At 41.7% G+C, this 144,179-nt stretch overlaps 2 protein-coding genes and 1 non-coding gene across 5 annotated transcripts; 1 reads left to right on the top strand and 2 right to left on the bottom strand.

Moving 5' to 3' along the window:
• Positions 1-50,493: 50,493 nt before the first annotated feature.
• Positions 50,494-50,600, bottom strand: LOC114235839 (U6 spliceosomal RNA). The gene has a single exon (XR_003621930.1). It is a non-coding gene; the product is annotated as a U6 spliceosomal RNA (small nuclear RNA).
• Positions 50,601-55,430: 4,830 nt separating this feature from the next.
• On the top strand, positions 55,431-124,850 carry TPP2 (tripeptidyl peptidase 2). 3 transcript variants are annotated; one of them, XM_057532875.1, is made up of 30 exons: positions 55,431-55,675; positions 61,801-61,929; positions 70,908-71,003; positions 72,754-72,858; positions 75,843-75,967; positions 79,996-80,159; positions 82,284-82,438; positions 83,086-83,162; positions 88,003-88,130; positions 90,900-90,999; positions 92,528-92,676; positions 94,720-94,835; positions 95,370-95,538; positions 96,252-96,409; positions 96,715-96,791; positions 98,729-98,835; positions 100,826-100,980; positions 102,134-102,250; positions 102,490-102,590; positions 103,186-103,282; positions 104,178-104,315; positions 105,643-105,887; positions 106,146-106,224; positions 108,148-108,186; positions 113,700-113,851; positions 115,209-115,305; positions 116,302-116,432; positions 119,640-119,847; positions 122,020-122,139; positions 123,912-124,850. In XM_057532875.1, the coding sequence occupies exons 1-30, from the start codon at positions 55,511-55,513 to the stop codon at positions 123,999-124,001; spliced, it is 3,789 nt and encodes a 1,262-aa protein (XP_057388858.1). In that variant the 5' UTR covers positions 55,431-55,510; the 3' UTR covers positions 124,002-124,850. The 3 variants fall into 3 exon arrangements, with proteins under 3 accessions (XP_057388858.1, XP_057388860.1, XP_057388861.1); XM_057532877.1 differs by lacking the exon at positions 108,148-108,186; XM_057532878.1 differs by lacking the exons at positions 122,020-122,139; positions 123,912-124,850 and having other exon boundaries at positions 116,302-116,443; positions 119,640-119,802.
• A 2,926-nt stretch (positions 124,851-127,776) lies between these two features.
• METTL21C (methyltransferase 21C, AARS1 lysine) lies at positions 127,777-135,509 on the bottom strand. Its single transcript, XM_007196802.1, has 4 exons — positions 135,357-135,509; positions 132,139-132,290; positions 129,264-129,381; positions 127,777-128,171 (listed from the first exon to the last, which is right to left on the bottom strand). The coding sequence occupies exons 1-4, from the start codon at positions 135,463-135,465 to the stop codon at positions 127,777-127,779; spliced, it is 774 nt and encodes a 257-aa protein (XP_007196864.1). The 5' UTR covers positions 135,466-135,509.
• Between the last annotated feature and the right edge of the window lie 8,670 nt (positions 135,510-144,179).

Raw genomic sequence — 144,179 nt, 5'->3', positions numbered from 1 at the left:
CTAGAGGGGTGGGATAGGGAGGATGGGAGGGAGACACAAGAGGGAAGGGAAATGGGGATATATGTATACATATAGTTGATTCACTTTGTTATGCAGCAGAAACTAACACAACATTGTAAAGCAATTATACTCCAATAAAGATGTTATAAAATAAAATAAAAAATAAATAAAATAAAGTACATCAGAATGACACCAGAGAAGAACTGGCTCACTTTCCTTAGTCTCAACTCAAAAAAATCCCTAGGAAGAACTCTGGCTTGGGTCACATGCCCATCTTTGAGGACAGAAAGGCTGAATATTATATGATTGGCTGTTCCCCATAGAACAAAATTTTCAAGTAGGGAGAGGAATTGGTTCTTTCCATCCACCCCTAAAGCATGTTATTACCAGAAAAGATCAAAGGTAGATTATGGAACAGGAACCATAAAACCCACAAATCTATGACTGACTGTATATAAACCATAGTGGTTAGAGGCCAGTAGCAGTTTTTCTGTATAAGCTGTAGCCCCTACTCCCTGTTCTCAAATCAAACCTTGGGTCCTTTGCCTTCTTTTCCTTTACCGTGTTCTTCTTGCCCTGAGAATGACCTTACCATCTCTTTCATCACTACACTCACTACACTACCACCACTTAACCTATTTTGATTCTTGCTGGGCTTATCACTTTCTAATTTTTATAGTATTTCTCATATGCATCTTATGTTCTCTACTATATTGGAACCTCTCTGAAGACAAGCACCAATTCTTATTTACCAAGGAATAAATTGCACATAGCAGAGACCCTAAGTAAGTGTGATGAATAAATAGTGAATGAGTAACTGAAATAATTACTATAAATGATACATTTTAAACAGTGACTAAGATTTCAATAAAGAAACTCAGAAAGCCCCTAAATAATTAATAGTAAGTCTCCTGCCAACTCAAGAGTTACATTTAAACTAACTTTAAGTTTGCAAAATGCCTTCCCTTCTTATGCAATATTAATGCTCCAATTGAATGATACTATTAATTTTTGATCAACTTTAAAAAAAGGAAAAGAAAGAAAAGACTGTAAGTAAAAGTAGTGCAAAATTAATTCAAAATAGTGACTTGCTTGTATACTTTGAAACAAATACATCACACCTTTCAAGGAAAATTTGGCAGCCATTCACCACATTATTGGTACACTACTAATTTCTGTAGCAAATAACACAATTTCTTATTAAAGTTACCATTAAATCTATATTGAATTAATTTTCGATTGTCAATCATACCCTCAAAACTGGCGTCAGTGGGCACCCTTCTTGCAAATGGAACAAGTTTGATTTTATTTTTCAAGAGCAAAGGTGCCTGTACATCTAGTATACTTAGAGAAGATGGAAAATTAGAACAAGAAGAAGAGTAGCAGATACTTTTCCAAAATGACTTCCTTATGGGATTCCATATGACCTGAAACTCTCATTCTTCAACTCATTATTGTGACATATATCTATAGAGTCACTGTATATTTTTATTATTTTCTTGATTATAAAAGTACTGCATACCCATTGTAGAAAATTTTGAAAACATAACAAAGATAAGAGTCAGTTTACCTCTCGTGACCAACTTTCCCTTTTGTTCTATCCTGAAATTTGCCCTCAGCTGCAAAGAGCTCTTTTTGCCCAAACACTGTTCCATCCCTTAAACAATCAAATGCATCTAAGTTTTAACCATGAAGTTAAATAACTCTTTCCTGAAGGCTTGAGTGATGACAGGAGTAACTAATCCTCCTACTAGCAGTGGCCACATTAAAAACCAGGGCCCTATATATCTGAAGAAAAGTCTAATTCGAAAAGACACATGCACCCCAATGTTCATTGCAGCACTATCTACAATATAGCCAAGACATGGAAGCAACCTAAGTGTCCATCAACAGATGAATGGATAAAGAAGATGCGGTCTACGTATACAGTGGAATACTACTCAGCCATAAAAAAGAATGTCATTTGCAGCAGCATGGATGGACCTAGAGATTATAATACTAAGTGAAGCAAGTCAGACAGAGAAAGACAAATATCATATGATATCAGTTGTATGTGGAATCTTAAAAAAAAGGTACAAAGGAACTTATCTACAAAACAGAAATAGAGTTAGAGATGTAGAAAACAAACTTATGGTTACCCAAGGAGGAAGGGGAGGGAGGGATAAATTAGGAGTTTGGGATGGGCAGATACAAACTACTATGTATAAAATAGATAAACAACAAGGTCTTACATATATATCACTGAATCACTTTGCTGTACACCAGAAACTAACAACATTGTAAATCAACTGCACTTCAATTAAAAAACAAACAAACAAAAGCCAGGGCCGTAAACCCAACCCAGTGTTTCTCTACCTTCCTACAGGCTCTCCCACCAGGTAGGAAGCAGCCCAACCCCACACCAGAGACATTTCTAGATTTAAATCCAGTTTACATTCATTCAGCTTCTATTAAACTTAATTTATATTAAAAGGTAAATCTTGATTAAGAATAGAAACCCAGTATAAACTGATGGTTACCAGGGGGTAAGGGGCAAGGGGAGGAAGGAGAAATTGGGAGATTGGGATTGACATAAGCACACTACTATATATAAAATAGATAACTAATAAGGACCTACTTTATAACACAGGGAACTCTACTCAATACTCTGTAATGACCTATATTGGAAAAGAATCTAAAAAAGAGTAGATATATGTATATGTATAACTGATTCACTTTGCTGTACACCTGAAACTAACACAACATAGTAAATCAACTATACCCCAATGAGTTAATGCCCTCTCCCAGGGCAGAGGCCATTGAACAATTTGCACATGTGAAAAAACATACCTGACAAGAGGCACCCTTTTTTCAGCCCAAACTCATAACTTTGGCACATTTCCACACCAAGGAGAGGCTTGGGCGATGTATCTCTGTTTTGAAATACACATGCTAAATTGTTTTCCTTATAGTAATATGTTCTGACCTTGTGGGACTATGATTTTTCCAAATATATTCAAGTTACTTGGTGCAAAAATAATTAGCTTTCAGAGATGTCAGTGTTTACTTAAGAGGGAACATCATGCTTCTTTATCTGATGCTACAATTCAGAATCTTTCCAATTTATCCTTCCTGATAAATTAGGTTGTATCTCAATAGTTTTAACTTTTCTGAGATGACTGTATATTTTATTTCTGCAGCAAGTATGCAGTAACCCCAGATTTATCATGTTTTACTCCATTAAAATTTTTATATGTTTACACTAAAAAAAAAAAAAGAATAGAAACCTGGAGAGTTCCAAAAAAATAGAATATCAGTGGCCAGCATAGGGGTCTGGCTGCTTAGAAGGGTGGGGTCGTCTGAATTGGGCTGGTGGAAGGAAAAACGTGGCACAGACAGGGAAGCCTTACCAAGAGGGAAGGTGGTAGGGAAATGCTGAAAATTGTGTTCCTGGGGAATTGTGTTGTGTGAGACCCTCCCTTATTTTGCCTGCCTGGGAATGGCCCGAAATGCCCTTGTGTCTGTATCTGATAGCCCTGTATTCCAGAACACAGAAATGGAAACCTTTAAAAAGAAAAAAAAAGTGCACCTGGACAGATGGCCTTTTATAACTTGTCTCCTGGGGGAGACTCTTACTCACTGGGTCAGAAGCCTGAGTCAGCCCTGAAGAAAAGGTGGCCTTAGGAAGTGAACAACAGATTGAGAGTAATTGCTCCCCTGGGGCCTCGCAGATTTTTCAGAATGACTCGGAGTCTGCATACCTCTAACTTGGGGAAATGAGCAGACAAAAAACTAAACACTGAAATTTCCCATTAAGAACACTGATAAGGACCAGTTTCATTAAAAAAAATTTTTTTTTTAATTTCGAAACAATCTCAAACTTAAAGGAAAACGACAAGTACAATTATTTTCCTGAAGTACTGAAATTGGGGAGTGGGTTGCTGACCTGATGCCCTATGACCACTGTATACTTTAGGGTATACTTCCTATACAAAAGGACATTCTCTTACATAATCACAGTTCAGTCGGGAACTTAACATTGATATATATTACTACTTTAGTTTTTAGAGCAGTTTTAGGTTCACAGCAAAACTGATTGGAAGGTACAGAGTTCCCACACACGCCCTGGTTCCCACACATGTGCATAGCCTCTCCTACTGAGAGCACCCTGGCATCTGTTATAATCCATAAACCTACACGGACACATCATTATCACCCGAAGTCCATGGTTTACATTAGGGTTCACTCTTGCTGTTGTACAGTCTATGAGTTTTGACAAATGTGTAATGATATGTACCCACCATTATAGTATCAAACAGAATAGCTTCACTGCCCTAAAAAAACTCCATCCTCTGCCTATTCATCCCTCCTACCAACCCCTAGAGCCCACTGATCTTTTTACTGTTTCCATCGTTTTGCCTTTTCCGAAACTGCCACATGGTTGGAATCATAGAGTATGCAGCCATTTCAAACTGGCTTTTTTCACTTAGTAATATGCATTTAAGTTTGTTTTCTCCATGTCTTTTCATAACTTGATAGCTCGTTTCTTTTTAATGCTGAATACTATTCCATTGTCTAGATGTACCACAGTTTATTTATCCATTCACCTATTGAAGGACACCTTGGTTGCTTCCAATTTTGGGCAATTATGAATGAAACTATAAACACGTGTGCACACATTTTTGTGCGGATGTAAGTTTTCAACTCTTTGGGGTAAAATACCAAGGAAAGCAATTGCTGGATCATATGGTAAGAGTATGTATAGTTTTTTTTAAAGAAGTCGCCAAACTTTTTGCTTATCGTTGACCGTTTATGTTGACTTCCTTTTTTGATTTTACGTACAAGGTTGTAAAGAGAATTTTGACACCCAAGAGTTTCTCTAGAGTATATTCTAAGAATGGAATTGCTGTCACACAGGCTTTGTGAATATTTAACTGTACCAGATAGTACCTAATTGCATGCCAAAATGATTGTAGCAATTGACATTTTTTATACCAGGAGTGTGTAAAAATCGCCCGTTACTCCACATTCTCACTAATGCATATTAACAGACTTCTTTGCTTTTTCCAATCTAGTGATATTAAATGGTATTGCATTGTTGACTTAATTGGCATTTTCTGATTACTCATAAGATTAAACATCTTTCCATAAGTTTATTGGACATTTGTATTTCCTTTTCTATACAATGTCTATTAATGCATGTTACTAATTTTTCTACTGAGTTGACATTTTCTTACTGGTTTGTAGCTCTTATGTGTCCTGATTACTGATGCTTTATTGGTTTTATATATTGTAAACATTTGCTGCCGGTTTGAGTTTTTACTTTCATTTTCTTTGTAGTGTCTTGAACTGAAGTTCTTGGTTTTACTTTCATCAGATTTATCAATCTTTTCTTCTACGTTGGTATTTTTTGTATCATGTTTAAGAAATTCTTCCCTACCTCTCTGTCCTAAAAAGATTTCTTATATTTTCTTCTAAAACTTTTCATACTTGAGTATTTAATTTTGTGAAAAGTATAAAGTAATAATCCAATTTCAGTTTTTCTTTAGATAACCAAGTGCCCAACACAACTTATTAATAGTCAGTTCTTTCCCCAGCAATCCAGAATGCCTGCACAATTATAAAGAAATTTGCATATATACCTTTTCTCATTAGGCCATTTGCCTATGCCTGACCATAATTACATGGTGCTGATTACCATGGCTTTACAGAAAGTCTTCAAATTTGGTAGAGTAAGCTTCTCTATCTTATTCCTCTTTAGAGGTATTTTAAGTATTCTTGGACCTATGAACTTGAATCTAAATTTTAGAATCAGTTTGTCACCATCCTCAACAAATCCCATTGGGATTATTATTGAAATTTTATTGGATTCTACCTCCATTAATATCTTTATGACAGTAAGTCTTTCACTCCATGAATGTGAATTATCTTTCCATTTATTTAGCTCTTATCTAGTGTCTCCCAATACAGTTTAACAAATTTGTCCATACAGACCGTGCACTCATTGCGTTAGATTTATGCCAATGTACTTTACATTTTTATTGCTTTAAAAATGACCTCTATATTTTGTTTTTAATTAACCTTTCAATTTGGAGATAACTGTACATTCACATGAAGTGAGAAAAAATAATACAGAGAAATATTGTATATGCTACATCTAGTGTCTCCTAATGGTCACATCTTGAATAACTACCTTTTTTTTTTGGCCGCATGGCTTGTGTGATCCCCCATCAGGGATCGAACTCATGCCCCCTGCAGGGGAAGTGCAGAGTCCTAACCACTGGACTGCCAGGGAAGTCCCTTGCATAACTGTTGTACAATAATACAACCAGGAAACTGATGTTGATAAAATCCATGCATCTTATTCAAATTTCACAAATTTTACGTGTGTGTATTTAATTCTAAAAAATTTTATCACATGTGTACATTCATGTGACCACTATCATATTCAAGACACAGAACAATTCCATCACCACAAGAACCCCTCTCCGCTATCCTTTAGCAGTCACCACTGCCTCCTTCCTACCCACTCTCCAACCCCTCTCTAACCCCTGGCAACAACTAATCTGCTATCTACAATGTTGCCGTGTCAAAAACGTTACCTGAATGGAATCATATACTATGTAAGCTTCAGGGACTGGTTATTTGACACAACATAATTTCATTGGGAGCCATCCAAGTTGTTGCACATACCAATAGTTTCTTCCTTTTCATTGCTGAGAAGTGTTCCATGGTATGAATATACATATATTCAACCATTCACCCATTGAAGGACATTTTAGTTGCTCCCAGGGTGGAGCTATTATGAATAAAGGTTTCATTTCTCTGGAGTAATGCCCCAGAGCACAATTGTTAGGTTGTATTGTAAGCACACGTATGGCCTTATAAGAAATAGCCAAACTGTTGTCCATTGTATGTCTGCACCACTTTACATTGTGTTTGTGAGATTAACTGAACTTGATCATGTTGTATTCTCATATTTATATGTTACTGGTCATTTTGGATAACCTCTTATTGATTGTTAAAAAAGAATTTACCCTTCATTTTGTTAAACAAATTCCAACTTGATATTTATATTCTGTCTCTGATGACGTCAAAATCCGAAATGTTGGAGTCCTAACCTAATTTTTGTTGTTTCTGCTGAATTTCATTCAGGGTGATTTATTTCCTGGTGTGTTTGATGGTTTTTTTTTATTAGGAGCTCATATTTAGTTGATCTTAATCTGTGGGGAAACTGGAGGCCACACTTGAGGGTGATTTCCCTCCGGAAGGATTGTGTCTGTCTCTGCTGGGAGTCAGAGGTACAACCTGCCTGGGATGCTTTTAGCCCCAGGTTTAATTTAGGACTCAAATTCCATTCCCCCAAATTGCACTTATTTCACACCTTGGTCTCCCAATTAAAAGTAGGTATGGATAGGATAAAGTAAGCAGGGAGACAGCAGCGTGGAACCAAGTGCTGAGTGGCTTGGGACCATGGCATGGCACGAGCAAAGGAGGTAGACCCAGTTGCAGTCTCTCAAAATGCACATTGAGCCCTGCATAGGAAGAGGCAGAATAAAAAAATAAGTATGAGGATTCAGTGCAGAAAGGGTTCTGTAAGACCCAACCTGGGAATGAAAGGTTTTCAGAGGCAAACTAGTACCTTCTTTCAAATTTTACCTAAGACCAACCCTGGAAAAAGGCCTTTTTGGCAACTTTCAGATATTTGAAAGTCTCCTTTCCAATCTTACTAAGAGTATTAAAATAATGAGACCTCGTTTTGCTAGAATTCCAGCCCATCTAAACTGAGTCATGTCAGTTAAACAGCTACTTTAGGTAGTGAAGCTGTAAGTAATGTTCCCTGAGACCAGTGTGAACTAGAGCAGTCTCCATTTATGGGGTTTGTAGCCCACCTTTTCCATGAGGCCACAGTTACTTATCCTGAGCTAGGGGATATTTCCATGCACATAGAGTTAGCCAAACCTGGATACTATATTAAGTGGCCTATTTCCATGTCTAACAATCCTTTTTGTTGCATAAGGATACTGAAACATAAACAAAAATGTAAACTCTTGGTTATATATCCCTTATCAAGTGGCAGAAGCCTGGGTCTACCAGTGTTTAAATATTTCTATTTTGAATATTTCCAAACATACATAAAAATAGAACAACATCATAAACTCCCATAGACTCACCACTCAGAGTTAAAAATTTATCAAGATTTCTGTCATACTTAGTTTACCCCTTTTGAGGTTCTCTTGTTTGTTGTGTTTTGTTGTTTTTTTTTGAAATGGATTGTTGTTTTTGTTTTAGCTAAAAACTTTTAAAGTTACAGATGCGATATTTCAACACTAAATCGTGCAATATTCATTACTAATATTATGAGTCAATAAAATTATCTCCCATATGCACAATACCATTATTGTACCTAAAAACTTTAACACAATGCAGGCTGCACAGTAAGGATTTTTCATAATTTTTTCAACCCGTCCTCTATAGAGGATCATTTGGGCTATTTCTAGTCTTTTGCTTTTATACGTAATTATCAGACCTTTCATGACTAATTCCTAAAAGAACACAGAAGTTTAATTTTGCTTTGAGGCTCCTCCTTCGAATATATGCTTGTTTTACACATTCAAGTCCCCCTGTATGTAACCTGCTCTGGATTTTGGCAGGAAGAGTAAATATGTTTACTGAGAGCATTTCTTGAAATGTACTAATGTGTTTTGGTTTCCTTGGGTGAAGATGACTGAAGTCAATGTCAGACAGACAAATGTGGCCAAAAAAACCATGTAATTTACAAATAGAAAGCAAACCCAGCCTCTGGTCATCCTAAATGAAAAAGTAGTTTGGATTGCTTCCCACTGATTTTTAAAAGAACAAATCTTGGAATGTTCTCTATTTCCTTACAATCTAACATTTATTGGCTTCCATTTCCATGAGTTCTTTTTAATCAAATGAATCTTTTGAATATCTGAGTCAGTGTGAGGTCAAGTGGCAAATTTTTATATTCACCATTTGTTCAGTGAAATGGAACTTCTAAAAGACAGTCAGTAAATCACTCTGTCATTTGAAGAGTGAGCTAGAAGAAAGATAATGGGAGTGGTAAGAAAAATTATAAAATGCCAAATATATTCATTGCAATTCATTCATGAAACAGAAGAGAACCAATTTCAATCTTTGAAGCATAATTCCAATATAACCTTTCTTTTCTTTCACTCAAGGAGCTCAGAGAACCAACCTCAGCTCAAATGTCTCTAAATATAGAAAATCAGTTTAACTTGGGAATATCGGCCTGTAAAATGTTAGCAGCCTTTTTTTAAGCTTCTGAAGTCCCAGTTTTCACGTGTACACTCCAGGTCTAGTGTAAAAGGTGAATATCATCGACTCTCATTTACTCAGGACAGGGCCTCCTTGCTCTCCCTGCCCTGTTCTCTAACAGAATCCATCAGAGAGCAGAACAGCCTGTGGAAAAGCCCAGGCCCTGGAGTTGGGCAGAGCAGCATTCCAGCCCTTGCTTTGACACTTACTGGTTGCATGACTTTGGAAAATTTATTTACCTTCTCAATATTACTTGTGCCACTATATAAATTTGGATTATAATACCTGCCCTCTAAGGTGTGGGGAGAACTGAATTGAGTGGTTCTCAAACTTCATTGTAATTTAGCATCACCTGGGAAGCTTTTAAAAACCCAGATGCTCAAGCCTCATCCTAGACAATAAAATCAGAATCTCTGGGGGACACCCAGGTATCAGTATTCTTTGTTAAGCTCCCCCAGTGATTCCATTGTGCAGTCAAGTTCAAGAACCCTACTGCTCTGGTATATATAAATATCTAGTATACCTGCCCCTCAGCAGACTTTGTATGTGGTGACTATGACTATTATGTCCTATCAAATTTCAAAATGCCTTCTTTCTTTCCATTTTCTCATCTGGGATGTCTCCAGACTGTTAAACTGGGTAAAATTTGATATTAGAGCTTCCTAGCTCTCACCATCATCCTGTTTTTCCCTTTGAGATTTCCCTTTCCTTTCTTATCACCCACTGACTCCTTTAATAAAATAGCCATCTAGGGAACAATATTCAATATCCTGTGATAAGCCATAATGGAAAAGAATATGAAAAAGAATGTTTGTATATGTATAACTGAATCACTTTGCTGTACAGTAGAAATTAACACAACATTGTAAATCAACTATACTTCAATAAAATAATTTTTTTAAGGCAAAAAAAAATAGCCATCTAATACCCCCAAAATTAAACATGCCAAGAGAGGGTAGAAAGTTAATCTCTCCAAGTAGAATTTCATACTGCCTGGCCTCAAAAAGTGAGATGGAGATCAAGGGGTCATCTTGGTGATATCTCAATAATAATCCTTGTCACCACTTATGGTACTAGGGTAACCATGGGGTTAAAATTTATGATTCACCATTTCCAACTCTATTCAGTGACACAGTGTGGCTGTTTCGGTTCCTTTTTCATACGATTCCATATTTTTATTCCAGTTCTTCTTTGTGCAGTGCAGTAAAAATTGTCCTGGTTAATTTCACATCACCATTGCCATGGCACGTGGCCAAACCAACACTGCAAGCATCTGACTTGAGACACATCCATTCCCAGGGTTGCCAGACTGTGATTTGTGCGCTTTTAACTGAAATGAAAATATAAGTTAATTAAGATGAGATGATAAGTGATGAGTCTGTCCTGAGTCAGAGAATTGTTGCTTCAAGAAAACAAGTTGTAGTGTTGCTGCATGCATGAACCAACTCGTGTTTATACTGACGTGCTTTATGAGTGTGTGTCAACCATCCTCGGTAGACTTCTCACACAAAGATGAATAATTTTCTCCAAGGCTTATTTTTTTTTTTTTTAGAAAGTGTTCTTTTAAAAAAATTTTTATTTATTTATTTATTTAATTTTGGCTGTGTGGGGTCTTCGTTTCTGTGCGAGGGCTTTCTCTAGTTGCGGCAAGCGGGGGCCACTCTTCATTGCTGTGCGCGGGCCTCTCACTATCGCGGCCTCTCTTGTTGCGGAGCACAGGCTCCAGACGCGCAGGCTCAGTAGTTGTGGCTCACGGGCCTAGTTGCTCCGCGGCATGTGGGATCTTCCCAGACCAGGGCTCGAACCCATGTCCCCTGCATTGGCAGGCAAATTCTCAACCACTGCGCCACCAGGGAAGCCCTGCAAGGCTTATTAAATCAAGGTGACGATTGAAAATTGACAGATGAAAAGTTGAACCTCCCAAGTAAGCCAAACATTCGAACTGAACAATATGAAATTTCAATCTCTGCCTCTTTAACATCTACAAAGTCTTCTATCAGTTTGTAGCTCAGACTAATAACACGAATCGACGAAGAAGTTTCATTCTTGTTGAGCCATCTCCAGGTCCATGAAGATAAGGTTTTGAGGGAAGGTATACAGCAGCATTTAGTTTCCATTGTTCTGTGTTTGCTGTTCAGCTGCTTCAAAGAGTAGTCGACATGTCCACACGGCTATATTTAAAATGGATGACCAACAAGGACCTACTGTATAGCACAGGGAGCTCTGCTCAATACTCTGTAATAGCCTAAATGGGGAAAGAATTTGAAAAAGAATAGATACATGTATATGTAGAACTGAATCACTCTGCTATGCACCTGAAACTAACACAACATTGTTAATCAACTATACTCCAATATAAAATAAAAATAGAATTTTAAAAAAACACAAAAAACCATTAACGTTGCAACATATCTAAAAAAAAAAAAAAGAGTAGTCGACATTCATATCAACCATTTCACAGCTCAGCTCCCTGCAGTAAGTGGATATAAGAGGAAACCAAATTTTAACTCAATGTCTAAGTACCTTTGTTTTGATTGCCTCCTCTTTTTTTTTTTAATTTTGAAATAGTGTATTTTATTTTATTTATTTATTTTTTTAACATCTTTATTGGAGTATAATTGCTTTACAGTGGTGTGTTAGTTTCTGCTTTATAACAAAGTGAATCAGTTATACATATACATATGTTCCCATATCTCTTCCCTCTCGCATCTCCCCCCCTCCCACCCTCCCCATCCCACCCCTCCAGGTGGTCACAAAGCACCGAGCTGATCTCCCTGTGCTATGCGGCTGCTTCCCACTAGCTATCTATTTTACATTTGGTAGTGTATATATGTCCATGACACTCTCTCACTTTGTCCCAGCTTACCCTTCCCCCTCCCCATATCCTCAAGTCCATTCTCTAGTAGGTCTGCATCTTTATTCCCGTCTTACCCCTAGGTTCTTCATAACCTTTTTTTTTTTTTTCCTTAGATTCCATATATATGTGTTAGCATACGGTATTTGTTTTTCTCTTTCTGACTTACTCCTCTTTACTCCATAGGTGAGGGAGGGAATCTCACCCAACGATTTCAAGCCAACCTGCAACACGCACACTGGACAGATGGCAGTGGCAGTAGTTTATTAGTCACATATACTCCCAGCCCGAAAGAAAAGGACACCATGCCATGCAGGGCCGCCCTGGGGGTGCGCTCTGGAACAGGGTGACCAGCCAGAGGCTGGGAGAGGCAGGTTCTGTAGTAACAGGAGGGTGGGTGACCCCTGGTTCCAGGGCGAGGATGAGATTGGCTCGTTTGAATAATTCTGGGGGCTGTCAGAAACCTGCTCCTCAGGGATAAACAAGCCCTGGGCCTGGCTCCCGCCAGGAGTGAAGTTGTTTGGCTGGGGGACCCCATCTGGGGGAGCAGAGCAGGGAAACTTGCAGTTCTGCCACTCAAGGTCCTCCCAGTTTTCCCCACATGTCAAAGCGCACAATACTGAGCTTTAACTTAAGGTCATATTCCAGGACCTCATACATTGAGGGCTGTCCAGTCACCTGATGGGATAATGAGAGGGCGAGGTGACCAGTGGTTGGCATGCTCAACGGGCACTTCCTTGTTTAACTGTGTATCTTTCCCATTACGTTGGAAACTTCCTGAGGACAAGGGCTGCGTCTCTCTCGCTTCCCGCTGTCATCCCAGCTCCACACAGAGCACAGGACATCCATTCATTCGTTGATTAATGTCTTCATCAGCTCTCGAAGATCCTCTGCACGTCACCATTTTATAAATCTGATTCAGGGAGGCTAGTTCAGCTTCATGTTGACAGAGAGAAAACATATTAACTTCACCACCTTGTCATCTTCAATTCTGCAGCATCGCCTAATCCTATCCTACTTCATAGAGCTCTGGGAAAAACAAATACTAAATTTCAATCTCTTAATATTGTTTTTTGACATGCCTGTTGAGAGTCTAAGGGCTACGAACTCGGCAGAAACAGAGAACAAAAAGAGCCAGCCTCTAGCCAGTGAAAGTGAGAGTGATTGTGTTAGCTGATATATGCCAAGAATCCTTTCCTTCAGTGCTCACTGCGGATGTCAGGATGTACACTCCTTTGTGCTGCTCTCTTCAATGTGTATAATTCTGGAAAATGAGTCAGCCTGTTTGCTTCCCCCTTACTCCCTCTTTAAAATTCAAAGGCAAGGCCCAATCCCAAATACTGTTTCTTAAATGTTGACTCAAGAACAAAATATACTGAGAGACCTTTGTTTAAAGTGAATCTAGCAAGAGCTGCCCAGAAAAGAAGTAAAATAATGGACACCAATATCCAGATGGCTTTTCTGATGAATCAATTGGATTAAATCCTATCTAGTATCCACAAGCTTCCTTCTCATATATTGTAATTTTTCACTATTTTGGCTGATACACTTTCAATTAATAAAGTACACATGACACAGCAGCCACTTGAAAGTGATTTCAGTGAGAAGAAAATGATCTGTAATGAACTGTTTCAATCGAGATTAGAAAATATTTCACTCTCCACAATTTTCCCCCTACTAATTAATCCTTAGTGGAAAGAATTCTGAAGACTTCAATCTCCATTTTATAAGCTATCTGGGCTTGGAGATCACAATCTCTCCAAGCTTCAATTTCCTCATCTGTGTAAAGTGGGGACAATAACACTTGTCTTGCCAAGTCATCTTGCAAAATAAATGAGATAGTACCCCTGAAAACACTTTGCAAAGTACAGAATGTTATGTACAAATGTAAGATACTATCAGACCAAAAGTTCTTTGGTATTTTCATTTCATGCTTTTTCCCCCTGAATCCTCCAGTTATTTTTCTGTCAATAAGTGAAATAAAAACTAAAATGTTGCTATTACTACTGAAACTGATCTCTGTAATTTCACTACTCCTAAATGGGCAGCCCAAATGCAATCTCAAACTCCAAACCCAGACTCCAAACAGAACTCGTCTATGGAATAATGATTAGAAGCCTGGTCTCCAGACCCAAGTGCCTGGATTAGATTCTTGTTCTGCCGCCTCCTTGCTGTGTAGCCTAGAGCACGTCATTTAATCTCTCTGAGCCTCCGCTCCCTTTACCACAATATTGGAATCATAATGGCTTCTCCTTCATAGTTCTCATGAGCATTAAATGGATTCTCATATGTTGTGTATCTAGACAGTGCCAGACATGTGGTAAGCCCTCAGTAGATCTGGTTGTTATGAGCTGTATTACCTCCAGACTCTTTCCACCTGCTTCTCCCCCGACCTGGTGCCCGACTATCCAGCAGGTTTCCTGTTTCCTTGGGGACCCGAGGGCTAGAGCCTCCTATGCTGCCATCTTTCTGATGTCATTCCTCATTCCTCGATTTCTAAGCCATTTTCACTTCCGTCTCCTCTTTCTTCTTTTCTTTCTTTTTTCTTTTTTTTTAATCCCCTCTTCTCTAATCAGTGTCACCTGGCCCCAAGTACTTTTCAATTTAACAATGCTTTGTAAAGATACTCAGATACTTTGAGTGCACAAAAATATTGCTAGTCAAGGTTAAATAGTATTTAGAATTGATATGAAATGAAGGTAGTCAAACTTAAAAGAAAATTAAACTCTTCCAGGGTAGTCTCTTAATATTAGGAATCAATATTTAGACAAACAGCATCTATTACCGAATGCTTAGCTGGATTTGGAAAGAAACGCTTAGTTTCTCTATGGTTTAATCCAGAGATGTCTCTGTATAACCAGAATACTCAGTAAGTAGTACACTAATAATGACACTAAAGCCAGGGCCAGCTACGTAATCTGCCAGGTCCAATGCACATTGAAAACGCAGAGTCCCAGCTGAATGGGGGAATCAGTCTTCCCTTCCCACCAGGTCCTCTGCCCCCACCCACAGCCGACCACCGACCCTCAGGGACTGCAGCCTCCTCCCAGGACACACAGTACCCACGTGGGCAGTGGGCGGTACCTGGAAGGGGATGGACCAGAGCACCCAGGGCTGCTCCCCTGCCAGAGTCCTCAGGCGCCAGGTAGCCAAGAACCCATCCCAGGAAGGGGGAAGGAGGTGAGACAGGCAGAACCACGTGGGAGCCGGTCTCGAAGCCCCCAGCACGTGCTCCCTTCAGAACACAGGTTCAAAGATAAAAGTATTAAGAATTTCAAGACGGCAATTACCGAGCATTATACCCCAAGCACAGAGCTCTTCTGAGTGAGTTCAGTGCAACTGCACTTGTCACTGCCGAGGCAATGTAGTTAAACGTCAACTGAAAAGGAAAATAAGTATATTATCCATCAAAGCTAAGGTTCTCACTACTCAGCCATAAAAAAAAGAGTGAAAGAAGGCCATTTGAAGGAACATGGATGGACCTAGAGATTATCATAGTAAGTGAAGTAAATCAGACAGAGAAGGACAAATATCACATGATATCACTTATACGGGGAATCTAAAATATGATACAAACTGACTTATTTACAAAACAGAAACAGACTCACAGACATAGAAAACAAACTTACAGTTTCTACAGGGGAACGAGCGGGGTGGGGATAAATGAGGCGTTTGGGATTAGCAGATACAAACTGCTACATATAAAATAGATAAACAACAAGGACCTACTGTATAGCACAGGGAACTATATTCAAACCATAATGGAAAAGAATGTGAAAAAGAATATATAAAAGAAATGTATAAAAGAAACTGAATCACTTTGCTGTACATCTGAAACTAACACAACATTGTAAATCAACTATACTTCAATAAAAAATTTAAATTTAAATTTAAAAAAAGTTAAGATTCTATTTGTATTCTTATCAGTCATTAACTAGTGTTTACTCAATACCTACTGAGCCTTGTATTGGAATTAACTAGGATTGCTGCATTTTAGAAAGATGGAATCCAGGTACATACTTAATTGCATGAAACAACCTTTCTCAAATAATATTGGATTATTAGGATACTGATGAGAAAAAGGAGGAAGAAGAGGAGGTGGGAGAAGAAGGAGGGGGAGAGGGAGGAGGGAAAGAGGAAGAAAGAGGAGGGAAAATAAAAGGAAGAGGAGGGGAAAGCGGGAGGGAGGAGAGAAAAGTGGAACAAGATGGAAAGATGAAACAGAGCTCATATTTTTAGTAAATCACAACAGTTCCTACTAATTTCTTCTTGTTGATAAAAAAAATCACATAATATGTCAATTAGGCATGATTAGACAGAATTCAGACAGAATAATGTCAATTGTTTATGTCATTAGTCACATAACTCAGTTTAACTTGCTCTGAGTTCTCCTATTATAAAGCAAATATAACACAATTTACTGAAAGCATTTTACCAGACTTTAAGAACACCACTTTTGTTTCCTAGGCATATATTTATGCAATTTTACTTTCATAGTGTGTTTAGCTTGTTTTTTTAAAAAAATACAATGATGTTTCTGCAAATGTTCTTATTTACAGGTTGAGCTGTAGTTATAAAAACTCATTTTGTTTGCATCTGACTTTCAGAATTTGTAGAATGACATTTATATTAGCTACCCCCCAAAATGAGTTATGTTTTACTGCTGCTATTACTATTATTGGCTCTAAGCAAGACAGAAAATCAAACTTAATCTAAAGAAGCTACAAAGATTTTTTAAAAATTTTTATTGGAGTATAATGTTGTGTTAGTTTCAGGTGAACAGCAAAGTGAATCAGTTATACATATACATATATCCACTCTTTTTTAGACTCTTTTCCCATATAGGTCATTACAGAGTATTGAGTAGAGTTCCCTGTGCTATACAGTAGGTCCTTATTAGTTATCTATTTTATACATAGTAGTGTATATTTTTAAGGATGTCCATTTTATGTGTTACTTGTAATGATCTTCTTGAATACTATTAAAGTACCAGTCCAGTAGTCTGCTCTGCCTTTCCAGTTTTGATATTAATTTATGACACATAAACACATTTTTAAAAGACTTTTTTCCTTACCCTACGAAGAACCGTGACTGTTGGGTACATGGGATGAGCTCTGATGACTGTTTATTGAGTGCCTACCATGAGCTGTATATCTTCTAAATATCATGTAATAATATGACACTCACAAGAGCCATCTGATGTAAATGCTACTCATCCCCACCTTTTCTTGTTTAACAGATGAAAAAACTGAGGTTCAGGTAGATTAAGCAATTTGACCAAGGACGAAACACTCCCTAAGTGGATTCAGTCCATTCCTGAACGACTCCAAAACTGTTGCTATTTCTTATCTGCGAGGCTGCCTTCCTTCTCATGGTGGATAACTTTATATTTCATCTTGTGAGACAGTTGTCAAACTTTTAGGGTGAAAAGAGGTGCGGTACACATTTAATAAGCCTCAGTGTTTTCCAGAATAAGCTTCCTAACATCTCTGATTACATATGCATAAGTTTTGACGTTCTTTCATTCAGCTTGAATTTAGGAGCTCTAATAATCAGTACCCTCAACTCAAAAACAACAGTAGTTTAAGCCTTTGAAGTCTCTGACGTTGGTTCTGCTTGAGTCACAGTGGGGGCGAGGTGGAGGAGCTGTGGGTCTAGGTTCATCGCAGCCACCTGAGGGGCTATAGGACCCCGAAGAGGGGAAGCTGGCCTGGCAAATGAGAGTGTCCTGCTATATGACGAAGGATCAGACGGGATGGCCTGGGTGCTGCCGCTTCCGCTGTTATCCACCAGCAGGACAGTCGGATCTTTTTCCCTTGTTCCATAAGTGCCTGGGAGGGAGTCTTCAGATCTATCGGAGCATGGGAGCCAGTTAAAAGAGAACCAAAACAGGTGGTTTCTGATTCCCTTAGCTAACATAGGAGCCATCCAGAATAGTTGAAGTTTCTTCATGTATAAAATAAATAATTTGGACTATGATGCCTTTAATTTTCTCTAGTCTAGCGTACGGTGCCTAATACAGCACCCAACAATACACTAGGAATTAGAATTTTGAGCAAGTAAATGTCTGAGATTTTCAATGTTTTGAAACGGAGAAATTTTACTTCCCTATGACTGTTTTTAAATGTTAGAAATGATCAGTATGTTCTACAAATATCTACTCTACTAAAAAGCTCAGGGAAAAAAATTCTTTTCAGAAAAATCACTTCTATAGTTTATGTATTAAGAAAATCTATTTTGAGGAAAAAATTGCCAGTCTTCCATTCCTGGCAATGTGAATGACAGAACCAGATAAATTGCATATACACTCTGACAAATTTTTCAGAGATCTATCACTGTATTATTTAATACAGTTAAACAACAAGGAATCTACCAGGAAATTGTGCAGTCAAAGATATGAAATGTGTGGATGCAAACCCAGTCAGTTTTAGAGGAAATCCTGAGCTATGAAACTCCAAGTCCTGATAAAATATCAACCACACACCATGAATACACAGAGGTACCAAAACTGCCAGAAGACAAAGGATGAAAACGTCCAACAAGATTTTTTTCATTGTATAAGTGTTTATTACAACACAGATTTTAGGGAAAGACACGTTGTTTTTTTAGCAGGAAAGACACATTTTTCTTAATTATAGTAATTCCTGCTGGCATTGTCTCGGAGGTCTCAAGGCATTTAAATATGCTCTGTCAGTGTAAAGACCATATAAGCTGTATTAAATATTTATTTAATATAGTAATTAATAATCTTTTTTGAATCCCAGATCCTTTGAGGGAGGTGATGAAAGCTCTGGATCAAATTTTCAGGAAAATAAGCCAGTTGTGCCCCAAATTGCAGGTGCTCCATGGACCTCCGGTTAACAATCGTGTAGCTGCAAATATCCAGGAGCTACTCAGATCTTTAAATATATGGATATTTACTATATATTATTTCACATAGTATAATATAATATATATTTATCTTCTGCAACAGAATAGTTTGAGACTATTTTGCAAAAGGAATCACATTATATAACAATTTATTACAAAATTAAAATTACAGGAAATAAAAATGATTTAAACTTTATTATCTAACTAGCAGGGTTTCACTGATCTCTGATGGATAATGTAATAATATAATAAAAACCAGTAAACAAAGAGAAGAACATTTTCATAATGAGCAAATTTAGAATATATTAGGATTTGAGGAAACTTCTTTTCATGGAGCATAATATATCAAATTACCATGAAATGAGAATATAAAACCTTTTTTAAAATTCAGTTTGCTTACTTTAGCAAAAATGACTTCAAGATGGTCACTAGTTTTCCACCCTTTGCTTGACCGTGACATTTGTCTAATTTTAGGGGCAAGGAACCATTTTTTCATTCGTTCACTTTGTCAAAAACATCCCGTTATCTCCCACGAAAATATGGACCGTCCAGGCTCAAAACTCTCTTCAAAACCCGACCTTTACCTTAGTGCCATGTGCTGCTGCAGAAGAGCAAGAATTCCTTCCAAGAAGAAGAAGCTTCGAGAAAGGAAGATCACCATATCTGGCATGCTTGTGGGTGGAAATACAGGTTCTTCAAGGAGCTGCTTTATCTGCTTCATCTTTCTGTCTTTCCCCCATGACAACTCCATGGTGACTCATTCAGCAAGGAGGCTGATTGAAGACACACACACACACACACACACACACACACACACACACACACACTATAAGGTTCCAGAACTTCAGCCTTGCACACAATGCACACTGTGTATAATGGTCTACAGAAGCCAGTGCTTTTTCCTGCACAGAGCAGCTGCTCCATGTTTTTGCAGGGAAATGAAATTCTTTTCTTGTTGCTTTTTCCCCTGTAAGTTAGAAGCAAACACTTGCCACCTGGACTCTTTCTGGTCTTCAGCTTCTGTTTGATGCTAAAGCAAGCCTGGTAGGCCAATGGATAAAAAAATATGCTTCTAAGACCCAGACTAAAAATAAGAGTTAGGCTTTTTCATGTTTTACTCATATTACTGAAACAAAGCCTTAAGCACATTATAGCATTACAATTTCAGGACCAGCCTTTCAAAATCAGGGAGGACAGCCAATCGAATTGCCTAATCCTGGATGCATATTTCTTCCTTTGAATTCTTCCAATAATTGTACATATAACACTTTAAGGTGCCCTATAACATCAGCGTGTTTTTAGCTGTGTGACTTATTAACCAGATTATATAACACCTCTCTGATCATTATACACATCCTTTCCTTCCTCATACATCCAAAGTCCTTAGGAATGTGTCCATCCTTTTGTTGAAATGAGCATCAAATATGTGATTTGATTTTAAAACTATTTACAAACAGCACATAGATCATAGACTCTTTAATTTCTCAAGCTGGTTGAGCAGAATTAAGAATATACAATTCTTTATGATGAGTAAATGAAAGTCACATAAGACACTCAGCGTAGTACATGCAGGGCCTTGATCAGTTGCTATTTTGGTTGTTATAGTCTCCTCATCAAGCTCAGCAATTTGTAAGTTATAGGAGTTCAATCAGTATTTGGCTGGATAGATGAGTCAATGATTGAAGAGAGAGTTATCTCAGCCCTGCAAACAGATTTTTTGAAAATAATTGCTTGGCATCAATAAATTAATTAAGGTTTGCTTGAGAGTTTTCCATACACATTAATATTAGAACAGAGGAAGATTTTATGGACTATACACTCCACTCTAGCGAGGTTTAGAAGTTCACACTAGTCCTGGGACTTCCCTGGTGGCGCAGTGGTTGGGAGTCGCCTGCCAATGCAGGGGACACGGATTCGAGCCCTGGTCCGGGAAGATCCCACATGCTGCGGAGTAGCTAGGCCCGTGCGCCACAACTGCTGAGCCTGCGCTCTGAAGCCCACGAGCCACAACTACTGAGGCCCCCGTGCCTAGAGCCCATTGCTCTGCAACGGGAGAGGCCACCGCTGTAAGAAGCCCATGCACTGCAAGAAAGAGTAGCCCCCCCATCGACGCAACTACAGAGAGCCCGAGTGCAGCGGCAAAGACACAACGCAGCCAAAAATAAATACATTAATTAATTTTTTAAAAAAAGTTCACACTAGTCCTGATAGCTACGTGTCTTCTATTAATCCAGACCAAGACCTACTCTTTAAAAATCATTGATTAATATGATAGACTACTCAGTAGGAAATGTGATCAATGGAAACTTCACTCCGGATTCTCAAGGGACCATAAGAAGCTCATTCACTAAAGGTGAGGTGACCCTAGACCCTAGTACACTATTTTCTCCAACTGACAAGAACCTGATTTTTAACACAAAAATACATAATATGCCTATGTCTGCATTCATTTAAGTGCAAGAATAAGGAAATATAGAACATATTAAGTATATATTGCTTACATTATAAGGAAATTTAAGTATAAGAGTAAGGAAATATATGCAACCTGGGTTGACGTAGGTCGTGACTAGAGACCAAGCAGTTGATTGGGAAGACGTTGAAAACTTAATTGCTATTATAAATAAATATTGTTAGTTTTGTACTTCATTTGAGAAGGGCAAGCTTTTACCTCACCTCAGGTATTAAAATAATATTGAGTGGGCCATGATGCCTAGAGGAAAAGATGTTTTCATTTCACTACCATGTGAAATTATAGGTTATTTTCCTTTATTCCCTGATCTATTTATTCGATCGATATTTACTGAGTACCTACTAGTTGATGGGAGGGTAGCTTGTAACCAGCCCCTTATATGTGTGGTTCTTATGTGCTTTGATCATTGAATTGGCAAGATCTTGTTATACCATGGGGGCAGAAAGATGAACAGTACGTAAAAGGTAAAATTTCACAGGAAACAGGAAGTCATTCATTTTGAGAAAGGGGATCTTTCTGAGCCCAGAAATCAGAAACAAACAGGAGGCTTTAGTTGGGCAGAATTCAGTATAAAACACTATGCCTGCAAGACTAGAAAGGTCCCTTGGCCTGAATGTGCTACAAATCAATGCAAAGGGAGAATCTACTTTCTTTGGGCAAATTTGTTGGTCCTGGTTCTACATAAGAAGGATTCAGAATAAATGTTAGGGTCCCGTGTTGTTTGTGTATCTGTCTCCTTCGAGACCTCAGCTTATCACTAGCAATCATCAGTTAGTAGGCAATGAGAGGAGACAATGTCTTGCATACCATTTGACCAGTTATATTTGGAATGCTGCCGGAACTCAGAGGAAAAGTAAGCGATACATTGGGTTAGGTAGGGATGTCATTACTGAGATGGGATTTGAAGACAGAGCAGAAGAAAGTAAAGACATGCTTGGAAGCAGGAACAGCATCAGTAAAGGTACAGAGGTGTAAAACTATTTGTTTTATTTGGGGACCGATAGTGAGCAGTCTGATGTGGTTAGGAAACAAGGAGAAGACGTAATAGATTAGCAAAACAATTGTTAATGCCTTTAATAGTGGAAAAACACCTTCCTTAAAACAGAAGTTATAGATGTGGGACCTTGAACAAGCATCCTAACCATTTAGGACCTCAGCATCCTCAACTACAGCAGAAACAAAGGAAGGTAGATAATCTCCAAGACTCTTCTCAATGTGAAACACTCAATGATTTAGGAGACAATCAAGTGAAAAAATGTACCTTAATACAGTGCGGATATTTATTCAACAAGTTTTTGTTATGTCATAAACTACACAGCACAGTGGGGAGAAAAGAAATGAAACCCACACCGAGGATTTTTAGGGCGGTGAAAATGTTCTGTGTGATTCTATAATGATGGGTACAGGTCATTCGTTACACATTTGTCCGAATCCATAGAAGGTACAACACCAAGAGTGAACCCCAGTGTAAACTATGGACTTTCGGGGGATAATCACGTGTCGGTGTAGGTTCATCAGTGTTCTTTGAGGGGCCAATGGTAGGAAGCACCTATTGTGCCAGTTTGCTGATGTCACCCTGTCCAGAGCCCTGCATGGCCCCTTCTCACGGTCCTTCTGCAGCAACTAACATTTGAGTGCCCTTGCTTCTGGAATGGGGCCTATGAAACTGCCTTTTAAGCAAATATCTCAATTTACTCTGAGGCAAATAGCCTGTGAGCCACACTGTGAAAAACATTTCAAACACAAAGCCTTCAAGTCAGACATGTCCCTTCATTTTTGTGTGTTTGCTTTTTTGATAGTACAATAATTCCTGCATTAAAGACGAACACTGAATAACGAAACTACTTATCTAAGATACATTAGGACATCCTGTCTTCAGGCCAAGTCTGAGTCCTCTATCATTAACTGTGATTGCTAAAGCAGAGCGGCCTCAATTAACTGAGAATATGCCAAAGCTATTATCAATACTAGATTGCTAAAATTGCTAACATCATTGGGAAGAGGAAAGAGAAATAAATGGGCCTTTTCAGGCAAGGAATTAATAAGGGGGAATGGCATCACTTGCCAGGAAAATAAAAGCTATTCCTTACGTCAAAAGAGGCTTCACAAAGAAGCTTGAAGCCAAAGCTTGCCAGTGACAATTAGATATCAGCAATTCTACCACTATCCAGTTAGCAATAGGGTAAGTTCTCAAAAATGTGTTCCCCAGGCCAATAACATTAGCATCATCTAGGACCCTGTTTAAAAAAAAAAAAGGTAACTTCTTGGACCCCTCCCAGCCCCACTGAGTGAGAAACCCTGGGGATTAAGTCCAGCAATCTGCACGGTAACAAGAGCCTTCTGACAAACACAGTGAGTGCTGGTGAGGATGTGGAGAAATTGGAACCCTTGTGCACTAACAGTGGGAATATAAACTGGTGCAGCCACTATGGAAAGCAGTGTGGAGTTCACTCAAAAAGTTAAAAGTACAGCTACCATATGATCCAGCAATCCCACATCTGGGTATATACCCAGAAACAGTGGAATCAGGATCTCGAAAAGTTATCAGCACTCCCACATTCATTGCAGTATTATGCATAACAGCTGAGATGTGGAAACAACCTAAATGTCCATGGACAGATGCATGGATAAAGAAAACGTGGCATATATATACAATGGAATACTATTTAGTCTTTAAATAGAAGGAAATCTCACAGTATGCAACACCATGAATCAACCTTGAGGGCATAATGCTAAGTGAAATAAGCCAGTCACAGAAGGACAAATACTGAATGATTCCACTTACATGAGGTATCTAAAGTAACCAAAGTCAAAGAAGCAGAGAACAGAATGGTGGTTTCCAGGGGTTTGGTGGGAGAGGGGAAAATGGTGAATTACTAATAAATAGGCATAAATTTTCAGTTAAGCAAAACGTGTAAGCTCTAGAGATCTGTTGTACAACATTATACAACCTATAGTCAACAATGTATTGAATTGTGCACTTAAAATTTTGTTGAGATTAGATCTCATGTTAAGTGTTCTTATTAATATAAATAAAAATCCCCTGGTGGTTCACATACAGGCTAAACTTTGAGAACCCCTAGTGTAGAGAGAAGTCAGGAGCCAGCTATTTCGCTATCATGCTATGACTGAGAGTAAAACAAACAAACAAACAAACAAAAAACAAAGCTAAACTCAAGTAGTTACAGGAAAGGATGTAAAAAGCACTAAGAAAAAAAAAAACAAAAAATAAAAACTCCAACACAAATCAGATTTACATTAAGGAATCTGGTTATTTTCAGACAGCTGAATCAGATGTTTAACCTTTTATAACATCCTACACCTACCTCTGGTCTGTGTCTTCCTCCCGCTGGAAAAATCCTTCAGTTCAATTTAATTAGCATGACAGTTTACAAAGTGGGTTCATACACATTATCTCATTTGATCCTCATACTAATCTATGCACTAGGCAGGGATTAATCCCATTTTATAAGTGAGACAACTGAAACAGATTAAGAGATTTACATGAAATCACACAACTTTTAATCAGCAGAGGCAGAACCTGAATTCCAGACTTTGTCTCATTCCCTAATCCATGCTGCCTTTCTGTCGACTCAACTTACCTACATTCCGGAAATTCCTCCTAAAGGATTTAGTGCAGAATTTCTCAGCCTTGACACAATGGACATCTGGGGCTGGTGAGTTCTGGGGTGCTGTTTGCTGGGGATGGGGGCTGTCCCATGCGTTGTAAGATGTTGAGCCGCATCCCTGACCTCTAACCACTAGATGGCAGTAGCACTCTTCCCCCAAGTTGCGACAACCAAAAATGTCTCCAGACATCGCTAAATCCCTCCAGGACCAGGTGGAGGGTAATAATCACTCCTGTTGAGAACACTTGATTTAGTTTAACTAAGCCTCCATTCTGATGGAGCTGAGAGCTTCTTAAACTTCAGATGGCTGAGCCCCACCCCCTGAGCTTCTGATTCAGTAGGTCTGGCGCAAGACCCGAGTATTTGCATCTCTAACAAGCTCCCAGGTGATGCTGATGCTGCCGATTCACGGACCACACTTTGAAAACCACCTGTCTGAACCATTTGTGAGGTCAGAAAGTATATCCCTAAAAAAGATGTTTGCTTTTTTTAAATATTTCGTTACAAAACAATGAATAATCAAAACAAGCAAAGATTGCCCTGATCCACAGCCAGCAGTTCTATATACAACATCTTCCTGTACACCCGCATGAGGTTTCCATGATTAATACATGGCCCTTGAATATTATTTAAACAAAAAGTACTCTGATGTTACTGACTGGAAAATCCCTCATACTTCTTACTTCCTACGTCTCTATATGAAATTTTAAAATTTATTAGATCTTCAAATCCCTCTTGTGACACAGGAAAGACAACACTCTAGCTTTTTTTTTGCCTACCACAGTACTAGAGTTAGCAGGCAGGCCAGATCAAGAGATGAAATGAATAATTCTCTCTCAGAATTACGGGAAGGATCATATTTTATAATGAATTTAAAGTGCTCTCTGTGTGAGAGAGAGAGAGAAATTCTGAAGTCCCAGGTGTAGAACTTTTGATAGATGTTATTCAGAAGATAAAGCAAATCTGTTTCTGAGGATAAAAGATTCTTTTACATTGCTTCCTGGATTTTAAGGAACTATTAATATGTCTCATTCAAGATGTCAAAATCTACCCTCTTAGTTTCCTTTAAAAGTAGATTTTAAAATTATTTTAAGGAGTTTTTATTTAATAACTCAGATTTATCTTTAGAAATTTGAATCTTAAAGTAAGATTTTTAAGGAAGTTTTAAGAGAATAAATTGGCTTTTATTCAAAAATTTTAGAGTTTTCTAATGATAAGGAAATTGCCCATCGTAATTACTCTTGAAACAGTAGGAAGGCCAGGGAAGGGGAATTATCCCCTATTATGTGCATTTCATGGCCAGTCTACACAGGCAGACCTCAACTCTGTCCAGCAACTTGGTTTTCAAGGAGTGCTGAGACAGCTAAAGGTTTGAAAAGAAAACATTTCTCTAAGTCCTTGATGGTTAAAATATAGTCCATAGACCAGCAGCATCAGGCATCCCCTGGGAGCTTGTTAGCAATGCAGAGTATCAGGCCCCACCCCAGACCCACTGAATCAGAAGCTGCATTTTAACAAGATCCCCAGGGGGATTCACATGCATTAAAATCCGAGAAGCACTGTCTAGCAAAAGCTGGCAATTCTTCAAAATAGAGTTATTAAATAGGAAAAAAAAAAAGAAATCTTGGAGGTTAGAAAAGGCCAGAATCGAATCCTTTTATAAAGGAAAGAAAACCAGACCTATTCCAGAAGCTCACAAATGTTTAGCTTTAAGCTATATTAGAACTGTTTTATTGAAGATGCAAAACTTCTCTGAATTTTTAGAAACTAAATAATTAATATGGGGGGGTGTCTGTAAATAAAAGAATGTTACTTTCTCTTTTCATATGTACTTTTTTTAATTAAAAAATATAAAGGCTATAGCTAAGATTCATGGAGAATATCATAGTTAGCAGAATTTTTTAATTGAAGTATAGTTGACTTATTATATTAGTTTCAGGTATACAGCATATGATTCTATATTTTTATAGATATTCCATATAAAATTATTATTAAATATTTTCTATATTCCCTATGCTGTACATTACATCCTTATATCTTATTTATTTTATACCTAGTAGTTTATACCTCTTAACCCCCTTCCCCTATCTTGCCCCTCCTCCCACCCTCTCCTCACTGGTAACCACTAGTTTGTGCTCTTTATCTGTGAGTCTGTTTCTGTTTTGTCATATTCATTCATTTCTTTTACTTTTTTTATTCCACGTATAAGTGAAAACATACAGTATTTGTCTTTCTCTGTTTGACTTATTTCACTAAGCATAATACCTTCCAGGTCCATCCATCTTGTTGCAAATGGCAAAATTTCATTATTTTTATGGCTGAATAATATTCCATTGTGTATATATATATATATATATATATATATATATATATATATATATACCACATCTTCTTTGTCCATTTATCCATATATATACCACATCTTCTTTATCCACTCTTCTTTATCCATTCATAATATTCCATTGTATATATATATATACCACATCTTCCTTATCCATTCATGTAATATATATATATATACCACATCTTCTTTATCCATCCATCTTGTAAATGGCAAAATTTCATTATTTTTATGGCTGAATAATTTTCCATTGTATATATATATACCACATCTTCTTTATCCATTCATGTGTTGATGGACACCCAGGCTGCTTGGTGCTTGTAAACAGTGCTGCTATGCATGTATCTTCTTGAATTAGTGTTTTTGTTTTCTTCAGATGTATACCCAAGGAGTGGAATTGCTGGGTCATATGGTAGTTCTATTTTTAATTTTTTGAGGACCCTCCATACTGTTCTCCATAGTGGCTGTATCAATTTACATTCCCACCAACAGTCTATGAGAGTTCCCTTTTCTCCATATCCTTGTCAGCACTCGTTATTTGTTGTCTTTTTGACGATAGCCATTCTGACATGTGTGAGGTGATGCCTCGTGGTTTTGATTTGCATTTCCCTGATGATTAGTTATATTGAGCATCTTTTCATGTGCCTGTTGGACATCTGTATGTCTTCTTTGGAAAGATTCCTGTTCAGGTCCTCTGCCCATTTTTTAATTGTGTTGTTTGGTTTTTTGATATTGAGTTGTGTGAGTTCTTTATATATTTTGGATATTAACCCCTTATCAGACATATCATTCGCAAATATCTTCTCCCATTCTGTAGGTTGTCTTTTTGTTTTGTTGACGGTTTCCTTCACTGTGCAAAGCTTTTAAGTTTGATTAAGCCCCATTTGTTTATTTTTGCTTTTGTTTCCCTTGCCTGAGGAGATAGATCCAAAAAAATACTACTAAGACCAATGTCAAAGAGTGTACTACCTATGTTTCCTTCTAGGAATTTTATGGTTTCCAATCTTACCTTTAGGTGTTTGTTAACAGAGTTCTTAAGATCTGATGATTTTGAACAAAATTTGCTTTAGCATTTGAGTCTAGGTGATTTTTTCATTAAATTTGTCTGAACTGAACAGCTAACTGACTGGATTCATTCAAATAGGCACACTGGCCATGTAATTTTTATTTCCTTGTTAAAATATTGTATCACAGTTTTCTTTCCTTCCTCTTTATTTTAAAAGTGATATTCAGTAGATCAATCACCTATACATAGATTTTGAAACATTTTGAAGTTATTATGAGAATAATTGATGAAGAAACAGTCACTTATTTCTTCCACTTTAATAGAGAAAAAAAAAGTGATGTTTGTGTAATGTGACTAGAAATTCTTTCACTGTGATGGTGCTAATTGAAATACAAAAAATACGTTTCTGTTGCATATCTTCCTTTTGAAATCTAACTTGACATTTTAAAACTAAGCATTAACATTTTAACAAACAATAATTATGTAATTATAGCCTGTATATTTTTAAATGATTGAAAGGGTAATGGCCCAGGACAAATGTCTTATAATTAATTGAATGTTTTATGTGAAAAATAGCAAAATGACTCAAGGCTAAAGCAGTGAAAATTTGCAAAATTATTTCTTTGCAATAAACTCACTGTATATTCCATTTAACTAGGATATACAGGCACAATGGGTAATTCAATCAAATGCTAACTTTCCAAAATAAGAAGTGCGTTTTCATGGTGGTCTTCAAAGGTCTGCACTAAAGGAAGTGCTTCAAGCCCCAACCCCCCAGCTCTTCCCTTGAGTGGTCCCCCCTCCCACTAGGCTGGGGCCTGGTTCATACAGACCCGAGCCTCAAACCACTTTGAAGAGCCAAAGAGATTCCTGAACCCCTGATGTCAGGAGGCTCCCGATAACGGCACGGAGACCAGTGTCACAACCATTATTTCCACTCAGTAGTTCGACAACTCCTTTTTCTCCTGAAATGTCTGTTGTAGGGTTCTCCCCTTATCCCTCGCCGTTGACCAATTGGTTTCATTATGACTATCATTTAGTCATAGGAAGTGAATCTAATCCTCTGAAACTTATCAATCAGGAAAGGAAACCTAAGACAATTATCCAGGACTTCCCTGGTGGCGCAGTGGTTAAGAATCCGCCTGCCAATGCAGGGGACATGGGTTCGAGCCCTGGTCTGGGAAGATCCCACGTGCCGCGGAGCAACTAAGCCCGTGCGCCACAACTACAGAGCCTGTGCTATAGTGCCCATGAGCCATGACTACTGAGCCTGCATGCCACAACTACTGAAGCCCGCGTGCCTAGAGCCCATGCTCCGCAGCAAGAGAAGACACCGCAATGAGAAGCCCGTGCACCGCAACGAAGAGTAGCCCCCGCTCACCGCAGCTAGAGAAAGCCCGCACACAGCAACAAAGACCCAACACAGCCAAAAATAAATAAATAAATAAATTTATTTTTTTAAAAAAAGACAATTATCCAGGTGACTCAAACAAACAAATCCTTCAGCTGTATCTACCTAATAGGAAAAAAACAAAAAAACAAAAAAAAAACAGACTTGGCAATTATTTGATAACAAAATAAAGTAAAAAATCTGGGCATTGCAATACCCAAGGTGGATTTTATCTTAAATTAGCCATTTGTGCTGTGTTTAACCTAAACAAATCATACTTAATCTACATCTGCCCATAACAGCTTGAATATACTCAGACTCCACTGTCTGAATATTGGAGAGAAATGTGTTTCTGTCTTAAACCGTCCACACAATTCCCTTGCTTGCCTACTTCCCAATGGGGTTGTAGGTGGACTGAGTGAGACATTTCCTGCCATCAGCCTCCTTTCCAACACAGAAATTCAACAAGAAGGAGCCAGCCACATCCCTCGCACTAAAGTGACCTGGAAATCCTGGTACTGTTTAACATGTAAATATTTCAGAGATAACCATGGACATTTTTAAAAGGAAAACTGAGTTAGGAAAAATATGTAATGCCTTCCTTTACTTTGCTTCCCCAATACCATGTGTCACTGTAACCGAGCAGGACCCTTTGGGGCCTTCCCAGGACAGGCCTTCCCCCATATCCTCTGCTTTAGCTCCTCTCTGAAGTACCTAGATAACAGTATCTGATGCACATTTCCAGAGTTGCTTTCCAGATGTGAAAACCCCCCACCAAATGGAAGACGTTAACTACTTGATGACCATGAGCAGATAGCCCCAGGTCTCCTCCAGTCTAAGGACCGATAATGTTAAGCCCCGTGACACCACCCTGTTACCTCACCATCAGCCAACCAGAGAATTGTGCACGAGATGATCACTTACCCTGAGACCCTCCACTCCCTCACCTGGCTTTTAAAAATGCTTTGCTGAAACCCTTCGGGGGAGCTTGGAGCTTTTTAGGGCATGAGACACTTGTCTCCTTGCATGGCCCTGCAATAAACCTTTCTCTGCTCCAAATTCCCACATTTCAGTTTCTTTGGCACTGTGCGTCGGGCACATGAACTTGCGCTAACATCACAAACTGTGTTCATGATGGTGGGCATAAAAGTGAGTCAGGTACAGCCTTTGTCTTCAAATATTTCATGCTCCAGTAGGAAAGACAGACCAGAACATCACCAATCATTGCAGATGTTGACGAGAACTATACATAAAAATGCCCCAAGAGCTTTAAGAGTAGAGTTGAAGGCCCCTAAAATGCTCTGGGCAGGGGTGGTTGAGGGGAGTTAGATTTGTGTAGGGAACTTGGGAAAGAGCTGGGAGATCAGTGGTGTGAGACAGAAACTATGTAATCAACCTTGAGGCTTTCACAGTAGTGATTACAAAGGGATGTTGCTTATGTACTGACATGGCTAATGCATATTTTAAGAAGGGAAAGTACTCAGGACTCATAAAGTGATTAAAGACAGCCTTAAACCTGAGGGGTGTTTGAACACGTTAATTTTACCCTTTTAATATTTAAAGCCCGAGTCTTCCCTTGTTATGTGTTAAGCTTCTGTGTTTATGAATCTCCCAAAGAAGTTTCTATTAAACGCCTTATTTTTGAAATAGCAGATATGCTCCTGTGTTTACATCTCTCAGCCTCTCAAGATCTCGCTCCCTTTACATATCGTTTCTCTACATTTCTCTGCTCCATGAGGTTAATAATAATGAGTCAATGTGAAACCTTCACAAAACACTTTAAATTGCCCTAGAAATGAAATTCTCAATTATTGTGATTAAATAAGCTCCCTGTGGAAAAATGGAGAATAATTTGGGGCTGCTAACAAATTTAGGCAAAACAATATCTCAAAATATGGTTTTCTTTTACATCTCTTCAATTCCCGTTAGTATTGCCTGGCATTTTAACGCTACTCTTCTGAGTGAGACACAGCCCCCTCCTTTGTCTCTTTTTATAATAAACAGGGCAACAAAGACCATAACAGCCTTAGGATATAGTCCAAAGAGAGAAAGCCTTGGGGTAGAGGCAATATTAGACCAGAAGCAACAGGAGGAACAATTCTGGACACATTCACACAGTAGAAAACCAAAGCTTGCCGTGAGAGCTTTGTGAGAATAAATCCTATTGACATTCTAATGGACCTACAGTGATATATATATACAAATATGGATATATTCTCTCTCTATAGGAATACCTAGATAACTATATATACATTTGTATACTTACATACATAATATACATTTATACAGATACTATATATAATACATGTATATATAGATATCTCTTTGTCTATGTATACAAAGTATTTATGTATTATATATCTTATATATGTATATATTATGTATACATATACACACATACATGTATAATACACAATATATACACATTATATATATAGTATATATATGTGTATATCTATGTTTAGTATAGGTAGGCATATACATTATATATAGTATATATGTGTGTATAAGTATATGTTTATTTTACATAAATAAATAAATAAATATATATATATATATATATATATATAAACGTGTCACCAGTTGCACAGAGGAAATTTTACAGATTTGTAAATTAAACAGTGAGGTTCTTTCATGCAATAGCTATCAAAGCTTTGTGACTACAGTAGTAAGATGTTGTCTCAGTAAGCTCTAAGGTATTTTTAAATCACCTTCTCACATGAAACTTTCTACGGTATATCTTGACCCAAAGAATTTACTTAAAATTTTGGAAAATACAGCTGTCTTTTTCCATTAAAAAAAAAACTTGAATATTAAAATTTTGATTTCAGAAGTTGTATGCTTAGCCACTTGTAAATGTCTAAGTAGAATATTTCCTTTTTGACACGTGGAGGACAACCTGAGAAAAGCTTGAAGCAGTTTCCAGAGGCATTCAATATGAAAAAAAAATAATTAACTCTATGATGATCACTGTTGCCTGGCCAGCAGTCATTCCCCCATACTTCCTCCCTAACAGGTCCCCAGAGAAACTCCTGTGCCCTTCCTTCCCTGGGCAGCCAGGAGCTGGGTCATCTTTGTGAGGCTATTAGTCAGCAGAACACAAAAGGACAATCAAGATAAAGAAAAGAGAGATCACAAACCATAAAGAAACCTGGGTAAGACACTTACTACAAATAAACATGCCTATACTGGTGAACTGGTGGCAGTCAAGGCCTGAAGAAAATGTGATATATTATGTTAGTTGCAAGAACATGCCCAGAAGCTCAACAATTACAGAAGCAGAATTAACGTGCTTGTTTCTAGTTGCTGCATCCATCAGCACCACCTACATTAAAGGCTAGGATAGGAACTGTAGATGGACATCAAATTCCCACACCCCATCCTGCCCAACAAGCCACCAGCTCTCTGCCCACATGGGCCCAGAAACCAGCCACCCCTGGTGCTTCCCAGGCCTGCATGACTGAGGGATGGAAGGGGAGAGAAGCCAGAGGAGGGTGAGAAGTTCAGCCTCTGTGCACCCCTATTTCCTGGGATGCCTGTTTCCCCTGGGGATCACAGAGGGCCTTGCGGGTCATTCTAACCAGTGAGGTTTTTATGCATAATGCACTGGGAGCCCCTGGAGGGGGTAAGCAGAGGAGTGACGTGTCGTGGACTCTGCCCTGTGTCACTCCTCTGTGCTTCAGCCCCTTCCTCCCCCATCTCTCTCTGGACCACTGCGACAGTCCTCAAGGTCCAGGTGGCAGATCCCTTCCAGCTCTGGTGAGTATCCCGTGTTCCCCGAGGTTTGCCTCACCACAGACCAAACTCTCCTGTCCCCACTCTCCTGCTAACGAAGGCTATGAGCTCCACGTCCTATTTCATTAAATCCTAACCTTCCTCTTTGTCACAGAAGGCTGTTTCCAGTCTAAGCTGCAGCCTCATTGTCCCGCGCTCTCTCTCGGAGCGCCACACCTTTGCGCCACTGAATTCTAAGTGTACCAGGCCTTTTCGGGATTCTTTATGTTTCTTTATCTTTTCATCTGTTATATAGAAAGATAATCACAGTCTCATACCTTGTTGAAAGGAGTCCAAAATGGCAAGATCCCTATGGGGGAAATTTTTTTTTTTTTTTTGGCTGCGTTGGGTCTTCGCTGGTGCGCGCGGGCTTTCCCTAGTTGCGGTGAGCGGGGGCTACTCTTTGTTGCTGTGCGTGAGCTTCACATTGCAGTGGCTTCTCTTGTTGCGGAGCACGGGCTCTAGGAGCGCGGGCTTCAGTAGTTGTGGCACACGGGGTCAGTAGTTGTGGCACACGGGCTCAGTAGTTGTGACTCGTAGGCTCTAGAGCACAAGCTCAGTAGTTGTTGCGCACGGGCTTTGTTGCTCCGCGGCATGTGGGATCTTCCCGGACCAGGACTAGAACCCGTGTCCTCTGCATTGCCAGGTGGTTTCTTAACCACTGCGCCACCAGGGAAGTCCTGGAAATTTTTTTTTTTTAACCCAGCAATCCTATGACTAGTAATTCATACCCTGCACACATACAAAATAACATATGTACAAGATTACTCACCACTGCGTGTTTTGTGATAACAAAAGATCAGAAGCAACCCAAGTGTTCCTCGATAGAGGATTGTTTAAAACACAAGTTCTCTACAAGGGGTGATTTATTTTTGGCTGTCACAACTGGGGAGGACTCCTAGCATCTAGTGGGTCAAAGTCAGGGGTGCTGCTAAGCATTCTACACCGCAAAGGACAACGTCCACAACCAAAAATTGTCCTGCGCAAAATGTCCCTAATGCCAAGGGTGAGAAATCCTGAGTTAAACAAGCATACATATAATGAATATCATGCAGCCATTTAAATAAGAATAGGATAAAAACACTCTCCATGTACGTACAGATATAAAAAGATCTTCAGAGTACATAAAGTGGAAATAGCAAGGTGAGGATGGTTTATATGCTAACTTCTGTATAAGAAAAGAAAAATAAGAAAATACATAATATGTGTATTTGCCTGTGTCTGCATGAAGAAGCACTAAAAGGGCACATGGGATTAATTAATGAAGATGATTACCAGCTGGGGATTGATTGGACTTGGATGGGGGGATGTTTACAGACATAAGTAGGAGCAGCGATTCTCAATGTACATCTCAGTATCTCATTTTAATTGGGAACCATGTGTCTCTATTACCTACTCAAAAAAAGCACAAAGACTTAGGACACCAAGATAAAAAAAGACATGTGAGGTCCTTGAGAATGAAGGGCTTGTATCTTATTTACCTTTGTGTTCTAATTATCTAGCATTATGCCTTTTCTAAAATGGACACAGCCATTAAAAGAATTTAATTCAGTTCAAGCCAATGGCTTTCACACCATTAAGGGCCTACATAAATACATTCATAAGTACAGGGCTAATTACAAAATAAATGATATTATAACTTGTAGCCTTTGACCTCATGGAGGTTACAGTCAGCTATGAAAACAAACACATAAAACAATTAAAGAACAATAATCCAATTCTTTGGGTTACTTAATGGGGAAAAAAGAATTTTTCACTATAGATTTTCAGAAAAATGAAAATGAGTTAAATAAAGCTGAAAGTCAATTTATCAACTGCTTCTTCATTGAACATGCAAATTTGTCCTCTGTTCATTTACAAAGACATCTGACTTTGATTCATAGGTTTATTATTTTAGTTAATGGACTGAGGCAGAAATGAAAACAATGACATCATAACAAACTAAAATGGAAAAAAAAAACCCCAAATAAGCTGACAGTGATTCACTTGAAATTTAACATCATCTAGTCTGGGAAAATGTCATAAAGAACTGAGGGATTGCTGCCCCCAAGAGGTTAATCAAAAAACTCCAAAATAAAAAGGATGACATTTAATTTCAAGAGCCAAGCAGCTGAGAAAGGAAGAAATAAGACGGAGCCTTTAAAAAAAATATTTATTTATTTATTTATTTATTTATCTGGCTGCGCTGAGTCTTAGTTGCAGCACGCGGGATTCTTTGACGGCATGCGGGAGCTAGTTCCCTGACCAGGGATTGAACCCGGGCTCCCTGCATTGGGAGCTTGGAGTCTTACCACTGGACCACCAGGGAAGTCCCAGAGCCTTATTTTATAAGGGAGTGAGACCCAAGCCCACCGATTCTGGAAGATAAAAGAAAGAGAAAGTTGTCTGGAGCTTCTAAGTGTGGAGAAGGGCTTGGAGCAAAGGAAAGAGAGTGAGTTCCCGCTCATGGCATCCAATGAACATTAGGGGCAACTTCTTTGGGGAGTCTTCTCAACTTGTGAGTTTTTTCTTTTGTCACTCCTGCCCATATTTCTCCGTAGATGCTAGTGATTAATAACTGTGACACATTCCCAAGGGGCTCTGTTCTTATTTCAGTTATTTAAGAAAAGCTGTGAGGTTTTGTCTTACTCAGCAGTAGGCCAGAGGAGGGTAACCCCTATCAGAATTAACTCTTTCATGCAACGGAAGTGAAAGCTTGCAGACAAAATCTCTGTACCATGGAACTCTTCTTAAAGTAACAGGCAGAAGGAAGGGAGCCTGGGGCCCAAAGGTGCCCACTAGGTGTCTAATCTAGCAAAAGACCATGAGAAACTTTGCATCTCTTTCATGACCTTAAGCATCTACCTCAGCAGAAATCCTACCAAGCCAAGGAGAACTTGGCTAGTTTCCAGTAACCTAGATTTTTAAATTCCCAAATTCTGCTGCCTCAACTGGGAAGGATGTATTCAAAGTAAACCAAATTGGGATTCATATGCGAACATTTATCTATGGCTGTACATTTTAGGTTAAGTAAACATATGGGAGGTACTGCTTCTCTGAAAAAAAATATTTAACTTCAAATTACCAACTTAGAGAAATTTCTGAAAAAGCAGATTAACCCAGTAGAAAGGCTTTGGACTTTTAGGTCAAAGAGATAGCAAATTTCAATTATGATTCTGCCCCGTATTACCTGTCAGTTCACTTCTTTGAACCTCAGCTTCCTCGTCTATAAAATATAGATAATTCTTACCTTGCAGCATCGCTGGAGGGTTGAGAAATGACATATATTTTTCATAATATATGGCTAAAGAAGATGTGGTACATACATACAAAGGAATATTATTCAGCCATAAAAAAGAATCAAATAATGCCATCTGCAGCAACATGGATGGACCTAGAGATTATCACACGAAGTGAAGTAAGCTACACAGAGAAAGACAAATATCATAAGGTATAACTTATGTGTGGAATCTAAAAAAAAAAATTGATACAAATGAACTTATATACAAAACAGAAACAGACTCACAGACATAGAAAACAAACTTATGGTTACCAAAGGGGAAAGTGGGCGTGGGGAGGGATAAATTAGGAGTTTGGGATTAATATATACACACTACTATATATAACATAGATAACCAACAAGGACCTACAGTATAGCACAGGGAACTATACTCAATATTTTATAATAACCTATAAGGGAAAAGAATCTGAAAAAGAATATATATATGTATATCTGAGATTAACAGCAAACAGATGGGTGCTTATGATGAGGAGGCAAAGATGGGCTCCAACAAGCCTGGAAGCGAAGGTAAATTGATCTTAGGACAGATGTACGGGTGGTAACGATGGCGCCAAGACAGTCAGAAGCAACAGCTGAGGACTCTCTAGGGAAAAAGCCCAAAATGAGTTTAAGAAAAAAATCAGCATGTTTAAAGGGGTAGCTTAAGAACTCACTGGTTCTAACATGGTTATTTGATCCTAACTTCATCTTCATCTGACGGACAGTACCGACAAAAGAATACAGCATTGGGTGTGTTGTTATACTTACTTTAATTAGTAAATTATCTTTGCCTTGTTGCATGAAGGATTTCACAGCGGTGATAATGTAGGTATCCATGCCAAACAGACATGATGTCTTAAGCTCCATCTTTCTGAGCCTCATAAAGATTTGTAATATATCTTACATAGTTATTTATGGAAATGTCTAACATAGTATTAGACTTGTACCTGGCCTTCAATAAATGTTCTTTGTTTTTTGGTTTACAGTAGAAGTTCAGATTATGAACAAAAAGTTAAAATCAGAATGAAAGAAATTTTAATTTAGAAAAGTCTTTGAAGACCAAGGGGAGGTTGAATACAGATGTGGAAACCATTGGGTTGTAGTGGACACAATGATACACCATCAAGATCCCATTTCAGTGAAGAACTGGGGCCCAGCTGCTGGCAGTGATGTCACAGGCAGCCTACACGTGTCAGCTCTTCAGGAGCAGTCATCACCATAGGTGAATGGTCAAAGTCAGGAAGGATGCACAGGAAACCAGAAAGAATAGGTATAGAGGAAGGGTAGTGACCAAAAAGACCCATAGCCTCTGACCACAGCTAGTTCGGACAACAATGAGTTTGTGAGCTAATGGGATCCAATGGGGTTTCCTTGGGACTTTTGACTGTCTGCCCCCAAAATCCAAATTACCCACCCCTCTCTGACAGTAAAATCCAAAAGACTTTGGACTTGATACTGGAGAGAGCTAAAGGACAGCCTTTCTCTAGGGGTTGACACCGTGAGATGTAAAACTCAAGAAGTCAGCGTCCGTGTGTCCCACTAAGTGAAGGAAGTGTATGAAATGAGACTGAAGCCAACATTCTGAGTAAAGCAGAGTCAAGAACTGGAAGAAGACCCCTGGTGGCATGTGTGTCCCTGGTTCCAGTGGGTCCTCAGGCTCTGCTGCATCTTTTCTTTTCCAGAGTTGTGTATGGGCCTGAAGCTCTCAACTAACCAATAGAAAACCACTGCATGTTTACCCTAATAGATTTCCTAAGGAACTCAGAGTCCCGTTGTGCACACCTCCATGAACAGAGGCATATCCTGGGGTATCTCCCATGGTTGTAACACCCCCAGGGTGGCTGAGGAAATCAGGAATGGTCAAAGGCACTGCCCACTGCAAAGGCTGTTTGTGCTGTAGCGCAGCCGCAGCAGCCAAGGTGACCTTCCTCTGCCGGCTTCTTCCCACAGACCCCAGCCACTGCTTCCCCTCTTCCTGACACACTCTCCTTCCCCTACCGAAATCATCTGCTTCTGGGACTGGTTACTGCTGCAAATGGCCCCCACATCTCAACTCTAATAAGTGCGACACTCATCCCGATAATTGAGGGAACATAGCTTCCCAAAAGGGGGAAATCATAACTGCCCCAAATCTGGCAGAAATACCAGAAGTGCATGGAATTACCCACCACACTATGAAATGTAAGTCACAGTTCTATGTCAATGAGTATTTTCTCATGAGAGCAAACAAACAAAAATAGAGGACCCTCAGAGCTGTCTTGGAGACATTCCACGGCCAAGATACTCATTATTCCAACACAATTATTTTAGCCACCATTTACACCTATGATGTCACCAGTTACCAGCTCAGGGACACATAGAATAGCCCTCATCTAGCACTAAACTCCAGCATTGCTACTGCAGATACTAATTAGGAGTAAATTCTCATCACTAAAGCATCAAAACATGACCTGTCAATGTTCCCTTATCACAACAGGGTTACATATGCTAACTAAATGAGAGAATTAGTTACTTTATGAATACATGAAGAGCTTGGATTACTTTCCATTGTTTAAAAGTAAATTTTCAGCTTGTTGTCAAAGACAAGCTATGAAAATCCTCCTTTTGGGTTCAACTTTGTTAGCCTATTTTTGGCTTATGGTAGAAGGTGATTTTTCTGCCACACTAATGTATCCGTGTGTCCTCATGTTTTCTATCTCAGTGGTAAATTTTTTCAGATGTTTAGGTAAAACACTCTCCTCTCTGATCATTTCACATTTTAATTAAAACAATGACTATTTTTAGCTAGCAAAAACACATCCTCACCTTTGTATTTAAAGTCCCTGGATCCTCCAGAAATAGATTGTAAACGTGAAATACTTTACTAAAAAAGAGAAGTAAGAAGCGTCTAGTTTTGGAGTGTACATGTTCCAATAAACTGATTTAATGCCAAAGTGAAGACATTTTTAGCATGCTTTCCCAGCTGAATCCAAACAGACACCTTCCCATCTGAGGGGGTGGCACAGGGAATCGTCTGAGCAGTCGTCGCGTACGTATGCTCAACAGAATTCATCATAAGCAATGGGAAACTGCATTCTGGTAGGGAATTTACGATATTAGATTGTTTCCTTAGGGAGAGTCATACTTAGAAATACAGGGCTGGCTTGTTTTCTCAAAATTTCCATTTCTCCAGCCAGAATGGTGGGCTGCAAAGACGGCATCCATAATGCCAGTCCTAGAAACCATTAATCCTAAATATTTATGAAGCACCTATTGTGCGCAAGACACTTTGCTCAGAAAACCTAAGAAGCTATTATATCAAAGACTTCTTGCAAGTCACCCAGCTCTTAACGCAGTGCCTGCCTTTGCCTAGCAGCCAGGAAGAGTCTGGCACTACCACCCCAGGTTGGGCGCCTTCCTCAATCCTCAACTAAGGAGGTTGTACATCCTGGGGAATTCACTGAGATGTCAAATTTGGGGGAGCGGGAGGGCAGTCCCTCAGCGATGAAGGGCAGTAGAAGACGGAAAAGACACAGGAACTGTGGATGACAGTCTACAAAGGAGCCTGTGCCAAAGCTCCACATGCACGTTTCACTGCAGGGCCATCCTTCTGTGGTTCTAGGACGGTTCATCCAGCTGTTCCTGACACTGAGCGCCTCCCCTCTGCTCGGGCGTGTGGGTACCACACTGCAGCGTTCTCATGATGGATGGCCTCCCATCTAGGTCAGTCACCCCCATCACCAAACTTGTGAAATACTAAAATGAAAAGAGAGTTGCTCCATCTCCTGCTTTCATGACTTCTCCCCCATCTCTCAGCCCCTAACTCTCACCTATATACCTGCTTTACAAGCGTCGGCGTGTCTTATTTTCAAAAGGAATAAAGTCCATGCAAATAACACTTTTTCAGCCTATTTGCTGTATCAGAAGAAAGTATCTCCTCCAATCTTCACTCCCATTGAGCCTTGGAGCTAATTTCGCCAGAAATATTACCCATTCCTTTCTCTTTGACAGTCGTACAAGGGAATCGTTATACACATGGCATATATATTTTTCAGTCTAAAGATATGAGCAGTCTTCCTAGTAGGGACGGTTACTGTAGAGGCATGGTTACCTCTATTCCATGATACTCAGCCACTGAGTCTGTTGAGATGCTGTATTGAAAGCCCTTTCTAAAGTGAACATTTTATTTGAGTTGCATTTCCAGGGGGCTTTTCAATGCCAAATCTGTGAAGTATCTGTTGACTGGAATAAATACAATGTGAGTAGTGACTTAATTGAATAAATACAATGTGAGTAGTGACTTCTGAGGAAATTGTAAACAGGTTAATATAGAAATTAAATTAAGGCAAACCCCATGGCTGGCTGTGAAGTGGAATTAGAGTGCAGGCATAGATAGCAAAATTGACATTCTTCTGCTGCTGTCTTTGGCTGATAACAGAGAAAGGATGCTAAAAGAGACCTGCTGGAGACAGGATTGGAGGGAGTGGGCGGAAGACAAGCTGGCTTTGCTACAGCCAGAGCTGGAGACCAGGACATAAAGCCAGAGGTGGAGATAGAAACCTACCAACAGAATCCACGATGTCTTGGGGGGTGAGGGTGTCCCGGGAGGACTCAGCAAAGAGCCATAGATGGGATGGTTCACTCTACCAGTAAAGAAATTCTGGATCATATAAATATTCATGAGAAATCGTGAAGAAAATATTGGCAGAGGCAATATTTGAGGATAACAATGCAAGATAGGGAAACCAGATTTTCAGTTACAGAAAAGGATTCCACGTTAGTCACATGGAGCATTTCTAACAACAAGTCAGAGTCACATGGAAGCCAAGGGACTAGCTCAAATCCTAAATCCCTTTTTAGGATAAAATTTATAGAGTGATTTTACTTGAAGCAGAAATGCAATTATATTAAATATAGCTCTTTGTTTTACAGTAAACTAGGGCTTAGCACCAAATCTCTGCTCCTGTAGAAATGATTTATCTAACTGAATGAATTAAATTGTAGTTCTCAGTTTCAAAACGTAGAGTTTATGGGTTTTCAAAAGGTCAGAGAGGCCATATTGAGGTCAAAAGCCTAAACCTATTACCCCTCACTTTCCCCTCACTCTTAGTTGATGACACTATGCTGTATATCATCTACTCTGGTGATGCTTTCCAGAGACTTCCAAAGAAAGATCTCTTTAAGTCTCTCTATTAATTCATTTTTAATAGCCACGTGACGTCAGTTCATTGAAAACAGTTAAAGGAGGGTAAATAAGGAACTTGCTTTTCTTTCTTTTAATTGACATATAACATTGTGTAACTTTAAGGTGTACAACATGTTGATTTGAGACACTTAAATCTTGCAAAATGATTACTACCTTAGCTTTGGCTAACATCTCTGTCATGTCACATAATTACTGTTTCGTTTTGGTGGTGAGAACATTTAAAATGTTCTCTCTCAGCAACTTTCAAGTATGTAATATGGTATTATTAACTATAATCTATTATAATCAATATTATAAAATATATGATATATTTACTATTATCAAGTCATTTTTCTTAAATAAAAAAGTCTTGGCTAACTTGAGCATCTGGGAAGCTATAAATTGAGAGCAATAAAGATTGATCAACCTTAACTGGAGAAAACGCCTACAGACTTGGAAATACTTTAGTGTAGGAGTTGAAGAATACGGCTGACTAATGAGCTCACAAGCCCAAATATAACTGGTGAACCAGAGACATCTACAGGCTCTTCCTTGTTGGGAACGCTGCTCAGCTCCTAGTTCCTTGAGGGAAATCAATATTTATGAGCCACCATATCTGGTCTGTCAGGTCGATTTTTAGTTGTGGTGATTGACGGACATCCAGATAACATGAATAGGTTTTACAAGTGAATATATAAATATATCTGTGAGATTTAAGGGCTTTGCTTGCCATCAGATTTAGAGAGGGAATAAAAGGAAATCATCAGATCAATTTCTCAATATTCACATATCAATTCAAGACTAAGTTTTGGGTTGTTGGCTGCAAAAGTGATCAACAGGCACTTTGTCCGCTTTATTTTGTGTTGAGAAGTTTAGCAACTTTAGAAACCAAAAAAAAAAAAAAAAAAAGCCAGTTAACCTTTTTAGGTGCCCATTTTTATCTTAGAAAAGACCCCTGTATTATTTTCCATGACTGAGAATTATGAGTATACGTCTTTTGCTTAAAAGTATCACTGTATTGGGGACTTCCCTGGCTGTCCAGTGGTTAAGACCTTGCCTTCCAATGCAGGGGGTGTGGGTTCAATCCCTGGTAGGGGAGCTAAGGGCTCACATGCCTCATGGCCAAAAAACCAAAACATAAAACAGAAGCGATATTGTAACAAATTCAGTAAAGACTTTAAAAATGGTCCACATCAAAAAAAAAATCTTTAAAAAGTATCACTGTATGACAAGAATTTCATGCATCTGGATATTCATTTAGTAAGATGTTAGTGGCCTTGGCTGTAAGAAGGTTTTGCTTTAAGCACATTCTGAAAGGCTGAGTAAATGAGAATAAATAGTGCACCCACAGTCATTCAATTTGGGACATTTAGGTGGGAGATTCTCAGCCTGAGAGTCTTAACATAAGTTGTCCTGATCATGCACGTGGTTTGTCTCAAGTTAATTCTCACTACTTATAAAGTGCCCCTTTTGTGGTAACCAGGGGCCATTTGAAAGGTGCGGGTTTTCTTATCTTGAGACTGGATCCAGGTGGCTAGTCCTTGAGCTTTATACACGGGAGGGAATTCATGGGTTTTCCTATAACGGAGATGCTCACTCGCACCTACAAGCTTCCCTGAGTGAGAAAGTGAACAGTGGAACTGGGGAACTCTATGTATCCTGGACCCTAATTTAGCAGGAAATTTAGCATCTTTACTACTGACTCTGAATAGTTGTGTTGAACACAAATTGCTGTAATGCATTATTTTTACCAAAGTAAAAGAGGGAACAGCTTTTGTGAAAATCTGGGTATGCCTACGGCAGTTGTCTCAAATTTTAACTTCATACTTTAAAGGGAAAAAGGTGAGGGGGCGGGGCTTAGGGTCTATCACTTTAGATGAATTCAAATGGCTACATTCAAAGGCTTAGACGAAAGATAAGCAGAAGCCCTTGTAGCCCAAAGACCCACCTTGGACAGCTCCTGACCCACGTACATCCACATTTTTCATTTGACATTTTCTGCGACGTATACAGTTCCACTGTATCTTTCTAAAAGAGAATGGGTCAATTACAAGCAAAGAAGCATTGCAAGTTTACATGGTTTGTTTGTTTATATGCTTGGCATAACTTCTCAGTTCTCTCTCTGTTTCCTGCATTCCCTATGCCTTTTGTCCTCTGGCACCTAGCAGACCAGCATCTTTAGGGTTGTAGTCTGCTGAGATTGATTTACCACAGTTCACTCGCTGGAACAAAATCACAATTTACCGAGCCCCGTGGGATCTTCTGGACAACACACCAGCTTGTAAAGGCAAATTCCAACCAGAAGGTGGCACTATTACAAAGCCAATGCTGAGTGAAAATAACCTAAATGAATTGCTTTTGATAAAGAACATTTTCCAGGATTTACACATACACACAGATATTGAATGAAAGTTTATGTGAATAAAAGAATTGAGAAATTTTTACTCCTGTTAAGAATAATTATAATGGAATTATAATCATATTTTAAGCTTGTGACCACAGCAGGCTACTTTCCTACAATGTGTAGATTTGCAGTTTACTTTCTTCTATAGCCAGTTTTCACTTGTAAATATTACAACCATTTAATTACTTAGAAACTATTTAAATGTTCAGAAATTGGGAATGGTTCAAAAAATTTTGGTATATCCATTGAACTATATACAAATCATGTTTATAAAATAAGTTTTTAAACTCTGAAAATGAGAACAATATAATGCTAAGTGGAAAGTTTGTACATGACATTCTAATCCACAGAAAGAGTCTAATTTTGGCTGTTGGTCTCTGTTTCAGAGCAGTGGAATTACAGAGCTTTTAATTATAATCAAAGGTGCAATGAAGTATCACCTCACACCTGTGAGGATGGCTACTATAAGAAAAAACATGGTAAGTGTTGGCAAGGACGTGGGGAAATAGAAGCCCTTGTACACTCTTGATGGGAATGTTTAACGATGTAGCTGCTATGGAAAACAGTATGAAGTTCACTCAAAAATTAAAAACAGAACTACCAAATGCTCCAGCAATCCCACTTCTGGATATACACTGGAAGAATCAAAATCAGGATCTTGAAGAGATATCTGCACCCTCATGTTCATTGCAGCATTATTCATAATAGCCAGGATATGGAAACAATCCAAATGTCCATCAACAGATGAATGGATAAAGAAAAGGTAGTACATACATACAATAGAATATAATTCAGCCTTTAAAAAAAGAAGGGAATTACCATTTTCAACAACAGGGATGGAACTGGAAGGGACGCTAAGTGAAGTACATCCGTCAGAAGGACCAACAGTGCCTGAGTTCTCTTACAGGAGGCATTTAAATGTCAAAGGTATAGAAGTAGACAATAGAGCGGTGGTTCCCAGGATGGGGGAGGGGAGGATGTGAGGAGTTGTTGGTTCAAGGGGTATAAAGTTACAGTTACACAAGGTGAGTTCCAGACATCTGCTGTACACCAGCAGATATAGTTAATAATACGGTACTGGTACTTGTAAGTTTGTGAAGACGGTAGATCTCATGTTAAGTGTTCTTACCCTCCCCCCACCCCACCCTCACACACAAACTGGTATTTATAAGCTGTCCTCCAGTTGTCATTCTTTTGTTAAGGGAAAAAAAAATAGTTCTACGAAATTGGAGATGTATTTATTACAGTTAAAAAAACCCATCAAGTTCTAGAAACAGTAAAATCATATCTGCCCATGTTATGTTTCACCAGTGATGGAGTAAATGGTTTGATCTATTTACCTCAAGGAAACAGGCTTATGAGGTCTCTGTACTACAGGCCTAAGTTGATTTTTAAAAACCATTTCTTGCAAACTGAATAATCCTTTAAAAAAAATCAATTTGCCTGCTCTATGGAAATCTTAACTTTAGATAGTGGGATGCCAAATGATATGGCCAGCCTCAGTGCATTGAATCGCTGCTGCATCCCAGACATGATAGAACAATAGCAATGATTTATTGTCACTGCGGAAGGTACCTTTTTCTCATTTAACGCTGAGGAAACCCTCAGATCTGTAGTTGAGGTCACTGAGGCTTTGTTAAAGACCGTGGAGCGAATTAGTGGCAGAGCCAGTCCCCGGGGACAAGATCCCTTAACCTCTCAGTGCTTTCATTCGCATATTCTCTGCCTCTCTCTCCATCAGGTCAGGATACTCAGGATCATCATCAGGATTAGGCTTTCACTGGAATCCAAAGCCTGACATGTTTTTCAGGCACTCCAAGTTCGGGCAGGTGGATGGGACTTAGGAAATCCCACGCAGGTACTGCAAGTAAAAACAGCCACGGTGGCTGGGCAGATCCCGGCCTGTGCCCATCTCGTGGAGAGACCCACAGCGCTGAGATGCTTCCTACAGTGAAACCACAGAGGGCAGGAACTACCGGGGACAATTCCTGCATCGCACAATTTAATTCATGTCTGTCCACATAAGTGTGATTTACTGTCACGGAATTCAGTGGGAGTATGTGTTTGCTAACTAATACACATCAGGAATGGGTGCAACAAAATAAGCAACATAGGCTCTGTTCTAGGTAAAGCTCTTTTGATTAAGGAAGAGAAAATTCCAAAGCATATCAAATAAGAATGTTTAATATAAGGATACAGAGGGATCACGAATCAAACCAAAAGCAGCAGTTCGGTGCGCCGGGGCTTGTGTGAGAATAGAGCAGTTCTGGATTAAAGAGAGCTCTCAGCCCCCCAGCAGCGGGCCCCAAGGACCCAGCTTTCAAGAACCTCACTCAAACGCTCCACCGCACACTACATGCCCGTGGGCTTCTTTCATCTGCCTCAGGACAAGAACCACTCCTGGCCCCATCACCTACGGCCAGAAAGGAGGTGGGGTATAGCCTTCTTGCCCACTTCGCAGGGACTGGGGGCTGAAGTCCTCCAAGGATAGGAGTGAGACTTCTATAGCTATGCATGGAAATCTGACTTTGTCAGAACTAAAGGAACTGAAGATTTTTTTAAATTTTTTTATTGGAGTAGAGTTGCTTTACAATGTTGTGTTAGTTTCTACTGTACAGCAGAGTGAATCAGCTATACGTAGACATATATCCCCTCCTTTTTGGATTTCCTTCCCATTAAGGTCACCACAGAACATTGAGTAGAGTTCCCTGTGCTATACAGCAGGTTCTCATTAGTTATCTATTTTATACATAGTAGTATGTATGTCAATCCCAATCTCCCAATTCATCCCACCCCCCCCGAAGATTTTTATGGCCTGAAACGTTTACATTTCAGAAACAATTGTACTGGCAAGGAAGTACCCATTTCCAATTTCCAAAACAAGAGATTTAAAAACTAACTTACTTGGGACTTCCCTGGTGGCACAGTGGTTGAGAATCTGCCTGCCAATGCAGGGGACACCAGTTCGAGCCCTGGTCTGGGAAGATCCCACATGCTGCGGAGCAACTAGGCCCGTGAGCCACAACTACTGAGCCTGCGCAGCTGGAACACGTGCTCCGCAACAAGAGAGGCCGCGACAGTGAGAGGCCCGCGCACCGCAATGAAGAGTGGCCCCCGCTCGCCACAACTAGAGAAAGCCCTCGCACAGAGACGAAGACCCAACACAGCCAAAAATAAATAAATAAATTAAAAAAAAAAAAAAAAGAATCTGCCTGCCAATGCAAGGGACACGGGTTCGAGCCCTGGTCCGGGAAGATCCCACATGCCGTGCAGCAACTAAGCTCGTGTGCCACAACTACTGAGCCTGCACTCTAGAACCCGCGAGCCGCAACTACTGAGCCCGTGAGCCTAGAGCCCATGCTCCGCAACAAGAGAAGCCACTGCAATGAGAAGAAGCCCACGCACCGCAATGAAGAGTGGCCCCTGCTCGCCACAACTAGAGAAAGACCGCACGCAGCAACGAGGACCCAAGGCAGCCAAAAATAAAAAATAAAACTAACTCACATGTTAAATAAATGATGACACAAGCAAAGGAATAGTATGAAGCTATTAAGAAGAAAGAGAAATAATTCTCTATACTAATATTCATCAGGAAATAGTGTAAAATGAAAAAAAAAACAAGGTACAGGACAGTGCAGTATGTTACCATTTATATAAAAAAGGAGAGAGGAATCATATTTTTTCACACACATTTACACATTTATGTATGCATACATACATACGTATAGTCATAGAGTATATGTACACATACATACACACATATTCTTTTTATGCATGCAACATTTCTGCAAAGATATACAATACAAAGAAGTCTAGAGAATTTTACACTCTTCAAGTTGAGATGTTTCTTGGGCATTCCTATTTATCCATGGTAGTAGAAACCATAAGGTTACTCTATTTTTCTATTATTTTCTTTTCTCACTTATCAGAACCCCAAAAATAAATAGAGCCCGAGAGACAATGCAATCAGTAATAACCAAATAGTGTGCAAACTTGAAGATTAAATTAGGCTAATACACAAAGGTTGAGAACGTATTCTGTATTAGAAGCCATGTAAGAAGCAATTGGCTATTTCAGAACAATTCTTTACCCAAGGAGGACCTGGTGTAGTTAACTATTTATCGAGCACTCCTGTGCTAGGTGGTATGTAGTTGGAAGGATAGAACCATCTGAGCTTAGCAGTCATAATCTACCCCTTCTATTTCTTTTTTTTTTAAACTTTTTATTTTATATTGGAGTATCGTTGACTAACAATGTTGTGTTAGCTTCAGGTGTACAGCAAAGTGATTCAGTTATACATATACATATATCTATTCTTTTTCAAATTCTTTTCCCATTTGGATTATTACAGGGTATTGAGCAGAGTTCCCTGTGCTATACAGTAGGTCCTTGTTGGTTATCCATTTTAAATATAGCAGTGTGTACATGTCAATCCCAAACTCCCCAACTGAATGTTCTATTTCCAAACCCTAAGATGTATTTCTAGCTCCCCTGAGGCGACCTGGAGTATTTGCCATCCTGGGCCTCCCCCTAGGTGGCCATCCAGGAATAGATGTCCTCACTGTCTGTCTGGCAGTTCATACGGGATACTGACCATGGGGGAGAGGAGCACTTCTGTTTTGGGCATCACATAACCAGCTTTCACTACAGTGAAAACGTCTTGAACATCAATGAGGTTCTGGTAGTAATTAGGACAATTCAAATATCCCAGTTATTGTTCCCTTGGGCCCATGATAGAACTGTGTTTCTCTGCCCCGTTGAACGTGGCCATGACCCTGGGATCTGCCGTAGCCGGTGAAGTGTGAGCAGAGTGACGGAAGCTTTAAGATCAAGTGCGTGCTTCCCCATGTTCTCATTTTCCTGCTGTGGTGACCAGGAACATTCCAGAGACTGCCAGCTCTTCCAGCCTGACTCCAAGACTGGGTGGAACTTGGAGCAGAGCCCGCAGTGGAGCTGGAGTGGGGATGGAGCCCGGGTGAAAACTGCCTTTGTACCACTGAAATGTGGGCTTTCATGCTGCCACAGCATAGCCTGGACTGGCAATCAGGTGTTTGGCAATCGGTGTTTTACTGAAGATGGCAGTGAACACAGCTGGGGAAGGCTGCAGAGAGGGGCATGGACTTGCGCCTGTGGCCACCCATGGCTGAGCTCCTCATCTGCTTGTGCTTTGCATGGAGGGCAGCCTCTCTGCCTAAGCTCTCCCCATGCTTATCCCAGGACACACCATCCCGACCCACACAAATAATCAAGCCCCATCCACCACGTTTTCCATGTGTCTGTAAGTCTACCAGCTCCAATGTCCTCTGGAAGCCAATGGATTTGCTATTCTACCCACATTCTACGGATTCTGTAGAAGGAAGGGATGGCCTCTGCTCCTAAGGACAGCTGGTCAGAGCTGTCAGGAAGGGAGAAAGGGCAGCTCTGGTCCCACAGAAGAGAGGAAAACAGTGAGAGACTTTTACTATGGCTTGTGAGGCACCTATCTTTCCTGTGTGAAAAGTTCACACTTCTCCTATTTATATAACATTGACTCTATTTCTCGTGAACTGACAACCCTAGCCTTAGTATGCTAAGAGCACATGACCTTTCTCTGCCCTGGGGGATATTTTAATACTTTTTTTATATTAACTGACCATAAAACGTACTGTTTTGAAATTGATTCAAATCCCTCCTCCATCCCCTACCCCCGTAGCTACAAAAGAAGTTCCATTAACTCTTTCCCATGCAAACAAGGAAACTGAGGTCCAGGGAGGTTCACTGCCTTGTCTAAAAACGACAAACCAAGAGAGAGCTAGGACTAAAGTTCAGATCTCCAGATTCCTAAAGCCAGCTCTCAACCACCCCCCAATACCAACTTTTGCACTGGTTAGACATGAATGGCCATCTGACAAGGCCCACCTCACTGGCTCATGGCCTTCACTTTTTTTTTTTTATTTTTTTATTGGAGTATAGTTGCTTTACAACATTGTGTTAGTTTCTGCTGTACAGCAAAGTGAATCAGCTATACGTATACATATGTCCCCTCTTTTTTGGATTTCCTTCCCATTTAGGTCAAAAATATGGAACGCCTCACGAATTTGTGTGTCATCCTTGCACAGGGGCCGTGCTAATCTTCTCTGTATCGTTCCAAGTTTAGTTTATGTGCTGCTGAAGTGAGCACTGGCCTTCACTTTTCTAATTTTTCAGGATTTTCTCCCCACTTCCCTTTGCCCTGAAAGGCAAGGCTGTCCCAAATGTTAGGCTCAAGTTTCTGAGTTTACATCTGCTCCAGAAGTTCTTCACCACACTGTTAGCCCTCTTTTGCCGATGAGTATACTTTTTCATGTGTTGTCCAGTTTTTCTGATTACTCTCAGCAGGAGTCTTGGTCCAAATTGCCTAGTTTATCATTTTGCTATTGAAGGTTCAAGGACCTGGAACTGTGCTATAATGTTTAATTTAGTTTGGAGGTAGATAGAAAGTGAGAGGACAGTAAGCATGATCTAAAGTATTTAGAATCATGTAAGTCTTAAGGCTAAATGGATATATTATAGATATATATATATGTTAGCAAAGTAGCTATTTGGTATAATTAACAAATCTTTTGAATTAAGAGGCATCTTTTGAAAGGCCTTTCTATGTTGATAGAATTTCCTACATTATCAGTCCTGTCTACCCATGCAAGAAGTCACAACTTAATCTCCCAGCCTCCTTTACAGCTAAACGCAGGCATGTGATTTAAGCTTTGCCAAATACCTTTGTCCGTCTGGCTTTGCACTGGAGAATGCTAGGAAGCCGGCATATTTGATAGGAATGGTAATAACGGCCTTGGTCTCCAGGGGGCAGCAGTGGTGAAGTTTGAAGCACCTGAATCTCAGTTCGGTGTGAACTAGTTTAGTCCGGGTCCTCCGAGAAGCAAGTGCCAAGGCTGGCTTAAAGGAGCAAGGATTCTATCGGGGGAAATGCCTGTGTAAGGTAAAATAGTCAAGGGTCCACCAAAGGCTGGGAGGGCCATCAGGCCGCGAGGCAAGTTAGACCCTGAGAAAAGAAGAGGAAAGCAAAGGCTGGGTGCCACGCAGCCTAGGGGAGGCTTGGCAAAGCCGCGGGGGAGTCCTGCAGCCCAAATCTGCTGTCACGGAAGTTCCTCATCGCCCAGGAACGGCCCGGCCCTAGCGTTCCTGCTTCCCTCCATCACCGCCTGGGAGCAGCCACGGGAGGAGTGGCCTCGCTGCTGACGCTGCGCAGGACTTCTACGCCCGGCCTCTGGGACACGCTGACGCTTTCCCAATCTCTGCGCAGTTTCGGATGCTTGATTAAAGAATATTCTCTAAAGGATACGGTGCCGCAATAGCTACAAAGGAAGTGACTCATGGGAAGCGATGCCTTAGCCCGCACCTCTGCACTGGCGCGCGGCCTCCCACCCGGCAGGTGATGGGGAAGGGAGGTGGCCCTCGGGAACACCCTGCTCTGCCCTTCCCACTCCGAACAACGCTGTGTGGGAGGGTGCGTGCATCCAGCCTATTACTTTACCCCACATAGGATGCCCCGGTCTGCTGACCCTGTTGTGTCCTGACATCCCCTTCCTCCTCCTCCTCCCCATTCCTAAGCCCTAGTTGTATTTATCTATATCTTCATTGTTTTCTTCTGAAAGCCAATGAACTGTCAAACTGTTTGTCAAGTTGCGCAAACGGACTTGGCACTGCGAGCGTTCCCTTAGCTGGCAATGTCATTAAATCCAGAGAGGAGGAGGTGTAAACGCAGAATGTGGAGAATACTGTGGCTGGAAGACAAAGAGTAAATGACTTCGTATTGAGTTAAAGTGATTTCAGGGGTTTTATAAAACAGTGGTCTTCAAACTGTGGTTTAAAGTCATGGATAATTTCAATATGATCAATTTCCAGAGGCTTACATGTCCTATCTACTCTTTTCCAAACTTATCTGCTTGAAGACGTGCCTGTGATGGGAGGACATACCGCCTCCCCTTTGCACCTGTTTCACAGCTGGGTCTCCAGCTTCCTAGAAAAAAAAGGCATCTTACTATCGTGTATCACCTTCAGGTGGAATAGCTTCTTGGGCATCAAATAAAGGGACGATTTGAAAAACTGTCAGTAAAACCTTTCATCAAAGCCCCGAAACATGCATCTTTTTAAGAACTGCATTTTCAATAAAAATTTTCTTTTTGTTCTGTAATTTTTATCTTAATCAAATATTTATCAAAGCTTAAGATTTATTTATGTCCTTTTGATCAACTTTCCAATAATTGAAAGATAATCCAAAAGGAAAATTTTAACACTTTGATCCCAGGAAAAAATTTTAAATTAAATATTAACATACATATTTTTGTTGCAGATAATAATAAATGATCAGTAGGACTTTCCATCATAAATGTAAATTACATTAGGATAAAATTCTGTGTAGAAAGTTAATAAAATTTCAAGAAGAAATAGTGATGTCAAATATCTGATTTTAAATGGAGTATGTTCAGGTATATAAATAGAATGGCAGATATCAAAGAATAACATTCAACTGGCTATATTTAAATGAATGATGTAGAAGTTTCATTAAAGAATGTCAATATTTATAAAATGCCAGATATCACATCCTTTATAATTTCTTGAACGTATGATGACAAATTTCAAAAGTTATATTAAAACTATACAAGAGGGTATGTAATTTTTCTAAAACATTTTTATGGGAGCTGTAAAAAAAAAAATTTTTTTTTTTAAAGAACATTGTTATAGGAGTCTAATAAAAAGTCTGCCACTTTGGTTTCACAATGAACAGTTCATTCACCATCCATTCATTGGGTGACACTCTGGTCGGAGAGCACAACAGGTGTGGTAGAAAACACTGGGGGCAGAGGGCTTCCCTGGTGGCGCAGTGGTTGAGAATCTGCCTGCCAATGCAGGGCACATGGGTTCGAGCCCTGGTCTGGGAAGATCCCACATGCCGCGGAGCAACTAGGCCCGTGAGCCACAACTATTGAGCCTGCGCATCTGGAGCCTGTGCTCCGCAACAAGAGAGGCCAGGATAGTGAGAGGCCCGCGCACCGCGATGAAGAGTGGCCCCCGCTTGCTGCAACTAGAGAAAGCCCTCGCACAGAAATGAAGACCCAACACAGCCAAAAATAAATTAAAAAAAAAAAAAAAGAAAACACTGGGGGCAGACTATGAGAACAGAAATCCAGCTTTCTCACTAACTCCGTTTCAAAACCCATGGCAGTCAGTAAACCTGTCTACCTTTGCTCCTCATCTGTAAAATGAAGCGACTGGACTACCGGTTCCTTTGAAACTGGAAGCTATTCCATTCTGTCACTACATGTTCTATTTGAATATCTTCTGAGTGTGTCTTTTCTTTACCATTAATTTTAAGCCCTTTTCTAGAGGTAACATAAACACAGTTGGTAGTAGGAAAGAAAACATTAACTATTCTCCATTTCCTCTCCACTAAAGAGAACATGCTTCTCTAAGACTTATGGAATAGAAGAAATGGACCAGTAATGAATTCAAAGAAATTGCACAGCCATTACAGTAATTTTTGAGATTTAGTGGAGAATCTCCCAATCCTATGGATTGGAAACTCGTGTACATAGGATTTCCCTTTACACCAAGCATTCTTAACCTGGAGTCCATGATAGAATCTGAGGGGTTCAAAAACTTGAGTAGGAAAAAAAAAAAATACATCCTTACTTCCACTAACCGTTTAATTAAATGTTCCCTTCAATTACAGATGTAGGTAATAACCAGACTGGTATCAGCACTTACTGTTTGTTACTGTTTCACCAATAAAAATGTTTATCACAGTACGTTACAGGTGTCTCAAAATACTATTTATGCTCTTTACTATTTTGAAATTATGGGAGCTTTTTAGATTTGGCGCTAGCTCCGGTTATTTCATGCAAAGAAGCATACATATAACTATATGTATAATACTTGCTATATAATAAAGCTGGTTTTCATATTTTGATAACTATTTCAACATAATTTCCGGAGTAATTCTATATATTACATTTTATGAGTTTAAAATTGTTCTGAGGTGTCCATAAGCCCCGCCGGATTGCCAAAGGGGTCGCTGGCACACCCACACAAAACACTAAGATTACCCTGGCAAGAATACAGACAGAAAGATCATTAAGGGCCACTAGTGCAGCACGGAGCAATTGATAGACGCCACTGTTAATCTGAAAAACTGCAAATTATGGCTCGATAACTGAGTGGAGAACCTTCAGAACCTTCAGGACCAACCAGGAACATCAATTTAAAGAGAGAGTGGGAAAAAAAAAAAAAAAGAATGTTTTTCAGAAATCCCGGAAGCCCAGGGTGAGCAATGAGGATAGGAGGGGCCCACTTCAGGCTGGTATTTGTTACTGGCTACGAGGCCGACTGAAAGGCCAACAACCCACTTCCTGTTGATTGCAGCTCTGGCCCATCCCCACCCTATACGCGCCCCCCGTCCCCCATCAAAGGGACACACTCGAGAAAGGGGAACACAATCCCTACACCACTGAATCAAAGAACTCCCTCTCAAAAATTTTTGTACCGGCATTTCGCCAAAATCCGACACTCCTAGGGGTTTAGCGAGAGTGAGTTGGCTCGCTTTCCTCGGGTCAACCGGGGATCCTGCAGCAGCTGACCGAAAAGTTTAGTCCACAACCACAAGTTCGGAAACCATCGCTTGCCAGCGGGAGGTACCTGCTACAACAGACTGGCAGCCCATTTCCTTTCCCGTCCCCGGAGGAGTGTTTCGGCCCAGAACACGCGGACCCTTTGCCTGGGAGCCGGCCATCCCCTAAAAATCCCAAACGCGAGTCTCTTTAAGACCCCAGGTTCGAAAACTGAAGCCTCCAACAACGCCTCCGACTCCGCCTCCTTCTCTGCGGCCCGGGCAACACTCGGGCCCAGCTCCAGAGAGCGGCGCCGTTGGCTTACGTAGCAGCGCGTGATTGGCCGCCTCTCCCTGGCGGGCCGGGATTGGCCGGCGGCTGGCCCCGCCCCTCGCCCCCGCCCAGGCCCGCGGCCGCCCGGGTGTCCTCGCGCCGCTCGTCCGCGCGCAGGCTGGCAGTTTGCCTCTTCTTCGCTTTCCAGCTTGCGTCCATGGCCACCGCTGCGAACGAGGAGCCCTTCCCTTTCCACGGCCTCCTCCCGAAGAAGGAGACCGGGGCCGCGTCCTTCCTCTGCCGCTACCCGGAGTATGACGGTCGGGGGGTGCTCATCGCCGTCCTGGACACGGGGGTCGACCCCGGGGCTCCGGGCATGCAGGTGCGGCAGCCGCCGAGGGCCCGGGCGCGGGGGCGCGGGCGGCCGGCCACCGGGCCGGGGACGCAGAGGGGACGCGGCGTCGGAGCCTCGCAGGCCGAAGCCCGCTCTGCGGCCGAGCGGGAGCCGCCGGGAGGAGGCGGAGGGCCCGGCGGGGGGCGGGGTGCGAGGGGCCGGCGGCCGGGCGCCCCGGCTGGGCCCTGATCCCGGCCCAAACAAAAGCGGCTGCTCGGGGCGCCCGGGGCCGCCGGTCGACCAGGAAGCCCTTTCCTACCCAGGCGCCTCCAGGCCCGGGCCCTCGGGCTTCTGCCCAGCACACCGCCTTCTTCCGCGGGTGCCTCGTGTCTTGGGCACCGACCGGCCGGTGCCTGTTATTTGCAAACGAGGATTTTACTGTTTTGTTATTCATGGGAGCCGGGGGTGGGAAGGAAACAGGGAAGGGGCAAATGACCTATCAGAACTTCATTTTTTTGCTGTCGTTCGGGAGGTTTGGTTTGGGGAGGAGTAGTTTATCTTGAAACACGAAAGCCGGCTTTCAAGAAGATAACTCGGTCAACTTCCGGAATTGTTTCCTCTGGTAGTTTTATGTATTCTATTTTTAACCCTCTTCCGCAGTGTACTTGTTTAGGGTCAGTGAAACGCATGGCTTAGTCTTTGATATAAAGAAGAACCCAACTTTGTTTTTGGCGAACTCTTCAGACTGCATTGAATTATGCTTCCGTATTTTTTTTTTTCAGCCTCAAAATGTAAGACAACATACTTCATGATTTTTTAAAGTTATTTTGTTTTGCCTTAGCCACCTTTGAAATCGTTAGATCAAGGTACCATGCCGAAAGGTAATTTTTTAAAATGTGTCTCTCTGTTGAAAGCATTCTCATTAAAGTCTTCAAAGTTTGACGTTTGTAAATTTAGTAGCCTGAGCCTTACACCGAAACCCAGCAATAAACAGAATTGCAGTTGTTCAAGACTCGTCTCCCAAATGTCTAACCTGGCTAATCCTCCTGTATGCTGATCTCTTCCTTGTATCAGTCTTTCCCCTGTATTTCTTAAAACCCTGAAGTTTAATAATTCTCCTCCTCCCCCATGCCTCTCCCTCCTCTGCATCCCTTATTGTGCTCTCTTATAACTGAGGTAGTATTTTGGAAGTTAGGATGTAATGCTGAGGGAAAAGGGAACCAGTCTGGTTCCCGGTCTGGCCGACTCTGTAGAGAATCTCTCTAGGAATGTTGCTCCCTTCTGTTCATTCTTCAGCAGCACTCTGAAGCGCAGCACACCTCATGGTGGCCCTGCCAGGCAGCTCTGGTGCGTCAGAAGGGGAGCAGGTGATGCCTTCCCTCCTGGTAGCTCTGGTGGTCCAGTTTTCTTAAGAACTCCGAAGGCTTACAGCAGTGACGGCTATCACCTCATTGAGGCTTCATTACAGGGCAGTAATGGTTTCCATTCTGGTGTGGTGTGTGTTTACTTTTTATAGGGATAAGTGGGAGGAGAACAGCTGGGTAAGTGGTTCACTGGCTCTTTTGTCAGGATAATAAGGGGATCAGAAGAGTTTGGAGGAGAAGTGTCTCAGTAAAAATGCTTTTGTAGAATTCCCCAGACCTGCTTATCAAATGATTCCGTTACTCTCTCTGTAAAGTAGCAGAAATTCTCATCCCACAGTGTTGCTCTGAAAATTGAGGCGATCAATTACATGTGACTTCTTAAAGTGCTCATGAAAAGTGTTAAACAAACACTGATTTTTTTAAGCAAGGCTATTTAGTAGAGGGAGTTTATGCTGGATCTTGAATCACCATCTCTCTGAAGGATAAATACGCATTAGATATTATGTGCATGTAATCATAAATGTTTGAGCAACAACATGTTTGAAGTAAAATGAAAACATAACTCTTATCTTCTAACAACTTGAACTCTGAGAGATTGACCTAAACATGGCCATCTGAAAGAACTTCACTAAGGTGGCTTGCAAACATGAGTGAATTTTTAAGGTTTTTTTCCCCCCTTTACCTTTAACAAATGTATTTTGTACATGTGTGTGTACATCATTAAGATAAGAAGGTGGATAGAAATAAAGTGGAAGGAAAGAGTGAAATAGGAAGAGGAGGTTGAACTGGACATTTGGAAAGGCAGATGGTGTCTGAGTAGGGGACTAGGGGTGCAAGGGAGAGTTTTCAGGAACACAGTGGGGAGTCCCATTCTAGTCCCATTCTTCAGTGACGGCCTTGGGCCCAGTTCTCTTTTGTGATGGCCTGTAGGCTTCGTTAAATGTAGAGGGTGGCCAGCATGAGAGGAGGAGTAATTAAATAAATGATTAAGTCTTTTCCTCAGCAAATATTCAGGCACCTGCCAGGTCCCTAACATTCTACGTTAAGAGATGATGTAGTCCTGCAGATAACTGTTAACAGAGGTTGATCAGGGGACCAGTGAGAGCTGCAGCAATCAGGCTTCGCGGACAAGAGATGGGGCTTGGACTGGACCTGGAAATAAACCCACGGTGGCCAGCGGGTCTCTTGGCTGCCATTGGTCACCCTTCACATTGCCAAAGTTACTTTCCTTAAAACAACAAAAACAACAACCCATCACACCTTTGCTTAATATAAAACAACTATTTGGGCATCCCAGTTGTCTTTGCATTAAAACCCCCGGATCTGAACTTTGCACGGCTCTTTGCCATTCAGCTCCAGCTCTTTGCGTAGCCTCGGTCCCACCGCTTCTTCTGTCCACATCCACTCCACCCCACCATTGAAGCACCCCGCCTGTGCTTCCACCAACAGCATTCCACAGCTTTCCTCTCACCCAGATGTTCCAGGTCTTTCCCCAACACATGCCTTTGCATGTGGGGTTTAATCTGCCTGCAGGCCTTCTACAATCACCTGTAAATGCCTACTTAATCCCTTAAGACCAGCTGGGCCTTCACCTGTTACCTTTGGGGATATCTAGTGATATTAACTCAGCCCCCCGCTGTGTATTTATGTGTATGTGCCAACCGCTGTGTTGGGACCTGGGGGTCCAAAGAGGAGTAAGGCCCAGTCCCTGGTGACAGTTACTTAGTTTGCTCTCTTAGCAATTTTCTTCATATCCTGTAGCACTTAAAATTATTTTTTTTTTGGCCGCACTCAGGCCCTCAGCAGTGAAAGCGCGGAGTCCTAACCACTGTACCGCCAGGGAATTCTCTAAAATGTTTCATTTTAGTATATCGGCTTATATACCTTTTTCCTGGTTCAGTTAAAATTCCTTGAAAGCATATATCCAAATTCATTTTGTATGAAATGTGCTTGTAACAATTTGTGTTGAATGGAAAAAAAATGTATATATGTGATAATGTCCGCAATTTCCTCATGGGGAATAAATAGTTTGGGAAGGAGGAAGTAGTCCTGTAAAAGTCTTTCTAATTTTACATTCACTAAAATATAATGGAGTACAATAAGGAAGTTATCATAGGTATGTACTTGGTTACTAATAGTGGGTGCTCTCCATTAATTTAAGTTTTATTACCTCCCTTTCAGTTAGCCTTTCCTGATTCCCCCAAGCTGGCTTTTGTGTTCTTACATGCTTTCCTAGACACTGTCCTTATCATTATTATTTATTGTGCTATATTGCTGTCCTCTTTTCTTTTTTCTTTCTTTTTTTTTAAATTTATTTATTTATTTATTTGGCTGCGTTGGGTCTTTGTTGCTGCTGCGTGCAGGCTTTCTCTAGTTGCGGTGAGTGGGGGCTACTCTTCCTTGTGGTGCGAGGGCTTCTCATTGCGGTGGCTTCTCTTGTTGTGGAGCATGGGCTCTAGGTACATGGGCTTCAGTAGTTGCAGCACTTGGGCTCAGTAGTTGCAGTGCACGGGCTTAGTTGCTCCACGGCATGTGGGATCTTCCCGGACCAGGGCTCGAACCCGTGTCCCCTGCATTAGCAGGCGGATTCTTAACCACGGGCCTCCAGGGAAGCCCCTGATCTAAGTCTTATCATAATTTTATCAGGGTTTGGTATGATTTCTGCAGTGATTTTTGTTTAATTATGATTTTGAGCCTTCTCAGTATATTAGAATACTTGTTACTAGTATAGACAGCCCCCCAGAAATAAACATTCAGCTGATGAATTACCATACATAAAAATAACAGCTGTGCGGCCCCTGACAGAGCTGTCAGCCCCCAGTTGGTCGATGATTGGAGTGAGATCCGGGATCCACCAGCCACCACCTTGTTTTGCCTTGTCGGAAAAAAAACACGTGTGTTTGTTTCCTCCACATAGTGAATTCCCCCGCCTCCTTTCGGGTACACCTTAACTGCAGGGCTCTGAGGACACTGCAGTTGGTGTTGGGGAGGAGGGCGTGAGACCAGAAAGACGCCTAGTGATGGACACTACACTTCATCTTAAAGAGGGGGAATTCTCCGGGTGGAAAAGGAATCTGAAGGCTGTACTCTTGTCACACTGTAGGCATTTTTTTACATTCCTGTTTCTCTCTTGAGGGTGGGGGGGGGGGAATCTTCATTTTTCTGTATTTTTTGTGTCTCCGTACCTGATTCCTGCTGGTAACTCAGCACGTATATCTTGAATGCTGCAAGTTCCCTTTGCAAAGCTAGCCCAGAAAGAGCCCCAAAATGGTTTTTCCCACAAAGACAATGAGGATATTCAGTATTACTGTTAGCTGTAGCAGTCAGCATGGCCCAAATGAAAGTCTGGGGCTGGCCAAGAAACCACAGCTGAGGAAAATCAATCTTAATGCTAAGTAATTCGTGTCAGGCCATCCAACAATCCCATAGGCCTTGAGTACCTAACAGGTACTGCTAGGTGTGGGGTAGTTTGGTGAATGAAATAGGCATAGCCGTTGCCCTTATGGACCTTATCTTCTGATAGTGCAAACAGGTAAAGAGCCACAAACTGTAATTACGAATTGAGTTAAGTTCTGTGAAGGAAACAAGGTACAGTGAGAAAGAGAAATCAGGCTTAGGATGACAGGCACTTAAATGAGACCATCAGGGAGGCCTTTCTGAAGGGGGCGACATTTTACTAGAACATGGAAAGGTGAAGCTGGGATGCCTGTGGAACAACTGAAGAAACAGAGAATTCCCAGCAGAAGGACCTGGCGCGGAAAGTCGTGAGGCAGGAGGAAGGTGGCCTCATCTGAGGAGTTGAAAGGAGACCAGGTGGCCAGAGGCGGGAGTGACTGGCACCCTGGGCCGGGTCCGGTCCCGAGCTCTGTGAGCCCACGGAGGGTGTTCACTGGAGGACCGGCACGGCCCGGCTCGCTTTACTGTTGCTCGTGGAGGGCCTCCCGGGAGCCGGCATCACCTTATGAGCAGGAAGTGACGGTGGCGGAGGGGTTCAGGACACCAGCAGTGAAAAATCAAGGGAAGGTGGGTCTGAACTGTACCTCAGAGGTAGAAGAAGAGGACTTCTGAGAGATTTGCTGTGAGGCATAAACTAAAGAATCTGAGGACTCTATAAGTTTCTGGCTTGAGCAACTGGGTGTGTGTTGGCTTCCTGAGATGGCAAGGCCTGGGGAGAGACAAGTTTGAGTGCTAAGTTTGAACTTGATTTAAGAAGTTTGAGTGTTAGTGTGGCCTCCAGTAATGAAATGTTTTTAAACATTTTCCCCTTAAAGTTTTGTCCAGCCAAAAACTCACCTTCTTCAGACCTTTTCTCAAATGTTAACTTCTCCGTGATACCTTTCTTGACCAGCCTAATTAGTATTGAAAGCCCCATACCACCTGTCTCCTTTCCCTGCTTGATTTTCTTCGTAGTGGTGATTACCATCTGACATGTTATATATTTGACTTGTTTATTGAGTCCATGTAACACAGAGTGTGTGAGGTCAGGAATTCTGTGTACTGATCATTGCAGTACTCCTGACACCTAACAGAGTGTGGCCTGTGGTAAGTGCTCAAGAAGTATCTACCTGAACACATGAAACCACTTGAAGGATTCTGTGCTGTTTTCTGTGACTAAATCTTCTCGTTAGTATCTGTCAGGCTTTTGGCTTAAAACGATTCAGTTCTCTTTTTAAATTGAATGCAGATTTTATAGGCTATTTTAGGTATGGGTACATGTGCATGCACACACACACATACGGGAGCTGGCATTGCTTTAAGGATAAAAACTAAAATCTGTAATTCATATGTTAATTGTCTCTTAATTTTCAGGTTACAACTGATGGAAGACCGAAAATCATTGATATCATTGACACAACAGGAAGTGGTGATGTGAACACTGCTACAGTGGTAGAGCCAAAAGATGGTGAAATTATTGGTCTTTCAGGAAGAGTGCTTAAGGTTGGAGCTTTTATCTTTTTATTGACTTTTTTTCTTTTTTTTTTTGTACTATCACCTCAAAGCATTTTACGTTTTTACCTTACATTTCATGGTATGGTATTAGTTACCTGTTGCCGTATAACAGATCACCTCAAAACTTCGTGCTTTAAAACAACAAACATTTGTTATTTTACAGTTTCTGTGAGTCGGGAATCTGGGTGTGACTTAGCTGGGTGCCTCTGTTCAAGATCTCTCCTGAGCTTGCTAACTGTCGGCCAGGGCTGTGATTTCATCTGAAGGCTCGATGTGGCTGGGGAAGGGGAATTTGTGGTTACTGGCAGGCTTGGTTCCTCAGCACATGGGCCTCTCCATGCGGCTGCTTCACGGCGTTCAGCTGCCTTCCCCCTGGTGAGCAGTCAGAGAGAGCCCAGGTGGAGGCTCTGGTCCCTTTATAAAATGATGTTGGAAGTGATGCCCATTACCTCTGCCATGTTCTTTTCATTCGAAGTGAGTCAGTAGATCCAGCACATGCTTACAGAGAGGGGATTTTACAAGGGCATGGGTACCAGGTGGTGTAGACCCTTAGGGTCCATCTTGGTGGAAGTTACTGTTTTTGTTGTTTGATAGTGGGCTTGGAATTGGGATTTTTTTTTTTTTCCCCAGTATGGCTGCTGAATTCTAAAAATTTTAAGGTTTAAGTGGAAAGGTGGGAAAAGTGATGAGAATGTAGTTTTGCCTTCTGCTTTTCCCTTCTGGGAACTTGAACTTAAAATATTTAGGCTTTAATATTTGTGGACTTAAATACCTGACCTTGTCTTATTCCATGTACTTGGTAGAAAGGCTGGGGTAAGCTAACATGAAAGATGATTAGGAAACAAACATAAAGCAGTTCATGAGATATTAGCTAATGGGTTTGTTAGATGGCAAGAATTTGATTGTGTTTCAGTACTCTTATCTTTTCAAACAATAAGCAGAATTAGTTTGGAAGGTAAATTTGTGGTTATTTAGATATCTAAAGAGCTATATTTAACTTCCCATCTTTTACCATCTATCTGAATCATGTTTAGACCTTGTCTCTCGGGTAAGATCGTCACAGCAGTGTATTAGTTTTCTGTGCTGCACAACAAATAAACACAAACGGCAGCTTACCACATACGTTCCTAAATTTACTATCTCACAGTTTCTGTGGGTCAGGAGTCTGGGCGCGACTTTTTGTGGTTCTCTGTTCAGGGTCCCACAAGACCTCAGTCAGGTGTTGGTTGGGACTGTGGTCTCAACTGAGGCTCAGAATCGTCTTCGAGGTTCACCTTGTTGTTGGGAGAATTCATTCATGACAGCGTGTTTCTTCAAGGCCAGCAGGAGAATCTCTGTGACCTCGGGGGTGGCCCCAGTCTCTCTTTTAAAGAACTTGCCTGATTAGGTCAGGCCCACCAGGGCACTCTCCTTTTGAAGAACTCAGTCACCTGATTAGGGACCTTAATTGCATCTGAAAAAGCCCTTCACCTTTGCCATATTACTTCCCATAACATAATCACAGGAGTAATATCTCCTTATGTTCACAGTTCCGCCTTCTCTAAGGTGGAATCTGCCTGTCACAGGCAGATGGCAGGCATTCATATCCCAGTTTTGCTTCTTTTTCTGCATGTTGTGGACTGCATGTGTGACCCCCTGAATCCATATGTTGAAGCCCTAACACCCAATGTGATGGTAGTAGGAGCTGGGACCTTTGGGAGGTGATTAGTGCTAGTTAGATGAGGTCATGAGGGAGGGGCCCTCGTGATGGGATTAGCGCCTTGATAAGTGCCCTTTCAAGGGAGAGCTTGCTTGCTGTCTGCTCTGTGAGGACACCATGAGACAGCCATGCCTGCAGGCCAGGAAGGGCGTCTCACCAGAATCCGACCAGGCTAGCACCCTGATCTCGTGCTCCTTCAGAACTGTGAGCATACAAATGTCTGTTCCTAAACCACCCAGTCTGTGGTGTTTTCTTACGGCCGCCCAAGCTGACAGAGGCACCACGTGCTTTAAAAAGAAACACTGCAGGGAAATGACTTTCTGCACATCCGAATTGCTCTAGTTTTGCCTGTCTTTCCCAAGTCAACCTTGTTATTTAGAGTATGTTTCAAAGAGAAACATGGGATTCCTGTGAGTTACGGTACTCTGGGAAACTAGAGAGCATTCTTAGTCAGGCAGATTTAGAATCATATAAAGTATCAATAGTATCTCAAAAATCTATTTTTGAATAGTTGTAGCCCATGCTCTAGATAAACCATCCACACTTGTAATGTTACTAGTGTTTAAAGGTAGAATTAGTGTGTCGTATAACACGGCTGTGAAGTAAGATCAGAGAATTGATAGATTGGTATTTACATCCTTTCTCAACTTGGTGATATATTTCCTTAGCTGTGCTATTAACTGTTCTCAGCCCATCAGTATAGTGAGTTTTTTTAATTTAATTTTTAATTGTATCCAATATGTCTACATAGTTTAAAGAACCTTCTACAAGGCTTCTAAAGAAAAGTTCAGTCCCCTTTCCATGGTTCACCACCAATTCCTGCTCAACCAGGGTTAAGGCTTTGATACATTATCTTCAGAGTTTTAAATGACAAGCTAAAATACTTTTTATTCTTAATTTTTCCCCCCTAGTTTTAGACTTTTTCTGTAGAATTAAAAGTGGAAGAAGAGGGTTTAACTCTCTGGTCCTTCATTTCTGAGAAATTTTCTTGCATTGTCTCTTGGGTTACTTCCTCCCACTTTTTTGCTGTTCTTTTATCTGGGACTCCTGTTAAGTGGACACTGACCTCTTTAGTTGATCCTCCAATTTTCTTATGTTTTTTACCTTTTCTTCATTGCTTTTGTTTGATTTTTTTCCTTCCTGAGAGAGTTCCAAGATTTTCTCAACATTTTCTTCTAACTCATGTATTGAATATTGCCAGTTTTTAATTGCAGAAGTCTGTCATGTTCCCTCAGAGCACATTTTTGTATCATGTGTACAGCGTTTTATCTGTGAGAATATCATTGTCTTGAAAAGTTTTGTCTCGTTATTTCTTCTGTTCCTCTTCGTTTTACTCACCTTCTGCTTCCTCCCATTCTCACTCTCCCTCCTGATCTTGCTCTCCTTTTTTCTTCACCTCCTCCTGACCCTCCTCCTCCTTCCCCTGCCTGTTCTTCCTTGTGCTTTGCTTTTGACGTGAGCGCTTTTCCTTGGGTGTCCCCTCACCCCAGCTGTCTCTGATTTAGTGGCACATGAAAGGTGATTGGAAGTTCTCTGCTTGTGGAGAGTCTGTGGTGTGGGTCTCACTGTAGGGTCACGATACTATCATGGGAGGCCCCAGAATCTCCGTATATGGTATATTTTTTCCATTGAGATGCCCAGTTACCTCAAAGAGGACCTTCGCCTGTTTGGCCTGGAGTTTGGGGGCGGAGGAGTGAGAGAGAAGCCTGGCCATCAGCATCCGGGGACCTGAGCCTTGAAAGGCACCAGGGGAGATTTCTTGCAGACTCTTCACTGTGTCTCATCTCTCCCCTTTGCTCCACAGGCCTCTCTAGAGAGTTCCCATCCCAGCCGTCTCTCGTCAGCTTCGTGCAGGATGTGGGGTAGGCAGCGGGGGACTAAGTGGTCCTCATACCAGCTTTCCAGCCGTCGTCTTGGTTACACTTCCCTTCTCCAGCCATACACAGACCATGGCTACACACACGTTCAGTTAATTGTTTTTCAAGCATGTGCAGGTGTTCACATATTTTGCAGTAGTCATTAAAAAGAATAATGTTGTTAGTCACTGGGATTCTAGCTAGTGGGATCTCTCAGAACTCTTTAGTACAGTTTTCAGAAAGCAGCACAGTAAAGTCTTCAAGTTTCTTTGATTTAACCTTGCTTTAAAGTGAGTTAAATAGCTGTATTCTACTTCTGCTTCTTCCAAATAGCCCGTAAACTGCTGACGGTTAATGTCTAATTCTTCTGCCAGTTTAAGATCAACGACAGTTAGGTGCGTTGAAGATTCCTGCCATCTCATTCTCTAAGGATGCTGTTCCTCAGCTGTCTTGAGAAACTGGCAGTCCGTTACTTATGGCCAGCGGTACTCATAGGAGCAGGTAGAAGCAAAAGAGTGAATAGAAGGATAACACCTTTCATGGTAAACTGTACAGGCAAGAAGAAAAGTGCACAAAGCACACATGTACCGTTTAATGAGTAATTTAAATGGATGCCATTTTATCCACCCCGGGTAAGACCGAGAGCATTGCCAGGCCTCAGAAGCTTTCTGTGCTCTCCAGATCCCAGTGCATTTTGACTTTTGTGATAATCTGTTCTTTGCTTTCCTTTACAGTGTTACCACCTCTATGTGGATACATGGAATATATTTGTTAGTTTTGCCTACTGTGACCTTTATGTTGAATGGCCTCGTTTGTGTGTCATTTCATGTCTTCTTTTCCTGGGTGTTTGCAGGATTCATGAGATTCAGCCATGATTTGCCTGGAGCGATGATGTGTTGACTTTCGTTGCTGTGCCTGTGACATAGTTTGTGTGTACCACATTCTGTCCATTCTGCTGGGGAACAGTTGAGTTGTTTCCAGTTTGGAGCTGTCACTAACAATTCTTTAGAGAACATTCTTGCAGACAGATCCTGTGCACACATGTACAGATAGCTCTAGGATGTGTACTTGGGAGTGGAATTGCTGAGTCATAGAGATACACCTTTACTAGGTGATGCCGAACAGTTTTTCCAAGTGTTTATGTACTAAAATACATTTCGGCCAGCTGTATATAGGAGTTTTAATAGTTGCACTGCTAACACTTGGTGTTTTTAGGCACTTAAAGTTTTGCTTATAGGCTGGGAATCTAGCTGTATCACGTTGTGGTTTTAATTTGCATTCCTCTAATTACTAATAAGATTGAGCACCTTTTCATATGTTGCTTAGACATTTGGATTTCCTCTTTTGTGAAGTGCCTCTTCGAGTTCATTTGCCCTTTGTTTTTAATACTGAGTTGTCTGTTGTTTTCTTACTGTACGATTTGTGGGATTACCTGTCCTTGGGTTACATGTGTTTCGGGTGTCTTCTCCCACTCTGTACTCGTATTTTCACTTTCCAGATGATGTTTTTTGATGAGTAAGAGTTCTTAAATTTGATGTAGTTGGATATCAGTCTTTTGCCTTTTTGTCTGGGGCTTTTTGTGTCTCAAGAAGTCCTTCCTCCAGCTGACAACCAGTGAGAATCAGTGGCCCTCAGTCTCACAGACAGAGGGAAGCGAACTCCGCCAAACCCATCACCAGTCAAGTGCCAGATGAGAGTAGGGCCCTGGCCAGCACCTCGGTTGCAGCCAAGTCGAGGATCCCGCTAAGCTGTGCCAGCTTCTGATGGACGGAATGTGTAAGATTGTAAATAGTGTGTTCTCTTAAGTCACAAAGTTTGTCTATTTATAGCACAGCAATAACTAATACACTCAGCGAAGATATAGGAACTGTAAAAACACTCACATGGATATTTTAGAACTGAAATTTACAATGACTGAAATTTTAAGAAAGCATCGCTGGGTGGATGTAGTAGCAGAATGGAGATGACGGAGGAGCCTGGGTCAGTGGACTTTAAGACCAACCAATGGCGAATATCCGTTCTGAATAATGAAGAGAAAAACACTGAAAAATAACTAACTTAGCTTTGGGAACCTGTAGCTCAATAACAAATGGTCAGATATTTGCATCATCAGACCCCAAGAAAGAGGAAAAGGAGTGTGCTGCTGAAAAAAAAAATATTTGAAAAAATAGTGGCAGAGAATCTCCCAAGTGTGGCAAAGATATAAACCTACCAATTCTAGAAGCTGAGTGAACCCCAGGTAAGATAAACCAAAAGAAATTCATGCCCAGAAGCATTCTAATCAGATTGCCAAAAATGAAAGACAAGGAAAAAAATCTTGAAAATTGCCAGAGAGAAGGGACCCATTGTATAGATGGCAAAGATACGCAAATGACTTTAGCTTTCTCCTCAGAAACCCTGGGGGCCAGAAGGATGTGGTACAACATTTTTCCAGTGCAGAAAGAAAAGATCTGTCGATTGCAAATTCTATATCCAGTGAAAATATGTTCGGGGAAAAGGTGAAATAAAGACATTCCCAGATAAGGTAAATCTAAGAGTATTTATAGCCAGCAGATACACTTTTAAGAAATAGTAAAAAGAGGCTTTTCAGACAGGAAGAAAACATGGAGCAACAGAAATGAAGACTAGCAAAAGAAGCAAAATGTCTGAGTAAATACGATGGACTGCTTTGAGTTTTTTAAAATCGTATTTGATAGCAAAAAAAAAAATCCTTCCTGACCCCAAATCATGAAGATATTCTCCCATATTTATTTTCTGAAAACTTTCATCGTTCTTCTTTTCATATTTGTTCTTAGAAGTCACCTGGAATTGATTTAATGCTTAGTTTGAAATAGGAGTCCTGTATCCTTTTTGCTATCTGAAGACCCACTTGTCCCAACACCATGTATTAAAATTCCGTAGTTGCCCCACTAATTTTCAGGGCCTTCTTTTTACTTTGCAACTTTCAAAATGGGGTGACTTTTGGCTTCTAAAGCCTCATGGCCCATTCTTTGTCCTTTGGGTTTTTGGTTTTTTCCTTTTCCTTATTCTAATTTTAGTAGCATTTGGAAGGGAGCACAGTGCTTTCTAAAATTTTACCACATTTAACTTGAAGTCATTTTTTAAAATCATCGATATTTAGCCTCACATGGTAAAAAAACGGTTAGCCCAGAGACCGTGAATGCCTTGGCCAGGTTTAGCACTGTAGTTAGATGCAGTGATAGCTGAAGGAAGGAGGGTCCATGTGTCCTGGCAGGACCATGAGGCTGACGAGGCTGAAGTACAGCTCTGAGGCAGAAACTCAGATTTTCCTGCGTGGAACGTTAACCAACTCATGATGACACTTGTCTCGTGAAGAAAACCTTCAATTCGTTAAGCATCCTCTCTCTAAAAAAGAGTCAGGGAAATGAGGTGTAATTAGAAATTAAAGACATTCTGTTTCTCGTTTGAAAATCGGTCTTACCACATTGTAGTTACCACGTAATTAAAACTCTTTTAGAGAGAGCAGCTTAAAATGGTCAAAATAAGCACTTTGATTCTTAAAAGAGACCAAAAGTAACTTCATATTATGAAATACTCAAGTATGTGAAATGACATACTCCATAATTGCCTCAGAGTAAAGTTAGCTTCACTCTAACTTGGTTAAGGTCAGCTGGCAGAACCATCATTATACATAATTTCTATTTTCTGATTTTTTTTTTTTTTTTAGCTCAATTTTTGTAAGTAACTAGTCTGCCTTTGCTTTGAGGAAAATATATAGTAGTGATTTGAGAAGTATCTGGTTCATGGACCCTGCAGAATTTGGTCTCATTTTAATTAAGTATAAATTATGTCTGTTGGATTATTTTTATTGTATTATATACGTATTTTAAGTAATTGTGATTGTCTTAACACCTGATTATTTTGCAGTCATTTTAATTCGTTATTCCACTTAATCCTTTGGCATTTCACAGCTTTTTGTAATCTCTTTGCCCAAAGACATTGTCGCTAGCGTAGGGTTACAAAGCCACCTGTGTCGTGAGGCACCTGTGATGAAATAGTCTTTGGATTTGCCAGCTAGTGACGACTTACCTTTTTGTTGTCGCAGCGCTTTATTTATTGTTGTTGTTATGTCACGGGCTGTTGCAGGAATGTTAGAGTTAAGAATCTCTGTTCTCTAAAGAAGGCTGATAAGTTTTGAATGAAAAGCACTGGTTTGTGTGCCAACATATTTGAAATTTCACAAACTCCAGACATCCAGGTGATTCAGAAAAGATTACTGATGTGCATGCTTTTTAAAGTCAGTACATCTTTGAAGTTCTGTGAATGATTGTCTTCTTCTGTTTAGTTGGTGAGAAAATTTCCTCCAAAGGCTTCCTACCTGGGGAATAATTTGACGAAGAGGGGCTTGGGGATGAGTCGGTTAAAGATCCTGCACGAGTAAGAATCACTGGTCAGTCCACCAGCTCTGAGTGGTTGATGGCTCAGCTTCATAATCTGTACGCATTTAAAAGCTGTCTTTAGTGATCATGGGTCCTGTGATGACAAAGAGTATGAAGGGTCCCCATTGTCTTGATTGACATTTCCAGTTGGTTGATGTTCATGCGTCTTACTATTCATGCAAATCGGGAGGTGAAGATTATTTTCTTCCCTTTGCATATCAGGGAGCAGAAGCCTGTAGGTCCTACCTGGTTAGTGGCAGAGTTTGGGCGCACTGCCAGGTGTATCTGACTTTGAATTCCATATCCCTTCCACCACGTTTTTGTCTCTGTGATAGAACTAGATTCCAGTTTTCTTCTCAACCTTTCTGTTGTTTGGGCCAGCAATTTAATTTTTTTTTGCTTCTTTGCTTTCTCCGTTTGTAAACTGGGCATACTCTTTACATCATTCTGTTAATTAAAAGCTGGAACTGTTATTTTTAAATACTTTGAGATAGTGGAAAAGACTATTGTAAGATGTTATATGTAATTAACATGATTTTATAGAACTTTTTTCTTAAGAACTCAAGGAGCTCTTTTTTTTAGTATCTGGGCATATCCCTGTAGTATCGTAGAGGACAGAGTGAAGTTCTTTTTCTTAATGGGAAATCTCAGGGTGGAGAGGTTCTGTAAGTTGCTTCCCTCCCCCTGGTTGATGGGCAGTGGAGTGGCGAAGGGGGAGGTGAGGTGTCCTTGATGCTTGGGAATTGAAGGTCTTAGTGGTTTATTGTGATGTTGAAAGCACTTTATAAAGCATTGTGTAAATGAAAGATATTCTCCTTAAACCATCTCATTGATGGAAAAAAAAAGAGCCAGAGAGATACTAAGTGGCAACTTAGAATATTAAAAGCGTTGCTCTAACACATGAGCCTGCCGATCCAAGTGGAGCCGTTCGAATACCTGTTTCCCCGGTGCTACGTTATTGGAATTGGGAAGCATTTAGTGAGTGAGAAAGTTACTTTTTATCTTTTATAGATTCCTGCGAGCTGGACAAATCCCTCAGGCAGATACCACATTGGCATAAAAAACGGCTACGATTTCTATCCAAAGGCTCTCAAGGAAAGAATACAGGTAACGTGCGATCTAGTATCAGTGACTTCTTTTCTTCCTCAAATTTTATTCATACTGAAGAAAAACATTTCCTAAAATCTCGGTAACTTAATTGTTTGGGGGGTCTGGGAGGCTTTCAAATGGTGACTGCTTAAAGCAAGATTCTGTTCAATGGAATGTCACGCATTTGTGGTTCTTAATCTTGGATATATGGATAAGTTTAGGGAATCTGTGAGTACCTTGAAATTATATTCAAATTCTGTGTATTTGTGTTTTTCTGGGAGATGGGATATGCTTTCATTGGATTTTTGAAGGACTTTTTTTTAACTTCAGAAAAGTTAAAGACAGTCGATTTAAAGTGGATTGCCTTATTTATTCCCGTTGCTATTGTTTCTATGGTAATTTGTCCCATTTTCTTAGTCTTTACCTAGCTTTCTTGATCCCAGTCATCATTCAGTATTAGGGAAAGAATTACTCAGACCTAAAGCAGTTGAAGGATAGGAAACACAGTCTGTCATTAGAGAGATAAGAACTGTGAATTGAAAGAGAAGGAGCCTGCTTTAAGACAACGCAATAGACCTTTCAGTGATGATGGAAAGGTTTGAAATGTTCATTATCCGTCCATCATGGTGGCCATGAGCCTCAAGTAGCTATTGAGAACTTGAAATGTGGCTAGTATGATTAAGGAAATGAAATTTTAATTTTATGTAATATTTTAAAATTTAAGTTTTAATAGCAACATGTGGCTAGTGGTTGCCGTGTTTGACAGTGCTGCGTTAGAGGACCGCTGACACTAGTAGCCCATACACGTTTCAACTATAAAACAAGATGTGATCCTTGCAGAGGGGCCTCACGGGTAAGACCTGTGGGCCCTTTTATCTAATCTAGTGTTGTGATTTGCTTCTCCAGGGGTCAGTGAACCATAGGAAGTTACTCAGTACTTTACATATATAACCTTTACTTATTTGTCAGATTCCAATCATTCTGAAAAAAAAAAAAATACAAAAATTAAATGCACATAACTCAACTTTTATTGGATACTATTTTATTTTAAAATTTCAGGCTGAAATGCGTAGTATTTTTATGCACTATATTAAATTTAATCAACCGTGTTAAGGTACAAATTAACATACAAATAGAGTGGTTAAATTAAAGCGGATCCCCTTCCTTAGCTCAGTGGAGTTGATTATTTTACTGGAAAGGATTTCTTTAACTAGCAGACTTCCATTGGGAGGCACTAGAGATGAAAGTAAGACCAATTTCAGTAGCAAAGAACCCTATCAAGTCAACGAGGGTGGGGAAAAAAAACAAGCTAGAGAGGAAGGAGATTGAGGAAGCCGGCAGGTCCATCAAAATGCAATTGCAGGCACTCTTACTCCTGTCTTCTGCTTGCTCTTGGCTGAAGGCATTTCCCAGTTCTGTAAGGGTTCAGAATAAACTCTTTCTTCAATGACTGGGATTTCAGTCAGTTACCTGACATGGTATTAGTTATTCTTGGAGAAGGGAAGGATTTAAACTGGGACATATGATGTGTAAAAATACATTTGTTTGTGCCTTGGTAAACTTGTTCTCTTAAAACCTAGATGTGGTGAGTTAACTAATCAATTTTTTATAGCTGATCCATTGCTTTATCAGCTTGATTATAAATGATTTTTTTAACCTTTATAGGAGAATTGTATAGCATCACAGCTCATAACAACTATAAATGACTGTCTAGGTTTACCTGAATATTTGTCAACCTCATCGGAAGGTCATTTTTCTGTCTTTGCAGAAAGAACGGAAGGAAAAAATTTGGGACCCTGTTCACAGAGTCGCCCTTGCAGAAGCCTGTCGAAAGCAGGAAGAATTCGACGTTGCCAACAATTGCCCTTCCCAAGTTGGTGCTAGTCGCTTTTATTTAAACGTTACCATGTCGTCAGGGAATTAAGAGTTCTTAGAGAATTAATAGACTCTTTTTCACAAGTTTTAAGTTGTTTGCTTTTACTAATTTTTCTTTGCTTATTTTTCCTGAAGTCAGTTTATATATGTATCTATCAGTTGTTTGAAAGTTCTTAACAAACATAGAATACACACACGTAAAAGTGCGTAACTCCTAAGTGTATTGTCACGAATTGTCACAAAGTGAGCACCCCCTATATGCAGCACCCTGGCCCCTCTCTTGCCGCTTCCTACTCGCTGCTGCTTCCTCCCCAAAGCAGCCACCATCCTGATGTCCGACACTTATCGGATGACTTTAACCTGTTTTGAACTTTGTAAAATGGACTCATACAGTGTGTGTTCTCCTATGCGTAGCTGCTTTCGTTCGTTGTTTTTTGTGAGGTTCCTCCACGTGTGGGGTGTTGCAGTAGTTTACTTTCCTTGCTATATAATTGATGGGCCACGATTTATGTATCCGTTCTGCAGATTGATACTTGCTTTGTGTTCAGGTTTTGGCTATTATGAAAAATCCTATTTTGAAAATTCTCGTGCCTGTCTTTTGATGGGTTATAAAGTGATCGTACCAATTCCACAGGAAGCGTACGAGAGCTCCCATTGTTCAACATCCTTGCCGTTATATTTTTGTGAATCAGTTTATAAAATGAAAATAATTCTTGGTTTATTATGAAAATCATGAGTGGTGGCTGCAGAAACTTTGGGGCAACACAGATATGTAAAGTTTAGCAAGTGAAAGCCTCTGAAATGCCACCGCCCAGGGATGGTAACAACAACTTGACATTCGTCCTTCTGAATTTTTCTTTTAATGCATGCATTTCTTTTCTTTAATGAATTTTTTTATTGAAGTATAGTTGATTTACAATGTTTTAGGTGTACAGCAAAGTGATTCAGTTACACATACATATATATATATTCTTTTTCAGATTCTTTCCCATTATAGATTATTACAAGATATTGAATATAGTTCCCTGTGCTATACAGTAGGTCCTTGTTTATCTATTTAATGTGTAATAGTGTGTATCTGTTAATCCCAAATTCCTAATTTATCCCTCCCGCCTTCTGCCTTCGGTAACCATAAGTTTGTTTTCTGTGTCTGTGAGTCTTTTCTGTTATGTCAGTAAGTTCATTTGTATCATTTTTTTAGATTCCATATGTAAGTGATATCATATGGTATTTGTCTTTCTCTTTCTGATTTGCTTCACTTAGTATGTTAATCTCTAGGTTCATCCATGTTGCTGCAAATGACATTATTTCGTTCCTTTTTATGGCTGAGTAATATTCCATTGTATATATTTACCACATTTTCTTTATCCATTCATCTGTTGATGGACATTTAGGTTGCTTCCTTGTCTTGGCTATTGTAAATAGTGCTGCTATGACCTCTGGGGTGCATGTATCTTTTCGAATTGGAGTTTTCGTCTTTTCCAGGTATATGCCCTGGAGTGGGATTGCTGGATCATATGGTAGCTCTATTTTTAGTTTTTTAAGGAATCTCCATACTGTTTGCCATAGTGGCTGCACCAGTTTACATTCCCACCAACAGTGTAAGAGGATTCCCTTTTCTCCACATCCTCTCCAGCATTTATTATTTGTAGACTTTTTGATGATGGCCATTCTGACTGGTGTGAGGTGATACCTCACTGTAGTTTTGATTTGCATTTCTCTAATAATTAGTGATACTAAGCATCTTTTCCCATGCCTGTTGGCCATCCGTGTGTCTTCTTTGGCGAAATGTCTATTTAGGCTTCTAATGCATGCATTTCTTAATAAGAAATGGAATTGTATTAGTGGTTCTCAGCCCTAGGTGCATATTAGGGTCGCATCAGGAACTTTAAAAACTGTCAGTGCTTGTGCCCTAGAGAGGAATTAAATCAAAACCTTGCAGAGGAGGCAAGCATTTTTAAAACTCTTCAGGAGTTTTAATTAACATGCAGCTTGGGTCAAGGACCACTGGCCTGTATAGATCTATGTACACATTTAACTCTTATTAATCTGTGTACATCATCCTTTTTTAACAGCTGTATAATCTTCTATTAGACCAAGATTTGTTCTTCAGCCTCCTATTGGAGACATGAAATGTAGTATTTCAGGTGCTACATATAGGCAACTAACTTTATAGAAGAGGGATCTGAATTTAATTATCCTTTTTATATTGTATGCCAGAATTGTTTATATAATTGTCTTTTTCCTTAAGGAGGAGTAAATGTTGAATATATTGGATAAATAAAAATGAAGTACAACTTCAGATTTTGGGAACATGTGAAACTTAAATTTTTATTCATTAGGACTATTCAGGTGAATGTAAGGCAGTCTAATATAGTATGTAGTTTTAAAAAGTGCCTAGGTTGAAGCATATAAATTTCCCGTTTTTATAGATCAGAATGGTTGAATAGCAGCTTGTATGTACTTGGTCATGAACATAGTATGTACTTAACTTAGCGAATTCTAAAAGAGGTAAGACTGTTCATGGTTCCTGTTATTTATTTGGATTCTTAAGAAACGAATTTGAAATGGAAATGTTCCTGATATAAAAATCTAAAAGTCGATAGAGAAACTATTTTATAACAATTTTAGCATTACTTTTGGAAGTGAATTATACAGTTACACGTATGTGACCAACACCCTTGGCCAAATGATAGCACTACCATGTAACACCGTGTCTTTCCCAAAGCAGCTGTAGGGAGTGACTGAATATGATAGTGAGTAAAAGAAGTATTTTTTACTGTTTAATATTTTAATTGTTACTGCCACTAAACTGGACTACAAGTTGCACGGATATAAAAAGAAAATATTCCTACATTTTTCCAGGGTAAAATGACTTTACTGTTGGGTCACACTGTGTCTTTGGTGTCTTTGGTTGTATGTTAATATCACTTTTCAAGAGCACAAAATGTGCTAATATTAACATCTGTTCTAATTGTTTAGGCAAATAAACTAATCAAGGAGGAGCTTCAGAGTCAAGTGGAATTGCTTAACTCTTTTGAGAAAAAATACAGTGATCCTGGCCCTGTATATGACTGCTTGGTGTGGCATGATGGTGAGACCTGGGGGTAAGCCGTGTGTTTCCAGTTCTTCATTTAAAAATCATTTTATCTGCTCTGAGGAACATTAAACCCTCAGAACTGCCCAGAGATTTGGTTTATGTGACGTTAATATCTCCAAGCAAAGCTACTTGAGGGCCAAATTGGCTTTTGGGTAGTTTTAGATAAGCCTTTTGAACCTCTTAGTATTTTAGACACGAAAGCTGACCCTTATCTGTTTTAAAGAATCTTATTTCATTAACCAGATAGTAGTCATTAAACAGATAATATTAGCAGGTTGATGATTGGTGTATGTAGAAATGTTCCTGATTGAAGCTGGGCAGTTTGGAAAGTAAGTGCATGAGGATGTTGCAGAGCATCTACTATAAATGTTTTAAGAGCAGAGGAGGAAAGTTGGGTAAAGATTTACCAACAGAGACCTAGTAGCTAAGTTGAAGTGAGACAGCGTGATGCGGGCAGCAGCGTAGAGCTCAGATCTGAGACGGAATCCTAGCATGTGAGCTTGAATGCTTTATCTGCACCTCTCTAGGCCTATTTCCTCATCTGTTAATTGGGATAATAATCGTACCTCCTTAGAGGGTTTTGTAAATTTGATGTTTCTAGACATAGTAGGTACTGGATAAGTGTAAGCTGTATCTGCTGCTTCTGCTACTACTAATAATGATGATTTATACCTAGTTACCTATCATGTACATTTTCCACTTTCTTTCTTAGTGAATCACACACTGCAGTTGTGTTTCTTTATGTCAGCTAGTATGTCTTCTTGAATTACTATCTGTGTAGAAGCAGGAATATGTTCTTAATACAGATATTTAGGCATATATATGTTTCAGGGTCGCTGCAATAAACCAGGGACCCTTCCAGAAATTGTTTTGTAGTTTGAGTCCCTGCTCATATGCAAAGAATTGTTTCCCGAGATGTGGCAAACACAGAACAAGATACGGTGATTTGATTGCCGTCTCCAGTTATTTAGTTTATAATGCACCGACTTAAAAGGGGGCTTTCCTCTCACAGATGTGGGTACTAACTCATCTTTGATAACGGGTATATAAAATTGTCAGTTGAATAGGAAATCTGTACTCCATTTGGGCCTGGAAGTGGTAATAAAATATTTGCATATAACAATATTTCAATCTAGATGATAGTTAACATTCATGCAACTTTTCCGTGTATTGTAGTATGTTTTGGTGTGTGTATGTGTGCAGGTGTGCACACATTGTGAACAGTTTTTTTCCAAAAGCTTTGCAGAAGCTTTGATCAAGTGTTTGTAATATTAAAAAGTTGTTCAAACATATGGTTTAGTAAATTTTGGGACATCTACCCCGTGGTATAACACGATACAGTCAATCCCAGTCATAAACGTTCAGTGATTTTTGTCATGGGAGAGGAAGCAAGGTTAAGTGTGAGGAAGATAGTAGATACAAAATCCAGTGTATGCGGAAAATTTACTACAAAACACACAAGAGGACTTAAGGAAATACTTTAATGTTAGCGGAGATTGGGTAGTGGAGCAATAGGTGGTTTCAATTAAAGTGTTTCTACAGATGCTGAAAGCACTGCAGACTATGTTGTCCTAAGGGGAAGGGCTTGGGGTTAGGATGTCCAGGGGGCCAGTGTATGTTTCCAGAAGGTTTTCTTGGTCTTTAAGGCAATTGACAAAGTGTTAAGTGTAATAGTTTGTCAACAGTATGCTGAGACATCTTGAGGAATTTTTGTGTTGGAAATGAAATTTAATCAAATATTAAGTGAAGTGAAATCTGTGATAACTGGAAAACATTTTAGAAAATGTTAGTATAATCAATGAAAAATTCAGCAGAATCATGCTTTCAAGCGCTACTAGAAATAATCTAACTTTTTTTGCACAATACTATGTATTGTATGGGGCTTTGATTCCCCCACCCCATCTCCGAGTGAGATCCAGAATTTTTTGAAGCGAATCTTAAAGACCTCAAATCACCTAAGGCAAACCTCGGCACTGTCTGCAGGTGTTCTCACGTCTCATGTCAGAAATGCCAACCATTTCTGAGGGGAGGTAAAGTGACCTTAAGAGTCTGTTTTGTTTCAAGAATGTCAGGTCTGCCCTCCCCCTGGCACAATTCTGCTAATTGTTAAATCCCTGTCTCTGCACTTAACCAGGTAACCTAGTGTGACTGCACTCAAGTATTTGCCAGGATGCATAGTGTCAAGTACTGTCCCTCAATAGGGAGCAAAACCTGGTTGGAGGAACACTATTTATAGAGGACTACGTAAAGGAGAAACACTATTTATAGAGGACTACGTAAAGGAAAGACTATTAATTGGTTTCTTTTCAGTGGTTTTTGACCTCGTTTCAGTTTTTCTTTGAGAGTTTGATGAAAAGTGTGGATTCTTTTCACATACACGTACTCTAATCCTGTCCACAGGCCTTCTCTGTCTTCTAACGACTGTCCCTTGAGTTAAGCCAACCAGACCTTCAGAAACGTATACCCTTGCACCATGTTCACATTTGCCCTCTGTGGAGTTATTTAGTGAAGTCACTAAGTTTTGTATTTATATTTTGATTTGGTGCTTGAATTGTTGAGTCCCTCCATGTAGATGGTGGTTATAAGAAGTGCTCTGCGAAATGTGTCACAGTATTTGCTGTGAGAATGTTGTTAAAAGATGTTGATGCCTTCTTTCATCATTTGGCAAATAGCTTCTTTGTACCAAGCAGACTCTCTAGAAGCTGCTCCATGGACTTCAGACTCTGGAAGCAAGTACTCCCTGGGAACATCTGAACCTTACTAGGAAGCATCAAGAGAGATGTCATTGAAGGGTCAGCACAAGTTAGCTGAGCGGAGGGTAGGAAAAGGGGTTGAGGGTAGAGGGGAAAGATGTAGAGAATGATGGAGGAACTGTTAGCAGTTCAGTGTGTGATGGGCCGCGTGAGGGAAAGGGAGGCCTTGAGAGTGATCTCCAGCATGGAGGCTGGCCAGGTACTTACATTTTGGCATCAACGGTGCTGCTTTCTAGCAAACGTGGAAGATTTGTTGGCATACGTTTTATCCGCTAACCTCAGCTCTGATTCCATTTGATATGCTGCTTGTTTTCTCTTTGCCTTACTCTCCCCGTAAGTGTTCATTCTCCTGTGTCTTGCTATATTGTACGTATTTTTTTGAAATGCCGTAAATCATTTTAGGCACACATTGGAGTATACATAAAAACAAACCGATAATTTCAGAGATTCTTCTTTCCAAATTGTTGTAGCGTGTTAATGAAATGTATGCCTTAGTATTTATAATAACGCCCTCTCTACACTGTACTAGTGGGCTTCCATTAATTCATTATAGCGATTGTGACTGATGTACTTAGCTTGTTAAAACACAGTTTTTCTTATTTAGAAAATGAGCAGAAAGATCTAATAGCTAAACACATAATGTTGACCCTTAAATGACGTACGTTTCGTTTATGACTGTTTTAGATTTATTTAGTTTTAATCAGACTATCTTCTAAAGTGTTTGGAATATGTATTTTAAAAATTAAAAAGTTAATAAAATGAGGAAAGAGCAGACAGGAGGAGAACCATGAAACTATAGAAAATGCTTCTTGTGAAAAATAAATGTTTGCCTAAGGCTGTTATAAATATGAGTCCGAGGCTCCGTGTAGTTCGTCTGGTTTCGAGGGCCTACGTGCGCTGTTGGATTCATGAAATCAGCTCTAAAAGAAGCAGAAGGAAGCAGGGCCTAAACTGTGTTGTGAGAATCACCCTTAACTATTCTAAAGGTCGAGGCTAAGCTTTGGGCTGATTCCTTAAGCAGATAGATGGTCTTGTGCCTGGAGTTTCATGAAGGACAGTTCCTAAAGCTCTCTGTACAGGACTTCATTTAAGGGCTGGTTCCTGTAAGTTATTTTACCTAATCTTTACTGTCGACTCTGTGAAACAGGCAGTTGCCATGTTTGTTATGGTAAAAGCCAGATAGAGTGGTGAGAAGACATCCAAGAAACAGTATTGCGTGATTTTTTAAAAAGTAAGAAAATAAGATAAATTTCATTACCTACTCTTTATTCTCATCTTACAGAGCCTGCATTGCTTCGAATGAAGATGGGGATTTGAGTAAATCTACGGTTTTGAGAAATTACAGAGAGGCCCAGGAATATGGATCCTTTGGCACAGCTGAGATGTTGAATTACTCCGTTAATATATATGAAGATGGAAACCTGCTCTCCATAGTGACGAGTGGAGGTATTCTGCTTCAGATTTGCTAACTAGAGATAAACTTACAAAGTGGTAAGATGACAATTTCTTCTAGCCAGAAGCAGCCTTATAGAGAATTTAATCGAATGATCCCTACTAAAGAACTAGGTCTGGAATAATGGATGTGACTTGATTCCCTGGAAATTCCCTGGCTTTTTTTAAAGCCATAACCATGTAGGCTCCATTCGAGGAGTATAAGCATGGTCCAACCACAAAAAATACATCAGCATAAGTCATCTTATGAACAGTAATTTCACCTCCAAATATTAACCCTTGAAAATTCACCCATGAGTGCAAAGAGTCAGGTAAAAGGATCCTCACTACAGCATTCTATGTAATTTTGAAAAAGTTGTAAACTTTTTAAATACCCATCAACAAAAAATAGGTTTTTTAAAAAACTTGTGTTATTCATCCTGTGGAATACATTATACAGGAATGAAAATGAATAAATCTACATATACCTGTATGCATAAATCTCAGATACATAAACTTTACTGAAAAAAATGTACTCATGGTAAAACATTTGTGTAAAATTTTTAAACATGACAAACAATATTATGTTTATGTGTGTGTGTGTGTGTGGTAAAAATATAAAAACATAGGTGGGGGGGCCTCCCTGGTGGCGCAGTGGTTGAGAATCCGCCTGCCAATGCAGGGGACACGGGTTCGAGCCCTGGTCTGGGAGGATCCCACATGCCGCGGAGCAACTGGGCCCGTGAGCCACAATTACTGAGCCTGCGCATCTGGAGCCTGTGCTCCGCAACAAGAGAGGCCACGATAGTGAGAGGCTCGCGCACCGCGATGAAGAGTGGCCCCTGCTTGCCACAACTGGAGAAAGCCCTCGCACAGAAACGAAGACCCAACACAGCCATAAATAATAAATAAATAAATAAATAAATAAATATTTAAAAAAAAAAAATTGGAAAAAAAAAAAAAAACCATAGGTGGGAAGAATGTGTGTACCAGCTTCAGGGTAAGGGTAGTGGGTACTTCTGGGGCGGGAGAAGGAGAGTGAAGTAGGACAGCCAGCTCTTTCCCTCCCCCTCTGCAAGCTCTGTTGAGGTACAGCTGAAGTACAGGAAACGGCACGTATGCATACACGCGGTTTGGTGAGTTTTGATATGTGCATACACCCAGGACACCATCACCACAATCAAAATTACAAACGTATTCATCACCCCCAGAAGTTGGCACGTCTTCCTTTATAACCCAGCCCTGTCTCCACGCACATCCTCAGGAAGCCGCTGAACTGCTTTCTGTCCTCTCTAGCTTACTTTACCTTTTCTAGAGTTTTATATAAATGAAATGAAAGAAAAAATTTTTTTTTGCCTGCCTATTTCAGAATCCATATTGTGATTGTAACTAGCTTGTTCCTTATTGCTGAGTAGTATTTCGTCATGTGCATCCACCATGGTTTGTTTATCCATTCACCTGTTGATGCACATTTGGATTGTTTCAGCAGTTGTGTACAGGTCTTTGTGGAAATATGTTTTTGTTTAATTTGGACCAGCATCTGAGAGAACTGGTTGGGTGTGGTGGTTACCTATTTAAGACTCTCGGAGCTCCTCTTCACAGCGGCTGCTCCCTTTACGCCCCGCAGCAGGGGGTGCGTGCACGTCCCCACCCACAGTTGCCACTGCCAGGCTCAGAGCCGTAGAAGAGGCACCTCAGTGTGGCTTTCGTTTGTATTTTCCGGGTGACTAACGACGTTACACATCTTTTCATACGTATATTTGCCATTTGGTTATTCTCTTTTGGGAAATGCTTTTTCAAGTGTTTTACCCATTTTCCTTTTGAATTCGAAAGATTATGTTCTGGATATTAGCTCTTTGTCAGTTACATATGTTGCAGATATTTTCTCGCCTCTGTGACTTACATTTTCACTCTCAGTGAACGGGGTGTAGAATCCACAGTGACAGAATAGTGTGTGTAATTCATTTTTTGTGAATTATTGTTACGAGACTTAAGATAATACACTATTAGATGTTAAGATAAGACTATATTTTTATTCTATTACTTTTATTGTGATTAATGATGTGCAAATTGAATCTAATGGTTACAACTTGGAGTCTCTGAGGATGTTTTATCATCTCCTCCCCTTTTTGCCTCTAGGAGCTCACGGAACACACGTCGCTAGTATAGCTGCCGGGCATTTTCCAGAAGAACCTGAACGGAATGGCGTGGCTCCTGGTGCTCAGATTCTTTCCATCAAGATTGGTGATACAAGGCTAAGCACCATGGAAACAGGCACAGGCCTTATCAGAGCTGTGAGTATTTGTGAGCTGTTGACTTCAAAGACTAATGACTAATGATCATGGATATTTTCAGGTTTATAAAGTGCTCTGGCTTTACAAAAAATATGTGGAACTGTATTTAGTGTATAGGACTTTGTTTTTAAAAGCAAAAATGCTTAATTCATTTAAAAAATATTTTTATTGAAAATTATTAGGATAAAGTTTTTTGGAAACTATGAAAATATTATTTACATTATACTCTCACTTCTAGTAAATCCCTTAGCAAGCTATTTTGAGCTACTTTAAAAAGCAAAAGGACCTCTTAGCCAGCTTGCTCCGTCAGTGGGAAGAATTTATTATTCTGCATTTCATTTTAACATATGAATTACATTTTACTTTAGCGAATTTAGACTTTAATAAGAACCATTCCATCCCCCTTCCTCTCCCCGACTCCACTCTGCAAATGCTAGTTTGTTTTTTATTGACTACTTCCTGTACTCTGTGACTCCCTCCTACATTTTTTTAAGTTTATCAACCATATGCCTGAGGATAACTCATAAATGTAGATTTGAATTGGAATACGATTGGTTAAGAAACTATGGGATTCCATGCCTTTATTGTACTGGCTCATCTGTTTCTATAAATGGCTGCCTAAACTGGACTCTTAATCTTTTCAATAGATGATAGAGGTTATAAATCATAAGTGTGATCTTGTCAACTACAGCTATGGAGAAGCAACTCATTGGCCAAATTCTGGGTGAGTGTTCTTTGGCACTTGTCAGCCATAGAAGCTTAGCTGATGAAAAGTATTAAATGCTTTTTAGAACTGGATTGGATATTACAACTGAAAAAGAGCAGACTCCGTGGGAAGATGGTAACTGTCTGTCTCTGAGAACCCCGCCCCATTCCCACAGTCACATCTTTGATGTAGTTTTCCCCTCCTAGCCAGCCAGGTGGACCCGACGGCCCATCCGTCACTAGAATTCCTCATCCACACGCAGCCTGACCTCTTCCAGGTGTACTTTCCTGACAGAATCTAGACTTGTGGAAGCCCGGCAGATCCTTCAGTGATCACACAACTCATCTGCCCGGGTCTGTGGAGGTCACACTGATGTCATACTTCGTTTATGACTGCGAATCGGAGATGTTTGTCAGCATCGTCTTTGGTCACACTGCACGTGCCCTTCCACTCCTGGATGGCCATTGTACACCTTCTTTTCTCCTCAGAGACTTTCAGCGACCTCCCCTTTCATTCCTCAGCTGATGTCCTCACGTCTTTCTTTCCCAGAGAAAATAGAAGCGCTCAGAGGGAACTTCCATGCCCTTCCTGTGACCTGTCTGACCCAACCTTCTGCCTTCCCTTCCTCTGTAATGAAAGAAGTGCCGGGATCGAAAGCCACTCAAGCACTTACGATCTGGCTCTCATCTCCTCTTTCCTCAAAGACTGCTCCAGCATCATCCCTCTCCTTTCCTGGGCTGTCGTTATTACTACACAGACATGCTCTAGTACCTGCTAGCTTTAAAACTAACTAAAAAACCTCTTCATTTCACACGGCCTTCACTTACTTTCCAGCAAAACTTAGTTACGTATGTTCACTGTTTTCCATGGACGTGTCTCACTGCCCCACCCTCTTCCTGTGCCATCAGGATCTTCCTGCTGCCAAGTCCACTGGCTTAGCCTTGACCTCATGTTGCCTCGCCTCTTTTTCCTTCATAGTAATAACTTTGAAATTACCTTATTCAGAGTGTTTACTTATTGATCACCTCTCCCTCACTCCCCACCACACCATACATATACACCCACCATCCACATACACCCACCATCCACATACACCCACCATCCACATACACCCACCATCCACATACACCCACCATCCCTTTACACCCACCATCCCTTTACACCCACCGTCCACATACACCCACCATCCCTATACACCCACCATCCCTTTACACCCACCATCCACGTACACTCACCATCCACATACACTCACCATCCCTTTACACCCACCATCCCTATACACCCACCATCCCTATACACCCACCATCCCTATACACCCACCATCCCTATACACCCACCATCCCTATACACCCACCATCCCTATACACCCACCATCCACATACACCCACCATCCCTATACACCCACCATCCCTATACACCCACCATCCCTATACACCCACCATCCACATACACCCACCATCCCTCTATACCCACCATCCCTCTACACCCACCATCCCTATACACCCACCATCCACATACACCCACCATCCCTATACACCCACCATCCACATACACCCACCATCCCTCTATACCCACCATCCCTCTACACCCACCATCCCTTTACACCCACCATCCACATGCACCCACCATCCCTATACACCCACCATCCACATACACCCACCATCCCTCTACACCCACCATCCCTTTACACCCACCATCCACGTACACTCACCATCCACATACACTCACCATCCCTCTACACCCACCATCCACATACACCCACCATCCACATACACCCACCATCCCTATACACCCACCATCCCTATACACCCACCATCCACATACACCCACCATCCACATACACCCACCATCCACATACACCCACCATTCCTATACACCCACCATCCACATACACCCACCATTCCTATACACCCACCATCCACATACACCCACCATCCACATACACCCACCATCCACATACACCCACCATTCCTATACACCCACCATCCACATACACCCACCATTCCTATACACCCACCATCCACATACACCCACCATCCCTATACACCCACCATCCCTATACACCCACCATCCACATACACCCACCATCCCTATACACCCACCATCCACATACACCCACCATCCCTATACACCCACCATCCACATACACCCACCATCCCTATACACCCACCATCCACATACACCCACCATCCCTATACACCCACCATCCCTATACACCCACCATCCACATACACCCACCATCCCTATACACCCACCATCCACATACACCCACCATCCCTATACACCCACCATCCACATACACCCACCATCCCTATACACCCACCATCCACATACACCCACCATCCACATACACCCACCATCCCTATACACCCACCATCCACATACACCCACCATCCCTATACACCCACCATCCACATACACCCACCATCCCTATACACCCACCATCCACATACACCCACCATCCCTATACACCCACCATCCACATACACCCACCATCCACATACACCCACCATCCCTATACACCCACCATCCACATACACCCACCATCCCTATACACCCACCATCCACATACACCCACCATCCCTATACACCCACCATCCACATACACCCACCATCCCTATACACCCACCATCCACATACACCCACCATCCCTATACACCCACCATCCACATACACCCACCATCCCTATACACCCACCATCCACATACACCCACCATCCACATACACCCACCATCCCTATACACCCACCATCCACATACACCCACCATCCCTATACACCCACCATCCCTATACACCCATCATCCACATACACCCACCATCCCTATACACCCACCATCCACATACACCCACCATCCCTATACACCCACCATCCCTATACACCCACCATCCACATACACCCACCATCCCTATACACCCACCATCCACATACACCCACCATTCCTATACACCCACCATCCCTATACACCCACCATCCACATACACCCACCATCCCTATACACCCACCATCCACATACACCCACCATCCCTATACACCCACCATCCCTATACACCCACCATCCACATACACCCACCATTCCTATACACCCACCATCCCTATACACCCACCATCCACATACACCCACCATCCCTATACACCCACCATCCACATACACCCACCATCCCTGTACACCCACCATCCACATACACCCACCATCCACATACACCCACCATCCACATACACCCACCATCCCTATACACCCACCATCCACATACACCCACCATCCCTATACACCCACCATCCACATACACCCACCATCCACATACACCCACCATCCCTATACACCCACCATCCCTATACACCCACCATCCACATACACCCACCATCCCTATACACCCACCATCCACATACACCCACCATCCCTATACACCCACCATCCCTATACACCCACCATCCACATATACCCACCATCCCTATACACCCACCATCCACATACACCCACCATCCACATACACCCACCATCCCTATACACCCACCATCCACATACACCCACCATCCCTATACACCCACCATCCACATGCACCCACCATCCACATACACCCACCATCCACATACACCCAATCTTGTATATCTCAAGATTGTATTTATGTGACATGCTGAAAAACACACAATGACTGGAATCAAGAATGATCAGTAGTTGCCAGGGCTTAGAAGGGCACATGTAACTACAAATGGACAGATAACACCAGGGAGATTTTTTAATGAGGTGCTAAAATTATTACTGTGTTTATGGTGGTGGTTGCACGTCTATACATGTGTTAAATCTCATAGAACTGTACACCAAAGAGAAAGTCAATTTTACTGTATGTTAACTTAAAAAATAAAAAGTTTAAAAAGTTAAAGAAAAAAAAACACCTTAATTTTCTCAGATCACTGGTGCTAAGTCCCTTGTGGGGCAGGAAAGGAATGTTTCACAAGTACCCTCTGTCTCTCAGTTGTTTCATCCATGAACGTAATCTCGCCTCTTCTTCTCTTGCTTCAGTAGCTTGATTATCTCAGTGTATTTCGTTCTCTCCTTTAACATTCCTTCTTTTAAAGTCTTCTTTCCCTAGTGTTCTTTCCTTTACATTTATCACTTTGGAGTGTCCTTTGCCCTTTACATTTTTTATATTGACCCCATTTTCTTCCTTGTGGTCTAACTTCGTCTCCTTTAATTAATACCAGTACATTTTTTTTATTTGCTATCAAGCTCTAACCAGATTTCTCATATTTTAAATCTTACACTTAAGTTCTTCATAGTGCCTTATTTCCACTTTCACCTTTGCCGCTTGTCACGACTGTGTGTGGGGATCCCCGAGGAGTCATTTATGAATACCTTAAGTGGTAGATGGAGGTGGACCCCCCGTTGTCCCACCACCCAGTCACTGCTAATGGTTCAGTCTTTGCTCTTGGTCCTTTTGTAGTTTATTTTCCCCACATATGTTCAGTTTTGTATCTAGCATTTTCGCCTTGTTTAACCTGGGGTCTCCTAACTCCTTCCCTCCACTAAAATCCAACTAGGGTGTATCTCTTGGGATGGCTGTATCGTGTTCCACCAGTGGTGGACGTGCCGAAATTTACTTTACCGTGCGTTTGAGCGTATTTTGGTATTATAAACACTTTGGCAATAGGAGCTAAGCATTTGTAGTTTGACAATGTCCCTGAGTGATTCTAAAGCACGCCTCCTGATCCGTGACCACCATCTTGCTTCTGCTACTTAGAGCCCTTGTTTTGGTTTGTTTTTTCATATAAACCATGTTTGAAAATATTTTCATATTGTAATATATTTCTTGAAAAGTGGGACAGTTTTGTATGTTCAGCGGAATTGTCTCTCTCTTTCAGGAGAATATGTGAAGTAATTAGTGAAGCCGTGTGGAAGCATAACGTAATTTATGTCTCAAGTGCTGGGAATAACGGCCCCTGCCTTTCTACAGTCGGGTGCCCAGGAGGGACCACATCAAGTGTGATAGGTTAGTTTCCTGTCTTACAAATAGACTTAAAAACCAGCAGGCAAACAAACCTCAGTGCATCCAATGTTAGCTGTATCTCTACTCTATGCAAGACACTGTGAGCCTTAAGTAGATCCTTAGGAAAGTGAAATCTAGTAGGGACTTGCTGATCTAGGATTTCCCCTACGGCAGCCTGGAGTAAGGGGTTTGCTGGAAGTACAGATCCAGGGCTGTGGGATTACAGATGTGCAGTTACCTCTGCTTTGAGAATTTGGGCGAGGCTTTCTGAAAGCAGTGTGGGAATGAGGATTTTAATAGGTAGAAACGAGCAAGGGAAGGGCTTTCCAGGCTAAGTAAACAGCATAAATAAAGACGCTTGCTTCACTTCTTATTTATAGTGTAGGGCAACTTATTTATAGTCGTGCTTCCTCCTTTAATTTCTCTTGGAACATGCAGAAAGATTTAGATGTAGAGGAAGGGAGCTTCATTATTGTGAAAAGCAGTCGAATCACATTTCTTCTATGAATGTGGCTTTTTCCCACTCTTTGGTCTTCAGGATCTGATGCAGTGTTGTTTCACTGTAATCTAACGGGATAAAGTGCCTGTCAACAGGAGTTGTAGGAGAGCAAAATTAGTTGCAGTCATAATATGAAAATAATCAAATTAACTTCCATTATAGTACAGTAGCTGCAACCTTGTGCAGACCCTCCCCCCCCCCACAAAACATGAAACCCACCCCTGATTTTTTTTAATATGAGCATGAATGAGGAGGATGAATTGAGAGATCCCTTATGTAGTAAATGAGGCCTAAAGTTTTTTGGTTTATTTTTAAATTTGGGATCGAAATAAGGCTTACACCTCTTAACATTTGTGATTGGATGCATGACTATAAAAACTGGTCCCAAACAGTTTTTCTGGTCTATCCATCAATAACTGCACAGATATGTACATATTATACATATCATAGGTGTTGTTATAGTTGTAAAGATATTATTGATGTTGTAGACACAACACAACAAAATTTGGGCATCAAAGCTTAGAACAAACTGGTCCTTTTGAAAATGTTTTTGTTTTGAAATATCAGTGACCTTATGTTTATAGGACGTGCTTTTATTTATAGCTTGTAAATTTTAAGCAAGGTGTAGCTTGCTTTATGTAATTTGGTTTTTTTGGTTTGTTTTTTTTTTTTTGGCTGCGTCGGGTCTTTGTTGCGGCACCTGGCATCTTCGTTGAGGCATGCACGATCTTTTTCGTTGTGGTGCGTGGGCTTCTCTCTAGTTGTGGCATGCGGGTTCCAGAGTGCATGGGCGCTGTAGTTTGCGGCACACGGGCTCTAGTTGAGGCGCACGGGCTCAGTAGTGGTAGCACACGGGCTTAGTTGCCGCACACGGGCTTAGTTGCCCTGCGGCATGTGGGATCTTAGTTCCCAGGGATCGAACCCACGTCCCCTGTGTTGCAAGGTGGATTCTTTACCACTGGACCCCTTTATGTAGTTTGAAACTTTTTGATTCAGTAATTCTGTTAAATCATGTGTTGACAGTGCCTGCCAGTGATACATCCCTTGTGTATTCCGGATCTCTAGATATTTTTAAGTACACAAATTAAAATGAAACAGAAAATAGATCTCAAAGGTATCTAATGATCAAAATACACTACGCTGCTACAATGCTCAGTATTTTGTCATTTTTTTTATCCCGTTTCACTGAAAATTTTAAACTAAATTTTACAAAACGATTAGAGTTTTATGTGGCAGCATCGTGAACCTGAGTCCTCGTAACTCACTCATTTTATCCAGCCTTCTGCCCTGAAAATGTGTGTTGTGAAGAAGAACGAGGAGCTGCTAGACTTCGATTCTAAGTCTTGTCTCTGCCGGTCATTTTCTTCAGTAAATTTTTTTAATCTCTCTAGGCTCTGCTTCCAAATTTCTAGAATGAAGGAACTGAGTTTGATCTCTGTGTTCTGCGATTTCAGAGTCTAACTAGTTTGCATCTGCACATTTATCTAAAAGACTGTAGCTGGGACGAAGTGAGAGAGTGGCATGGACACATATACACAACCAAACGTAAAATAGATAGCTAGTGGGAAGCAGCCGCATAGCACAGGGAGGTCAGCTCGGTGCTTTGTGACCACCTGGAGGGGTGGGATAGGGAGGGTGGGAGGGAGGGAGATGCAAGAGGGAGGAGATATGGGAACATATGTATACATATAGCTGATTCACTTTGTTATAAAGCAGCAATTAACACAGCAATGTAAAGCAAGTATACTCCAATAAAGATGTTAAAAATAAATAAATAAATAAAAGGGACTTTTAAAAATCTAAAAAAAAAAGACTGTAGCATGTTATATGTTTGTTATTTGCTTATTTACTACAGCCATTTTTGTGGGGAGGGCTGCTGCCAGCTGGAAGAATTTTAGATACAGCGGTCATTTAAAAATGAAGACCAATCAACTGATTCCTTATCTTTCTAAAGTTATATTTTTAAAATTTGAAACACATTTCTCTTTCTCTTTTACACATAGATACACTTTTAGATACATTATTATATTTAATCCACATAATCATCCTGGTAGATATTTTTATATACAAAAGCATAGCACCTAGTGTAACATCTGGCATGTAGTAAACTTGCCTTGGTTATTAAATTTTCTTATCTTTCCATTTTGTGAGAGAGAGCTGTGGTATCGGGAGAGTAGGTGATTTACCAGGGTCACACAGCCGAGGGGGCAGTGGGTTTAGAATCGGGATCCCTGTCTTGTGTCCTTTTGTTAATGACCGGATCCACTCCACAGGTGTTGGTGCCTACGTTTCTCCTGACATGATGGTTGCCGAGTATTCTCTGAGAGAGAAATTACCTGCAAATCAGTACACATGGTCTTCTAGAGGCCCCAGGTAGGTTGAGAATAGTACAGGGGACTGTTACAAATATTTTGTTAAACTGCATGGTGGGGAGGGGCAGAGTTTTGGTCATTTTACCGATTCTTTCTATTGGTTTTTGCATTTTCATTTTGATTAACAGTCTCGTTTTAGGGAAACAGGTAATTAAAGAAATAAATTACAGTTACTTCATTGTTAGATGTATGACATAACTATTCTGTTATAAATTTTACGCCCATGTCTACAATCCTTCACTAAGAATATGTAAGGTTTATATAAGGAAAATTTTATTTTTTTATTTCAATGAAAGTTCTATTTACGTTTTATGGACCCTATTTTTAGAACACTTTCCAACACCAGAAATGCTTTATGATCAGCCACTTTAACAGACTAGTGGAAAATTAATAGAGAGTAAGGAAGTAGTCAGAATTCATGAGTCTTCCCAGTTATTTGTTCCAGTTACAAGATATCAAGGTTCAGTGTAAACATTGGTAGACAGCATAGAGAGTGCAAAGAGAAAAGTGGGAATCACCCTAAACCTCATCATCTGTCGTGTGTATGGGTCAGATTTCGAAGAGCATCTTTTTGTCACTGCCGTGTGCGTAAGTGGAAACACACGCTACTCAGGCACTTTTATAACCTACTTCTGTCACTGGGTAATACAGTGAGAACATCTTTACAGGTCAACAGATATTTACCCAATAATATTTGTTTTAAGATAGTCACCAGAAGGGCTGCTAGCAACCCGTTACAGGAGTTGTTTGCATTGCTTTCAGTTCTCTGTTAAAATGTGAAACCAAATAGCCTCAATATTCCTAGCCAGGAACAACAGTAGTTGTTGAGCTGGTGCTTGGTGACGATGCGATGGTGAACTCTGCGGGCTTTGACTCAGCAGACCCTGCTGGCTCGATCCAGCATGGCAGCCACTGGTCACACGAGAGTCTGAACTGAGCTGTGCTGCAAGTATGAAATGAACACCAGATTTGCAAACTTGGTACAAAAAAGAATGTAAATTAACTCATTTTTTCCTATCAATTTCATGTTGAAATTATAATATTTTAGATATGTTGGATTAAATAAAATATGTTACTAAAATTAAATAAACCATCTTTTTGTTAGCTTTTTTTAAATATGGCTTTTAGAAAACTTTAAATGCCATGTGTGTCCCACATGCTTCTCCTGGACAGGGCTATTTTAGACTTTGTAGACAAGAGGGTGCTTCTGCTTATTACAGACGAGAAAAGTACATTCATCAGGCGTCTGAGCAGCGACACTCATTTACTGTCCTTCTATAAAACATACTTGATGCTATGGCCTGCCATGTGTAAGCCCAGATACGCGCACACACGCACACACACACACACACAAACACAGACATTTTGTCTACTTATGAGGGAAAAAACTGCTGCGTAACGGCGAAATAGCCGTGACTGCGGATGGTTTGTGTGTTGTACTGTGATTTCTTTGGCCGGTGGCCTTTCTGCAAAGGCCCTGTGTATCCAGTGTCCACCGTCGTAAGCCGACTCTAACTGCTTTCGTTCAGTGCTGACGGGGCCCTTGGCGTGAGCATCAGCGCCCCAGGGGGCGCCATAGCCTCCGTTCCCAACTGGACGCTGCGCGGGACTCAGCTCATGAACGGGACGTCCATGTCTTCTCCCAACGCCTGCGGCGGCATCGCCCTGATTCTGTCAGGTAACCACGTGGCTCACCTTACAGCCGCTGCTCAGCTTCCCAGTGAAGCGACAGTGAGTTGTCGGCTGTTCCGCGTGTACTTCAGCCACAGTTTCGTTACTTTGCTTAATAAGATAGAAGTACCATGATAGAATGGATTTTAAAAGAATCATTTATATTTCATCTTGGTCCTGGTTCTAAAGTGCATGATTTATTTATAAGCTTAGTTAAGTAGGTGTGAAGTATCTAGACAATTTCATGTTCATAGCATAAAGTAAAGTCAGATTGTGGCCGTGAAAAGTAATTGAATAAATTTCTCTTATTTCAGGCAGATATATATATATTTTTTAATTTATTTATTTATTTTATTTATTTAAGGCTGTGTTGGGTCTTCGTTGCTGTGCGAGGGCTTTCTCTAGTTGCGGCGAGCGGGGGCCACTCTTCATCGCATTGCGCAGGCCTCTCACTATCGCGGCCTCTCTTGTTGCGGAGCACAGGTTCCAGACGCGCAGGCTCAGTAGTTGTGGCGAGCAGGCCTAGTTGCTCCGCGGCATGTGGGATCTTCCCGGACCAGGGCTCGAACCCGTGTCCCCTGCATTGGCAGGCAGATTCTCAACCACTGCGCCACCAGGGAAGCCCAGGCAGATATTTTTAATTTCTGAATTTCTCAGGGTGAGAAAATGTGGTACAACTGGCAATGTCCTGGCCCAAAGTAAAGTTTGAGGTGGATACTAGTTTATGTGATGATAATGATTTGAATGTGTATTCACTCATTCAGCAAGCGTATTTATTGGCTATTAATGACTCTTAAGCATTATTTTAGCTCTGGGGCTAAATTAGTGAACAGAACATCAAAAATACCTGCCTGTGTGGAGTTGATGTGAAAGTTGGAGGAGAAACAGACTGTGAACAAAATAAAAAATGATTTCTGTTACACGTGAGAAGACAGTGAATATTGGCACGGAGCCAGCGAAGCGGACGGGGCGGTAGGCTGGCGTGCGAGAGGCTGCCGTGGTGTTGGACGGGAGGGCGTCGGCCCTGACGAGGGCTCAGCGTCCGGGCAGCCCGGTGGGCGTGAAGATCCCTCCCCAGCAGCGTCCCTCTGGTCAAGTCCTGGGCTCTCCACCCACACTCCTGGTCCTGTCAACCTCACCGAGTAGCTCAGCGTCGCTCGCGCCTCTTGTCTGTGGCATGCTGCTCTCTTTGCCTGGAGCTCCTTTCTGCCGTGTCTCGGCCTGTGTGTTCCCTGTGTCTCCTCTGATAGACACTGCTGGGGATACCGACTCACGTATCTGTTCTCATGGAGCGTCACCCTTTCGTGGATTCTCAGTGACACAACGGTCACCTTCTTGACTGGCTCTCAGCGCCGTAGCGTTTCCATGTTTGTTTTGCTCGGGGCTCACTCTCCTGAGTGTCTGCGTGTTCCGTTCTGGAGAGGACAGGGGTGCGCTCTTACTCATCTTGCACCTGTAACAGCAGTCGTTAGCAGAAGGTGAACAGCTTGGCGCCGCCGCATCCTTCCCAGAGGACAGTCAGCCCCAGCCTCGCTGCTCCCTGGCATTGCCAGGGAAGCTTCTAATTGGTGCCCATGCCTGGGATCCAGTCTCAAAGGTGCTGATCTAATTGCAGCAGGACCTCAGCATCTTTCTGGCTCCTTTCAGTACTCTTGCTGTTTATAATGGGCACCCGGGTTGAGACCTTCTGCCAGTGACCATGTTGTTTGACCAGCAGTATTTTAAGGAAGGTGTCACTCGATGCCTTTTGGTACTTGCTCAGACGTTTACATTCCCAGTGCAGAGCCCGCGTTCATGCTGCTGCCTAGTGGGCGCACAGGAATTTTCGTTGAATGAAGTCTTTGCGTTAACCCAAGCAGCTTGAGTCAGACTGTCAGTTTTTTGGTGCTTTGGTTTTTTTAATAAAAAAAGATTTAAAAGTGCTTGTTGAAACACAAGACGTTAAAACCAGAGGATGTACGCGCTATCCGTACTAGTGAGCGGAGAGCGTTTCAAGTAACCAGCTCACCTGATGGACACTACTTTCTTGTTTTCTGTTTTTGGCTTTTAGGTCTGAAAGCTAATAATGTTGACTACACGGTTCATTCAGTCAGAAGAGCTCTCGAAAACACTGCAGTGAAGGCTGACAATATAGAAGTATTTGCCCAAGGACATGGTATTATTCAGGTATTGTCGTTTGTACGAAAAACGGGTTGTAAATCAGCAGGATAATATTTTAGTGATTACTGGATAATATTCCTATTATAATGACGATTGAGTTTTTCTGATTGATTATATGCCAGAGTAGTCTCTGAACTGTAAGCAAAGAGGGTATGAAAACAAACTTTGTACTTAAGACAGATATGTGGGGCTAAGATGGAGAAACGTAATAGACGTAGGGCACGTAGAGGGTGGAGTTCACGGCAGAGCAGCAGAGGGCAGAAGCCGGCCAGTCGTCACGGCATGTGGAGGTTTCCTAGCTTCGTCACTTGGGAGTGAAGAGGGTGGAGTGGAAGGCGAGTCCAGTGGCTAGACCAGTGTTTTGGCCAGTGAGGTAGAATTGCCCTCCTAAATGGGGTTTCCGTGTAGGTCAGAGAGGCGGATGGAGAAACTGACTTTTTGCTTGTACTTTGCTACAACGGAAAAGGAATTGGTGATCTGCGATAAAGTACTTTCTTGACCCAACCGTGTATATCTTACTGTTTGTATTCTCTTAATTAGGTTGATAAAGCCTATGACTACCTCGTTCAGAATACATCATTTGCTAATAAATTAGGTTTCACTGTTACTGTTGGAAATAACCGTGGCATCTACCTCCGAGATCCTGTTCAGGTGGCTGCACCTTCAGATCACGGTGTTGGCATTGAACCTGTATTTCCAGAAAATACTGGTGAGTAATAACCGGACAGTAAGCTGATGTGCTCACATTTATGCTTTGAATGAATTGTACCACAATAGAGAAATGCTGTTTAGGCTAATGCTCTAAAGAGAAGACAGGAATTGACAATGTTACTATTTTGTATTTCATAGAGGTGTAGGGGACACTGATGGCAATTAGGGATCCTGATACAGTGGCAATTCGGTTAGCAGTGTGACTACCAGAAAAACAGTAGAATGGGCCTTTAGGGACCTGGAGCTTTTATTAAATTGTGGATAGTAAAGCATCAAATTCCTTTTCTTTCCCACTTTTACTGCTTGGGTGTAAGACAGAGTTTTTGGTTGGAGAGTGGGAAGCAGAAGTGGCCAGGGAGAACCCCAGCTCAGCGAGTGTAAACAAAATGGTCATCACCATAAACTTAGGAGTCTTTTCTCTTAGTCAGATTCTGCTAACTGTATGCAGTAATGAAAAATACTCACTGAAATGGTTTGTGTTGAGGTTGTAGCCGTGTTGGGGGAACACATGAATGGATTCCGAGCATCCTAAAATAAGTGTGAGGGAGGTTCTGTGGCTGTCTTATGTAAGCTGTGTTTCGGGAGCCCATGCCTACCGCATTTTACAGCCAACCACATCTATCTGCGGAGTTTTCTTGATGACAGAACGTTTTAAAATGGAAGAAAAGGAAAAAATAACTAATCTTTACTTTTTGGTCTTTTTAATGCCAGAAAATTCTGAGAAAATATCCCTTCAGCTTCATTTAGCTTTAACTTCAAATTCATCATGGGTTCAGTGTCCCAGCCATTTGGAACTCATGAATCAATGCAGACACATAAACATACGTGTGGATCCCAGGGGCTTAAGAGAAGGATTGCATTATACAGAGGTATTTATCGGGGTGTCTTCATTTTTACTTTCTGTAGTCTTTAAAATGGGTAGAAGTCTTTGTGTAGCCATCCATTTCCCCATTAGTCTGAGTAAGTCAGGGGTGGTCATGCGTGTATTTGTCCAGGCTGTTTGCCATTAATTATGTGGCCTGACATCAGAAAATGGATGCCAACTTGTACTTAGGACCTTTACGTTTTAATATTAGATTAATTTATTCTCTGAGTAGATTCACCCTTTTTTTCTTTTATTTTCTCTTTTTAAAAAAGTCTGTTTATGGATACTGACACTTATTCCTTTTTCAAGGTGTGTGGCTATGATATAGCATCGCCTAACGCAGGTCCTCTGTTCAGAGTCCCAATCACTGCAGCTATTGCAGCAAAGTAAGTGCCCAGCTACCGACAGCTTGCTGTTACGTGTAATTATGTAATGGCTGTTTATGGAAGTGGGGTGAACTTTTAAAGGATCCATAGGCCAGAACCAGGTGACTGGGTTTTGGTTCTGTTCCTTGCTTAACGTTCAGGGTGGTGCGTAGTCAGTCACGGTGTTCCTTGTTCACGGTGAGGGTAACTGACAGCATCTGTCACCCGCCCTCCACCAGGATGACATCTGTCACCCGCCCTCCACCAGGATGGCGGCGCCCTCCTGACACCTGATTCAGAGGCTGTTTCAGCCTTCATCCGGCCTGATGCCTCTGCAGTGTTTGACAATGACTTTGTCCCCTCCCACCCCCGGCCCACATTCCCCCCTTATCTCTGGGATTACTGTTACCTCCTCGTTTCCAGACTCTTCCCTTTCCATCTTGTCTTCTACCCCGGAGATCTGATCCCCCTGCTTCCTGTATAAAGCACCTCAGCGGCGTGCCCAAGGATCGTGCTCCTTGACACAGCAAACGGTGTCGCTTCACAGCCAGTGTTTGCCGCGGCTCCATCACCGAATTACACGTTTCCACGAGCTCACCAGTGCTGACCCCCCGGTTTCCTCAGGGCGGGTGCATTTGCACAGCTGGCTTCTTTGCTTCAGTTTCCTGTCCCTTAACTTAATGACCAGGCGTGTTCTTGGTCATCTCCGGGCGGAGGGAGTCCCTCCCTGCTGCGTCACGGCGCTTTTCACGTGCCTGTGGTACAGACTTTAGCTAGTGTGTTGTCATTTTTAATTCACCCCATTTGACTGTGAGCCCACGGAAGACGCGGGGACGGCATCTTACGTGACCCCATATGGAGCCCGTTGTACAGAATGTGCGAAACAAATTATTCAGTTCATGAAGGGCAAGATGGAGATGAGAGTACTGGACACAATAGAGAACTCTGAGTTAACAGCTTCCATTGAGTTAGTTGCACAGTAATAGTTAATATGCAGTAGGTCTCAGCCCATATGAAACACAGGATGAAACCGAGGAGGTAACAGGTGACACACACGTGAAAAAATTGCAGAACAGTTAAATTCTCAGCCGCATATTCCCTGTAAGTCCTGTAGGAACTTTGACAAGGTAGTGTACAAGATTCAGGAGTCGGCTGAGACCTCATCTCCTTCAGGAAGCTTTCCCTGACCGCTCCTCATGAACCTGGAACCTTGTATCTTCTCCACTAACGCTTCCTGTCTCCCCAGAGCATATTACGTTCAACGTCCCTGTTGGGTTTTCCGTCCCCACTAGATTGGCTGGGGAAAAGGAAAACATTATATTCATTGTTGTAATTGTAGCACCTAATAGCAGTGCCTCAGGTATAGTAGGCACTCATTAAATGTTTGTCATACTGACTAGAGTTTGTCCTTAGTATGTACTTCAGGTTTCTGGGTTGGGTAATTATACATTTGACCTTTATGTTTCACTGATCCCTTACAAAAACGCTATAGAAGTACTTTCTCTTCTTTACTGTGTCATTTATGGCATGGGTGCATTTTGAAGCTACGAAAGAGATTAAATTTAAATATCAGTCTCAACTATAAGGCAGTATCAGTGGCACAAAACATTACTTTTGATTTTAATATTTTGGACTCACAATAGTCCAGATTTTGGTAACTGGAAAATCCTGTGAATGTTGTAGAATTCCTTTAACCAAAAAAGAGGGAGCTGTGTGTCTCACTTCAGACAAATTATAAAGCAAACAAGTAAAAAGCAGAAAAAGCATCTCCACAGTGTATCTCTGCTAACATGTTGCAAAACTGAGATGACATTGTGCGTACTGTTTTTTTACCAGCTTTTAACTCCCTGTGTTCATTTTTCATGAGCTGTTGAAATCTAGAGTACCAATGGGCTTAAAATCTAAAACTTTTTTAATGAGAGTGTCATGTTTAATCATTTATTTTTATTAATTTTCAGAGTAAATGAATCAACCCATTATGATCTAGCCTTGACAGATGTACATTTTAAACCTGGTCAAATTCGAAGGCATTTTATTGAGGTTCCTGAGGGTGCAACATGGGCTGGTAAGTAAAATTAATGTCTTGTCTTGCCCATTTACCTTTATGTGCATTCTATCTCTGCTCTGATTATGACCATATAAAGTTCATATATCTGCAGTAGACTTTTCTCACAACAGTAATAGGTGTCTGGCACCCTAGATTTGCTATTAGGTTCAAACCTCTTTAAAGATCTAGTCCTATTTTGCCTTGGCTCATACGTCAGTCATCTATCTAGGCCAGGGGTCTCCAACCGCTGGGCTGCGGACCCGTACCGGTCCGGGGCCTGTTAGGAACCGGGCCGCAGAGCACGAGGTGAGCAGCGGGCGAGCCAGCGGAGCTTCATCTGCCGCTCCCTCCCCACCGCTCGCATTACCGCCTGCACCATCCATCCCCAACCAACCCCCCCCCCACCCCCCCCCCCCTGCCAAGTCCATGGAGAAATCGCCTTCCACGGAACTGGCCCCTGGTGCCAGAAAGGTTGGGGACCGCTGATCTAGGCTATCTTAAGATGTCCTAATAGTCAGGATTTTAATTTGGTTCAGAATAATGCCTTCTCTGTTCACGATCAGAGTCAGAGTTGCATCGTGGTACAACTCAGGGCTTCTACTCACATAGGCCCAATGCTTGTGTAACATCTAACTCTAATAAAACGGGCGCTAATCATACCAAAGAATAAAGATCTATAGTTAATTCATACTGAACATGATGTCTGGTAAATGTCAGTGATTATAATGCCCTAATTATGATTTGTTTAGGTTGGGTATTGAAAATAATTAGTTCTTTGGTTTTTTTGTTTGTTTGTTTTTTGTTTTTAATAAGAATTGAACAGATCATCCAGAATAGAAGTAGTTCAGAGCATTTAGCAGTCTTTGATTAGATATATACTGTGGGAGGTGGAGAGGTGGGAGAGATGTTGGTCAAGGGTACAGACTTCGTTATAAAATGAAAAAGTTTGAGGGATCTAATGTCCAGCATGGTGACTGTACTTAATAATACTGGATTGTATACTTGAAATTTGCTAAGATGGTAGATCTTAGATGTTCTCTCCACCCAAAAAAATTGGTATCTATATGAAGTGATGGATGTGTTAGCCAACCTTATTGTGATGATTGTTTCATAACATATACATATTCGCCAAATCATCACGTTGTACACCCTGAACTTGAAAATATTATATGTCAGTTGTTTCTCAATAAAACTGGGAGGAAAAAGAGTCAAAGCAGGGAAAAAAAAGAAATGTACTACAGATGATTCCTATTTCAAATACTTAGACATATTGTCATAACACTAGATTCTGTGTTCTTAGCAAGTGATTAGGTTCCCAGAGCCCTGTGACCACTTGATCTTGTGAAGCAGAGAATTAAGCGTTGCTTCAGTTCCTTGTCTCAGGGCCAGGTATTTGTTAGATAAGCTGCTGACCTGGCTTCACGGTGATCCTGGCTCATCTCCAGCTCAGCTGCAGAGCACAGCTAAGCATATGTAGTTCTGATAGTCATACTTTCCAGAAGCAAACAGTGCAGATAAACCAAGAGCGAGAGACTAGGAAAAGTTATCAGTGAAGTTGGATAAATGGATACTAATGGAACTTAGGCATGCTAACAAATAGAGGTTTCTAAAATTAATACCCTCTTTACCAAGAATTGATTGGTTTTTAGCTAAACCAAGAGGAAAGGTTGAACTTAGTAACAGAGGAGGGAGGGATTTAAAAAATTACCTGACTAGGATAATTGTGTGTCCATCTGTGGACAGCTTGCTGTTTCCTGCTGTTTGCAGCATAGCGGTTGCTTATTTTAGTCCTGATTTATTTATTTTCCATAGCTAAATTTTCTACCCTCTCATCTTTATTAATACTCTGTCAGTTCATTGTTTTTAAGGAAATATGCAGATTTCATTTGAATATATCATTTCATTCTCTTGATACAGTATTTCCCCCAAAGTAGGCATTATGAAAGCCATTTTGTGTCCATTTTAAATCTTGTCAGTTAAAATGTTGCTTCTTCCCTTCTCGTCGTAGAAGTTACGGTGTGCTCCTGTTCTTCTGAGGTGTCTGCCAAGTTTGTTCTTCATGCGGTGCAGCTTGTGAAGCAGAGAGCCTATCGAAGTCATGAGTTCTATAAGTTTTGTTCCCTTCCAGAGAAAGGAACGCTGACTGAAGCTTTTCCTGTCTTAGTAAGTTTTAATTAACAGTCTGGAATCCTGAAACCGTTTCCTTTCTTTCTGGGTGTGGGCTAAGACTGAGTATTTGAATTTGATTTTATAGTTTGTATTCAGAGCACATGGGGACTGTATATTTTATTAATGCTGAATAACGTGGGAAGATAGGTCGTCTTACTAGGATACTTGCGACCAAGTCGAGGTAAATGTTTATCTCTTAGGAAAGTGCTGGTCTGCTAGATGCTGACGCCTCACAAAGTGGACCCTGGTTGAGATTGTCTCCTCATCGTACAGTAGATTATATCCATGTTTAAGACTTTTCTCCGTGTTTTCTACTTATTTTAGTTATTTTATTAATGCCCTGTTGTTAAGAATCCATGAGGTTAATTTGCTGTGTAGGTGAAACTGCTACTCCTTCCTACAAATTACTTCAAGTGTGGCAGCTCTCCAGGCTTGTCTGTAGTGTTAGAAATGGTGCCCAGCCCTTCCTTCTAGAAGGTGAATGCACTGATGTTCTTTCTTGAACTTGCTACTTAGTGTTTTCAGATGGCTGCCTCATCTTTCCTGTATCTCTTATGTTTCTGATAACTTTGACTTGTGTCCTTGTATGTGTTATAGAGTAATATGGTTCACTTTAAACTTTCTAATGCACTGATTACTAGAAAACTTAATTTAAAACTCAGTGTTCAAAGAACAGCTTTTGTTTTTAATTTTTTTAATAGGAAGAAAGATATGAGTGACCATAATTTCATTTGGCTTTGGTTGCCAGGCAGCTCTTGAGCCCAAAACTCAGCTGTGGCTATTGAATATGCCTCACAAAGCTGTCATACCCCTTCTCTTGTCATTGTTCTTAATTATTTTTCCTTTGGTCCCAAGTTTTTATTCCAGTTTGTTTTCACCATTATTTTATTACATGTACTTCAGAAGCTACCTCAGCCCTCTTACGACAAGCAGTTTAGGATTATGAGTAAATAACTGTGTATTTAAATACCTGCACTCTGTCTCAGCAACTGTGATTTGTGTAACTTCAGGCATAGCTAATGATAAGGTTCTGTGAATTTTCCTGCTGTACAAATAGGAAAAGTTTGAAAGCATAGAACTGCTTTGAAACACCTATTTATGTTTTGTGATTTACGCATTGGTAATTTAATTTCATTTTTCTTTGCAGGGTGGGAAAGCAATTGAGTTTTGCATTGCTCGTTGGTGGGCAAGTCTTAGTGATGTCAATATTGATTATACCGTTTCTTTTCATGGGATAGTATGTACTGCTCCTCAGTTAAACATTGTAAGTTCCACATTTCCATCATTTTTAATGTCAGTTATTTGTGTTACTGTGAAATAATTTCAATGGTTGGGTTTACATTTTAATGGGGAGATTACCTATGGTTCTGGAAATAACAGTAGTCTTTGTTCATGGGTGCTTATAAACTTTGTGTCTGACACATTTAGGTCCAAGTATTGTTTAAAAATGCAGTTTGTTTTCAGTAAAGTTTGAGAAACTAATTTGATAAATATCCTTTGTAGCACGCATCAGAAGGGATCAACCGTTTTGATGTTCAGTCCTCCTTGAAATATGAAGATCTGGCTCCCTGCATAACTTTGAAGAGCTGGGTCCAAACACTGCGGTATCTTCAATGTTTTAGGGCTGCAAATGTTGGGTGTCAGTGTGACGGGGGTGGGGGGATGGGCGTCTCTTCACTCTTTGGAAAGGGTCTCTCTTATTTTCAGTCATGTGAGTGCTGGACGTGAAAATTCAGTTCACGACTTTCCAGCCCAGGGAACCCGGCGGGTCTCTGAGAGGCAGCTGCAGCGGCAGCTTCTGGCTTTAAGTGACACGTGCCTAGAGCCCTTGCTCTGGCACCTGGCAGGGCCCATCCCGTGACGAGGGCAGGGCTGTCTGCGGTCAAACCCTGTCCTTCAGCACTGTGAGGGACTGTCACCTAGTCCTGGGATCTGATTCTGTTGAGACTGTCAGTTGATGGTTGAAAATGTTTTTGTCATGAGAAGATTACTTTTGTAATACTGCAGAATTTAACTGTGTATTGCTGTGGTTCAGTCAATAAAGAATTATATAAGTTAATGATTAAAATATTACAACATACACGGAAAAGGACAGCGTCTAGGAATGCTCATTTGTCATTTATTGTGATATGATGTAGATTTTGCTGATTATAGTTTTCTCTCATTTAAATGAACTCCTATGCAATTGTCTGATTACAGCCCACTGAGTGCAAAAACAAAACCTTTAGGATCAAGGGACGTTTTGCCAAATAATCGTCAACTTTATGAGATGATCCTGACTTACAACTTTCATCAAGTAAGTGTTTGTGTAACCAAGCGTACCCTTACAAAGAACTCTTGTGTTCTATGAATCATAAAATCAAAAATGGAAGGACAGTGTATTCAGTGTGTGTGTGTGTGTGTGTGTGTGTGTGTGTGTGTGTGTGTGTGACATACATATATATGAAATAGAAACAAGTAATTAACCCTGGTTAATTTAGAATTATTCTTTGGGAAATTATGATATAGAACGATCTAAGTACCATTCAGATCTGAAGTCACAGATGCTAATTTGGTGGTGACCTGGCCTTTGAGCCTTAGTTTTTGTAATCGCTGACACCTGCCTGTTCTGCGGTAGCCGTCCACTGGTTTGATGTCTTGTCGAAGCCAGATGCCTTCTGGTTATGGAACCAGGCCTGATTGCTCTCTGTGAAGCAGGTGTTGGCACAGTGAGGCATCAGAATAGCTCCTAGGTTGAATGGGTGGTAAAGGTAGCTGAGATGGGCATAAAAATCAGATCGAAGTTTATGGAGGATCAGTAAGATTTTAGTAAAACTCTTACTGAAGCATAATATGAATTACTGTTGGGGAGATGATTGATTTTAGTGGATTGTCTAATTTCAACTTTATAAAGAAATTTTTAGTTTTATTAAGAAACCAGTTAATTAGGGGTCCTGAAGAATAGGTATTGCTTTAGTAATGAATACAATTAGCTAGGTTTGTGTTTTTTAAACCTTGTAAAAGAGAAGTACCTTTTATTAGTCCCGAAATCCTGGATGTGTTCTGCATTTTTGAAATTGGTTACTGCAAGAAAATATTTTTAATACTTTTAATGTAAAAGTCTGATCAATAGCAATATTACAGATCTACATTAGAAATCATATAAACCACATCAAATAATCATTCTTTTTTTTTTTTTTCCCCCCCCACAGCCCAAGAGTGGGGAAGTGACTCCAAGCTGCCCCCTGCTTTGTGAATTGTTGTACGAATCAGAATTTGACAGCCAGCTGTGGATTATATTTGACCAGAACAAAAGACAGATGGGTTCCGGCGATGCCTACCCTCATCAGGTATGATTTTTAGAATTAACAGGAGCTGTTTCTTGAGCTGATGAAGCCCGGATTCTCGCTCTGGTAACGTGGCTGCTTTTTAAACACCAGTGTGGTTGTGCGTTTAGTACTTGGACACACGGCTAGCAGCTCAGCTGTCTGTTGCAGGACAGACCGTGACAGCTTTTCAGCCCCATGGTTGGGCTGATTCCGGCTTCGGGGTAAAGGAGGGCCAGGGGGATGCTCGCAGACGCTGGCCAGCAGAGCTTTTTATTTTTAGTATTTCTCCTTCCTACCCAGTGCTTGCCCCTATCTGAACGGTGAAAGCACATCGTCCGGGATATGTGAGCGCCTTGAAGTGATCCCAGGTCTGAACTGGATCCAGAGCCCAACGGCAGTGCCAAGTGTCTTCAGTTTATTAGAACTTTGAAATATGTTTCTTCTTGGTCAGCTGTGTAGTGAGCACTTACTATATGCCAAGCACTGTGCCTGGCACTGCCATTTGGAAGGAAAAAAATCTTTTAATCGTGTAATTTATAGAAATCTTATCCCTGATTGAAAGACTGTGACAGAGAAATGAGCTATTTCCTGTAACCTTTATAATTTTATGCTAAATAATAAAAATAATTTACGCAGGGTTTTCAGTTAGTCATTCAAGGAATGGTTTCCTTTTTCTCCTCAAAGCCAGGCCCTGGCACGTCTCCTCAGTACAGACTGGGTTATTGCAGCCATTCCTTTGGTTGCTTTTAAAATCTCAGAAGAAACTGCTGCTGCAGAATGCAGCGTTCCGTCCTCTTGAGCAGGCTGCCTGGGTGGAGCGTGGTAGCTCTGTACTCCCGTGTCTCCACTGGCTCCCTGTCGTTCCCGTCTGCAGTAAACGGGCGCGGCATGGTGGTTATGATCCAAAGGTTACCAGTCACGTGTATCCAGACCCGTGTGTGTGTCTGTCTGAGATATTACACAGCACCTCAGTTTTGCTCATTCTTGGTGTCGTTTTATCCGTGCCTGTGAAGACCCAGGAACTAGAAAGTCGTTGCCTTTTCCAGTCTTGAGCGGATGCTGATTCAGCTGGGCGCCTAGGAGTGGCCTGTTGTTGTGGGAGGGCTGAGGGCTGAGGGCTTGGCTGCCTTCAGCTCCCTTATCCTCTGCTCTGGACGTGACCTTGGCCAGCTCACTTGACGTCCAGTCGGGACGTTGTGTGCATGTCATGTGTGTGTCGTAACTTGCACTGTACCTCACATACTGTAAGCACTCTGTAAGTGGTAATTCTTACTGTTTATCCTCTTACTGTAATTTTCGTTCATGTGGCTAAACCTTACTTTTCCCAAATGTTGTTTTTCTTTTATAGTATTCTTTGAAACTGGAGAAAGGAGATTATACAATTCGACTACAGATTCGTCATGAGCAAATCAGTGATTTGGAACGTCTTAAAGATCTTCCATTTATTGTTTCTCATAGGTTGTCTAATACCTTGAGCTTAGATATTCATGAAAATCATAGTCTTGCACTTCTAGGAAAGAAGAAATCAAGTAACTTGACATTACCACCCAAATATAACCAGCCATTCTTTGTTACTTCCTTACCTGATGACAAGTAAGTGATAACATTGCTTAACACTCACTCTCCATCTTATACTCTGTAGTCCTTAAATGCTAGTTTATAATATTAGGCTACACTGACACTGTGTTGTCATTTGCCATTTTAGACTAAGGTTATTTCTCCCTTTGGTTTTTGAAATCTTAGCTACGAAAATTATTTCAGAATGCAATTGTTTTGATGTTTTTCCCCCTAATTCTCTTTGTGAAACTTTCTTTTTTGTTCCTTTTCCCCTCTTTTGAATCTTCTTATTAGAATACCTAAAGGGGCAGGACCTGGATGCTACCTTGCAGGATCCTTAACGTTGTCAAAGACCGAACTCGGAAAGAAAGCTGTAAGTATTAGGTTTTTTTTTTTTTTACACTGAAAAGTGCCTGTTCCAAAATTTCCATTTCCTTAAAAATGGAAATTAATTCTACATTTCAGAATGAGTAAAAGAGAAGATCTCTCTGGAAAAAGAAATTTAATAGTTTTTTTTCCCCAAGTTGCTAGTAAAGGTCAATTAATATTTGGTTGTATTTTTATATATTTAGTATTCTTTTTCCCAAGCCTAAGTACTTGGGCCTTGAACCTGTTCTGCCTTGCACAGCTAATATACTTGAACTTCCCCGTGAAATATGTAGATCCAGATCAAACTTGGCTTAAGTGAATGGGATGTTTTTAAAATTAGAGAATTTATAGAGTTTTAGCTAACATAATATTGTGGATATAGGAATAAATCAGATCTTCTTGGGTGACTTCTAAAAACCAGTCAGGACAATTACTACTAATAAACAGTATTTTTCACTTGTACAGATCTTTCTCTTATTGGAATTTTGTGTAGTTACGTAGTTACCTACAAGGTAGTTATTTCTTTTGGCGTTAAGGTTTATTTTATAGTTTCAAAATTGTGCTTTTTGTTAAAAACATGTTTCTGGTTGTTATATTTTAGAGATAATTGTTATGGTTTGATAGTACCTGTTTTAGTTTTTCCATCTGTTTTCATTACAAATTTATTGTGAGAATAGTGTTTATATAAATCTATCACCCTCTGTCATAATGTCATTTTAGCTCAACGCCAGTAAAAGTTGTCATTCTTATAGTTCTGCATTTCTCTTTAGCATTAGTTTTTACAAAGTAAGTCTGCCACCTAATTCTGGAATTTATAAGTGCTGTTATCAAAATGAATAGAGCTCAAACCTCTTCACAAGGATTCTCATGTCTTACCGCTGTTGAACCAAAGATGGTTTATTCGCTGTCATAGGAGCGTCATCACGTAGGACTGTGTGCTTAGAACAAGTCGTTTGCCCTGACATTTCTTGAGTCTCATTTCAGTCCGTACTATTTACTTATATGTACTTTAGTATAAATTATAAGTACTTCAGTATAATATAGCCTTAGTAGAATGTGAAGTGAATCAGTAGTTACTGGAATTCATAGGTGCACTGATTTAAGAAGTCCTGGTCCAGGTCTTTTTAAGTAGGTTTCATTTTCCGCTATGGGAAATATTGCTGCCTCTGCTATGGGGCTTCGACAGTGAGGCTTCTCATGCAGATAACTTCTGAAGTGTCTACTGCCTGTGATGAGTAAGAGAGCAGAAGAGCACTGTTATTAGAAATATGCTTTCAGCGATTCAGAGATAGTTACTGCTTCCTGGCTGCATTCTTTAAGAGGCCGTTGTGAAATTAAATTATAAACAGGTGGGATTGACTATAGTTACTACTTACCAGGGTAGATTTTCTTGAGAAAACCTAAAGCTATAGAGTTAATTATAATTCCCAGCACATTGTTTATTTCACCGGATCTCAGTCGTGGCGCATTCCTTGCGGTTCTGGCAGCTGGGAAGGTAACTGTCCCTCTTGCTCCTCTCTGACATTCCCAGTTACCTCGAACGATGCTGTTTCTAGTGCATGGGCGTGTGTGATTGTTGTGACAGCCTTGAACGTCTGACTCTGCGGACCGTCACCTAAATTTAATGTTTTCAAAACTGTTTGGGTAACTAATGAATTTTGCTCTACAAACTTTTGAAATAAAAAGCTGAAAAACATTGACCCTTAGGAAGAACACATTTGAGTGCATTTTTATTAAAAAAAAAAAAAATGAAAGTGGCAGTATTGCTTTCTTTAAAAGCCTGCCATTTTAATGACAGACCTGACCCTTCTAAGTACTGTGACGCATACAGGTGGGACGGAAACTGGCAGAAAAATAGACAGAGGTGGTATCTCCATCCTGTGTAGATTACGCATGTTTTCTTACAGAATGTCGTTCTAACTCCCAGGGGCAGTCTGCAGCAAAACGACAAGGAAAATTTAAAAAGGTACTGATTGTCAGTTCTTTAAAAAGATGTCTTAAAGCCTTATTTGCATACTAGTTAAACTTCTTTTTCTGTCACTATTATCTTTTTTTAAAAAAAATCTCTCCCTTAGTTTCCTTTCTTTAATTTCTGCAGTATAGTGCGGTGTTGACAAACTGCTTTCTTAAAGTTTTTTTTCCTACCATAAATTGCTTGAAGACCCCTGGTTTATATGTGTATAGAGAACATGTTAATGCTATTCATTTCTTACTGCAGGTATGACCAAGTAATAATATTTGAACTTTGGCATATCTAAAATCCTATAGAAAGGTGAATGATTTTTTTTAGCTATATATGACAGAACAATTATTTTTGAAGTCTAAAGTCATTCTTAAATTAGATGATTTGATTAATAAAATATTATTAAAATGTTTAAAGTGAAATTTTTTTTCCTGCTCTTGCATCTTCTGCGTCCTGGAAAGGCAGAGACGGAAAGGGCAGTGGGCGGAGCAGAAACAGAAATGAGGACTGCTGGCCCCACATTAAAACTTACACTGAGGGCTTCCCTGGTGGCGCAGTGGTTGAGAATCTGCCTGCCAATGCAGGGCACACGGGTTCGAGCCCTGGTCTGGGAAGATCCCACATTCCACGGAGCAGCTGGGCCCGTGAGCCACAATTACTGAGCCTGCGCGTCTGGAGGCTGTGCTCCGCAACAAGAGAGGCCGCGATAGTGAGAGGCCCGTGCACCGCGATGAAGAGTGGCCCCCGCTTGCCATAACTAGAGAAAGCCCTCGCACAGAAATGAAGACCCAACATATCCATAAATAAATAAATAAATAAATAAATAAATAAATAAATAAATAAATAAATAAATAAATAAATAGAACTAAATCTAAAAAAACAAAAACAAAAAACTTACACTGAGAGCAGGAGCAGCTTGTAAGACCGTAACTAGTAGGTGATCCGAGCAGCTTCTCTGCAGCTTACCTGACAATCTCTGATTGACTGCTGGAGCCAAATTTAATTTGAAAAATGGTACTTCAGGTCTAGTTTAGAGAAAGGGATACATATTTGATGAGCTCTCTGGCAGAGGTGCTTTTTTAACAAAAAGCACAATTTTGAAACTATAAAATAAACCTGCCTGTTGACCTGCTGACATCATTCGTCATCATAGTGACTTCTCTCCTGCGTGCAGGGAGCACTGCAGGGCAAGAATTAGTGTTTTAAGAAGAAATAAAAGATAATTCAGTGTTTCTTAATTCATAGTGATGTGAAACTGGGGACCACCATTTTATAATAGATAAAATGTCTTTATTAAAATGACCTCTAAAATTCTATATGATTATGTAGTGGTAAAGACTTTGTGCAAACAAAATACACCACTGGGGGTTATCTTCCCAGGTAAAGGAATATCGGCTTCTCTGTAGACCATATTTCTCAACTGAGCGTCTTTACCCATTTGAAGGCCATGTAAATTCATTTAATGGAACTTAACCAGCATTAAAACAAGAACAGAATAAAAACAGAAAATGTCCGTTCATCAGACTCATAAAACTGTAATTTCATTTTATGCACAAATTATCTTTGATTCATTTTGAAAAATAGCCTGAAAGCCAGTGCTTCAGAGAATGAGGAGCAGGCATTCTCGGAGCCTACTAAAAAGAAGGTGCACGTCCCGAAGGCAGAGCTGGGGTTTTTCTTTCTATTGTGTTGTTTGGTGGATCTTGTGGAGTTTTGGTGCCTTTGGTTTGTATTAGATTATTTGAGATGGGAAACTATCAAATGAACAGGAACGTTATTGTTAATTGACGGTTAGTGAAGCTTCTAGAGCTGGGCAGCTGGAGTCACTTCCTCCCGTTTCTCCCCATCTTCAGTGCGAGTGCACGTGAAGCCCTTGTTTTAAAAATAATCGTTATTTTATATAGTTTTATAGTCACATTACAAAATATATAATTTATTGCCTGAACAAAATACCAACTTTGTACACATAATCCTCAATGGATTTGTCCTCTAGGTTTCAGTGACTTTTGAGTTGAAAATGTATGTTACCCTTTTTTAAGTTCATTGTAATATGAAAGAATATAGTTATTTTTAACATAAATAGCACTCAGATATGACATTAATTTTTTAAATAGCTATTTTAGTTTGTGTAAAGATATTAAAATTTTGAATTTATAGTTTTTAATCATATAAGAGCTAAGGGTATTATGTTTTGAACTGAAATTTAAATGGTGGTATGTTAAATAGTTATTGGTTTGGCAGATAGATTTGGTTTTCTAAATATCATTCAATTCAAACACTGTTGAAATACTTTGTAATAATGGAGTAATTTTTTTCTTAAAAAATATGCTTACTGTTAAGTGTCTGCTATAGAGAGCTTATATTGTAGTATTTCTGCTCTGAAGAGTCTTCTTTGACTGTCTTTTTAAATCATAATCAAGATTTCTTATGATTTAATGGTACACAATCATTTCTGTTAAATGGACCCTATGCTAAGCCCTTGAGAAGTTGAGTTGTAAAAATACTTACTGACAAAAAGAACAGAAGACCATGATAAAATAAATGAAAAATAACTTCATGTCTCCTTTGGTTGGGGACTAAAACTACCGTGTCCATAATATTTAGTAACAAGAAGCAGCTCTTGTCCTGAAATATTTTATAGGATAACACCAGCCTTTATGATTACTAATTTGGTACAGATTTACTATGTAAAATGCCGATTACAAAATCTTGGTCCCCCCACCCCCACCCCAAGGCCATTCATCATTAACTCTCCCAGTATCTTTTGCATTTTTAGGGATAGTTTATGGTTGCTGTTATATCTGGTTTCTCTCTATTTGCAGATCTTTGTTAGAGTTCATTGTTGACCATCGATTAAGTTTAATGGATTGTTCACTTTCAATTCAATTCTGTTTTCTCTCTTTACTAAAACATCTCAGCAAATGCCTTAACCTCTGAGCCTCAGAGGAAGAATTGCCTCACAACAGAGAGACCTGGCCTCCTGAAGTGTGTCCCTCTCCCTGCTCAGGCGAGGAGGAGGGGACAGCAGGGGTGGGTGCACGCAGTGAACGCAGGTGCAGGCACGTTCCAGCACACTGGGCGGCACAGGAGCCTGACTGCAAAGGAAGTGGGGCCCTGTTAACATAGTAAATGTTGGAGGCCACTTACACCTTTAATGCTTAGGTGCGTTGTCTCTGCTAAACAGAGGACGCTGAAGTGGGCTGTTACCCTGAGAACTTGGTGGTCAGTTACCCACTCAGTGTTGCAGACCCTTTTAACTCGGCTTAAGCTTAGGGCAGTGTCCCCCCAGCAGAGTAAACCTCGAGAAGGAGCGCAGGATGGGTGGCAGGGACCGCAAGGAGGCTGCCCACGGGAGGGCTGATTCGCCTTCCCAGGCTCACACTTCACTGAAGACCTGCGCTTGCAGACTCGCTGCCTGACCTCAGGGGAGAGTGGTGCTCAAACGGCTAAGAAAGGCTTTCTGGGGTTCTCCTCCACCAGTGGTTTTCTGTGCTTTAAATGGCTTGTACTGAAATGGTGGTTACTATTTTATTAGAGCTACGACAACAGTAGCTCCTTATATTTACTGTTATATCCCCAAATAAAGTTTAATTGTGAAAATTGTTAAAATGGACATATTTATGTAGTATTTACACCTCAGGGAAGATGGGGCCAGTACTAGTTTGTGACTCAACCTGTGCAGAGTTTTTTCTGAAATTATGTGATGAGGGCCTTAACAATTTTGATAGTGTAATTTGTTCCAATTTTAGAAACTTTGTTAATTAAAACAAATATAAGATTTTAAGTTTAGCAGCGTTTTTAATATAAACCTAAAGATAGAGTTTTAGAAATTGTCTTAATAAATAATGATTTAATTAGGGACACCTAGTTACTGTGCCAGAAACGGATCTAGCAACTATAACAGGTGATTTCATTTCCCAGATCCTGCATTACTTTTCACAAGACTCACTTGCTAATAAAATAGACACAAATAGGTGTAGTTACACTTGCTCTCTTTAAAGCAAAACTTCTCAAAAGGACCACCCATACCTGTTTACTTCTCATCGCCCTCTCACTCGGCCTTTACTCTCCGCCCCCTGCCCCCCGCCAGCCTCCCCTGCCGCCCTTGCTCTGTCGGTGATCAGCGGCCGCTGTGCTGTCAGGTTTGACAGTTACTTCTCCCGCCTGACGCTGCCTTTCCGCAAGCTGTCACTAGCCGGCCGCGCTCAATCTTCATGCTGGCTTTTCCCCGGGGCTGCCGTGACCTCAGGCTCTCCCTCCGCAGTGGAAAGCTTTGGACCACTCCTGGGCTTTCTCTTTTCCCCCTTCCTCACCCCTGCTGGTCTCATTCAGCCCCTCGTATTAAATACCACCAGCAACCACCATCGGTCCTGCCTTCCCGGGACATCTCATGTTCATTTATTGCTTCCTTTTCTATAGCCTGTCCTTTAGTTCCAGGCAGTGTCGGGACACCTGGGTCTGCGTCCCAACTTGTTTTCTCTTTTTCCACTTTGGCCTCTGTCATCCATTCTCCATGTAGTATCAAGAGTTATTAAAAAACAAAAACAAAAAAAACCCCAAAGTGTTTAATCCATACAGGATCCAGAGTTATTAAACAAAAAGCAAAAATCCTTAATTGTGTCACTGCCTTGCATACACCTCTTCCTGTGGCACCTAGAATAAAACCTGTGTTTTTTGCCCGTACTCTGTCCTCCCTGCTTGCTTACTGTGGCCGCTGCCCTTTCTCAGAACCCCACCTTGCGCTTGCTGCGCCCCCCTCAGGTTTCTGCAGGTGCTCGTCTTGTCCCCGCACGCCTCCTCCTCTCCGCGTTTTGGTTATTCAGGTTCACTGCGGTTTATTCCTTGAGGTCACTGAGGCTCCGCAGAGTGTCTCCATGACCACTTGGTCTGCGCGGGTCCCCCCTTACCCAGCCGTCACGCTCTGTCCACTTACTCTGTTCTGTCGTCTTCGTATCACGTGTCGTTCCTGAAGTTGTTTATTTACCTACGCGTTTGTTGGCTGTCTTCCCAGAGGGTGAAAGGCCCTTGTCTGCTTTGTCCCTCACCTCTTCGGAGCTATTACCCTTGCACACCGCGGGCGCTCAGTAAGTCCTGTGGATTGAATGAAGAAAGAAATTTCTCTTCAAATTTAATTAGAAAAGCGGATCTTTTCTTTCTTTCTTTAAAATTTAATTATTTTCTCTTCTCAGATGTAAAATGTGAAAGCTCAGTACGTTTTTGTAGTCAGTCTGTCAAGTAAAACTAAGAATACCAAATAACACTTAAATGGAGAAAAGTTTGTTCTTATTTCCTTGTTTTAAAGGAGTTATTAGAAGCATGAGCTTTAAAGTTTGGGAGAAAATTACTTTGATCTCAGATTGGAACTTTAGATGTATTTTTGGCCCTTAGAATCTGAAATACAGTGTAGTACCGCTCAAGTGCAGCCGATGTTACGTGCTGTTCGGCTATTGAAGATTTTTAAATAAGGAAAATGAAGCATGTTAATCTAAGACTCTCTCCACATTCATTTTTCACAGGATGTAATCCCTGTTCATTACTACCTAATATCTCCACCAACAAAGACTAAGAATGGCAGCAAAGACAAAGAAAAAGATTCAGAAAAAGAGAAAGATTTAAAAGAAGAGTTTACTGAAGCATTACGAGATCTTAAAATTCAGTGGATGACAAAGTAAGTTTTAAATGAATTTTAATCCTCTAAGCGTTTACTTCTATTTTCCCAGTTACTACAGTATGGTGTGTGTATGCAAAGGCTACATATTCAGAAATGTTAACAGTGGATAGGCCTGCAAGTGCTCTTCAATTTTCTTGTAATTATATTTAGTCTTTTAATTCCCTTTTGTGATAAGAATTTTTAAAATTTTAATCCTTACTCTGACCTGCTCTTGGAAGAGAATTTTATTGGAAGGTACAAAAGAGAAAAGAAATCACTTTTTGCCCCCTTTCCAAAGATAATCATTGTCCTGTTGTTATTAGTTGTCTCTGTATTTATACATGTAGCAGGTGAGTGATACTGTGTCCTGGTTTTCCAGTTACTATTTGATTACGAGCAAATTTAAAACAACCTTTTTAAACCTCTGGAATTGATCCTAAGGACAGACAGCAAAGGGAGAAACACCTATTTAAGAATATCTACAAAAGTTCAGTAAGAAAAGTGAGACTCTGGTATGTGAGCCAAGGTCACGCTCCTCCCGCTCCCAGCTCAGTGATGCGGAGCCTCCTCCAGACTGGCTGCAGCCAGGACCGCAGGCTTCCTGTCCCGTTGGCTTGGAGGACTCCCGTGCCGGGAGGAGCAGGGGGTCGGCACGTGTCGGCCGGCACCCCAGCCGCGCGGCCTGCTGCTGAGGCCAAGTCCTGGGTGAATTGCGTTGGGAGGCGGGGGCTCTCTCCTGCTCAGCCCCTGCTCATGGCGCAGAGGGTCTGCCAGGTGGGCCCTGCTGAGAACGCAGGCCCGGCGGCCCCGCCCCTACTGGGAGCCGTGGTGTCCCGCCAGGCGGGGCGAACCTCGGCCTCTGCCGCAGCCGCTGCCCCTCCCGCCGTGTAGTCAGTAAGAACAGACATAGTTTATTCAGCTTCCCCAGCTGGGAACGTGGAACTTCTGTCTCTTTGTTCATTCAGGACTTCAGATTCTTCCAAAACAGTGGAAATTTTCCTTCTTTGTAGACCTTAGGCATTTCTAGATCTTTTAATCTTTCTTAACTGTTTTTGAATGTTTTTTTCCCTCCTGTTGATAAATCTACTTATAGCTGGTACGATGGAAAGCTGTTGATGCTTACTTTCATCTGACCATCTTATTAAACTCATAAATGAAATAATTTCTGGTTTGTTTTTTTTTTTTTTTGGTTTTCTCGGTAAGCATATTTATACTGCCTGCAAATAAATACAATCTTTGTCAGTAATTATATTTCAGATTGATACCTTAGGTTATTGACTGGAACTTCAAAACAATGTTAAGTAATATGAAAGACAAATTATTTTCTTTCTAAAAGAACTGAAATAATGACTGTTTTTCTTTCTTGCATACGTAGGCTGGATTCTAGTGACATTTATAATGAATTGAAGGAAACATACCCTAATTATCTCCCTCTGTACGTTGCACGACTCCATCAGTTGGATGCTGAAAAGGTTGGGCGTGTTCAACTTTACTATGATTCTCTTATTTTGTTTGCAGTATTAGATAAGGTTTGCCTTTGGAATAAGGGGGCAGTCTTTGTCTTCTCTTCTTGCTGACTGAAAACGTGTCGCCTCAGATTGAATGTTCTGTTGAGCTATTTTCATTAAGCTGACTCAGGACTCACGTTTGGTCAGTGGGAGGAGGAGTAGCTAGGAAACCCTAAGGATGGCTTTTCTGACCTTGACCTGAAGAGCCGGGAGCACAAGGCAGTGGTCGTGGGCCTGCTGGAAGTCTAAGGCACCCGCCGCAAAAGCGGAGCTCCTCTGCACTCACTTGGCTAACTTTGTTTCTAAGTTCTAAGAATTGGCCGTGTAGCTCCCAGCTGCCTTCAGTGGACCAGCTCTCACTGGGAGTCCTGGCTGTAGAAAGTGCTTGTAGCCATAATCAGTTAAGAGTCCTCAAGGGTTGAGTGTGAGCCCGAAGGCCCTGTGAGGAGCCAGATTGCTGAGGACACCAGGACACCCCGGTGCCCATAGTGAGACTCTGTTGGTTCTATTCCTGTTTACTCTCATTTCTGAGATTTCAGTAATAAATTAGAATTTGTCTCATCAACTAGTGCTTTTTTTACTTCTGTTTTCATGTGCTGTGGGACTGGGGTAACATAGCTGATCACGTTTCTGAACTTTTAAGTTACCCAAGGAAAGAGCTGCCTCTGTAGAAAACAGTTTAGATTTCTGTGAACTTCGTATCTTGCGTATTACTCTGTTCAGCGCCAGTGGGGAGCGTAGGGTAGGTATTTTCCCGTCTGAGCTCAGGTTTTCTAGAGATGCTGACCGTCGTAAAGGTCACACCAGGAGCTAGTGCGGAGCCCCTGGGCTGCACAGCCTACCTGGTCCTGCACCACGGGAGTCCTAACTCTCACGGGCGTGACCCACGGAAGTGAAATGCGTCAGGAGGCTCATGGGTACATCCAGTTTTTCCTTATTTCTTCTTTTTTTCCTCCCCAGGAACGAATGAAAAGACTTAATGAAATTGTCGAAGCTGCAAATGCTGTTATCTCTCACATAGATCAGACGGCCCTAGCAGTTTACATTGCGATGAAGACTGACCCCAGGCCCGATGCAGCTATTATAAAAAAGTACCTAACCAGTAAATACTCTTTCTTGCATCTCATTTCTTAGTTACTTTTTTTAATTATTGAAAATATCCTTCTCTTCTGGTATTTTTTATATCCTTATCATTGGAGTTACCGATTTGGGGGTACTCCATCCTTAAATATCTTATAGTAATTTTCTCTAGTCGTTTAAGATTAAGATTAAGCAAAAGAAAAGTCGTTTGCTTCCTCCACCATCAGGTGCTGTCATGGTGGAGAGGTTTGAGTGACAGTGGTCAAGCAGTCCAGCCATTTGGGGGATATGTGTGAACTGGACACATGGAGAAGGAAACACAGAGCGCCCTATAAAATTAATTTTTCAAGTGTTTATTGACCAATAGCGTGACAGACTCCAAATTTAGTTTATAATGCTTATTAGTAAAGTGGTAAGAAATAAAATTGGGTTAAAACCATTATCTGGAAACTTCAGTTTTATGAAACTGGGTTTACAGTACTACTTGAGGAGAACAGGGGTGGGGGGATTATAGTTTAGCCTTAGTAAACTCTAACGTGATGTGTACAGCAGACACGTAGCTGGGTTTAGGCATTTGTAAGGCTCCATCCTTGTGAGAGTGTGGTTTCCACTTGCTGGTGTGATGGTCTGGCGGCTTTCCCGTTCACCCTTCCACGAGCTCTTACCATCATCTCCTGATAACACCCCCAGTACCAGTTTCCCCTCTGTCGCTTTGGCTTATTTCCAGCCCTGGGGGTCGTTAACTTAACAAGGGTGGAAGTTTCCTCCTCTTAGCTTTGTTGTAACTAATAAACTGAAACCGTGCAGGCTGCCAGAAAATATGGTAGTTTCCCTTAAAGATTCCATCTGCTTCGGTCAGAATTGTTTTTATATACATACAAAACGCTTGATTTTAAACTGCTAGAACTCTTGGCCTTACATCATTTATACTGATATTATAGGTCTCAACGAATCTTACAAGCAGCAGTGTTCAAGCGGAATAAAATTTGTTCAAAATAGGTTCTTGGCCATTATCAGCACCCTTTCACACTTTCCAAAGGAACCTTCTCGAAACATTGCTATTTTATTGTTGTTAATAATAATAGTGGCTGGTGCAGCCACCATTTATGAAATGCCAGTTATATACAAATGCCAGTTATGTGCATTATGAAATGCCAGTTATAGCCAAAGGATTATTTGGGGCATGCATTTCTCATTTCCAGCTGCTTTCGCTTAAGTCACTCGTGTCAAAAATTGCAAGATGGCCATTTTGTAATCTTAAAAATATTAACTTTTTGTAGGGGATCTAAGTTTTAATTAAACTGCAGTTTACTTAGGCCACTAAAGTATCTAATTGAAGTTGCTTCCTAAAATGTAGCTATTACCACCTTGATCAGTCCCTAACTAACTTTGATTCAGAGACCAAACACTGTATGTAGCACCACTGAGAGGGATGTAAAAAAAGTGAACAAGACACTCTCTACTCTTAGAAAACATACAGCCTAATACAGAAGATGATAATTGCTAGATGGAATGTGATCAACAGTCATAATAAGTATTTTAAACTGTGAAAGCCCATGGGAAGGAGAGCAGGGAAACCGTCATGGATTAATAGGTATTTAATCTGAGCAGGTCAGTTCAAAATTAGAAGAGGGTAGGAAGAGAACATTCCAGATATGTGGAATTTAGATTATTGGATCAGAGAATGCGGAAATAGAAAGGGGTCTTAAAGGTGATTTAATCCAGGCCTGGTGAGTCCAGCACGCCTGTCACCCCAGCTTGCCCTCCAAGCTCTGCATCCTGCAGCCCTCCTCTGGGCGGCCAGGACAGTCAGTCAGGATGCCGTATGTGAGTGGATATCCAGACCTGCCCTGCCGGCCCAGTTCTGTTCCACGGCCCCCGTTCTCCCTCACAACGTGGGGAAAGCACTTGACTGCTGACCGCTGAGGCTGCTATAAAGCATGAGTGAAGTACTGCCGAGACATGTCAGGCGCCGCCTGGCATCGAAGAGGTGGGGTGAGGAGGGAGTCAGTAAATGAAAGCCCGACCATCCTTCTGTTCCTAAGTCCACAGTGACCAAGCACTTCAAGTCCCCAGAAACACTTCCCAGGAAAGAGAGTGAAAGTTGGCTCTTCTAAACTTTGAAACTCTTTGCTCATAAACTCTTGGGCATCTTTTAGGCGTAATTTCATCTGCATTGCAAATGTATTAAGGTGGGTAACTTAGGTTGTAGCAGGTTATTGGCGTTGTTTTGGGTTTTTTTTTTAATTCTTCTTCTTCTCATTTTAATTGTCTTTTGTACAAATTGTTGATTTTATAGTCCCAGCAGATTTCATAGGTGGCACGTTTCACTCTGGGTCCTTCAAAATCATGCTTACCGTTAGACAGTTTGTTCATCCCATATCTGAGTGCCTCCTGGTCATCTTCTCAGCACTTTTAATCCTCGTCTTTAGACGTATCTGACAGGAGTTGGACAGGATGCGTCAAATAAGCATTCTAGGGGCCAGTACTGTCCCAGGAGTGTAGGCTGTTGCTGTATTTCATTCAGCAGCAATTTATTGAGTGTCTGTTCCGCGCCAGGCATTGTTCTGGGCATTTGGAACACATCAGAAACAAAGCTGCCTGCCTGGAGCAAGGCAGGTGGCCCCGGCGATTAAGAGCAGGGGTTCCAGGACCGGCCGCAGAGCTCAGAGTTCTGGATCTGCCGCTGCCTAACTGTGGGACCTCGAACAGATCGCCTGATCTCTGTGTGTCTCGATTTCCTCTTTTGCAAAATAGAGGCAACTGAGGGTCTTTTGCTCACAGAATTATTTTGAGTATAAATGAGTTAATGTGTTAAAATGCTAGAGTAAGCCTTGTATTCCTTTGCTCTGTGTATGCGTGACAGTTCACGACTACACAAGTGTGTAACGACTGACATTTATAAGAAGTTGAAACACTTAAAAGATACTGTTCTAAGAGTTTCTTAGCTGGCAGAATTGAGAACCCAGCAGTCTTTCCCCTGTGTTGTGCAGGGCCTGCTGTTTCAGCCAGTTACAGCGACCCTAACTCACTTAGTCTGTGTGTGGAACACAGTGGCTCAGGTGTTGTGCAGTGCAGACGTCTCTCGTCTCTCCGTGGCCGCACCGCATTCCTGCCTTGTGAATCTTAGGCAGAGAAGGCCTGAGGCTAATTTCGGGTGAGGCTGCGCTCTTGAAGCCGCTCTCCTGACGTGTGGAATGTGTCGGTTTGGCGCACAGTGACATGGACAAGCTGAAGTCGACGCTCGTGGACGCCCTGTGTAGGAAGGGCTGCGCCCTGGCCGACCGCCTTCTCCAGGCCCAGGAGCAGGACGGCGCCGCCTCGAGCGACCTGGAAGGGCGAGAGGAGGAGGGAGAGAGCACCCTGGACGCTCTGACGGAAACTTTCTGGGAAGCTACAAAATGGACTGATCTTTTCGACAGTAAGGTACCCTTTCTCCTTCTTGTTTCGCTGCAGTTCTTGGGGGTGCATCCCAGATCCCTTGTGCCCAGCGGGCCCGGCCGGAGAGGACGAGGGTAAATGGAACGAGGCTGAGCTGGGCTCCGAAGAAGACGAGGCGCTTAGCGAGGCCTCCCTGGTCTTCCCGGCTTAGAAAGCACTTGACCATTGTTTGGTCTGTCTGCACAGTGGCTGGTGGACCACGCTAGCTTGGGAGACAGTTGGAGAACGTGTGTGGCGGGCTTTTGGTTAAGCCATTTATGTATCAGCTAAAATTAAGGGCATCTGAAAGCTGTCTTCGTACCTTCCCGCACCTGTCCCTGTGCGCATTTGTCAGGGATGGAGATGGGGGTATTCTGGTTAGTTTAGGTATTTGTTATTTCTCTCCAAACTCTTGTAACTTCTAAATAACTATCATCTTGATTTATACCTGATCAGTTTTTAAAGCCCAGTTTAGAAAAAGTAACATTGATGAACTTTTTGGGTTTAGATTATAAAAACATGTAAAATGCCTTCTAGCTCTCTACTATAATTCTTAACAGTAGAGATTATATAGCTACAGGTATTTGCCAGTCTTCCTTTCTTCTGAACATAAAGGAAGAAAAAAGGAAATGAAATCAGTGGAATTCTTCTTCCAGCACAAACTATTGGGGTTTTTTAGTAGACAGGTGCTTGTTTTCAAGATTAACTATGGTGAACAGTAGTAAAGACTCCTGAAGTAGGAGAAAATTCTTCCTATCTGCTTCAGGTTTTTCCACCTCAGTACAGTAGTGCTTTTATAGAGGGAACTCAGTAATGTTCCAGAAACCGAAGGAAGCAGCACCAGAGGTTAAGAATTTGGATCTGAAATCAGGCCCTTGGAGCTTGGATTCTGCCCCTGCCACTTTGACCTGTGTGACCGTAGGCGGGTGACTGAATGCTCATGTGGGGCTGTGGGGCTGCCTACCGCAGGCTTTTATGAATGAGTATCACGTACCTGGAAGGGCGTCAGCAATACTTGCTGTTACTACTAACAAAGTTATCTCGTGTCTGCTGTGTGCCAGACACTGCACTCGCTGCTGGGAAAAAGGTGAATAAGAGCCTGGCCCAGCATCAGGTCGATAGACACTTGATGAGCATCACAGTAAAGCTGTCGTAAAGAATTCTGTTCTTGCCACAGCGCTCTTACGTTAGGGGCGTGCATTATGTCACCTGTCTGTTTACTGTGTCTGTAGCAACAGTTGTTGAGCCCTTTCCTTGTCTCTAGAACACAGGTAAGTGTGACAGGATTCCTTTCTTTGAGGACATGCTCCACATTCTAAAAGTGGAGACTAAAGATATAAACAAATGGTTATGAGTATTTTTGACAGATGCAGTAATTAAAGGTAGAAAACTTGTACAAAAGGAAGCAGTTGAAAGTAAGAACATGTTTATATAATCTGACACTTCATTTGTTTACTTTTATCCTCTTTTGCAATTTTAGGAATTCATAGTGACTCTGTAGTTTTGTACTTCTGACTTGCAATTTTGTAATCACTTATGTTAGCTCTGCTTTCTTTTGCAGAGAGGTATTTTGGTATGGTTTCCAACAGCTAGTGACTTATCATACTAGCTTTCTTTCCCCAAATAAATTATCTGTTCTGTGGGATACCCAGCTCTTTTAAAGATGTTAATTGTTGTTTTAAAAAGTTGTTAAAATTTACTTGATGTAACATGTTCATTTGAAAAGCTACACCTCTGTTAAAGCCTCAATTCTTTCATTATTTTTCTTCTTTATTTTTTTTTCTTGGATTTTTATTTATTTATTTATTTATTTTTGGCTGCATTGGGTCTTTGTTGCTGCGCACGGGCTTTCTCTAGTTGCGGCGAGCGGGGGCCACCCTTCGTTGCGGTGCGCGGGCTTCTCATTGCGGTGGCTTCTCTCGTTGCGGAGCACGGGCTCTAGGCACGCGGGCTTCAGTAGTTGTGGCACGCAGGCTCAGTAGTTGTGGCGCACGGGCTTAGTTGCTCCGCAGCATGTGGGATCTTCCCGGACCAGGGATCGAACCTGTGTCACCTGCATCGGCAGGTGGATTCTTAACCACTGCGCCACCAGGGAAGTCCAGTTCTTTCATTATTAAAGCAATATGCCTTAAATTGTAAATATTTTGTAGATAAGCTGTATCTTGTTTTACGTTGTAGGTTTTGACATTTGCATACAAGCATGCCTTCGTAAATAAAATGTATGGGAGAGGCCTTAAATTTGCAACTAAACTTGTGGAAGAAAAACCAACAAAAGAAAACTGGAAAAACTGTATTCAAGTAAGTGATATTTAAATTGCCACTGTTGGGTGTCATTTCAATATTGTAGAGTGACAAGATAGAAAGCCTTATGGTAGTGATAAAACAGTACCAACTTTATCATGACTAATTATTAGTCTAATTAACATAACGTGAACTATAAAATAAATGCATGAAAGGTAGTCAGTAAGCTGTTTAAATTTTTAAAACATTTTTCACTCCTGTCCAGAAAACCTATATTTTTGGCTTTTAGTGTCTTCAACATAGGCAAAATGCATTGCATATTTTGTGTAGTTAGAAGACAGGTTTCCTTTATGAAGGAAACAGATGATTTCTTTTAAATACATGTTGGCTCAGTTCTAAAATGGTTGAACTTCTAGAGTTTATGTTTGATCTTATTCTTCATTTGACATGATAGGCCATTTTTTATTTTACCATGTATTATATGCAGGGAAGTTCTGTGGTTGAGCTCTCTGCACAAATTAAATGTCAAGTGTAAGAACTTACTGAACTCTGCAGAAATTGTTTCAGCCTCGCCTTGTCTTTGTACACGTATAGTTGGTTTATGCTTAAAGGGTATATGGAGGTTGGGGTACGCTGGTCCTGCCAAAGGCGGCCGAGGCTCTTGTCTTCATATTGAAGGTATTCTTTGGATGTAAAACTCACCTGTAGGTTCCTGGGGCAATTTCTGGTAATTAGAGTAAACTATAGGTTATCTTTACTCTCAGACCTTTTCTGTCAGTTCAGATTGTAAGACATTTCAAATTCACTTCTTCAGATCTTTGAGGAGGTTGAGAGAGCTCTTTCTGGAACTTAATGTCTTCTCATCACGTAGGCTATGAACTGAGCTCTTACATTTGTGAAGCCCACGATCCACCCAGATGCTCACATCAGGGGATGTTTCGTAACTTGTCTCCCCTCCACTCTGCTCGCCTGCTGGCTCTTCTCCACACAGCAGCCGGAAAAGATGGCTTTAGACCCCTCCTGGTGAAGCTCCGTCACACTTAGAGTAAAATCCAAACTCCTCCCCGTGGCCTGTAAGGCCCGTGTGGTCCGGCCTCTGCCAGCGGCCTCTCCAGCTGCATCTCATATCGCACTCCCGCGTCCTCACTGCTTCCGCCGTCCCAGCCTCCTCTCTGCTTGGCTGACACCGCGCACCCTTCCCCTCTCGAGGACCCAGCTCTTCCAGCTGCGTGGAGAGCTCTTCCCCAGATTTTCACAGAGTAGGTTTCTTCTTGTCATTCAGATTTCAGCTTAAGTGTCACCTCCTCAGAGATCCCTTTCTTGACCATCTCACTTCCCAGTCTGTATTATAGCAAGTTTTATTTTTACTATATACCTGATACATTTCTTATTATTTACTCATTTGTTATCTGTTCATTAGCTTGCTGACTTTCTCTTTGGCTTTCCTGAATAGAACTTAAGTTTCCTGAAAGTGGGAAGTGAGTTTGTTCAGTGCTTTTTCCTAATGCCTAGAACAGTGTTTGACTACCGTAGGCATTCAGAAAGAATGAGGGAAAGGAAACTAGGGTGGTTGGAAGGAAAGGAGCAAGTCACGTCAAGTCGATAGGAAGAAAGGAGGACAGAAGGGAGGGAAAGCAGGAGGGTTGGCAGGGATGATGGTAATCACCACAATAGGCTGGTTGGTAGGAAGGAAGGTTGGTGGGTGAGTTGATGGAAGGAAAGTTCTACCTGCTGCGTCTTTATTATTACTAAATATTTAATACAGAATTTACCCTAAATGCTGAGCTTGAAACATCTGTTCTTTAATAATTGTGTGTGTTTTATTACAGCTGATGAAGCTGCTTGGATGGACCCATTGTGCGTCTTTTACTGAAAACTGGCTCCCCATCATGTATCCTCCTGATTACTCTGTATTCTAAAATAGGAACTAAGACTTTAAATTTTAAAAAAGAAAGTTTTATAGTGAATGGATATAAAAACAAATTTGTGGCATTTTTAGTCTAATGCATGTTTTCATCTGCTATCAAATGCTGATTATTAAAATGATGTGTATTTATCAGAGAATTTGCTGGTGTGTGGCTTAATACATGTAAATCTAGACCTCTGACATCATGGTGTGTTCTTAATGCCTCACATTGCTGGCAGCGGGCCGTGCCCTGGCTGCCAGCACCAAGGACTTTCAGTTGGGTTGCAGCTGTTACATGCATGAGAGATTTTCAACGGTAACTTTTAACTGCAAACCTATAAAATTCTATTTTTTATTTTATAAATGAACAGAGTTTTAACATGTGCGACTTTAATTTTTTTCAATTGTATGAAGGCCTTAAAAAAGCTACATTAAGCGTAGCTAAAATTATTTATTAGACTAAAAAGTAACAGAACTTCATTTCCAGATTTTTTTTTTTTTTTTTTTTGGCAAACGTTTACATTCAATTAAGGGGAGAAAATAAAACCGGCACAAATAAATGCGTGGCGGACGCTGGAGCATAACTGCTTCAGTCAGTCTTCATCTTGGAGTTATTTCAGGCCGATCACTTGTAACACCTTCTTGACGTGCAGAGCATCAGAATGAGCTAATAATACATGTATAAGTGCCAGACAGCTTAAATCTGTATCAGGTATTGTAAAGATACATTTATGGTATGTTTATATTAAAGTTGAAATAATGTAAACACGTGAATAAATGTGCAAACCCAAGATCGCAGTACACCATATGCACTCTCATACCGTAATTTTTTTATAAATAATAAAAGTGAATATTGAAGCTTCTTAAAGTTGGTCTTAATTTTTCATAAATAAAATTTGGGGTTAGAACAGAAATGAATAATATATTAAATCCATAGACAAAAAATTCAACATGAAATAATTTATAATGTTTCTTATAGGCTTGCAATTATTTGAATATATTTCCGAATCTTATTAATGTGATTAACTTTTGTGTAGGTTTAATTTTTTATTTTTATCTCTCTGGCTACTATACTTCTTTCCTCCTCCCTCCGTAAAATAAACACACGTAGACAATATTAAAAGGCCTCTACTGTCTTATAGCAAATGTGTTTGTGTGTGTATGGTTTTTAAATCTTCCCTTAGAATTTACTACTGTAAAAGGCCTACCAGAGATCTGGTCTTAGTCATTCGTAACTGTTTTTTGAGTAATTGACTCCTTTATCTGATGAAGACGTTAGACCCTTTATGAAAAAGTGCTGCAAATATGCGTGCAGACATTTTGCACAGTTTCTGAGCCATCTAGAGTCTAAAGTCCACCCATGAGCAACCGCATGCATGTTCTCTGACAAACACATACTTTCACCTACACGTATACAGGTTCCCACATACACAGGTTCAATCCAGTCTGGGCATTGAGATGCTCAGAAGGGGTAGGGTGACTCCGCAGGGTCGTGCTGCTGGCTGGATGTTAATTAGAGAACGTGTTTTACAACCGGGTTTGGCATCTCTGTAAGTACTACCTGCAGCACAGAGCCTTAGGGTCAGCCAGGGGTGAGCACTTGGGTCCTTCCCAGGTCTTCCCTGAGGATGCATTCAGCCCCGCGATGTGCGTGGCTGGTACCCAGGAATATGACAGCTTTCTGAGCCCCTCTGGACGTTTCCCAGCCTTTCCCTTTAAGCTTTTTAATTAGTCCCAACGGTTAGCCATCATCTAAGGCAGCCACAAAATTGTACAGTTGCCTGGAATCATCTAGACAAACCCCTGGGAAAAGGCTTCTCGGCCTGCGAGAGATCTGAGTCCAGTCAAAGACGGCCTTGCCCGTGGTGTTTTCTGGGGAACAGTCTCCAGGGATTGCCAGGCTGCTGGTTTTCAAGGCTGCCGTGGAGCAGGAGATGGGACGGGGACAGGGCCATTGAAAACATCACAAAGCACATTGCTCTCTTAACTGAGGTTCAGCCGTTCTGAGTGAACATGCTTCCGATTGCTACATGCCTTTGGTTAAGATTGCTACGTGCTTCTGAGAATTTTTGTCAGTTTTCTCATGACTTTAACGGAGGAGAGAATTTTCGGAGGTGCTTTTTCACTGACAAAAAGTTCTACCAGTTTCACTGAAATCACACCTTTTTTTAGAACATGCCTTTAGTATCCAATTTTAGTGTAATTTTAAGGTTAGAAACTTCCTAGTAATAGATTGATTTTGAAGTACTACCTTCTGAGTTATGTCAAGATACAATAAATTCTGGTATCCTTCAAATATGACTTACTTTTACATGAAAATCACCATTGTTGCAGAGTTCCCTAATTTCTCACTTTATTCTTCGGCTTTTGGTCTTTTCGCTATATTTTTTAATGTGGAAGGAGAAGTTAAGTTCATGGTGGGTTTTGGACGTACTCTCACAGTCCTGACTGGTAGTGAGAAGCAGTCGAGTGAGGTACATGTCTGCAGGGGGAGGTGGTGAATAACGGCGCTTTTTAATAGGACGTGCAGTACATCGTGAAAGTTCACAGGCAAATTTTTTTCTTTATTTTTTAAATCCGTGAGCCACATCCAGCTCTCTGTTGTAACAAGGACTTTTCTATCCGTAATTACTACTTCTCTCTTTCAGTGGGGTGTAAGTCTTTCTCAGATAATGAAATTTTAGAATGAAGATTATTAAGTTTGCTGTGGAAATTAGAGAGACAGCCACAGACTGGCAAAGTCTGCTTTGAACAGTGATTCCTAGAAAGGTTGGTCCATCAGTGGTACCCGTGGTGGGTGATACCGGGATCTGGGGCGGTGACGCCAAGCTGCCTTGTCAGCCCTGCTTTCGGGCTAGATTATTCTGTGCCTCTATGCCGACACATAACGTTCCAGGAGAAGCCATCCCTGGCAAAACTGTGACGTTTCTGTGTGATTGATAACAGGAGACAAAATGGTTCTTTGTTTATTTATTTTTATATTATAAAGTGGATTCTTTTTTTTCTTTAACTTTTTATTATATACTGGAATAGAGTTGATTGCCAGTGTTGTGATAGTTTCAGGTGTACAGCAAAGTGATTCAGTTATACATGTATCTATTCTTTTTCAAATTCTTTTAAAAGTCGGGACAGTTTTCCTGCTTCAGGTAATGGTGACCAATGTCTGCACCACACCACTGAAAACAGCGGAAAGAGCTGGATACAAATAAATAACTTGTGAAAGAAGCACTAGGGATGGTGCAGAGTGTGTGCTCGGTACTAGTTCTGGGCCCCTGAGATGACATCCATTTTCTCATTACAGCACTGTTTCCGTATTTTTCAGTTTTAATCAGTGTAAAGCCTAGAACTGTTTTCCATTACTCTTTACCCTCTCCCTTTGCTACAGTTAAAGTCTGTACAAAGTAGACTCTTCAGATTAAGATACACTGACCCTGTCAAGCTCATTTTCAAAAAGCAAGTGACAAAAGTATATTGACAGGTTTAAGACCATGCTTTCCAGCAGAAATAACGAGGGGAAATCCACTTGTTTGTTAATTTATTTGTGTAAAATTTATTAAACACTTAATTGAGACTCTTGGAAGCCAACAAAGCTACTTTCATGTTTTCATGTTATTTGTGTATATTTAGATGAAGCAGATAATCCTAAACTGGTTGCTTTGGAGAGTTGCTATAATATTATGTTTATTCTAGTTATACAACTTGTTTCCGTGCACTACCTTTGCAATCTTATAAAATTTCTAACACTGTTCAAAAGACACACTAATGTTTCGAAAGGCATCTTGTTGAATTTAGTCCCATTTTAGCACTCCTTTAAAAAGTTTGATTGATGACTCTTGAAATTCAGCCAAGAGTGTTGTGTCAAAAACCTGCTTGAATTTATCTAAAAATTCATAATCGGTGGTGAACCTGAACTTGTTAGCCCAAAGCAACACGGTTCCCGGCTGGCAAAGGTATGCCATGGTAGCGAGCAGCTTGTCCAGGAAGTAATGGTGGTAGACCACGTCAGAAGCCAGCAAGTAATCATAGTAACACGTGGACTTGGGGAAGTTCTGTTCCAGGCCCTCTCCCCACACCAGCTCTTTCACTTCAGGCAGATGTGCTGTATGGTTTAGTGTGTTCCTTGAAAGGTTGTATTGAAGGTTCCCTAGGACGTCAGGCAAATCCGTTGCTGTGACTTGAGCTCCTGAGAGAGAAAGAGGAAACTTGTACGCATCACCTGGAACACTTGGGCAGCCAGAGGGTACACATGCTCTCAGGGGGGAGATGGAACTGGGCTTCTCACCTTGGCCCTGTGGACATATGGGCTGGATAATTCTCCTGGGGGGCCCTGCCCTGTGCCCTGTAAGATGTTTAGCAGGGTCCCTGGTCTCCATCCCCGAGATGCAAGTAGCACCTCCCCACCCAAACCCCAAGTCGTGCCCATGAAAAATGTCCCCCGAGACTGCCAAATGTCCTTCATGGGGCAAAAATCACCTTTGGTTAAGAACCATTGAAATAGAATAACATTCCCGTCTTCTAAGAAACTAAGTTAAACGGCGGTGCAGTTTTGAGAGATTTCGAAATAATTAACTAAACATACCAGGATTCTTAGCGTTTGATTACTGTCATCATTTATAATGGTTTTCCTCCCCAAACTGTCTTTATCTGAAGATTTTGGTTTTCTCTTACGTGAGGTGTCAGCACCTAGTTTTCTTTCCTAAGGGATGATCTATTTTGAATGACTCTTGCCCCTACTAAATGCATTAATTTTTAGGCATTTTAATGCTAGTGATAAAGGTTCACAAAATCATAATTCCAGATTGGTTTTGATAGAAGAAGACCTGTAATAGTGTAGGCTGAAGTAGGCCAGACATACCCGCCACTTGCCCAGCTCCCAGGACTAACAACTGGCATTTTGGGTATAAATCTGCCTTCACCTTGGATTCACTCACTTATTTTTTGTTTTTTCCAAAACATTAGTTGATAATAGTTGCACTGAAAAGCAGGAGACAGCATAACATAGCTGTTTACAACAGGAATTCAAGTCACACCTTCAGAATTTCAACTTTCTCACGTGGTAACAATCAATGGATTGGACGAGTTAGCCTCTAAGGCACAGTTATCTTATCTCTGGGGATAACAGTAGTCCTTCTAGCCTGGACATCTGGGCAGATTCAGGGAGCGCCATCACGGCCAAGCACCTAAACCACAGCCCGTCCCACAGTTGTAAGTGGTTATTATCACTGTTGTCACCGCAACCATCTTTTGAAACAAGGCCGAGAATAGACAGACAAACCTAGAATACTGGCCACGATGGAAACGAGGCCTGGTCCAGCACCGATTTCGAGCGTCTTAGCACCTTGGAGACTGAGTTCCTCTGCGTGTTCCTCCAAATACTGGCACAAAGCCATGGCCTGAAAAACATTCAGTTGTCACCTGGACACTGGAAACCGGGGACCCTGTTCCCCACCGCAAGTTAAATACTCAAAGACATGTTAACAGTTTCAGCTTACTGGGGGCTCACAAGAATCAAAATATACGTGCAACGGCGTGTTTTGACCTCTGGAATATGAAGGCTGTAACATGCCTCAGAGGAAGGAGAGACACAGACTTGTGGAAGCGCCTGTACCAGAAGACTCTTGACCAGCCTCCAGGAACAGGAAGGTCAGCTCGGCTCTTCCAGAACCAGGAGACGAGGGGCTGCAGGGCAGCAAGCCCTCGCTCTGCTTAAGTCGTGTCAGGCCTCCACCTGCTGTAAGACTTGTGCTGTGAGCGGCTCCACCCCCTCCCTCCTGACTCCACCGACGTTCAGGTTGCTCTGGACTTTGCCTGCTGCACTGAACAACTGCGTAGGAATTTTTCTTTTAAAGCAGTTCATCTAAGAAACACTCGACTGGCCGGGCAGTGCTTCCCAAACTCTAGCGCACACGCAGGTCACCAGGGGCCTGGTGAAAGACGCCCGGCCGCGTGTAGTGGGGCTGACGGGGCTCAAGGCCGTGTTTCTAACAAGCCACGGACCACACTTTGGGGGGTAGCAGCAAGGAGGTTACATCCTTTACACAGTAAAAAAAAAATGAATAAATTTAGATCGATTTCTATACAGAAGATCAAGGTCCCTTCCCGTGTGAGCCAATGGGCGTCGGTTGGTGATGTCGCGGACGGGGGAGACTGCGGAGAGGTACGTAGGCGCGAGAGCATTGCCGGAGCTGGGAGTGCGAATCCTGCGCTGGAAAGGCAACGTGAACGCTCTCATTTGCACACACGTCTAGCCCTTGTCTTCCTGCAGACGCTCTGGGCTCCTTATGACTCACTTTCCGTCTGGGGCCCAGGCTGCAGTAGGGGGCGAGACATGCCGCGCTCACGGTGGCCTGCGCCAGGGTTGGTGGCAGCCCCAAGCCCCTGGGTCCCTCCCTTTCCTCCTAGGCTCCTCTCAGGGGACTCGGGGGCCAGGGACGGGGGTGGGGGGAGGACGGAAACCAATCCCCAATGGCATGGTAGGGAGGTGAGGGGCGTCCAGGGGCCCTGGGCGCTGGAGGATGAGTGGGGCGGGGACACAGGTGCGAGGTAGCACCAGCACCCAGCCCGTGGCAAGGGGCTCTGCAGCTGGGGGCGGCGGTTTTGAGGAGAGGCCGCCTTTGGTTCTTGAGGAGAAAGGCGCATTATTCCCTGTGTGGGGTTTCAGTATTTGGAAGAGTGTCACCCAGAGCCACCAAGACGTGTGCTCTGAGGAGTTCCTGAAGGGGTGGCTGTAGGCGTCCCTCCCGAAGGGCCCTGCCCTGTGACAGGCCAGCCCGGTGGGTACCACCTGGGGACGGACCTTCCCTCGGGAACAGCTACACCTCTCAGCGAGCGCTCCCCCGCTTCTTAGTCCTACTAGCAAACTCCGAAAAGTCGTCTCTCACAGCCGCTCTTGAAGTCCCACAAGGAAAGGGTGCGTCCCCACACGATACGGATCCTTCTTCTGCAGCCTTCAGGAAACTGAGGTCCCGAGAAGGGCCAGGGTTTGGTGCACGAAAGGCTGAGGCCTTATTAAGAATAAAACAGTCCAGTGGACAAATCGTCTTTTTCCACTCCTGATTTCTGATCACCCAGCTCTGGGTGTCTGTTTGCCAACTATAGTACAAAGCTGTGGAGTCGCTTGGTGGTTTCAAACTTGTTAAGCCAAAGAAAAACATTTAGCTGAAGGAAATCATACTTATATTAAGCATAAGGGGTAAAAATCGAGCTTCCTTGGCTGGGGTCAGTGAGGGGGGAGCTCTAAGAGCCTGGAGCCCTTGGCTGTCCCTCCCCTGCTCCCCCCCTCCATCTCCCCCATCGCTGGTACCCAGACTGCAAAGGGCGCTCCAAGGAACCTCTGATCACAGCCACGCAGTGGACCAGCAGGTCTGCGTCGCCCGGGAGTGGGTCAGAAATGCAGCCCCGGTCCACCTCCCCCAGCCCGACCTCCTGGATCAGAGTCTGCATTTAACAAGAACCCAGAAGGATTCCCATCTAAGCTAACAGTGGAGCAGTTCTGACCTGCAGCCTCTCCAAGCACAGGCTGAGAACCTCTGCAGTGGAAAGAACGAAGGCGCTGGCCTCCGAGGTCCGTCTTCCCAGCCTGGTTCTGCACCGCGCCCCGCCAGGGGAAACAGTGCACTCAGCCAGAACATAGCAGGTTTTCTGGCTCTGAATTCAGTGTTTGCCCCTGTTTCAGCTCCATCCTCTGGGGACTGTTGCAGGGAGAGCATGAGATGAAGCACCATTTCCTAAGCGTCTCCACTGGACTAGCCACACTGTGAAAAGGCGAGTGGATACCCGACGGTCTGTGGCAGAGGCCCAAAGGTGGCCGCTACGAAATCTAAACTCTACAGACTTTCCTTCTGAGTTTTTAACAATTCATATGGATTTTTCATCCTACTTCCCAATATACTCAAGTTTATGTTAATATGAAAAAATAATGTTTCAAGAAACATAGCATAGAGGAAAATCGTTGTTTTTAGGAAAGATGCCGTGTTTCTGCAGCATCTACCTACAGCAGCAACAGCCCTGGGGGGGGCATCCATGGACCCTCAATTTGAGAAGCACAGGACGTTAGAGCACGTGGCAAGTCGTCCAAGGCACCACAGTTGTACAAAATCGCTGTTCTCATCCCCAGAATCCCCGATACCCCAGTGTGACAGCTCCCTCACCCCTGGCCACACCACCGCTCCGTAACTCTCGATCGATTCTTGAATGACAATCTTCTTGCCTGCAAACTGATAGTACTCCTGGGTGTAGCTGGCGTAATTCATAGGAACAAACTTCTGGAGGCTTTGAGGCGATGGTTCTATCTTGTTAGAATCTGTGGGACAGAAAATTAAATCGGTTTCATGATTTGTTGATCCAGTGCAAATCTACACTCGGTACAATTAGTCAGATGGGAAGAGACTGAGCAATCTTCCAGAAGCAGAGGGGGGAGTGCTATCAGTGACAACGGCTGCAAACTAGCACAAACTGAATGATATGGGGTGACAGGGACTTCACATTTCTATGGGACATTTTTATCATATGACAAAATGCCCAAGGATGCCCTGGGCCCTTCCCTCGATTTAGGAGAAGACAGTGCAGTGTCGATCCGTCCCGCCCTCTGTTTTGCTGAGAGGAGGAAGCTAGGCCGCCGGACAGAACGGCACGAATGAGGCATCTGCATGAGGAGGCCCGAGGCAAGCGTGGACCTGACTATTTTTGGGTCTTGAAGTGATGCGACATTCCCGCATGTTGGCTGGAACGTGTTCCTTAAGTCCTTCTACAACTGCTCCTCAAAAGGTACAGGTCACCCCAAGACGAGCCAGCTCCGCAGTCCTGGGGGAGGTTGTCAGATGAGCTCCAGCTATTAAATTACTCTTCCTGAAATACTCCTTTACGCTCATGACCCACTCAAGCAGCTCTCAGATGTCATATAAAATGAGCGGAAAAGAGCACCTGATCGGGGCTGACATCATGGAAGCCCAGAATGTCAAAGGTTTCGCAGGGGGTTTCAGCGTAAGAAGAACAGCGAGTAATAAGGTCAGAATGAGGGTGCTGAGCACACAGAGGGGTCGTGCGCAGAAGACGGGGGGCTGCTGGGACCCTCGGTGAGAGGCACGGGCAGTGAGGAGTCGGGGGCGGGGGGGGGACTTGCATGAGACCAGCCTCGGCTGCCTGAGCTCTACCTGCGGACGTGTAACCAGGGATGGAATAGCGGGAAGGAGCACTCAGTGCACATCTGAAGGTCTCTAACCAGAAACATACACTCAAGGAGGTAGAGGAGGGTGAGGGCAGGGTGAGTGCGGGGTGAGTGGTAGGGGGCCTTTGAAGAAGCCTAATCAGGGGTCCACCCCTCAGAGTTCAGGTTTCACTGATTTCCACCCGCACTAGACGGTTCTGTGCCACGGCTCTGCAAACGCTTTGTAACAGGGTCACAGCCAGAAGAGTCCAGAAATGTGCAGTGAACACTCAGAAACATTTACAACAACTTGACCATATCTGTTGAATCTGATTACGAAAAACCAAAGCTTGTATTGTGTATGTCTTTGTACTTCTTTTCATGTTGTTCTTCCAGAAACTCATTTGTGTTGCATTTTACATAAAAGTGTCCAAATGGTCTTTGACCACAGTGTGGGCCAAATGACCAGTTTGTAAATTAGCACAATGACGCCTGCAGCTCTCGGCCGTGGGTTCTGATCTCCTGGAAGGAGAATTCTCTGTCCTGACCACAAAGGCGAGCTTCCAGAAACCCAGGACTTCCCTGAGCTTGCAAGAACCTGCTGATGAATAGTGGCCAAGTCAGTCCTGAGATGTCATCCTTCCCTGTCATGTGCCCCAGGAGAGGCTGTGGGGAGAGGAGAGGACCTTTGGTCCTCACCCATGTCTTACAAGGGAAACTACCAACATCTAAAAACATGAACCTGAAATTTATCACTCAACAAAGAGGACCCAGCTTCTCCCATAGGCTGAGAGGCTGACTCTGAGTTCTGTTTCAGAGAAAATAAGAAGGCAGAGGAACAGAGCATCTTGTGCCCAGAAACGTTTAACAAGCAGCCTGGGGGCGGTAAGGAAGCACTGACGTGTAGGGTTTGGCCATCACCATGGTGACGACGCTCCCACAGTGGCCATCCCTGGGAAAGAGGTGAAGCAGCTCAGCATCACAGGCATTTCTACCACACGGATACGACACCCCTCCACAGCCTCAAGGGCACAGGTCATCGTAAAATGTAGGAAAATAATTCCTGATGAGACGTGAGTATTTATTACCCAAGTTTTTTCATATTCCTTTACCTTTTACATAATCCATTTCATTGTACGTTTACATGACTTAAATTTTAACAATGGCCATGTTTAACAATCAGCTCGCAGAAGTCCTGAAATGCAGGCGCTGGTACAGGCCATCTGGTATGAGGAGTGGGTACCGGGCTGCCCTCTTTACCTCTGAGCCTGTCCTCACTGGAGCAGCCAGACCCACCGTCAGGGACCCAGGCCACCTCCTGCCAGCTTCCGTCCCCTCGATGTCACCCAGACAGTTCCTTCCTCCCCTCCTCCCACAAATAACCGGCTGAAGCCTAACTTTTCTCTCAAGACTGTAGGAAAAGTCTATGTGCTGATTTTAAGTGGCTCATCCTTTCACAAGATGACAGATCATAAGCTGATGGTTGTACTTTCTGGATCAACATTGTAAAGAAACATGGGCATATAAATATTCTCCATAAGACCATTTTCCATGCTACAAAGATAAAAGAAATTTATGTTGATTGCACATGATTTTCAATTATTGCATCTATGCTCGTCTGACAGTTTGAGAGACATCAGATTTTCAGGATGGGCAGAGTTGCATTTTTATGTAAACAGTTTAGTAAAAATGAATACCATCCTGGTTTAACAGAGTTGGGACATAATTTTTCACTGTTGACTGTAAATGTTTTGAATGTTATATCTTGGCTCTTATGACATCATTTGTTATGTCTGTTATTTATTTACTACTGATTCCCTGCCCAGAAAAGCAACACTAAAGGGTTCTGTTGTCATAATGGGAAAGTACACTTGACTTTACACTGATCCACCAAAGGACACAGCTGCCAGGAATACATTTTGGCGAAAAGCAGGAAGGAATGTAGATTTCATTTCTTTTTTAAAAGTTCTTGTTACAAAAATCTAACTCTCTCAGATTTGGATAAAACAAAGTTTTGGTCTTTGATAGGTAAATAATAAAAACATAGGGGTTACCTTTAGTGTCATGCTTCTGCTTGCATAAAGGCATTTTTCTACTAAGCATCATGATAAGAAAAAGATCTAGGGTTAAAAGGAAATGGATATTCTTGTGCCTGAGGTTCACTGCAAAACGCCATCCCCAGGAAAAGAGGGGAGAAGATGTGGAGCTGAGGAAGGAGGTTACCTCCCGGGGGTCCGCTGCTGCCGTCTGTCTGTAGACCCTCCTCATCCGGGGGTCTCGGTGCCTCGTCCAGGGACTGGGGCTGCTGTCCTGAGCGCAGACACGCATCCATCCCGGAGCCGCCAGGGAGGAGAGAGCTGGCCTGGACTGAGCGCTCCTCCGGGTCTGACTCGCCCAGAGCCTCTGCAAGGTGCAGCTTATCGCCTTAGCATCTGCTGGGCCGGAAAGAACACCTGCATTTCAGCTTAGTTCCCTGGGGCGGGGCGGGGCGGGGCGGGGTGGGGAGAGCAGCCTCCCTGGGCGCTGCCATCCTGGTTTTGCAGAGCAAAGTGGAAGGAGACCATGAAACATCACCCCACCTTTCCATCGCCTGGAGAAACGCAAAAGCAGGGCCACTGTAGCCAGACAGGTACTGCCTTGCTGCAGTCTAGGGTGTATTCCTAAGAGCTTTTGGAACTGAATCTTGGTGAAGAAGGTCTGATCCAGCCGTACACGTCTTTAAGGGTACCTTGTGGACCCAGGGTTAATGGCATCGTGGATTTGCCCCAGATGCGGAGCTGCTCCCTCCTCATCGGAGGCTTTAGCGCAAGGTAGGAGAAAGCGCTGGGGGCTGAGAGCCAGGAGGCTGGTTGGCTCCCCACTCTTGCTCTTGGCAACTCACTTAATCCCCTCCACACCATTTCCTCATCAGAGAAAAGGGAAGGATGACATCTACCTGCCTCCTAGGGCCGTGGGCAAGAAACGGGAGCAAAAGTGATTAGTGCAGCTCAGGAAAACTCTCCTGATTAAGAAAAGAGGACCTGGCTGTTGGGATCATTGATCAGCATCCAAATAAGAACACGTGACATCGCTGCGGGACTTGGCGTGGTTTTGCCAGGCACCGTTCTTGTGCTTTTAGTGAATTGATTCATCTAATCCTCACAACAAACCCTATGAAGTGGATGCTATTATTATGCCTCCTCTCAGATGAGAGAAATTCAGGCACAGAGAGATTCAAAAGCAGCCCAGGAGCACGCAGCCGGCCAGTGGCAGGGCCAGGAGTCAAATCCAGGAGGTCCAGCTGCAGGATCTATATTCTTGATCGTGAGGTGGGACACGGCTTGAGTTGCCTTGCTTCAGCGGTGGGTTTTCTGGCTGAGTTTGCCCTGAAATTACTCATAATGCTTAGTTGTCACCGTGACGTTTTCTAGTCTTTTTTTTTTTTTTTTTTTACAAAATGTAAATCGTTTTCCTAATTTGTTTTTATATACCAGAGTTGCCCCATCATATTGTTTTGGCCAGCTGGGGATGGCAACCAGCCACAGCATTACTAACTATTCCACACCTGGAGGGGTTGTGTGCCCCTCACATTAATGTGCAACAGGATTTCAAATCAGTGAGGTTCCTGTGAAGATAATTTAGCATTTTCACCAGCTCTAGAACCAAACAATCAAATATTTACCCCAATTCTTCAACTCAGGAAGTTTTTTTTTCTCTTGCAGATACTTACTTGCTCCTTCTCATCAACTTGCCCTGGACTCCAGGAGGTTAATTGTTCCCCTAAAAGACAGCTGGCTGGTTATTGGTGAGTACCCAGAGCATCTCCAGGGAAGAGTCTCAGTGCTGCGGCGAAGGGCCCTGCATTTGAATGCTGGCTCTGCCATGCGCTAATTTTGTTGAAATTGTGGATAATGGTGATTCTGACCTCACATGACGGTCGTAGGAATTAAGTGAGATAACCTGTGCAAAGCCTCTTGCGCAAACAGTATTAACTGTTATTCTCATCTCCAAAGCCAGAGAGTAGTCAGGCAAGACAGCACTCCTTACAGGACACCCACCCAGCACCGCGGGACTCTGTGCATTAAAGTTAGACATTTCTTCATTTTGCATGCAAGAAAAGGAGACCTGTTTTCCCTCCAATAACAGGTAGTATTTTTCCTTGTGAAGTGAAATAACTCCCCTCCCCCATCATTATAGTTGACGTGAGACATTAATTCTTTCCCCAAAAAGCAACCTAGAAAATAACTACAGTAATCTACCTAGTGTTCATTAGTAGCTCAACGCATCATATGATCTATATCATATGTTAGTATTTAATAAAGAATTGGGAAGTTCTGAAAAGGACCCCTTGTTAGTACCCTCAAAATAACTTCGAACGGTTAGTTTGAACATATCTTTACCTTATGCAGCAGAAGAGGTTTGAGATTTCTGTGCAGACTTTAATCCCCAATGTTTTATATAGGTCTGCACCTGAGAGGATTAGCATTTTATGAACAAAAGCCAGCCAGTGGAAGTCCAAGTTATTTAGGGTAGCATTACCCACCAGTACCCATACACATTACTTTGCTAGAATTACTCTCTCTCTTTCTCTCTATCCCTTTCTCAGTTCTCAATTTTCTGTCTTACACACACACACACACACACACACACACACACACACACACACACACTTCTTTCAACATGAAATGGAATCACTCTCAAAAGATCCAGAAAATCGTTCCAGCAGAATAGAGGCTGTCCTCTGTGGTATCCAGTGGCTGTGATGCGGTTTGAAATGCAGACTCACGTTTCATTTTAGAAAGGAGTGGGCGGGTGCACAGGTGGAGTTTTGTGCAAACCTGCAAGCTGGGTGCCCATCAGCCCAACTGCTGTGGCTGAAGGGAGGGGCACGACTGACGTGGGCTCTGTCCTGGACCCTGATTCCAGCAGCCAGAAAGAACGTTAAGACTCTACTGAGAGCAGGGCGAGAGAACATCTATCCACAAGAAGGGATGTGAGTCAAAGGCTTAAAGTTGCCTAAGGGGTAAAGTTAGTTGGGGCAACAGTGAACCGGACATCAGAAAACTCTTCCCAGAAAAGAGCCAGCCGTTGTCAATAATTTCTTTGAATAAGGGGCAGTTAAAAAGGAAGGAGGAAAATCATGTGCTCATTTGGGAAGACTGGAAACCCTTAAAATAGAATATAGGGCATGCAAATTAAAGCCTTAGGCAAATGAGAATTGAATAATCCTTCACATTTATGAGGGACTGCGCTTACCCGGTGAGCGAGTGAGTGCTTTAGCTCGAGTCAACACGAGCCTATTTTTATTTAGTTTTTTACTCAACTTTGGAAGTCTCTTCTCTGCTGTCACTTTTTTTTTCTTTAGTCCCTTTCTTTGAACTCGGGATCTTCATCTGGACATGCTGTGGTCCCACGACTATCTTCTTTCTCACTCCCGGAAATGCAGGGAGGTGACCTGCAGTCTTTTCCAAGCCTGTCATTCGACCACTTTCTTATTCCCCAGATGGTCCAGACCTGTGACTGATCCTGCTCTTCTGTGACTTATTTCCACCAGGTGTCATCACCCCTATAAGAAACAGCAAAAAGATGGTCATCATTACAACTTAATAAATAACTCAAAAACTGATCGCAATTTATACGAATATATGTATATATATATATATATATTTACACACACACACGTTTATTCTACACGCCTTAAAATGAAGAAAAGAACAAAGAAGAAAAATGTTTTAAATCTCCTTTAATCCCTCTATCTGGGGAAGGAAACTGAACCAACATTTTTGGGTGTCAACTTCTGGGCTTTTTTGTATAAACCTTATCAAAACTATTTGACTGAAAATGAAACTGGAGATAGAAATATGTATCTCTCTGACCTAGTATGGACTAGTCCATTATTTTAAGAGTTTCTTTTCAATACTTTCTTCAAAAACCGTCTTTTCGGTAGCTGCTTTAGGAAACAAATCAGAACTCTACTGCCCGGAGCTGGAATAAGTTAGTCTGAGGGTCCTAAACACTGTGCTGTGGTCAGGGTACCTCAGAGTTAACTGGAAGCTTTAAAGTACATAGACTCTGGGCTCCTGGAAGTTCTTGTTCAAGATCGAAGAAAGCGTCTAGGACTTTGCACTCCCCGCCTGACAGCTGTTCCTGGCGTGTCTGTAGCACGGGCGCGCGGTAGTGTCCATCATAGGGCAGGGGACGTGGGGGTTGTCTTCCCATAGTTGAAGTGCCAGTTCATGAGGAGGGATTAGCCTCCCGCCTGGCCCCGCAGGACACGCTGATGAAGTAAGTCCCCAGGAGGAAGATTTGGGTGCAACAGGAAAGAATTTTGTAACAAGCCGAGCAATGGAGCAACTGGTCTCGGAGAGCCTAGCAGGATGGAAAGTGGGCCAGATTTGGAGTCAGAGGATGCAAGATTGGATAAAGGTTTATGCAGGGTCAAGGAGAAGGCTGCGTACATGCCGCCGCTCTGCACTTCTCCATCAGTGTGGACTCCGCGGGATCACCGGGCTTTCTTCCGGCTCTCTCGGCTGGTGGTCCTCAATGAGGGGGAATCCTCCCCTCCTCCCAGGGCCGTTTGGCTATTTGGAGACAATCTGGCAATTTTTGCTTGTCACCGCTGGGGGAGGGTGCTGGTACAGAGAGGCGGGGATGTTGCCAGACGTTCTACACAGGACAACCTCCCTCCACTGCCCCCAGCAAAGAACCATCCAGCCCAAAGGTCAGCAGGGCCCAGGCTGAGAGCCCCAGTCTAGGCGATGGGTAGGAGTTGAATGCAGGGTAAATTCTAATCGCCGTCCTGCAAATGCCATCCACCAGCAGGCTGATCCCTGCCGCCTCCGTCTCAGCGTCCTCATCCATGAAATGGGTGGGTTGGCGTTTACAGAGTGGCTCATACACTCCAGACTCTGAGCCACACCCTCACAGGGATCCAACGCTGCAGCCCCTGGCTTTGTCTGGTTTCTCCCAGAACCAGACCCAGAGACAAGGATTTGAGAGAAAATAGTTTATTTGGGGAAGTGAGGAAGGGAGAATAATCCAGGGCAAGGGAGGCCGCCAGCAATGGGTGTTTATGAAGCAATACCTACCGCAGGGGGTGATAAAAGACTTAATCCCGTGGGGGAAGACTTGCAGATGAGGCAAAATACAGACCTCAGAACTATTCTACTCCAGGTCCGGAGGGTTTCTGGGCTGTCTTTACACCAACACATCGGCACAGATGCAGAGACGGCAGATGGAGCGCCCTGATGCGTCCGAGGGATGTGAGATGGTGTCATTCCTTTACCCATGGTAAGAAGTGAAGTTTTATGCATCTGGAAGAGGCTGGCACAGCGTCTGGTGTCCTAGAAGGTCATCAGTAATATGTCTTGTATTAAATTGTATGACATTCAAGTCGTGGGTCGGACAAGCAGGGTTCTTTGGAAGGGCTCTGGGTCATTTCTCTGAATCAGATGGAAAGGCTGAGCATTGGGGCTTCAGAAATAACAGACCCAGGGTGGTTCTGGTCCCATATATCTCAGCAGCTGCAGGCGTTCATGGCCTTCTCTTTGAACAGTGCTCTCGGGGCCTCACTGCACTCACCTTCCGCCTTGTGTAACTGTAGATTCAAGATCTGGGGGACATGACTCTGATTGGTCTTAACTTGGTCCTAAGCTCTGCCTCACAGTCAGGGCTGGTCGGGGTGAGAGAAGCATCCGACCACATCACAGGAGTAGTGCAGGCAACTCCGGGAGGGATGCTGAGCCCATAACAAGCAAGAGTTGTGTGTGGCCCTCCTCCCCTCCCTGCCACCCTATGCATACACACTTTCTTATTTTCATTAATACAATTTCAAAATGGGGACCCATCCTCTCTATAATGGAAGATCATCTTAGTCTCATTGGCTATTGCATCTGGAGAGAATGGAGCCATTCTTCAAGTTGAAACCTCTAGGCAATGGCATTTCTTCACTAGTTCCACGCTTGTCCCTCAATAGGCAGGCATTCCCAGGAGACCAGAGACACTAACTTAATTGTTTCATCACCATTTACCACAGGCCGCTAGTCCCATCCCAGAATGTGAACGAGAGGCTCATGCTTCTCATGTGACCTTCCCCCAAAATTCTACAACGGAAGGGTTGCTGATGAGACAGATATATGTCCACCATCCTTACTTATAAGGGAGGCTACGGTGGTAATTCACTTCCGGGGAGGTGAGGGTCTCAGCGGAAAACTAGAAGTTCCTGAAAAACCCTGGTAACCACTAGCATTCAAAAAGTGTGTGATTTTCAGTGTGTTATGCAGAAAATATTTAGTCACAGTGAAGTGCAATTCCAGAATTTCTGGTCCCTCAACTATTTGGTAACACAGTGGCTCAAAGTTCATGATCCATTCTGTCAAATGATTTAGGGCTGCTGCAATGCCCCCTCATTTGCCAGATTTCTCGGGGAGCCCCTGAGGGTGCCAGAGGAAAGGGTTCATTGATGCTGCTCTGGGAGATGTAAAGATTTAGACCAGCTAGCACTGTGGAGGCTCAGACATGGGAAGCCTGCACAGCAGGACCTTAAAATGGGACTCTTCTTGTCTTGGTTTGACTGAGACATGAAGATGATGGATTACTTGTCTTGTTAAAGAGAGACCACCATGAGACATTTTAAAGTAGGAGTTAAAACACATTCAGGCAACACTTACATTTTGTCAAGCTTGTGGACATAGAAGAATTTGCTTTTATTTCATTTTAAATGCCCTTTATATAATGACAAACATTACCAGTCAGGATGGAAGAAACAGTATGAGTGAAATCATCCAGTATGTTTGGAAACAGCAAGTGAAGTTATAGCCCTTTCATCTTAAAAATAGCACCTGCCGGGTCCTAAGCATTTGAGTCCACACTTAACCACACGGAAAGGCATGGCTCCCCATAAATTATCCGCCTTACAAAGTGGCTCTGACAGGAAACCATGAGTACCTTGACGGACTTACATGCATTTCGAAGAAGGGATGTACTTGGTTGTTTGTTTCTATTTTTAATTTTTTCTCAAGCCAGTTCTTAAAACAGATCTCCCCTCAAAGAAATGTCATTGCTGTTTTAGAAGAATCTTCGACTGCAACCGTGTGTAAATCACAATTGGTAATTGCCAGGGTTCATGTCATCAAAAGAGACAAGAATGCTTTGGAGCTGAGCTATAAACCTGTGATATCAGTCACATGGAGGAACATAATGCTTGGGCAGTAGGTTTAGATAAGAAATTCTGACCGAAATGTCTACGAAATAAGGGTTAGTTCGCTAGTAACATTCCTCTTAAGTTAACATTTAATAAACAATAGCTTTCTGATGCTCACCTTAATCGTAGGATAGATGGAACCAAATGAATCTATCAGTATGGAAAAAAAATCCCTTCACAATAATTCAACTTTGAGAATGAGGATGGGAGATGATCCTTCCCCCAGTTCCAGTTTTATTACCCAGGAAGCAGAAATGACTACAACAACCCTTCCAGCTCCCCGCCAGACACGGATGCCTCCAATACCATCTGTTCTTTCCATATTGCCATCAGCTGCTTGGAAATGGCACTTTTTAGAGGGACTTTTTTTAGTGGTAACTAATCATGCTCCAATTTTAGCAACAGCAGTTGACCTGTGTTCAGAAAGATAATTTTTTCCCAACAGATTTCTACTAGGAAAGAATGTTTACCTGATGGGACTCTTCTGGGATGGGCCACAGTGGAGAATTCCTTTCATTCTTTCCCCTCATTCTAGGGCAGACTCCATTTGAGAAGCACGGGTTCTCATCTAGGGCTGTGCTGTCATGGGTTTGGGGAGATACGCTGAATGATTTCAGTACCGAGCCAGGTAAAAGGAGTGAGAGGGGCGTGGAGGAGCAGAGAGGGGCGGGCAGTTCCATGGGAGCCTAGCCCTCCCAATTTCCAACTGTGGGATCCCAGAGAAGTCACGTCCCCGGGCTCCCTTTCCTTCATCTGTTAGGGGTGATAACACCTCTTACATACTTACTGCATAGATCCTTCGTTTGATCCTTCATAGATCCTTTTCATTTGGCCCCTTCACCATTAGGGGCCAAATGAAACAAAGTATATGAAAGAGCTTTGAAAAGTACAAGGCCTGTTCAGCATTATCATTAGTTCCTTCAAGAGGAATTTGGATCCTATGTCATGTGTGCGTCAGTAAAGTTAACGAAAGAAAGCAAGTGTTCACTTCTGGCCACGTACTGATGAACATGGTGCAGGCGTTCCTTTCCATTCCCAACACATAAAATACCCAATAAAGTATTTTCAAAGATGCTTTAGAAATGCATATCCAAGCTTGAAAGAAAGGGAAACCCCTAGATGCCATAAATGAAGAGGGAAATCAAAGCCACAATAATAAGTGAACTAATTCATGCCACCACAGCGTGGGGTGTGTTAGACTTGGGTGCAGGCCTGGCATCCAAAGGCTTTGGGGTTTTGATGCTTTTGAAGGACAGAAGATATGTCCTTGGGCAGACAGGATATGCGATCTGGGTAAATCCAGGTTTGGGGCAGGGCCTGATGTTTATACAACCTGGGGGGAGTGTCTTCTTTAAGGAAAAAAATTTTTAATTACAAATACAAAATTTGGTACAAAAGTAATATTTATTTAAAATGAGAAATCACCCAAATTAACAAATTTTAAAAGATGTAAAAGAGTATTTGTAAAATAGTATGTCAATCATGATTTACTATGTATAATAAATATAATTATTATAACTATATAATGCATTATATGACTATATAATAATTACATATATGGAATCTAAAAAATACAACAAACTAGTGAATAAAACAAAAAAAGGAAGCAGACTCATAGATATAGAGAACAAACTAGTGGTTACCAGCAGGGAGAGGGAAATTCAGGGATAGGAGAAAAAAAAGGCTTATTATGGGATTATGTAAAATCATGTGTGTGAAACTTTTGAAAATTGTAAAGCACTATAGAATTTAAAGACTCTTTCATTCAATAAAAAAATTTTTTAAAGAGGAAAAATAGAGTACATAAAAATAATATGTTAATCCTGATTTACTGTATATAATTTATAATTATAACTATATAATAC

Source organism: Balaenoptera acutorostrata, chromosome 18 (genome assembly GCF_949987535.1).
Source record: "Balaenoptera acutorostrata chromosome 18, mBalAcu1.1, whole genome shotgun sequence".
NCBI classification, from domain to species: Eukaryota; Metazoa; Chordata; class Mammalia; order Artiodactyla; family Balaenopteridae; genus Balaenoptera; species Balaenoptera acutorostrata.
Note: the sequence above shows the minus strand (reverse complement) of the source record. Positions and strands in the feature narration are given on the sequence as shown.

Bases quoted from the DNA above. Each gene is read 5' to 3' on its own strand.
- TPP2 (XM_057532875.1), top strand. From the start codon at position 55,511: ATGGCCACCGCTGCGAACGAGGAGCCCTTCCCTTTCCACGGCCTCCTC. The intron at 72,859-75,842 runs GTTGGTGCTAGT...CTAATTGTTTAG, and splicing joins CCAACAATTGCCCTTCCCAA to GCAAATAAACTAATCAAGGA. The intron at 92,677-94,719 runs GTAACCACGTGG...TTTGGCTTTTAG, and splicing joins CATCGCCCTGATTCTGTCAG to GTCTGAAAGCTAATAATGTT.
- METTL21C (XM_007196802.1), bottom strand. From the start codon at position 135,465: ATGGATGCGTGTCTGCGCTCAGGACAGCAGCCCCAGTCCCTGGACGAG. The intron at 129,382-132,138 runs GTGAGGGAGCTG...AATGTTTTTCAG, and splicing joins GAGCGGTGGTGTGGCCAGGG to GCCATGGCTTTGTGCCAGTA. The intron at 128,172-129,263 runs GTTTGTCTGTCT...TTTCTCTCTCAG, and splicing joins CATCGTGGCCAGTATTCTAG to GAGCTCAAGTCACAGCAACG.